Source organism: Cavia porcellus, unplaced genomic scaffold (assembly GCF_034190915.1).
Source record: "Cavia porcellus strain 051 isolate PalLab524CR breed Dunkin Hartley unplaced genomic scaffold, mCavPor4.1 scaffold_12, whole genome shotgun sequence".
Classification (NCBI taxonomy): Eukaryota; Metazoa; Chordata; class Mammalia; order Rodentia; family Caviidae; genus Cavia; species Cavia porcellus.
In genome coordinates, this window is record NW_026947495.1 from 67,880,643 (window position 1) to 68,024,821 (window position 144,179).

Consider the following 144,179-nt stretch of genomic DNA (forward strand, 5'->3'; position numbering starts at 1 on the left):
TGAGAACAAATTTATATTTTATTTATTTATGACTTTAATACTTCATCTAATTAAGAGCAGGGCTTTTGTCAGTAAGTTATATGCTCGGTCTTTGTAATGCTGGGCTTCAGTATTTTTAGCTATGTTATTCCTAAAAATTATGATTTTTATACTTGAACACATAGTAACACACAGGTATATTTTTATATCATATAAATAAACTTGCCTGTTTTGGAATGTACTTTCTTATGACAGAAGAGTATCATTTAAAATTTTTGGGGTGGGGGGATGGGATCTAGCTGTATAGTTCAGTCTGGTCTTAAACTGTGTAGCCCAGACTGGCCTCAAACTGGCAGCCATCCTCCTGCCTCAGCCTCCCCAGTGCTGGGATTACAGGTGTGTGCCACCACGCCCAGCATCTTAAATGTAGAGTGTAAATTTTAATATTATACAAAGTAATATATCTGGAAATTTCCTACTGCGATAGTGGAGTATCACCTATCTTTTCACGTCTGATTTATGTGGTTTCTCAGAACAGGAAGGTGCCTGAAAATCTCGTCTTTTATTCTTTGTGGACAGATTGAATTACTGTGTGCTTCAACATATATTGTGGTGAAGGTTGATTCAGATGCTGCTTTCTTAGTTTTATTAAATGTATTAGAAAGGTAGATATTTCCCTGTAAGACATTACATGATGGGCAGCACCAGTGAATTTGGTCTCCTAGTGAGGTAAGCCCTTTCCATTAATACAGACTGAAAAGTTGATGATAATTTTGAATATACCAATAGCAGAAATTTTACAAAATTTTAGGAACATTGTAATTTTAAGTGCAGCATTTCGGGAAGAGGTTAGAATCTGCTCAGAGACATTTTTTTACTGTTTCTGATATTAAAGAGTTGGAAATTTTCAAACAGCCTACAAATGCTAATTTTCTTATAATTTTTAAAATTGAAAAAAGTTCAAATTAATTTGAAGTACATGAAGACAAACACTGACAATAGCTCTTATTTTCTCTGTCATAGGAGTTTCTAATAACAGTCTTGAAAAATACAAGAAGACATTATTTTTCATCATCCTTTTATTTTCCTTTACCATGAACAAGTTTTTCTAATAACATTAATTTTCTTTATGAAATGATAATGCTTCTTTGTAGAAAAGTTGTTATTTTAGTGGAATGTATCTATGATTGTTTATTAGAATTGAATCTTTACAGCTTCCCATTACATTTTGCCTTCCACCAGATCTGAGAACCCTGGTTGACAGTGGTTAAGCCCAGCTGTGTTTAGCAATTTTATGTCAGCTCACAAAGAGCAAATGGTAAAAGCAAATCCAGTGAGAAGCTAAGGGCACAGATTTGGGTAACACTGTTGGGAAAATGAGAAAAAAATTTACTTTTGTTGTCAGCAAGACATGTGTTAGATCTTGGTTCCTCTGGGTAAATCACTCTTCATGGGCACACTTGCAAGAAGGCCCATCATGAACTCCCAGTATCATGCACTGTGATACTTTGACTATCGTTAACTGAGTATAGTCATACTCATTTTGAGTTGTCTTTAAAGATGTGCAAATTATGGTTTCAAAGTAGCCTGGTAGAGGTGCAAGTGAACATGAGCATGATATTTCTAAAACAGAATTATTTTAAATATATGCATATTGATATGAATGCAGAGTCTGTCTACCTCAGTTTCTGGTTGGAGGTTTACTGTCTTAAAATGAGGGAAAAAATGTGTGAATTCTATCAAGTGCAAAACTCTACATTCGTACAGACTGGAGAATTGATAATCGTTATGAATAGAGCAATAGCAGAAATTATACAAAAGTTTAGCAACATTTTAATTTTAAATGCAAGCGTTTTTGGAAGCATGTAAAATCTACTTGGAGAGATTTTCTTGCAGTCTTTGATATTAAGGAGTTGGAGGTTTTCAAACAGCTTACAAATGCTAATTATCTTGTTATTTTAAAATTGAAAATGCATTTGCTAATCTTTTCTATTTTTAAAGCTGCTTATTCAAAGTATGTCTGAATCTGATACACCCGTGTGCCCCAACTTAACCCAACCTAAGTGGAACTTAACCTTTTTCTCTCTTCTCCTATCACTGGACAATGGGCCTCAGCTGCAGGAAGCATTGGAGACGTTTGCCCAGCTCCAGGCCAGCTGGATGGCCAGGCTTCCCTGCTTTGCAGCCAAATAGACACTTGGCACCAAGGCACCCTAGGGCAGAGGTTTAACATGGCTTGAATGAAGCTTGGATTCTGAAGTATCTTCCCTTTAGGTTGATGTCACTGGGAGTCCAAGACCCCTCTTTCATTAACTGGCCTCTCACATAGATGGCAATGATGACAGAAAACAGCCAAATGCTAAAACAGTTGGTTCTTTTTTATTATTTGTAATTTTGTCTATTTGCATGAGAGCCTGGCAGCATATGGCCTGATGAATTAAAAAAAACAAAGCCCTGTAAATTCTCATCTATTGGCCAGAGCCTCCAGCTCATGGCACTAGCAGTGGCTAGCGCTGCTCCACCTGCCACTTGTCTGGAGGGTGGGGACATAAACTGATGACCTCCTGGGTTTCCTAGCCAAACAGAGCCCAGCTAATGCTGTGATTTAATTCCTAACAGTACAGGCAGAAATGGCCAGAAGCAGCAACACCTACTGTTTCTATAGGAAATCTGATTGGTCGGCTACTCCTCTCTGCCTCACCTAATATTCTACACTAATTGTGCCCTATTAGGCCAGAAGGAATAATGTTTGTAATCCTGTGCATACAGGGCAGGGATGAGCAGAAATACATATGGATGTGCACTTATATTATCATTCCACCCTGAGAGGGAGGAGCAGCAAACCTGGGGCAGAAGCGGACATCTTTGCAATGCATACATTTGTTTAATTGCACACTTGATCTTTTCAAAGTCAAATATTTATGTTGTTGTAGATTTCTGTACTTCTAAATTAGCCATTTTGGGGGATCATTCACTTGGAGAAAGGGAATTTATTTTATTCTTTTTTCCTACTCTTTCTTTGCCTGAAACAAAGACATCATGATAATTTAGGTTAATGCTTTACAGTTATGCTGAATCACAAATCTTTTTTTCTTTGTAATTTTATATGTCTAACACATGATTGTTTTTGTCCACAAACCATGGAAACAGAAAAAATGCACACTTTCATTAGTCAAATAGATTGACACAAAAGTAAGAAATAAGTCATCTTAAAATTCAAGTTCAGTCTAATAACAATTTTGATTTCATTTATATGGTTTGTTTTTCTTGCATTTTAAGATTGTGAAATACATTTTTACTAAGGACATTTACTCAGCATTGCCAGCAGTCTAAGGAAGGAGGAAATAATGGGGGGAGGGGAGCTCCCATGAGGGAAGGGAAGCTTCCAAATGAGGGATTTTCCTGATAAGTCACAGTGGACCCAACCAGCGTGGTAAGACAGGGCACAGGTAAGATAGTCTATGTTACTCAACACAGATGCTTACTAAATGGAAGGTGTTGCTATCTCACTAAATCCCAAACCATCTTTTATAGTATAGGTATGGGGGATATAAAAAGTATCTAACATCCACTTGGCACTGACCAATCAGCATGGCCATACTTCTAGACTTCTAGAAGTCTCCCCCTAGTTGATGAGTATCAGTGCTTTGGTTCCTGAATTTGGTGAGATCTGGAGTTACAGGTGTGGAATGGGATGTGAGAATTGTGAACCTCCTGGCAATGGTTCTTTTACCCATCTATGAAAGTGCTTCACTATTTCCTAACCAGTATGACTATAACTCTGTGGACTGGCTGAGCCTCAGTTTCAGAGGCAGGCATTGTTTTACTGTGAAGATATTGTGGCTGAGAGGCTAATTAGCCATGTCTTAAAAAAATCACCCAGTTAAGATGCCAAACTGGGCTTTGAATCTATATTTATCTCACTCTGAATAATCTCTTTTGTTCTATACTGTGTCAATAATATATTAATCTGTTTCTTGATATTTTTCCCTGTGTTCAATTCATGTAGTATTTTTTGCTATTTTGCTCCAAATGAGTACATTTTTTTCTTTTTCTTTCTCTTTTCCTTTTCTTTTTTATCAGTACCGGGGATCGAACTCACAACTGCCTGCTTGCAAGGCAGGCGCTTATGCTGCTGAGCTAAATCCCCAACCCCCATGTTTTTCTTGAGATTGAATAATATGGACAAAGATATCTGATATACTCTAGCAAGTCATATAGGTTGACAGAAAGGAGCACACATTTCTATTTCAAACTTAATTGACTTTAAGATGGAAAGGTTCATGTTTTTACATGTAATTGGTACTTACTAAGTTTATTCCATTAAAATAAAAGCTTTCTTGTTGTACTCTGTATACAAAGATGTGTGTTGGATGAACACAACTTTTTATGTAAACTACAGTTGTAGGTAAGAGAAAGATACAGAATTATTGAAAAGAAAAACCAAAGTACTATTTGTTTTCAGTTGCGGTAATAAATTTAAATTGTACAGAAATAAGTGAGCAAATTTTACTTCCATTTAAAATGAATATAAAAACTAAAGCTTAAACTATGAAAACACTTTGAAGTTTAATTTTTTCATGTGTAGAAGTGAAATTTGTACTGAGCATTATGATGTATTAGTATTGCTAGGTGGCTGATATTTTTCCTAAGGAAATAAAAAGAAATCTTTCAAATACACTGAAAACAGATGTTAATTTAGTTTTGTTTCTTTTTACTGGACCAACAATAATAATATTGTAGATACAGTGAGATATATAACCATATTATGTTTAGGCAAATGAATTCAAGAACATTGATATCCCTGAAAAATATGTAGCTACAAACAGTCTCTAGTGTATAAACAGATTGTGTTTCAAGTATTCACTTGTAATTCAGTATTCCAGAACTTGTATGCAAATATAAATATAAATATATATATGTATATATGAAATGAAATAAGGTTCTTATAAATATAAGAAATAAGATTGCTGGCAATGCTGGATATAGGACTTTAGTAAAAATGAGTTTCACAGTTTTAAAATGCAAGAAAAACAAACCATATTTATTAAATCAAAATTGTTATTAGATTAAATTAAAATTTTAAGGTGACTTATTTCTTACTTTTATACAAATATATTAATTAATGAAAGCATGTACTTTTTTCTGTTTCTATGGTTTGCTGAGAAAAAGGAGGGAGGGTTTACTGTGCTCACAGTTTATGGAGGCTTCAGTTCGCAGTTGACCGGCTCCCAGGCAAGATGACCCGGCAGAGGACCAAGAGCTCATGGCAAGCAGTGAACTAGCAAAGCAGGAAGCGACCACACAACACTTTCTGTCCCTTATATTCTATCCAGGGCCTTCCCATTGTCCACACATTGCCAAAGAATCAGTGGCCCAGCTTAGCAATCACACACCCTTGATCCCAGCATCACACACGTACTCTGTTCTAGGTCACACGTTCTAGATGCAGGCATCTCTGAAAAGCCCCACCTATGACTGCATGAGCTTCGTGGGGACACCTAGCATAACCCATAACACTGAGTTTGCTGAGTGACAAACTCTTTCTTCTTTATTTAATTCACAAGCACAGGCCAGACCCAAACAATGTGTACACTTTTCTTGGTCCACTTTCTTTGTGGGTCTGGTCCAGATGAGCTATACTACAAGACCGCTGGGTACTTGAAGGCCCCACGTCAAGAAGCATTTATCTTTATAGCCCTCCTTTCCGTAAAACATCTTTCTGTTGTTAGCAGGGGTGCCAAACAACGGCTCCTGAATATGTTTTAAAGGAAGAGGACTTCCTTTTTTGGAAACTATATCTGTTACAAAAGATTTTGTTAAGTTGGAAACATATTGTGTCAAAAAGCAGAACTGTGAGAGAACATTCAACAGTGAAAATGATTCACTACTCTGAGCGCGCATAGTGGAAAGCGTTCAGCAGCCTGACATTAACCTGTTGTTGACTTCTCGGTTTTAGTATTTGGAGGTTGACCTGGACTGAGCTGTGTGAAGCTGCCTGCTCCACAGGAAACCGCGTCCCTTGCCGCTGCCTGCTGCTTTCTCTTTAGCCAACACCCAAAGCCACTGCCAATGTCAGGGAGATGAGACTTCACAAGGTAAGTGAAAAACAGGAACAAATGTATTTTCAAGCAGAATGTGGTGAAGACGTTAGCTCACCGTGGGCAGCACCGCCTCGCAGGGATCCTGCCTGGGTGGGGACGGGTGGGAAGGGACACACAGCCCTGGCTCACCTGGGATCACATGTGTGTGAGTGAAACCAGGCAGGTTCTGGGTTCCCAAGTGCCCCGTCCGAGATGGAAGCAGATTGTGTTGTCTAGACCAGAGGAAATACTTTATTTTTTGAGGGAAGGTTATCAGAATTTTAAAGAGTCAAATGATGGCTAGAATGTACAACTAAAACTTTATAGAGTGCTTGGCGTTTAGAAGGCTTTTTTCTTATTTCTTTTTGTTTCATTTTATAAGTCTATCTTTAAACCTAAGATACAAATTAAAATGTAGTGATCCTCATGAGACAGAGGCTTTATTATGATAGCTGCTGTCTCCTGGATGTTTTTCTTCCCATCAGAAGTTTTACAGTTGAGATGGGACCACTATCAGTCTAAGATTTTTCGTGGCCTCCTTTTTGTCAAATGCAGAGTATATGGCTATTTTAAGTGAGTGTTTCATGATCATCTAAAAATACCTCAATTTTCGATGTAAAGTAGCTTTTTCCTATGTTATAAATATTAGATTCTTAAGACTTCCTGAAGCTTTTTTCATGCGAAGGCAGTGGGACTTAAATAGATATTTGTGGCTCTCCTTCAAAGCTTTACCTTCACACTGACCCCAGGCCATTGGGCTTTCCCTGGCTTCTCTTATCCCCCCACCCTCGACCCGCACAGAATGCAAGACATTCAGTTAAGACCATGAAACCATAAGTTTTGAACAAAGTTGAGAGACAAAAAAATACTAAAGTGAGCTCCATTTGCTTAGGTTTCGACTCCTTTCATACATATTTATTGATTTAAGTTGCTTTGTTACATTTTCAGTTGAGAAGTCGAAGTCTTTGGCATCAGGAGCCCCCAACTTTTGCAGCGGTTCAACTTACAATTTTAACCATTGTGTGGAAGTGATAGGCACTCAGTAGAAACCATGCTCCAAAGTACGAATTTTGATCTTTTCTCAAGCTAGCAGTGTGTGGCACGATGCCCTCATGAATTCCAGGCAGTGGCAGTGGCTGAAGCTCCCAGTCAGCCACGGGTCAGAAGGGGAAGCCACTGAGACCACCAGGTGCTGTGTTGTCGGGTGACAGTGTTTGGTAGGTTAGGAGTTTTAAATGCAGTTTGAATACACAGCATTTTCAATTTAGTATGGGTCATCGGGGTGTAATCCCATTGTAAACCAAGAGGCAGCTGTGTTTAGTCCGACCTAGAAAATTATATTTCATGCTGATACACACTGGATCCTTTTAGCATGTATCCTATCCAAAAGCCCTGTATTGACACAGCCAGCTTTAAGTCCCCAGTTCTAACCCTGACACCTATTATCCCAGAGGCCACTGGGCCTCGGATTATACCACAGTTTCTTTTTTTCTTAGGCTCAGGTTTTATTTTAGTCTAGTTTATTTTCTCAGTGTAAAAATGTCCCGGTGGATCCTATATCCAGATCACTGAGTTTGATAGATATGATAAACTAACGAGAATATTTGTATTTGTATAGTTTTTATATGGAAATGTTTTCTGATTCTTACTTTCAAGTTATGAGTAGATTTTTTTTTCAAGTTAGATGGGTAATGTGCCGATGTCATAACAAGGCTCAAAGGAGGCACATGTTATGTGGAACATGAGCACCCAATCATCACGCTTATGAACCTGAGGATATGAGCAGATTTTTTAAAAAAGAGATTCAAATAGCTGGCAAATGGCTGCAGAGACTTTGGAGCCTGTGTTCACAGACAGCCTATGTTCATTGAATGCTTGTAGACATGTGAGTTGCGGTAGCATTCACCAAGATCTGTGAATGTTTATTGTGGCATTTTCTAACCCTGCACCATCTGGACCCTGGCCAGCTACTTTTCTGACAGAACTGTCGGCCTCTCTCTCCCGTGCCTCAGCCTCGATGGCATCCCCGTCTGTTCTCCATCAATCTAAGCAGACCTTGGTGCCTGCCACTTTTTCTGACTGGATTGCTCTTCCTTTATTTAACTCTCCCCATGGCCTGCACCCTCCGGTCACCTGATCCGTCATCTTCTCAATGAGGCCTTCTCTGCTACCCGTGAAAAGTGATATATAAATTACCCCTAACTTTCTGTCCCTTCATTTAGCTTCATAAAAAGATAATATTGTTACATACTAAATTACTGCCTGTCCTTTCCACTAGAATGGTTGTTCCATGAAAGCAGAAGCTTTATTTTGTTTGCTGCTCTGTTTGTAAGTTGAACAGGAACCTAGAGGACATTCAGTAAGGATGGGTTGCAGGAATGGGTTATTTGTTGCAGCAAATGAGCAGAAATATAAACAAAAAGAATATCCATTTTTAAGAGAATGGTTGGATGAATTGTGGTCTATTGATAACACAAAGTATCACGCAGTTGCTGAGGATCATGGAATAAGATCTATGCCCCCTTGAGATTTCCAAAACTTACTAAGAAAGAAGTGTGGGTGTACAATTTGGGTATATTTAGCTCTTGAAAAATGATACAACTCTCTGTGTCTCTCTCTATTCACTTATCATCTATGTATCTACCCATGAAAACATGAAAATGGATACAGAAAGATACTCATCTGGTTGCATGCACTGACTATCTAGAGAAATAGTATGAGGTGTTGACAAAGGTTTGGATAAGGACATGAGAGGGTGAAAGATTGGCTGACTTAGACGTATAAAGGGCTGCCAGTGGGCATCTTTACGTGCTTCTGCTAGATACCTTCCACAGCAATGTCAGTCAAATCGTTCTCCACTCCTCACTCTCCTTGTGCTTAGTGTCAAGCTTTGACTCTCATTTATTGATTTATTTGGCCCCAGTCATTTCTCTCTGTGGAACTTCCATCCTGAGGCCCTGGCACGGGGAAGCACAGGTTGCAGGCACTGTGCGTCCAGCTTGTCCCTACCTGTCTCTTGCAGTCTCTGCATTCCCTGAACTAAGATAATTGTTGTTTAGTGGTGAGCTTTACTCTTGTGTCTCATGCAGCGATGCCTTGGTTCTTTCCTTGCCCTTCGCCTTTGAGTTCTGAAGAAAGGCTACAGCATTGACTGTAGACAATTTAGGGTTTGTTGGTGCTCTAGAGCCCACAGCATTCCTGAGCAAGGGAAGAGTGCCTGGGGGTTGACAACTTTCAGGTAATGGTTAGGGGCTTCATAAACATGCAAAGAACTCTGTGGAACCTTCCAGAAGAAATTTAGGGACACATTATGATTAGTAAACATTCAGAAAATAAGGCAGCATTGTTGTGGAAATGTAAGGACAAGACAAAATAATTAAGAGTATACTTAATGACCAGAAAACCTTCATTTTGGGGGTGAGAATGTCTGTCCTTTTTATCACAGCTTTTAGTTTCTTGAAATTTCATATTCATTAGCCTTGGTTATATTTTGACATAGTTCTAAACATAGGTTTGTGATCTCTTTTGTTTGCCATTGATGTCAATTTTTAGGTACTCATCTGTCTCCACTTTAAATACAATAGTTAGGAATACTGCTGCTGCTTGTGCTGCTCTCCAACTTCCCAGGGTCAGGACCATGGAGGGCAGGAGAAGGTGGAGAAATAAAGACAGCGCACCGAAAGCTGGGATCAGGAGGAGCCCTCTCTCCTGATGGGTGGCAAGGAATTGTTCAACCTCCCTAGCACATTTATTGAGACATTTGGCAGGTTGCTGTCCCTTGACACCCTTTGCATAGCAACCCATTGCTTGGATTTTCTTGGGGCTTGTTCTCTGGACTGCAGCAGCTTGGGCAGGTGGCTTGCTCTAGGCTCTGTGTTCTCCCAGCAGGCTAACCTCACCACTGCGATCAATTTCCAGCCTCAGCCACTCTGGACAGAATACGCATTGTAAACTTAAGCTCTCTGAGAATAAATATTTCATATTGACTTTTCAGAAGATACCATGGTTTTGCTACCTTATGAATATGCTATTTCTATCTTGATTGGGTTTCTAGCTTGTTGCTTTTTAAAAAGTAGGCATCCATGGTATAACTTTGAAAAAAAAATTGAAATTATTCCATTACAATAAGACATGGGATCCTCACTCACTTTGAGTATTATAAAGCTTAAAAGTTATTCTTATAAGAGAAAAAAGGCAGTGAAGCCCCCAAATTGGACAAAACAGATTCCAAAAGTCTTTCAGTTATCTTTAAACAATTTCCTCCATCAACACATTTATAAAACTAAATTCATAATTTTCCTGAAAAAAACTGTACATAAAATGAAGATAAGTAGGAGGCAGTCATAGACTCCACATAAGAATTTTGAATTTCTAATGCACATGCTTAGTAATCACCAAATAGCAACAAATTTCAGTGGTTTGTAATTGTTTTCCTTCGTGATAAATGTTAGGTGTTAACAACCACTTTTTCGGGCAAGTCTCTTGATTTATGAACTGATAAAGCTCTAAAGAATTATGGTAAATAAGGAAGTTTAACCTTTTCACTATCCTTTTACTTTTTTTTAAACCAGGATTGCAGAGAATCAACAGTATATAAAGAGGGGAAAGTCAGAATCATGAGTGACATTTCACTGTGTATTGCTTTATGTTAACACCTTTGCAAAACGACCGTGTGTGTGTGTGTGTGTGTGTGTGTGTGTGTGTGTGACTATACTTTTCAAAATTAGACTTCCTGAACCATGCAGCCAATGCTGCAAACCCCCATGTTAGAATCATGGGGAAAGTTTGCACCTGCTGATAAGCTGAGAAATGTTTGCTTTCATTATTAACAGGCAGCAGTAATTCCACTTGTGTTCTGACAAAAGCCAGTATTGGTATTAGACACCAACTCAGTAACTCTTGCCAAGAGAGGTTTCTACAGAGAAAACTTTCCAGCACCATAGGGTTTTAATAGTAAAGCTAACATCCTCATCTTTTAAAAATCTTTACTTCATCCTATTTACTTCAATCCTATTGGGAGACAAAAAAAAGTAATAGTAGAAAAGGTATTGATGACAACATGCTTTCATCCTGGATACCTAAGATTATCCCAGGGAGAATCGTTGGGTAATTGAAATGATCATGTTGTAAACGTGTTGCTGACTTGCATGCCCCGAGGTTTATGATGGGCAGCTGTTTAAGATAAGGCTCTTTATAAATGTCAGTGACCGATCAGCTTCATACGGGTGGTCACTCCACTAAAATTTGTAAGTTTCTTCTCTCATATTATAATTCATTTCTAGTAAGGCTCTTTCATATAACACTGACTAGAATGTCTTTCTTGTTTAACTGTACCTGTGTATTGATGTTATCTGCCACTTTTTAAATATGGAAATATGCTGAGAGGAACAATTGTAAAAATAACTTCACTTGGAGAGCTTGCTAAATGTTTTCAGTTATAAGAATAATGACAAAACTAAAAACAATAAAAAATAGTTATGTGACTAGAAATATAATAGGCATATGCAAACATTTTTATATATGAATAAAGAAATCTTATACATTTTAAAAATTTGTAACTTGAAATCTATTATTAGCAAAACTTTTAATATTTTATTTTATGACTTACATATTAGTTATGCAATATATTAAATGAATTTTGAATAAATGTTAATTTTTGTTCCATCTCTTTCATGCTATTCTCTTTTGGATTCTATGTTAGTCTACATCCACGCATGTTCTTCTTTACCAAATGTGAACATGGAGTGTTTTCATAGAAATTTTAAAAATTGAGGTTCATGTAAAATTTCAGAGTATAAACATTAAAATTTTGTGTAAAAAATATAAAGAGAGCGTTCCTAAGAAATTTGTAAAAATTGATTATTTTGGGCAGGTCAATGTTAATAGCATATAAATATAATTGATACAAATTCATGACTCAAATTGATTTATGTAAAGAATTTTCTAGTTAATAATTTCAATTAAAAATTAAGAGAAATTTGCTTTTGTGGCTTTGTGACAAAAAGGCTTATTCTTTCATTTGTAGAATACACGTGAATAAAACATTTCCAAATTCTCTGAGTTCCCTAACCATTAAAATGGACCTCACTGTATTTGGACCTTGTCCAAAGAAGTTTACAACACAAAGGGTCAGCTCCTTAAATTGGTTTGATCTACAATAAGAAAGTGTCGCAAAAGCTAGGAGTAGAAATTGTCTATGTTTCAGTGGAGTTTTAGTTCCACGGGATAGTCATACAAGATTACCAAAGTGAGCCCTGGCTCCAGACCAAGGAGTTCATACCCTTTCTGATATTTTACCCTGCAATGCCGGTTCCCACAGCTTTTAAACACTGCTCAGTGACTGACAACCACAAATTTATGCATGTTTCTCTGTAAACTACCCCTTGAGTAAATTCGTTAAAAATTGGAATGGATTGTCTGGTTATTACTTTATTTGGTAAAGCTTATGATTTGCTAACAGATTTGTTTATTGTTGCATAGCCCTGCCTCTTAAGCTGGAAAGAAGTATATATTTTCTTGACCTGAGTCATCTAGGTCCAGTAGGAGTTAGCCAAGAAACTGAGGTAGGCAAGTGTGTTTCGCAGGCTCCCAGAGAGGGAACATTCTTTATTTTGTGGAAATGCAAACACTTATGGAAACATTTGGTCATGGGCCAGAGGAGGCAGAGAAAACACACTGAGAGAAAGTGGGCTGGAGAAGAGATACATTGGATTTGTCCATGTTTGGAAATTAAGGTTCTGCTATAACTACTATGTGGACTCACTGTGAAATATGTATGTAGTATGTCAGAAGTTTCAGGGTTCTAGCTTTCTGATGAAAAAAAATAGAGGTACACAAAGTTAATTAACAGTTACTTGAAATAGTTTAAGTTTGAACACAAAAACTTCCTTACTTTTGAACTCTAATTAGCATAATTTAGAATGTACTGTCTTAAAAGTGGCAGTTAACACACATGAAATTATTTATTTATAGTTTTGCTTCTGTAGATACATAGATTATGTATGCCATGTGTAATGCTGTTAGTCTACAACTGTTAGCAGGCATTATATCTTAAGAATATGCTAGCATGTTTTATTGACATACAAGAAATTGTTTTACTATGATAATCTTGAATGAAACTGTTATAAATACACTGAGAAAAAAAGACAACCTCTATAAATTAGAATCAATAAAAATGTTAAGTACTCTGGACTTAGGAATAGCAGAAAGTGTAAAAAGTTACAAAAATTGTCACTGCAAATCATTGTAAGTGGATTTTTACTCCTACTTGTACAACTATAATGAACAAAATGGTGATTAGATGCTTCAAATTTGATATTGGTTTTAAACAACTCAAGGAAAGTGGAAGTTCATCATGACTCTCTCCCTCCTAAATTTTCTACATCTTGGTGTTTGTTAATTCTGTATCACAGGCCCCCTTTTCGTTTCAGATTAATGTCTCGCTAGGTGGTTTCATTCATCCCTTGGGTTTGAAGTACTTTATATACTGATTGTGACCAAATTGATTTATTTCCAGCAAGCACAACTTCTCTACACTGTTGTAGCTTCTTTCTCTTCTTCCTCCTGCTTCTCATCTTCCTTTTGTGCTCTAAAAGCTTAATAGAGGAATAATTAACATATAATATGCTGCATATAAATAAAAAGCGTGATTTGTAACTTTTTCCATATCTTCTCCCATGAAACTATCTCCAAAACAAAACAGTGAATGTGGCAACCACTCAAGTCTTTTGTAATCTTTCCCATTCTTCCTGCTCCTTCTCAAGTCCCAAAGCAACCAAAAGCTGCTGTATGCCATTGTATATTAGCTTATATATTCTAATATTTCATATAAATGTGATAATTTTATGTAATAAAAAGACTGTTCATGTAGTATTCAGAAACTCTTAGAATTAGATGACAAAATACATACAATAAGTTTAACTGAAACTGTCATTTGAAATATTTTTTAATATTGTCTAGCTTTTTTCCCCACCAACCTGATTATTCTGGGATACACCCACATTGCTGCATGTATATGCAACTCAGTGTTTTTGATTGATGGGCAGAGTGTTCCACTTTATAAATGTTTCTTTATTCCTTCACAAGTTGGAGAATGTTTGTGATGTTTCTACTTTTACCTATTAAAATAAAGCTGATATTATAAATAAAGCTGATATGACCTTTGTGTATGATTCCTTGTATGGGCATGTGCGTTGAGTAACTTTGGAAAAATACCCATGAACAGAATGGCTGCATCATGGGTAGCAAGCTTTCAGTATGGCGGCAGCATCTTCATGTCACCTCCGCGGTGTTCAGCAGCTTGTGGTTCCCGTCCTTGTCAACATTTGGTGTGGTTAGTATTTCGATTTTAATTCTCCCAGGTGTATAGTGTTATCTGTGTGGCTTTAATTTGCGTATCCCTAATAAGAAATGGTGGTGAGTGTATTTTATAATCTTCTGTCCATTTTTAAATCACATGTTTTCTTCATATTGAATTTTGAAAATATGTAATATATTTTTCCACCTTAATCTATATAACCTATATAGGATTTGCAAATATTTTCTCCTAGTCTTTGCTTTGAGTTTGCTCTCCCCCCCCCCTTTTTTCTGTCTTTTTGAGACAGAGTCTCACTGTGCAGTTCAGGATGGCCTTGAGCTCACTTTGTAGCCCAGCCTGGTCTTGAACTCGCAATGATCCTCCTGCTGCAGCAGCTCCCACTCTCCAATAAGTGCTGGATGACAGGAGAGTACTACTACGCCCGGCTTGTGTTTGCTCTTTTAATGAACAGTCATTTCCAATCTTGATGACCCACAAATGACCAGTTTTATGTTTTCTGGTTCATACTTTTGGTGTCCTAATTAAAAAATCATTTGCCTCATCAGAATCACAAAGATTTTTAAATATACTTTCTTCCAAAAATTTTGTAGTTTTATAGTCTGTGTTTAGGTGTGGGGTTCATTTGAAATTAATTTTTTTATGGTTTGAAGTAGGTATTAAAGTTTACTTCTCTATATGTACACATACAGTTTTTCCAGAATCATGTTTTAAAGGATGATCTTTTCTCACCTGAATTGCCTTTTTACATTTGTTTAAAAAATGTTGTCTAGAAATGTAGAAATGTTGTCTACTTCTGTCTTCTTCTATTGATCTATTTGTTTATTTTCATGCCAAAACCACACTGCCTTGATTATTTTTATCTGACAGTCGGAGTGTTACTCTTCAGCTTTTTTAAAAAGTTGTTTTGACTATTCGAGTTCTTTCTACTTCCTCATGAATGTTAAAATTATCTCAGTGAATCTGTATTTTTAAAAAATCTTTTCTTCTGGTATTTCTCTCTGGATATTTTCCACTACCTTGTCTTTAGGTACAATAAATATTTTCTCTGCAATAACTAATGTGTTATCAGATTGTGTATGTTTAAAAAAACTCAAACATTATAGTTTTCATCTCTGAGTTTTATTTTGTCATTTTTACAACTCCTGTGTCTCTATTTGAGTTTATAAAAATGTGAATAATGTGTCTACTAACTCTAACATCTGTGTAATTTCTGGGTTAATTTCAGTTGATTCATTTTAATCTTACAATGATTCAGATCTTAACGGATTTGTTGAGTGGGAACAGAGCAGTGTCTAGTGTAGGACAGTTATTATTTCTGAGCAAAATCCTTCAGAGTGTTCACTCGATCACTTGCATCAAAAGGTTTTTCTTTTTAGTTGCTATGAGCTAGGCTGCTCTCAGCCCTAAGGGAGTCCAGAAACTATTTTCTATAATCCTATAATAGTTTGTTCTCTGCCAAGAGGGCCAGGGGACTCACACGTTGCAGATGTGTGTGATGATTGGTGCCCTACTGAAACCTTAGAGGGCTTCTCTTCGCATCCCCAGGTCTTACTCTGTACAGCACTCGCATGTCTAGTGGATTTTGTTTTTGTTTTCCTCAGTCTTTCTAGATCCTTAGGTCCAGCTCCTCCATGCAGGGCATGTACAACGTTTCCTCTCCTTGTGCCTCACTGTGGAAACTCTCTCAGGGAGGTGAATGGATCTTGCCTAGTTTGCTTCTTGAAATCTCCATGTGGAGGCTCACAGTCATCTCCAATTAACACATTCTAAGCAGAACTCCAAGTTTTCCTTTGGAATCTTTTCGTTTGTCTTTCTTTACTGTCTTAGTAGATGGCATCACTAATCACACAGTTGCTTAAACTTGAGACCTAGAAGTAAGTCATCGCTTCATTATCCTTCTCCATCAAGACCCATTCCCCATCCTTCAGCAAGTCATGGGTTATACTCCCAAAGCACACCTTCAATCCACTTGCTTATCTCCACCTCCACCTCTCACAGCCTGCCTGAAGGCACAATCATCCTTCAGAGATTATTGCAGTCATCTACTAACTGGTTTCTGTGTTTCTTCCTTTGCTTCTCCTTCTCTCCTGCCATAGTCATTCATTATGCAGAAACATTAGTGAGCTCTTAATGGTAACGTGGGGGAGACAACATGGCTGACTACAGGAGAAGCCTTGTTCAGAGCTACTCAGAGAAATTCAACTAAAACACAGGTAAAAAAGAAGGGAGAGAGACACACACCCTGAAACTAAAATCAATCTGACAGGAGAGATTAATAGATCAGGGCAAACATAGATAAGGGACTTAATAAAATGGCCAGCTAGTCTATCTGGCTGCCTATGGGTCGCCAGATTAGGATGACTGCCCACCATACTTGGAATCAAGGAGAAGGAGAAGGAGAAAGGATATAGTAAAATGATGTGACTAAATCAAGCCACACAGGATAGACTTGCAGTATAAGAGCCCTTTACTTTTTCTGCCTCCTCCAAACATAAGATGTTATAGTCCAGCAGTAAATGCTGCCCACACAGTCTGCTCCCTTCCTGAAGAGGCTAGTTTTTCCTTTTTTTTCCCCCCTAGTTTTCCTTTTTATCATTTTTCTCTTTCCTTTCCTTTCCTTCCCATTCCTTTTATGCACTACAGCACTAATTGGAACCACAGGGAACAATATGAATAAAGACCACAGGGCTGCATGTGTAGGAGTAAATGGACCCGCTAACCCTTTCCCTGTGACCTGTGCCTAGAGAGGCATAGGGAATTAAACAGCCCTGCACCTCAGGACTGGGTATCTCTGCTCTGTCCACATGCTGCTCGGAGGGCGGGAACAGTAAGGCACCCCACAGGAACCCCCCCCCAATCTCACTCAAGGAATTTACAGATTACAGCAGAGGTGGGTGGCAGCGGAACTTGTAAAAGCAATGAATGAGGAGCTAGCACCTCACCTTGGGAGAGGAGTAAGGATTGGGACTGAGATGACCTGGATGCAACAGCCGGAGCAGAGGACCAGACCACATCGCAGCATCTCAGCCTACCCTGCAACGAACAGCAGAGAGGACAGAGCCTTGCAGTGGAAGAGGACCACAGAAGGCAGAGCAAGGACCAGGGGGAGCCCAAAGGGCATGGGACCGGGCACAGCCTCCTGTCTCTGTCTGAAAACAGAGTAACAGCTGGGAGAGAAACACTGCCAAGAAACACGGGAAGGAGTGGAGGCCACTAAGGGACACACAGAAATTATGGGCTGAAGACTCTGACCCAGGACCCCACATCTGGAGGCCAAGATCAGCCTCAAATCCAGCACAAACTCCACTGCAGGCATGGCAGTGCTTTCCAGTGGTTTTGGACTTTGGGTGGACCCCAGAGGAATTATTTTCTTCTTCTTCTTTTTTTGATAGTTTATGATTTATTTCCTGTTTCTCCCCCCCAACTTTGTGTATCTTTTACCTGTATTTTTGTTCTAATCTATTTGTCTTCTTCCTTCAATTTGCCTCTCTAGGCTTAATCATGTGTTCATGAGTGAGCAGTTTTTTAGTGAACTTCAATAATCCCTTGCTTAGTCTTTCATTCTTTCTCTTCTTCCTTCTTTGCTAGTTTTCCAAAGCTTAAAGCTTGTGTGATCATCCTTCATCCTCTAGCCTGGCTTATACTTTATTTATTTTCAGTTATCTTAGTTCTACCCGCTCTACTTGTTAAATTTCCCCACCATAGCGCTCAAGCACTCGACCAAGGTGAAACACTTTACATACAAGCTCCCAATTTATAATCGGTTCTGTTATGTAACTGTAGATTTGGCTTCTATGGTTAAAAGTACAAAACTAACAGTTACCAAAGGTTTTAGATTCTAAACTGTGATGCTAGTGTCAGTCTAAATGTACTACTTTAGCTGGGATGTCATATCTGTTTTAATCAGTTGTTCTCACTTTTGTAACAATACTGGGATATTTTGGGAATAATAACCTCACCACACCACAGCACCAAAGGAACTGGAGATTCAGCCAAACAGACACCAACATCTCACTCTTAATTAATTGGAAAGGTAGGATTTTGGGAGACATAAAACAAGAACTTCCTACATACAGAAGACATCCTGAAAAACAAACAGCCTAGAAAGGCCTTGATAGTATTGATAAAGTTACCAACTACAAGAACTTATAAAGATCAATACAGAAAACAAAATAAAAAACTTTTGAAATAGGAAACAAGATGCAGAAGGAAAATGCAACCTCAGACCCTCAGCCCATCTAGAACAAGTCCAGCAGAAATGAGATAGAGGTCTATGAAGACACACACCTGACAGTTCTGAAATGATAACAACCAAAGTGAAGAAACAAATCTATGAAGCTATAGAGGAAATAAGATCAGAAATATTCTCTCAGGTAAACATAATCAATATTTATAAAGGAATTGACCAGCAAATCTAGAGTAGAGATAAATAAAAAAAAAACAGATCATGATAGCAAGAAAATGGAAACTGTGAATGATCAATGTAGTAAAGAAACAATGTACAAAATAGGTTCAAACCAGGCATTCAGGCAATTTAAAATTCCATTGAAAGCAGGCAAAACCATTTGCATGAAACTAAAGACAAACTTTCAGGTCTTGAAGACAGGCTCTTAGTGATCATGAAAGGAAAGATCTCTTAAAAATACCAAAAAATCATAAAATAAAAATTCAGTAGCTATAAGATGATATGAAGAAAAATACTGTAAGAATAATTAATATCATTGCAAAAGCAGGAGCCAACACAAATGACATTTAAAAAAACTATTTGCAGAAGTAATAGGTGAAAATTTCCAAGCAGGAGAAAAGAATCTGACATACAGATAAGTGAAGTATATTTAACTCCAATTAGTCGTAATCAAAATAAACCCACACCCAGATATCTAATAATCAAGATTTGAGAAATTCAGCACAAGAACAGATTAATAAAAGATATTAGAGAGAAGAAACAGATCATAAAAGGAAGAGTCCTTAATAAGATATAAAAGGAGTCATGGCAGACTTGTCAATGCAAACTCTCAGGTTATGAAACACTTGAAGTATTTTGAAACCTGCAAGAAAACAATTTCTAACCCATACTGATGTATCCTGCAAAGTCATCTTTCAAAATTAATGGAGAAATAAGAGACGTCCATGACAAAGAACAACTGAAGGAATTCATGACCACCAAACCAACACTACAAAATGTACTGAAAGATATTCTAGTTAGGGATAAAAATTAACACAGTTCTAAAAATAACAGAAAGAAACCACCAAGCAGGGCCAGCAATTAAACAGAGGAGAAAAGTAGAGAACCAACAGCAGGAAAAGATAAGCCAATGTATCTCAGTTATAACCATCAAAGGAAATGGCCTCAAGTCACCAATCAAAAGAAACAGACTAGCAGAATGGATCAATCAACAACCTCCAACAATATACTGTATACAAGAAATACATTTACTCAAAAAGAAATTCATAATTAAGGGTCAAAGGATAGAAAATTCTTTGCAACAGAAACCCAGAATAAAAGCAAAGGTAGCTATCCTGTTTGCAGACAATGTGAACCTCTAACCAAGAATGATTAAAAGAGATAGAGAAAGACACTAATACTTGTTAAAGGAAAATTTCCAGAGGAAGATATAATAATCATAAATATGTATGTATCAAATATAGGAGCACCGGGGCTGGAGGTTTAGCTCAGCGGCATAAGCGCCTGCCTTGCAAGCAGGCGGCCGTGAGTTCGATCCCCGGTACCGATAAAAATGAAAAAGACCAAAAAAAAAAAAAAAAAATCAAATATAGGAGCACCCTGCTACATAAAACAGATATTAATAGACATGAAAAATCAAATGAGCAACCACACAATTCTAATGGGGGACCTTAATACCCCACTGTCACAAATACACAGATAAATCAGACAAAAATGCCACAAAGAAATATCAAAAGTGAAGCAAACCTGAAAATATGTGGACTTAGTAGATGTTTATAGAGTTTTCCACCTAACAGTATCAGAATACACATTCTTCTCATCTGCACATGGGACATTCTCTAAAATAGACTGTGTAATAGCCCAGAGAACATGCCTAAAATAATGCAAAGGAATTGAAGTTATCTTAGGTGCAATGAAATTGGATATTAATGGCAAAAGACACCACAAAAAGATATGAAAATTAAACTGTAATGTAGGTCAAATCACATTTCTTTAAAATCCTCCACAGTACTTCCCCCTGCAGATAAAATAACAGTTCAGACTTGTACAATTTGTTTCAAAGCACAAAAGATTTAATCAAAGTTATGTTGAACAATTAGCATCTTTCCTAACTACCTCCTATTACACTGACATCTTTACTTTCTAGGAAACACCAACTTTTTCTTAGTACTATAACCCTTGTCCCCACATGAAATATTCTTTTGCTAGTTTTGTGGTACACCTGATATTCTCTTTATCTTTCAAATCTTGACCCAAGTGCCACCTCTGCAGACAAGGTTTTATCCACTACTCCATTTATCTACGACCTCACTTTTTTCTAACATAGTGCCTGCATATCACCTTCATGGAACTTGTGCACTTTGCCATTATTTTTTGCAATCACATAACTGTTTATATATTTAAATATATCTCTTTATTGATTTTAAACTGTGAAAGAGCTGAGTCATATACTTTGGTCACTTCTAAATACCTGGTGCTTAATAGTGCCTGTCACAAGCCAGCATTCAATACCTTGTTGTTTGAATGAAGCTATTAGGTGGGTTAAAATCCTGATTTCCTACATCTAGAAAAGCTATCACTGATACTTTCTTTTTAACTGTCAAAATACCATAATTGAAGAATAATCTTTTTAGTTTAGGAGCTATTGATCTCAGGCTTTTTAGCTTTAATTTGTGAAATCCTTTCCTGAGGGTAAAAATCAGAGAACAAACTGAGTATGTATAGGGCTGGGGATTTAGCTCAGCAGTGTAAGCGCCTGTGTGCCAAGCGCGAGGTCATGAGTTCAATCCCTGGTACCAAAAACCAATCAACCAAACAAACAAACAAATAAAAACTGAGTATGTGTACTCTGATGGTAAGAGAAAGATATTCAGAAAATGAAGAATGAAGGTGTAGATAGTGCTACAAATAATCTACCAAATAATCTAGAAATGTTTTAATCTTTTCCAAATATCTACAAGGAACCTTCAGGGGAATGCAGGTACTATTAGGGGCCAAAGACACGTCTAAGGGATCAGATTGTGTTTTATATGTTTGAAGGCAGTTTTATCATTTTCCAAGAAAATTTGCATTAAAAATGTCATCTTACTAGATAGCCAAATCAATGTGAGCAAAAAGAACAAAACTTGAGGCATTGTTCTACATGAATTCAAAATATATTACAAAGCTGTAGTAATCAAAACAGCATGGTATTGGCATAAAAACTGCCACACAAACCAGTGGAACAGAATAAAATGCTGAGAAATAACTTCATGAATTTTCAGCCAACTGATTCTCAACAAAGATACCAAAAATATACATTAGAGTAAGGGCAGCCTCTTTAGTAAATACTGCTGGAAAATTGGGATATGCAGAATGTTGAAATTTGACCACTATTTATTGCCTTGTATAGAAATCAACTCAGTGTGGATCAATATGTGCATATGCATAAGACCTGAAACTATTTAAGTATTAGAAAAAAGTAGGGAAAACATCTCAAGACATTGGTATATGCAGTAAGTTTTTAAATAAGACCCACCTCCCAGCCCAGGAAACTAAACCAAAAGTAGACAATGGGGTTGCAGCATAGTAAAAAGTTTCTGCAGCATAAAAAGAATAGTCAGTAAGTAAAAAGACAACCTACAGGAGAAAAAAATTGCAAATAATTCATTTGACGAAGTTTTAATGTTCACCAGATGTAAGAACCTTAAAAACAACAAAAGTTAAATAACCCATAATTGGGCAAAGACTATGAATAGAAATTTCTCTAAAGAACAAATTCAAAAACCCAGGTGTGTAGGCACATGCCTGAAACTATGCAGCGAGGGAGACTGAGGCACGAGGACAGGCAAGTCTGAAACCTACCTGAGCAACTTGGAGAGACCATGTTTCAAAATAAAAATAATAAGAAAAGGCTGACAGTACAGCTCAATGGTAGACTATCTCAGAGTTCAGTCTGTAGTACCACAAAAAATGAAACAAAATAAAACAAACCTATGAAAAAAATTGCTCAATTTCATTAGTTATCAGGAAAATGCCAACCAAAACTGTGATGGGAATCCCTCCCTATCAGAAGTGTCATCACACACAAGCACCTACAGTCTCACACACAAATTCTGGGGAGGACGTGGAGAAAAAGGGACTTTTATACCCTGTCAGCGTTCATCTAAAATAGTAGTGTCACTACAGAAAGCAATGCAGAGCTTCCTCAAAACCTAAAAATAGATTTACCATGTAATCTAGCTCTCTCACTTCTGAGTCTGTATACAAAAGCAATGATCATCAGGATATCAGAGACACTGCGTGGCCATATTTATTATGGGCTGCTCACGATGGCTGAGATGTGTAATCTAGATACCCAGCAAAGAAAATGTGGAAAATAGGTAATCTATACACAATGGAATGATATGGAGACATAATCAGAATGATATCCTGTTGTTTGCATCAAAATGAACAGAATTGGAGGGCATTATTTTCAGAGAAGTAAGTCTGAACAGAAGTAAGTCTGAAACCGAAAGCCAAACATTGCTTGTGTTTTTCCCTAAGCGGATAGCGAAAGAACTCAATTGGAATGTGTAATAGTAATTATTAGAGACCAGAAACAGGGCAAGAGGGAGGCGAAGGAGTCAGAGGGAAGCTGGATAAAACAATAAGATAGAATTAATTCTACACTCTATAGCATCATGATTCACAATATCTTATTATATACTTTATGAATAACTAGAAGAAAGAAGCTTAAAGACTCCAAAAAACAAACCAACAAAGAGATGGAAATGTTAATTGTCCTGATTTAACCTGTATGTACCATATCCACATATTAAAACACCCCACTATCCCCATAAATATGTACACTTACTATGAATTAACCAACATTGTTTTTTAAGATTTAAGGAAATGGAAATTATAATTAGCCTAATTTGGTCACTACACACTCTAGTCATTAAATTGTCAGAGTATATTCTATAAGGATGTAGAAATAAGTAATAATCTAAAAACATTCCAGGGGCTGGGGATCTAGCTCAGCGGCATAAGCACCTGCCTTGCAAGCAGGTGGTCATGAATTCGATCCCTGGTACCGATAAAAAAAGAAAAAGACAAAAAAAATTTCAAAAAAGAAAACGCTGTCCTCATCTGTAATGCTGTCCTCATTAGCCAGCTGATGACCAGGTCTAGAACTGATAAAGTACAGTTATTAAGACAACATCAGCTTTTCTTGTTTACTTGTAAGTTTGCATAGGGCTTCATGGTTACTATCTGTTGAAATAGATTTAGAGGATTTAGAATTCTCTAAAACTATTTTAAAAGTTGACATACATTTGCTATCTTAAATACACTTATTTGTCAAAAATTTATCATCTGTGTTCTTGGCTTTTTGTGGCAACAGCGAGAAGGAAGCCAGGTGCTGCAGGTGGTCAGGGGTGGAGAGAGGAGCAGCGGCTGAAAGGCAGCAGAGAAGCTGCCAGAGAACCTCAATTGGTAAACCCGGAGACTGCCAATGAGTGGCTTGTTGCATTTGGAAATTGGATGGTGGTTGGAAATCATTGAACATGCAAAGTCAGTTGAACAGTGTAGATACACGGCAAAGTCTGGGAGGTGAGAAAAGTCAAAGTTATAGCTAACCCAAGTCCTCCGCCAGTTTGGGGGAAGAGGTTAAATTCAATTCCACCTCCTACAGGAAGCCTCAGCTGAGCCCTCTGCTGGCATGGCCTTCCTTAGTGCCCTGTACTCTTTCAACCACCTGGATTAGTAGATCTTTAATTTACTTATTTATCATGATCTTGTTTTATTAGCTCATGTGTACAGTACTACTAGACATTTATATTCATCTTAGGGTGTAGGTATAAGTATATAACATATCTTTTTTTTAAAATTTTATTTAAAAGGAAAAAGAGAAAAACACAAAACAAAACAAAGCAGTGTAAGGGTACACATAATACAGAACTACAAAAAAAAAAAAAAAAACCAGTAAGAAATCACCAGTTAATAGATTACATATTATCATCTTAGAAATAGTTGCTCAAATCACAGTATCAAAGAATACAAAGTGGACATTCAAACAGTGAGACTGCAAACAGTTGTGTTCAATGATCCAACCAAAAACATTAATATGGTCAGCTATTCAACACCCCTAAACACACTTGCTGTTGTATCCTTTAGAGCTCTTTTTTTTCCCTCTCTTTTTTACAACAAAATTTACACATTTTGGGTTTTATTACTCCTTAGTTCTTATTACTTTTTTTTGGGGGGGGGAGAGAATAAAGTCAAATATGGCAAAACAAAGCTGTCAGTTAAAACCAAGGATAGACATAGCACATGATGTAAAACAGAGTACAAGGTTATCAACAATGGTTATCAACGATGTCTCTTGTTTCCTTAAAAAGAATTGTCTATCTCATTAGATATTATAAAGTTGAACAAAACAGTAGAGAACAAGACCAATAAAACTTAGGCATTGTAAACATTACAGGACTTCCAAAGGAGACAATAGTCAAACCAGAATGGGCATCTTAGTGAATCTTATTGTCTTCAAAGTAGTTGCCTATTCCCTCAAACTTGATACTATCATACAGAATGGAACAGAGTCTAATCAGTCAAAACAAGATGGTGGGAGTATTACAGGACTTCAAAACAAGTTAATAGGAAATCAAAAAAAGTTACTATTATATATCCTGTTAATTTTTAAAATTTTTCCCCTTAATTAAAACAAACATAAGAAATAACTAAATACTTTTTTTAAAGAATAAGGGAGAGATTGAGATAAAACAGGACATAACAATATAACAATAGAGGTCACAGCATGACTGTTTCAGCAACCTCGTGCTTCACCACCAAATAACCCGATTTAGTAGTAGTTACCATAGTGTCTGTCTTTTTCCTTGAAATATTTGGATAGAACTTCATATACTATAGCTTCAAATATTTTCATATCAAGAAGCCCAGAATAAAGCCTTTCCAATTAATAAGTGAAAACTTTATAAGGCTTCAAGGCCACATAATGGGGAATCATGATTACCACATATTTTTATATATTTGAATCATTACTTACATTAGTGAAACTATTCGGTATTCACACATGCGAGATTGATTTATTTCACTTATGAGTATGGTCTCAAGCTGCGGCCATTTATTGATAAATATCTCAATGTGATCTTTCTTTATAGCTGAATAATACTCCATTGTATAGAAATACCACAACTTTTTTATCCATTCCTCAGTTGATGGACACTTGGGTTGTTTCCAAGATCTGGCGATTACAAATTGTGCTGCTATAAACATAGGTGCACATATATCACTGTGGTATGATGCTTTCAGTTCTGGGAATATGCCTAGAAGTGGAATAGCTGGAATAAATGGGATTTCCAATCCCAACTTTTTGAGAAATCTCCAGACAGACCTCCACAAAGGCTGTACCAGTCTACACTCCCACCAACAGTGCAGGAGAGTTCCTTTTTCCCCACAGCCTCTCCAGAATTTGTTGTTGTTGGTTTTCTTGATCCTGGCCATTCTTTCAGGAGTGAGATGGTATCTCAGTGTGGTTTTAATTTGCATTTCTCTAATGACCAATGATGATGAACATTTTTTCATGTATTTATTTGCCATTTGCATTTCTTCATCTGAGAAGTGCGTATTCATCTCAGATGCCCATTTTTGGATTGGATCTTTGAATTTTGGGGGTCTGAGTTTTTTTAATTCTTTATATGTTTTAGACAAGAGTCCCTTGACTGAGAGAGAGTTCACTAAAATCTTTTCCCAGTTTGTGGGTTTTCTTTTCACTATGCTGGAGATTTCTTTTGACATGCAGAAACTTTTTAATAAGAAGTGGTCCCAGTTATTGATTCTGGGAAGTATTTCCGTGTGGTTTGAGTCCTGTTCATGAATTCTCTACCTACTCCTATGTCTTCAAGGTTTCTACCCAATTTGTCTTCCAATAGATTTAGTGTTTCTGTTTTAATATTCAGATCTTTGACCCATTTAGATTTTAATTTAGTACATGGTGATAGAAATGGGTCTAGCTTTATTTTTCGGCAAATGGAGAGCCAGTTTTTCCAGCACCATTTATTAAAAAGACTGTCGTTCTTCCAGTGAACCTGCTTGGCTCCTTTATCAAAGATAAGGTGGTTGAGTGTGTTTGTAGTTGTGGTTGTATCTTCTAATCTATTCCATTGATCTTCAGCTCTGTTTTGATTCCAATACCATGTTGATTTTACTACTGTTGCTTTGTAGTATAACTTCAAGTCAGGGATTGTGATGCCTCCTGCCTTGCCTTTGCTGCTTAGAATTGCCTTTGCTATTCTAGGTCTCTTCTGGTTCCAGATGAAATTTAGGAGTGATTTCTCTAGATCTATAAGGTATGTTGACGGTATTTCTATTTGGATTGCATTGAATCTGTACAACAGTTTTGGGAGAATGGCCATCTTCACAATGTTTGTTCTTCCTATCCATGAGCAAGGGATGTCTTTCCATTTTCTGAGATCATCCTCAATTTCCTTTTTCAGTGTACTATAATTTTCACTGTATAAGTCTTTCACTTCTTTCGTAAGAGTAATTCCGAAATATTTCATTTTTTTTTGCTTGCTAATGTGAAGTGTGCAGTTTCTCTTATTTCTCTCTCTGTGATTTTGTTGTTTGTGTATAGGAATGCTATTGATTTCTGAGTATTGATTTTGTATCCAGCCACATTACTGAATTTATTTATTGTATCTAAGAGTCTTTCAATGGAGTTTAGGGGGTCTTCTATGTAGAGTATCATGTCATCTGCAAACAATGATAATTTAACTTCTTCTTTTCCTATCTTTACCCCTTTTATTTCTCTCTCTTGCCTAATTGCTCTGGTATATAACATATCTTGATTCTCTTTTTAGTCCCCTTCCTTTCCACACCCACTTTCTTCCCCATCTCCAAATCCCCCTTTCCATTTTATTTATTTATTTGTTTGTTTATTTGTTTGTTTGTTTTTAAGACAGGGTCTCACTAGGCAGTTCAGGCTGGTCTTGAACTCACTATGTAGCCCAAGCTGGTCTCGAACTTGCAATGATCTTCCTGCTTCAGCCTCCTGAGTGCTGGGATTACAGGTGTGCACCAATACACTCCACTTGTTATTTTTTGATCATAGATATAACATATAATGTTTGCATTCAAAGTACAAATGAAAAGCAAAGTAAAGGATTTATGGAAGGAAACAATGAACTAGATCTTTCACGAACAGATCCTGGGAAACAGCCCAGGATACCAAGGGTGTATGGTGGGGAGAGAAGGGAGCACTAAAAAGATCTAACGCGTGTCATGTACATAAAACAAATACCCACACTGAATGTAGACATTAAATCTTTATTTTATTTATTACTTAATCCTGGGTTTTCTGTAATTATAAGACAAAGACCACATCTTTTCCCATAAACTATGTAGTACAGTGGTTGGCGTTTAACAGGTGTTCAACAAATAATTTTTAATATGAAAACAGTAAGAGAACAGTTTGAGGAAGAAGAATAACATGTTATGTCTTCGACTCGAGTGGAAGAAACAGTCCACAAAAGGCTTGGCTGACTAAGATCCTCAAGAAGAGAGAAAATTAGAATGTATTAAAGAAAAATTTCCAAGTCAAGGATTAAAACAATTTAAACAAAAAACGTCTTGGAGCACTAATGTCCGAATGTTGAGGTTTAGTGAACATTGAAGTGGAGGAGGATTGAAGAGATTTATGAAAGAGAACATTGTGCGATCAGACAACATGGGCAAATCTGTGACGTTGTAGAAGATGCTTCACTCGTGTAAACTTCAATTTCTTCATCTTTAAAATGATGATTCAAATATAAAGAGGAGGAGGTCAGGAGGCCTGAGTATGTGTAAAATGTGTATACACAGCAAACATTCAAGCAGCTTAATTATTGTTATACCTACCTTTGCTCTCCTTTTTTTATTAGGCTTAAAAATGCCTGAATTTAATAAACTAAAAAGAAATCTGCCAAGAGTCGTGTTTGACTCTTACTGAAGGGGTTGTGAACTTCTAGGAGCAAAGACTATGTGTGCACTGTGTGTAGGATTCTGTCACCGAATCGTTGATCAACAACTGAAAATATTCATTCTTCCTTTGCCTCCTGTCTTTTGCAAGTGTGCCATCATACACAGAAAAATTAGAACACAATGCAAAGTTCCTGATGGAAAACTGAGAACAGTGCCAGATTAAAAGTGCGAAACTCTTCACCAAGTTAATGAAGCCAGTTGTAAGGCAGTTGGTACCTCTGCACAGCCTTCTGACATTCTTTGCCAACTTCAGTCTTGATCTATAGATAATCGCAGTGCAATTCCGCCATGTGACCCTCACTCACAGTCTTTGTTGATTTGTATCGATGACGCAGGTATAATTTATAAAAATGAGAGAACAAGCATGCTTTGGTTTTCTGCACTACCACCACCAAAAAGCAGTCTCTGTGACTTTCATTAGGAAAACTGTGTACATAATTTACACATAAAGCGATCCTAGACCTATCGTAGACAGTATGCCTGGGGATAATGTGGAAATTATGCTCTACTGTGTAACTGGGAAGGTCTCCAAAGATGAGTGCCATTTCTTGCAACAGCAGAATTCCTTTCTCACATGAGCCATGTGACAGAGGTGTGTTACTAACCGGCTCACCCATGGATGCTGGCAGCCAAGTGGCACCAAAACAGAGCTCTCATTCTGCATTATGTAGTTGGAAATTCCTGCGGTGCAATAACTTTCAATGTGCACAATGTTCTAAGTGTCTCATGTCTTCTACTCAGGGAGGACCAGGCTGCCAGAGATCGATCTCTCTTTTTTCTTTGAGAGGAGACATACATTTGTCTTAGAGAAAATCTTAATGGATGTGTTTGTGTCTTTTTTTGTGCAAAGAAGCTGTGGTTTGTGCTATTTCTTTTGTTTTTCTGCTTAATCTTATGATATATGTGGATTTATTTCAGAGTCGTGTGTGTGTGTGTGTGTGTGTGTGTGTGTGTGTACTTGCATGCACACATGTGCATGTTTGGATTCCTTCAGTTGCTATGCATATAAGAAGAAGATGCCTTGGCTATTACATACAAAAGCTGGTTGTTAGTAGCCAGAATATGGGAAATGCTCTCCACGGGGCACCAAAGATGGGTACCAAAGATGGTGCCTTTGGTTATTTCAGAAGTGTTACTATGAAATCTCTTTCTTAGAACTCTGAGGTTCCTGCATGTATTTTCCTTTTTTCAGCTTGAATTCAAAAGTATCACTACTTTGTAATCTAATTTCTCAAGAATAATTATTTACTTATGACATTTTCATAATAAAAAATATTTCAATGGAAATTGTTTCCTTTAGTTCATTTTCTGTGTAGTTTTATAGTAATACGAAACAAGGACTTTCACCTCTAGGGAAATTTTACTGATTACTTTTAGAACCTGACATTTTGGCTGATTCCCTCATGAAATCAAATCTATATGGAATCCTTTAATCCACCATTAACCTTTATTTGAATTCTTTAGAGTAATTCAAAAGAATATATAAAAATGTGTCTGGGCAACGAGTAGGGAGAATGTTTTATGAAAATTAAGCTCTTTCTCCATCACTTGCAAAATCTCTCCCTGAAATGCCTTAGCCCAAGCTTCCACATTCTCTCTTTTGAAGTCAGCAACAGCCTCCTGACTGGCTTCTCCACCACTGGGTGCTTCCTCTGTGAACTTCTTCCAAGACAAGGCTCATATCGGACCATAGCCACAGGTTCTTTGCCTCAAAAACAACTGTGTATCCACGCTTCAAATTCCTCGGTGGCTTTCCTTCATTCTTAACATATGAAAACAAACTGTAACATGGACTGAACGCTTGGCTTCCTGACCTGGTCTTCTCTCATTCATTCCACACTTGCACCCTCCTGCCTCATCTCATCTGCTTTTGTTTTGGCCCTTAAAAATCATAAAGTTCCCTCTTGTCCGCACACATTCCCTCTACTTGGAACACAATTGTTCATGCTTTTTTTTTTTTTGGTCTTTTCTCCTTTTTATCGGTACCGGGGATCGAACTCACGACTGCCTGCTTGCAAGGCAGGCGCTTACAATTGCTCATGCTTTTAACTGAACTCTACTCTTTCTTCAGCTCAGTTCTCCCTTCCTCAGAGGCACTTTCCTTCACTAACATAATTTGTTTTTTTCTTACAGTTATTATTTTATAGCACTCAGTTCTATTTTAATTGGTTCCAGTTGAATATTTATATTTGTTTCATGTAATGTGATTTTTAAAAAATTTTTTCGAGACAGAGTTTTACTATGCAGTTCAGACTGGCTTTACATTCACTTTGCAGTCCAGGCTTGCCTCACACTCACAGCAGTCCTCCTGCCTCAGCCTGCTGAGTTCTGGGATTACAGGCATGCACCACCATGCCTGGCCTGTGTACTGTCTTTTATCCAAATTTTTCTTTTTTCCTACATGTAGCTGGAGATGATACTTGGTTTTTGCTTGCTTTGTATCCTACAGTCTAATACAGTACCTGCGATATGGTAGGGATCCTATAAGTACTTTACTTTTTTGTTTTATATTTTTTGTTTTGTAATGATGAAGATATGAAGTTATATAGTAACAATCTAGAATAAAAATCCACTAGATCCATTATGATTTTATGGCCGTTAAGCTATTAAAATGTATTAGTTTTTTGAAGTCAGATAATTTTCGTCATCATAGAGGAAGTTGATTAATAAAAGAAAATTTATCTGGGACAGACCTAGTCTTGGTTTTTATGATAGAGTATGGGGAGTTGGTCAGCATGCCCAAAATGGCCATGTGAAGAAGTTTTTAGTCATAATAACAGGCATTTCTTATTTTGTGTCAGACATAGTGCAAAGCTCTTGATTTATGATAGATTACCAATCATTCCCAGTAGCCTTTGAAGGGTTGGTTCTGTTGTGACTGACATTTCATAGTGAAGAAATTGGAACATATAAGGCACTTGAGATTACATAATTGATAGACATTCATAGAATTCATAGGACTCTAGAACTGACTTCATGTAGTACCTTATTAAAAAATACGTCTTTGTATTTGGTCTAGGAAACAGGTAGAAGGTGAATATTTTGTGTTTTTTTAACAGGCAAAAGTAGGAATAAATGTTTACATTTAAGAACAAGTGCAGATATCTTGCTGTGTTTCAAATATAAATACCATCAGCATTCTATTTCTGAAAATACTATTTAATGAAATAAAAATTAAGATGATAGCCTATCTTATTCCTTATATATAGCCTTTAAAATTTGGAATCATTTGAGTTTGTACACTGGAATCTTAATACTGCCCTTGGTATTAAAGTTCTGATATTATTAATAATAAAATGAGTACTTTATTTTTACACATTATCATAAAGCACTGTTACTTACATGATGAATTTAAATCTCCTGAATCCCCATAAGATAGGATTATCTCCTTCCCAAAGGTATAAGCCTGAGCAGTAAAGCTCTCAGGCACACAACAGATAACCAAACCTACTGCTGTGGCTTCCAGTTCAGCGTACACACCTTGTTATCACAGAGCCTCTCAACTATACAGTGGCACGGTCTGCTTCTGTGATCCCTGTCTGTGCAGAGTGTGCACACTCACTATTCAGTTTATGCTGAAATATTTTCTGGCAGAGCGACCTTTTCTATTTGAGCTTTGAAATTTTAGTAAAATTCATTGAGCAGTTTGCTTCATGGGAAAGAGAAAAATGAAACAGCTTATGTTTTTGGATTAAACAAGTGCATCTGTCATGACACACATTTACATATGTACATTTACTTTATATATATTTTATTCACAAGCACTAAGAATTATTTTATAAGACTGCCAAAGAAGTATGACCAACACCATTTTCTTCAGAGCTCGTTAATACCAATTTCTAGTAAAAAGTGATCTCAAGCTGAGTTTAATGCTGTTGTTTTCTTACTGTTAGCTGCTGGGAATAACAATAACTATAAACATTGAAATAGATGGTAAAAATTAAAATAGCATTTTTATGATAGGTCATATTATTAAAGCACAAATGATGAAGTTTGAATGTAATAATTGTTTTTACTATTCTGAAAATCTGTTTCTAAAAGCTTTCTTTCTAATCCTGCTCTGTTTACACCAAACCATTAAAACACTTTGCTCAGTGTAGCATCTGCACAGGAAGTGAGTGCCAGCAGAGAACCTGCCTGGCCTCAAGACCACTCGTTTTCACTTTGAAGCCCTCGGCACTGATGTGCACTGAAATTCTGAAATTCGTCCAGCATGCATCAAGTCAGTGGAAATAAAATCAGAAACGACTTCCTCGCAGAAGTTGTGGGTTTTTCTGTTTGTTTTTTAGTTTTGATAGCCCAAAGCACAGCGTGCTTGTGTTTCCGACCTAGGCGTGGCTGTTCTCTAGAGTGTGTTATGCTGGCCAGCAGCCATGCTGCCTCCCTTTGTGGCCTGAAGATGGGAAACAGGTGACCAGTTGGCAGGGAAAGAAAATATATTTTTACGATTCTGGGATATAAACTGGAAAGGTGAGCCAGGAATTGTATCAGTAGTTGTACTTGGTTGATGTTTTATTTTACAAAATACACATTTGATCTTTGTGAAGAATTTTTTTTTAAACCCAAACTAAAATGAAAAAAAAAATATCCCTCCCACCATTAGTGTAGCAGAAAACGTCATTAAGCTGCACATCTCACTGCTGGTGTGGGTTTTGCAGCACAACGGTAGAAAGTCTCTGCTTCTGTGGGAAGGAGAAAATCCAGACACGCAACACACTTGGTACTGGGTATACCAACCGTGAGCATGAGCACTGAAGACTGGGATGGAGTCTAGTCCCAACTGCTGGGCTTGAAGCAGCCTCTTCTCTCCATAAGTGCAAATGAAGTAAATGATCCATGCCCACTACTTCCCACTGCTGTGGTGGGGGCCCAAACCTTCTCTGTGATGGCTGCTTTACTCCAGTGTCTCATGGCAGCTCAAATGTATTTATTCTTTTAACCTGGAGTGAAAAATTGGTGCCTTTACCTTGTTTCTTAGTATTATGGTTTCTTAGTCACTTTCTTATCACGGGGCATAACACACAACACCCACAACTTAAAGGGAGAGAGGTTTATTTTGATTCACAATTTCAGAAGTTTCAGTCCGTGGCTGGGCAGGCTCAAACACAGACATCACGGGGTAGGCACTGTAGGCATAGGAACCCTGCTCACATCATGGTGGCTGAGAAGCAGAGTGAAGGGAGGAGCCAGGAAGTCTCCTTTCAAGTCATGCCCCAGTGACCCACCTTCTCTGAGCAGATCCCAATTCCTAGGATCACAATAGTTACATTCTTAACAGTGTTCCCATGATCCAATCACCTTCCAAACGCAAGAGACTTCAGATCTAATCCGTAACACAGAGTGATGATTCCTGTGTCAGAAGATGAATGAGCCAGTGTTATGGCTTGTGTCTAGATGTCCCCCAAAAGCCTCTTACAGTCATGGTGTGGCTTTTTCAGAAGTGGCTGGATCTAGAAGCGTGTGACCCTGGGATTGATTCACTGTGCAATGTTAGCGTCAAGGAGGTTAGCATTAAGGGTATGAGTGCTACCCACCCTAAGTAGCCTGTGTAAGATGTAAGCGATAGAAAGAACGTGGTTGCCCCTTGTTGCTTTGCTGCCTTTAGCCTCCCATGAACTGTTCCTTTCTGCTTTTATCCTGTCATGTCTCCCTGCCTTGGAGCCAGCTGCTTATGGACTGAAACCTCTACAGACTATGAGCTAAATAAACTTTTCCTCCTTTAACTTTGGGTGTCAGATATTTTGACTCAGCAGAAAAAGAAAGTAACTAAGATATCCAGAAAGTGTAGATCTGAAAGAAACAGCTGATTTCAAGTATCTCTGGTCAGATGCCAAGGTGTGATGGTACAGGTGCACTTCATTAGATACCTTTATTTTTGTCCTCAGCTCTTTGTAGTGTTTTATGTGGCATGGCTTTTGAAAATGGAAATCCCAGGGACGTTACTGAACACTGAAAGTTAAGCTTTCCCTACAATGATGGCAATTGCTTGCCATATTTACCTTTCTCACCACTGTTTTTTCCCAGGAAATATTGAAAGCCTTTATTTTTATGCTGAAAGCCTCATGGAGGTCTGATTCTGCTATGCTCCTGTCGTTATAAAATACTGTGTTTTTCCCAACTTCTTTTGAGTCAGGAAATACAGAAGCCATTGTTACGGAGAGGTTGTGGCAGTGGTGAAACAAACCAGTAATCAAAATCATCCGACTTTGGTTACTTCCCCCTTTTTGGCTTTTTCCCTTCAGTGCCACAGATGGAACCCAGGGGCGACTTCTACTTTCAAAGCTCGTCATGGCTAAAAATGTACCCATTGCCTCACGGTCTCCACTGTCCATAGGGCTCAAGACTCGATTTTTTTTTTTTAAAGACTGACATAGTTTTGGATAAGGAATACATTTAAATGATTAAAACATCAGAACAGTTACAGATATTTGTGAAGAGTGTTCTTCCTTTCCAGACCCATTTTTAATTCACACATAGCTTTCCATACCATGACCCCCAGGTATGTAAATGCTGTTATACGTTTCTTATGAATTCTTACAGAGGTTGAGTTTTTATAACCATAACTCAATATGTTTACTTTGTTCTTTAAAAAACACCCACCCATAAGTGGTGGTAATAATATGCATAGTTTAGTACCCTGATTTTTTCGCTTACCAGAATTTAAGTTTTCTTTTTAGGCAGTGCTTGTTCCTATGACTGTGTATAGTCATCCCTCTGAAGGGTTGGTTCTGAAAGCAGACCACCGTAATTTTCAATAATCTTTGTCAACAAACAGGGAGAGCAGAGTCGCTATTGCTTCAGAAAATTAAACAGAAAAATGAAAAGAGGCACCTATTGGTACATTTCCATCCTGAGGGTAGGTTCTGTAAGTGCATGCCGTTTGTATTCCTTGATCACCCTACGAAGTGTTCTCCCTGTTTTCTAATAAAAATTGAGTAGAAATATATATCTGTATCTTTTGCAACTCATCAAATTTTGGTTTAATGATTTGGCATTTAAGAAAATCACAGATATTTAGTCAAATTTGTCTATTATGAATCTAAGAAAAATGCCTGATAATATTGGTATTCATCAAAGAACTTAAAAATGTAGTTGCTGCCTGGCTGTCTCAGTTCTCTTAAATATACTTTTTTGAGAGGAATCATTAAATCTGTTTTGTTCTAATGTATCCAGTAAGTTTCCAACTGAGTTAGCATAGTTTTCTGTTTCTAATGACAGAAAATAAAAATTGAAACCTAATTAACAAAATACAGAATTCATAGTCCTGACATTAAAAGTGTATTATATATAGAATTATTTAATATTTCTTGATTTTTTTCCATTAAAAAATCACTTACTGCTGGTTGCAAATACTCTTTGAGATAGTTTTTAGTGATGTAAATTATTTCTGTTCTGACTCTGTAATTACATGATGGACTGGTTCCTAGAGTATCATATACTTAATGGGAGTTTCTAAAAATGCTTTAATCATATAATTGCTAGTTTATCAAGTAGAAACTACAGGTCTGAGAACACTATCATTATGTCATTATTTTCCACAAAAGACTGTGAAACACACTGAAAAGGCTATTATGAGGCAAATAACAGTTTTTTATAGTGTCTAAATTTGCAAGGATTAGAAAAAAAGGGAACAGTAAAGAAAATGCTAAAGGTGAAGAATTTAAAGTCCAGCCAGGCCATTCATCTTGTCTCTAGCTGTGTAAAATCAGCACAAAGAAAGCGACTAGGTAAGACTAGAAGAGTAAGCTAGTAAAGTATCTAGCTCAGTGCACAACACTGATATTTAATAATAATAGATAGACTAAATTCTGTGACAAAACTAAATGAAAGGAAGTAAATGTGCATCTTTCTATTTTCCCGAGTCAAGGTGCATTTTTTCTTGTTATTCTTGAGAGTATCATGTTCAACTGTGATTGAAGTAAATAATCATATTCATCGGCCTCCAATTGGGAAAATAGTGGCACATAACCTGGAATTCCTATGAGGTTAAATTTAAATGTAGTTTTACAAAACTGAAAGACTTAACAGAACTTTTCTATTTGATATAGTGAAGAGTCATGGTGAAAAAATGTATTTTTAACACAGTATGATAAAAGGTCAAAGTAAAACTGCTTCATTTGCAGGATTCATATGAGAAGACAAAACCCCAAAAAGTCTGTCTCTAAAGATATTTCTGTAACACATACACACGTGTAGACACACATATATTTATACATCTAAAAACCACCATCAGGGCAGACACTTTTAGCTTTAATCTTCTTACCAAGTCAGGCGCCATTTATCCACATGCTTCATAAACAATCAAAATGTCCTTCCCTCAGGCTTGTTGTCTGCCCCTATATCTTAATCTCAGGAGGGAAAGAAGTTATGAAAATTTTAGACTGAAAGACCAAAGTTGATAAACCTCGAGCTTTAAAAGTACAGAGCGTCGAAACTTCCATGGATTATCCTAATATAAAAGTTATTGCAAATAAAGCAAGTTTACAGGGGAAAATGGACTTTGATTTTGGAGATGAGCATAGTGGCAGGAAATATACAACATAGGTATAATTTTAAGTTATTCACACATTTATAGCTAAGGACAGATTTTTAAAAATTTAAATTGTGGTATAATTTTTATTCACAACTCTCACCTATTATAATCATGTAATAACTATACAAGACTTTAGGAAGAGCAACATAAAAATAGAAAACAAAGTTTAAATAAAATACAAAAAACAAAAAACAGAAGCAGAAAAATTATATTTTGAAAAAACCCACAAAACTTCAGAAGAGAAGTCAAAGTCAAGAAAAGCTGTGAGATTAGACCTGGGGCAAGCAGCACACATGGAGAAAAGTTTAAATTTCAATGTTTCACTTGACATTACTTTCAATTTTTATGCAAGAAATATTTATTAAGAGTGTACTTTGTGCTAGTGTATCCAGTAAAGCATTGGTGTTTAAAATTAAAAGAATTCGTTTTGTTCCCTGCCTTCCAGGTCACAGCCTCACAGTGAGGACAACTACAGAGATCATTAAAATGAGCAAGGAAAAGCAGCCAAGGTGTTAGACACAGATTACAGAATGTCCGGGAGAGAGTCCCCGGAGCACCCCTTGAGGCAGAATGACAGAGTGCGGTTTCAGGACAGAGACCTGGAAGGAGTCCCTCGGCTGGATGGCTCTCAGGAGGAGGGCATGTGGAGGGAGGAGGGCCAGACAAGTCTAGCCAGAAAGCAACAACTACGTGGTGTGCTCATTCCACGGTGCTGATGAATCATGTGTGCGGTGGGAAGACTGGGCAGGTAGGCAAAGCCTGGCTCAGGGCACCTCTGCAGAGAAGCTTGAACATTTTTTCTGAAGAGGAAGGGGGAATCATTTCAGAGTTTTTACCTTGATTTCCATTTTGCATAGGCTCTTCTACCTCTGTGGAAGTCAGACATTAAAGCTGGCCAAACAATTATAGTCTATGAAGTTGTGGAATTTCTTTTCAGAAGATCTTCAGAAAATTGCTAGTACAGGCTAGAAATAACTCTGCTTTTTTGTGTATGGTAATCTTGTTCTCTGTGGACAGAAAATCCTGTAATGGGAAGACCACAGTAGAAGGATTACTGGGAAAGCAAACATTGAGACCTCACCAGCTGCTGTTTGCAATGAGGGGAAACTTGGAAGCTGCGTTCTATGGAGACATGGGGGCAAACCCGTGAACCATCATCTCTAGAGAAGGACTTTTTTGGATGTGACATTTGGATTTGAGGGACTCATTAGAGGGCATTCATTAGATCAGTTTGGTTTTACATTTTATCAGGTGGTCTTGCTTTTTATCAGGAATCTTTCATAATTTCAATAATTACATCAAGAAATAGAAGTGATAAATGTGAGTTCTTGGGAATGAACTTCCTTCATTTTGTTGTTGTTGTTGTTGTTTTTGTTGTTCTCTTCTTCCCTACCAGGATACTAAGATTTAGCATGTTAGTGTGGTTTCTTTTTAAGTCCTTCAAAATATATCAAAGTAAAACATTTTAAAAATGAAAAAAATCAAGCAGTGATAAACTTGCAGAGTGGTGGAGTTAAGATGGGAGAGTGGGAGATAATAAATGTTTCTTTTACTTATCATAAAACTATAAGCTATTTTGTAGTCCCCCAATTAAGCAATTGCATATGAGTAAGTAATAATGTAGGGCAAATCTCAACCAAAGAAAAGGAAATTCTCAACAATTTGCCAGTTTTTCTTCTATGTGCTACACTCCTTTCTGATTACAAATTAAATCATGTGTTTACATTTAGACGTACTTTTTGTCTCTTGGGGATGAACTGTAATTCCTTGTGGTTCAACTGTAACTCAAACACAATAGAGTTGAAAGTTATGGAGGCTGCCTAACTAGAAACGCCAAGCTGCCCTCAGCCAGCAGCGCAGCTGGCAGGTGTAGTTCACACCTTCTTGCAGACTATTACTTTTATTGTCATACAAATGCTATCATTATGGGCGGAGCAGTATCTTTAAGACACCGTTGACCTTTAGTTAGTCTGCTTGATGAAAGTTCTTGGAGGGATCACGATATGCCTAAATTTTTTTTCACTTTGATGCTTTTTCCTGAAAGCATTTTAAGTTATACCTGTTAGTAAATTAATCCCTGCAGAGCTTCCCACATTCACCCCTGCATTTTTTGCTGTGTATTTATCTCACTCTCTGCTAACTTGGCTTCACACTTCATTTTTTTATACTCCAGCTCATTAATTTTAGTTTCTTAAATCCACCTGCATTATTCTTTGCACAGGCCAAGCGAAGCTGCCTGTTCTGCCAAAAGCTATGCAAAAACAAGGACATTTCTACTTGAATTGATGCTACACCTGCTGTATTAGGAATAATAAAAGTAAGAAAAAAAGGAGCTTCTTTGTGGCAATTAAGAGCTCAGCTTTAAAAATGCAAGCATTAGCCTGAGCAATGAACACTTCAGATTGTCAAATTTACATTTTGTCTGTTTCATCTATCACAGAAAATGCTGGCATATTTATCAAGTACATATATATCCACATCCATGTTGATGCATACCTATTAAAAATTAAACCATATTTTTCAAGATGAATTAAGTCCTTTAAAATTGTGTTTTTGAATAAGAAGTTAGTTCCTTCAATCTCCTTTATTCTGTTACCATATTTCCTTTGACTAAGCATTTTTATTAAGCAGCAAGAAGTTTATCTAGTCAAAACATCAAGTTAAACTTACGAGGTTCAAAAATGAATTTATGGATTGCAAAGAAAATATGGCTTCTGTTTTTAAATCAAGTGTTTGTAATGCATAAAGTAGGAACGTTAGAGTTTTTTATTAAAATTTATCTTTGCCACTTAATACCAGCACAGGAAGAGTTAAGCTGTACATGTTTATGTAACTGGGTCTCTCTGTTAAAAATATTTAACAATTAGTACAGCGCAGCAGCAACCGAGAGTAACAGGTGCATGGTGTTTCCCTGCGTGCTGTTCTGGTGCACATCGCTAGCTCTCTTCAACACCACAAAGAACAATAAATTCCTTTTGCTGCAGGTTATTGTAGTTCCATATTATCAAACCAAGGCTTAGCATTATTTTTAATAAACTGGCCAATTTTATAAATAGAAATTTTTTCTATGTAACTAATGCAAGATACTTTAAGGAAAACATTACCTGTACTGTTGGCTAGCATCAGTGACAAGGTCGTTATGAGACTGACCTGTGGGGAGAAGCAGTTATGTCTGAGATGTTCTATAGACATCATGTGGGGATATTTCAGTTTAGGATACACAAGGACACCAATTCCTAATGTGTGTTATAATTGTACCTGCAAAAAACACTTTGATTCTCAAGAACTCTACTCTCAGATCATGACAAACACATCAGTTGTGTAGAATGCAGACATTACATATGCTTCTATATATAATAAATTTGATTGAGCATTATACAATTTTTAATACATATTTATATACTGTACATATATAGCATACTACGTATAATATTACATATAGTATACCATATATATTTATGAAGTATATAGTATGTATTTAAGTAGAAAATATTTGTGTAGTATATCTTTATATAGTATATAATATATTTATGTAATATATATATAGTACATATAGTATAGTATAGTGTATTTGTAGTCCAGTAATATATCTAATATATGAATACGGTATATAATATATATCCATATGGTATATATAACACATGCATAGTTTACCTAATACAGTGTCAAGCCCAGTAAATCCACAGTAAAGTGAAAATAAAAATCGAAAGCACTTGAAGTTGCTAACTTTCTGAACATCAGAGCTTAAGTCAGTGCATGTTAGAGTAGCAGATATTTCCAGCCCGGCTGCCTGAGAGGTACAGCTCCTCGCTGCTGCCAGCATCATGAGAGGGCATCAATCATACTGCTTTTTGGTTCTCCAAGAAAGGTCAAAATTCAAAGTGTAATTTTTTACTGAATGCATATTACTTTTGTACCATCAAAAAGCCAAAAACAATTGTAAATCAAATCATTGTAAATTGGGGACAATCTGCGCCTGTAATTTGATTAAATGCTATATATAAGCACACTCTCTAAAAAGAGATGGTAGCAAAATAGTGTGGTGTAACCAGGAATCAACTCCACATGTTTCAGAAGGAGCCCTGCTCCGTACTGGCTGTGACACTTTGGGTACTTCATTCAATTTTATTGATTCTCAGCCTTATAATGGAGGAGAAGAACAGGTCTCAGGATTTTTGTGACAAAGAGAAATGAGAATAAATACGAAATACTCAGAGGGGCGCTGGCACTTACTGTGTGTGGCACGGAGGGTTGAAAGGCAGGGAGAGGAGGGAAGATTTGCTGCCACAGTAAGTTTTTTCAGTGTTAAGAGATTCCCCTGGCATTAATTTAATTCTAGTGGTCATACCAAATTACTTAATAATATATAACTTGAATTTCAAAAGAAAAGGGTGTCTTAAAAATTCTAAATCAAGGAAAAATAATTTGAGGTTTTCAAACAAGCGCTGGATTAGTTTTTTTGTTTTGTTTTGTTTTTTTAGTAAGTCAGGGTAATAGAACTTAAATGTACAAAAATGATCGAGACACGGGAAGAGTGGTGAACACATCGATTTTAGTGTGTGGGCTGTGATTACAGAGCTCTTACAGAATACTTTGTGAGGAAGGAGACTACTTACTTAAAGGTACTCTTCAATTTTAAAGAGTTCACATCAGGGTTAAGACTAATGAATGTAACATGAGAGGACTGATGTATAAAACCAAGCCACAAAGTCAGATCTTCCCAGGCACTGTCTGGCTGGGACCCTACCCCGGTCAACAGCAGAGCTCTCCACGTGGCTCGCCTCCATTCCCCAGTCTGTACTCCCACCAGAAACGCCAGCCGAGATGCTCTGAAACAAGCTCCAGCTGGTTTCGGCTACTTTGATTCTCAGAAATCCAATTCTGCTTACTTTGATTCTCAAATTTGGAAGTTAGTTAGCATTTTTTTTCACATGCAGATATTTAAGGAAGGAAAATAAGATTCATAATCTTAGCAAGCATAAATAGGCTATTAAGCACTTAGTAATTCCATCTCTAATAATGGGTTGATAGTTGAGGAAAGAACAAACAAAAAGAAAGAAAAATGTCTGTATCAGATTTGTCTTTGATTTTTATTTGGTAAATATAGGAAGAGGAAGGTTAAAATGGATATATTATTTATTGCACGCATACTTCTTTTGTTTGTTTGTCTTATTGGTTCTGTTTGTTATGGAGACAGGATCTCATCTGTAGTTCAAACTGGCCTTGAACTCACTATGTAGGCTGATTTGTCCTCAAACTCACAGTGATCCTCTTGCCTCAGCCTCCTGAGTGTTGGGATTACAGGCATATGCCACTATGCTTGGCTGTTTTTAATAGAATATTAACCTTTGTCCAGGGAAATAACATGGTGTATTTGCATAATTTTGTGTGCAAGAATTCAAAAACTTTATAAAAATCTAAGGCTCTGTGTTTACATATGAATACCGATCACCGATTTCTTTAACATTGCTGTGAACCACATTCTGATATCTTTTTGAATAAGGTTCTCAACATATTAAAGCAACCTAGTGCCTAAGTTACCCCTCCTTTCAGAGCAGAGGCATCAGCTTTCTCTTGTTGGTGGGGGTTGCACATAGTCAAAGTGAGTGGATGCCTTACACTCACAATGTCAGTGGTCTAACCACGGCAATACCTAAAGCAGGTGGAGTCCCGACCCCAGGCCGCTCACCGACACACTCATAGGGTGGGTAGGCCCACAGGTGAAACTCATAACCCGGAGTGCAAAGAAGGACAGCTCAAGGTGAACGGTTATAAATTGCAAATCTGTGAGGTAGGATAGAAAACAAACTTTCTGCGGGAATCAGAGAAGTATGGTCATTAGGAAAAACCTAGCATGGCAGCATACCCCTGGAGGCCCCCATGCGGTGAAGGGCTGAAGTAGGAACGTTGCCAGTTCAAGCTCAGCCTGTGCAACTAATTGATTTAGTGAGACCCTGCCTAGGTACTTAGGTAGGTAGGGAGGTAGATGATAGATAGATAGATAGATAGATAGATAGATAGATAGATAGATAGAGCGAGCTAGGGATGTAGCTCAATGCTAAGGTCTTGTTCAATCCCGAGTACTGAATTAAAAACAAAACAAACTAAAATAAAACAAAACAAAAAAGCAAAGAAAGAAACTGCTTTCACTGGTTACAGAATAATGGGTCGACAAATTTCTTGCTCTTTCCCTAAGAATGTTGTATCTATGCATCTAGCCCCTTTTGTTTCTTTTGAGAAACTAGTCACTTAGAATATTGTTCCCCTATATGGAATATAACTTTTTTATCTGTCTTCTTTCAATGAGTCTCTTTAATTGTCTTCAGCAGCTTATTATGAATGACATCTAGATTATATATATGGAGAGAGAGAGAGAGATTTTAGGAGGCTAGGTAGTTACCCTCTAGGTAGCGTACAGTTTCTTGAATCTGTAAATTTATTTGTTTATTTATTTTACCAAATTTGATAACAATTTAGTATTAGTTACTTCAATATTTTTCTGCTTCTCTTTTTCTCTCTTTCTCTCCGTCTCTGTTTCTCTCTCCAGTTATATCTGGGTTACACCTTTTGACATCTCACAAGTCTCTGAGCTCCCCCCCCCCCATTATTTTTGGCTCTATTCTTCAGGTTGGATAATTTCTATTAATCTGTCTTCAAGTTTACCGAAACTTCTGTTATGTCAAGGCTACTTTGAATCTCAGTAAATTTTTAGAATTGTAGGGGTTGAATATTTAGGCATAAATCACTGTTTGGTTTGTATTATAGTTGCAACGTCTCTGCTGAGATTTTGTATTTTTATTTATTGCACACATACTTCTTTTACATGTTTGACAACAGCTGCGATGGCTATTTTAAATCCTGATTTTCTTTTTGACATGTCAAGTAGCCCTAGATTATGCTCTCATTATCGTGACTGCTGTAGAGATTGTGGTTAATGATTATGTTAAGATGAAATCTGTAAACTCTGTTTTTTGCAGTGGGCAGCAGTTCCAACCTAATTTCTGTTCTTTTGGTCTTAGCTGTGATGCTTGCAGTCTCCTCTGCTCAAACACAGGTAAAAGCTCAGCTGAAGATTTGAGGTTTCCCTTTGAGTCCTTCTCTACCTTTCCGGATTTGTAATTGTTTCAAAGATTGTGCTGGTTTTTCAAACCTTAAGACAATTGGTTTCTTTCTGAATTCTAGCAACTCTGATATGTACCGTACATCCTGTATAAGGATATATAACACATAACACCCTTCATTCAGGTAAAACAACTAAGGAAAATAGAAACACATCACACCATTGCTTAAACCAAGTATTGAACCTCCTTCAGCATTGTCTTGCTTTTGTCTGCTCTTTAATGTCTTCAGATAGTTATTTTTCATGGGTTGTTCAAATCTTGTAGTTTAATCCACAGAGAGTTTATCTGACAGCAGAGTATTTGGACAGTATGGGAAATAAAATGACCATCATAATATATCATGCATCCTTCAGGACATGTTAGATAAGGAATTTAAAAACAGTCATCACAGTACTGCTAAGGTAAAGTCTTCTAGTTACACCCTCACCTGACCGTGAGAATTGTAGCCCTCTATAATTTTCTCTCAAATTATTTGTAAGTACCCAATGGATGTTTCATTTATTCTCCATAAATAGTATTTTCCCTTCTTTATTCTCTTTATCTGGTTTGCTCTATCTCTCATTTTTTGTGGGCAATTTAAGCCAACTGCAAATTTCAACAGTCTCCACATCAAACCACTCTCACTTCTCACCAGTTGCAGGTTCAGAAAGCCTCATCAATCACCCTTGGGCTTGATGATTCCCATGAAGGACTCAGAGGTCTCACTGAAAGCTATTGTACGTATTGTTATGGTTCACTGCAGGCAACAGGCCAAATGCAGATTAAAGTTAGCCAAAGTAAGAACCACATAGCAAAAACTCAGAAGTAATAAATATAGAACTTGTTTTCTTCTCCAGTGGAGTCAGGATGCATCACTGTCCTCCCCCCAGCTGTGTAGCTGTGTTGCCCAGCAGGGAGGCCCATCTGAGCCTTGTGTGTGAAGGTTTTATTGAAACTTGCATGACATATGCATGATTGATTAATTTTTTTGCTGCTCTTGAACTCAGTGTCTGATTCCTCTGGGCATAACCCCAACTCTACAATGCATTATTGCTCCTTCTTATGTGGTTAACACATATTCTAAACAATCTGGAGTGACCCTTTCTCAACCTAAATCACATTGTTGGATATCCGGCATGATGTAAGCAACAAAACCTTTTTCTTTTTCCAGAAGTGGGGATTACACCTACCATTCCTTTTTCCTTTTCATTTTTGAGGCAGAATCTTGCTAAGTGATCCAGGCTGACTTCAGATTTATAACATCCCACTTGAACCTCCCAAGTAACTGCATTACATATGCGTGCCATCGTGTTGGCCACTGAAACACTCTTGTCAGGAATGATTACCTCCCCAGATGTCCCAGCTGAGATTACCTTCCAAAGACCAACTCTGAGAAAAACCAAATTCTTTATTAAGTTACTTGTTGGCTAATGTCATCTAACTATGTTAAGGTTACTGTGGTTAGCCGTCAGTGCTCGAGGGTATTAAAAGCTCTGTGCTCTTGTCACTGCAGAAACATTTGGGAACGGTGGAGTTGGTTTATCTTTGTGTTGTCCTGTGGAGACTTCTGAGAAGCAATTCCCTGCATCCCTTTGCCTCCTTCCCAATTACAACTCTGATATGAACTCATGGCCCCAAGGTAGAGGGCAATTCCTTTCTTTTCTCTGGTTTCTCCTTTGAAACTGCCCTTTTTTCCTTGAGTGAAATTCCCACAGCTCTACTTCCTCTTCTCTTTGATTGCTTATTAGGAGGGTTTTTAGACCCTCAGGCTCAGGCCTGAGTCCTTTTTGGTCCCCAATTATGTCCACTCAGCCGTGAATCCAGGAGTGAACAAAAGTTAACCTCAACCTAGGGCCTTTTTACCTATCAGAATTTATTCCAACTTGCACATCAGAGGAGAAGTGATTCAGTTCAGCCAAAGAAAGTTAATTGTTTTCTTGAAAATAACCTGACTTCTCTGTGTCAAAGGCTTCAGAAGATGGTCACAAAGTACAAGGCTGTGTATCTCATGTAGTTCAGATTACAATGATAGGCATGTCACATACAAATGAAAGACAAAATATAAAAATGTATTCCCTCTGCTGTTTAATTACCTGAAAAACTGGTTGTATTTCAAAACAAAGCAAGATGCATATTTATTTATTTTGCTCAACATGAGTAACAATGGGAGCGCTTTTTTACACTAATGTCTATGTCTCTCTAATTTTAATTGTAGTGAACATGATAATGAAGTATTTTTAGAGGAAAGATGATGTTGTAATTCCAGAGATAAGAAGTTGTAGCAAGGGAGGTCAGGCAACTCTTGCAGGGCCAGATCCCTGTTTGCCTGGGCCTCAGGGTCAGTGTCACTGTAAACCTTGTGTCCTGTGCCCTGTGCCTGCCTGATCCTAATCCTGCCCGTGCGTGTGTCCTGCTTCTATGGATTGTGTGATCTCAGAAATATGTTTTTCCCTCTGTAAAAACCTTAGTTGTCTGATAAAGAGGTAACAGTGACTTAATTTAAATTTATTAACATTGTGCAAGTGAAGGAGGCACACCAATAGGGAACCACGCAGCAAAGTTTGAAAGATTCATTCCCATAAAATAACAAACGTTAAACTGACCTGAGAATTTTAATTTAATCCTTCCATTTTCCTAAGAAGGAAATTGGTGCTGAGTCAGGGCAAGGGTCAAGGCCATTCCATTCATCTAGTTTGAACAGAAGCAAGATGGCTGTAAGTTTCCCCGATTTGGTTCAACATTGCCCCCCCCCCCCCTCCAAATTCACCACACAGCACAGTGATCTGAGTTAGAAGCTCTGGGACTGCAGATGATATAAAGGGACTCAGGATAGTTGAAAGAAAAATTAACTGGTAACTAGTTAAAAAATGGCTAGAAAGTTATAAAGGATAGATGCCTGCAATTTAGATCACCAGTAACTAGGAAAATGGTGTCAGCAACTAAAATGATGCAAGTTTGTGGGACAGATGGCAGTTTACAAAAGATTGGGGCAGAGACAGACCTGCTTAGGAGCATGTGAGGAATCTACAAAATCTCTGGGAGAACTTTTTTGTGAAAGAAGCCGGCTAGAGCTTTGTATTGGGATGTGTAGACCAACTAGGAAAAGATTTCTCTAATGGCCTTAAAGCATGGGGTAGTTTTCTCAGATGGTCCAAGTATAACAATGCTTGCAAGCGAGGAGTTGTCTTCAGTGATTTCTCAAAGTCCATCTGAGGCCTGTGCTTCTTTGAAGTTCTTAGATTCAGTGCACTTGTTAAATGGATTCTGACATGGGACATAAAAATATGAAAGATTTGCAGGGACCTTTTAGATGAGGAGGGGAAGTCAGCTGTGCTGCAGCACCGGGGTCACTCTGTGTACCCTTCCAGATCCCAGAGGCTTGTAGCATTTTGCAAAGCCCAGAATATGATATGTCAGCCATGCACCGACCTCGTGTAGCCAACATATTTGCCAAGGCAGTTACAAAGAAGAAAACCTGGGTATGGAGAGGCGGCATTTATACCAAGTAAGAGGGGAGGCTTGTGAGCAGAATTTCCATCTGGAAAAGTGACCTAGTGAGTGTGACCGAGTTGCTTCTCCAGTTTCCTGTGGAAATAACTTCTAATACACTTTTAGTTTTCTGGTTCAGTTAGGGAATAATAATGCCTTGGTGGTTGCTTTCTTCAAGCACAGTCATGGACTTAAAATAAGTTGAAGAAAAAATGATTATAAGAAAAATGTAGCTACTTTTCAGACTTTTTTTTTTAAAGTAGGAAAAATTTATTAAGAGAAAGAAGAACTTTTGTCTAAGAAAACAATCGGAGACCCAGAGAGGGTGGCCCCAGACTTCTATTTTTATGAAAGAAATCAGACTGACCAAAGATGATGTCTGAAAATCCTACTTTTAAACTTATCTCAGGCTGGAATCAAGAAAAGCTACTTTTATTGTGGGAATTTGTGAGTCCTGGTGATCTAGAACACATACACTCTCTTTCCATCAAAGCAATAGATCATTTTTAGCACTTTGGTGAGAGTGTGGGTAGCTACAGGGATGGGTGCCACTGAAAGGATGCATTCAAAGCTATGGTCTTCAGAGGCATGACTTTCTTTCAGTGACTATTACAGTAGTCAGAAGGATATGCAATGTGGGTTGTTAACTATCAACTTCAGAAAACCAGAGAAAAATTGGTAGAAACTATCTTTGTAGCTTTGGACCCATACTATTTGGGGATGGTAAGTCCCCTGAGGGTCCGTGTGTCTGGGTGGGATGGTGAGGGAACACAGGCTGGCGATGCTGCTGACGTGAGGAACACGTGATGGGCACTGGTCACCAGTGCAGTCGATGGGCAAGAGTCAGCCCCTGCTGCTGTGGAGGACTGAAGGGGAATGCAGAGCCAATTTGGTACCTGAAAGCTTCTGCAGTTCTGTGAGCGGTTAAAAGCAGCAAATTGCTACACATACATTTCCTAGTCAAATAGTGCCATGTTGCAACGACTGGTTTTTTTTTTTTTTCTTTTTTCTTTTTTTTTTTTTTTTGTGGCACTGTTTTACCACATTGCTCTATGCTATATAACCATTTCATGGAGAAATGTAGTTTCAAACTATGTAAAAAGTTGTGAAATTTGATTTTGACCAGTGCTGTGCTTTTACTGATGGGAAAAGAACTGTATTTATTACTTATTCAGCATGTATTTCAGCTGGATTCTAGAATATAAATAGAGAACAGTAAGAGGTGAAGCCAGTGTGATGGTCTAAATTACGGTGAGCCATTGTGGGACATAACAATGAAACTGGATTTTATTTGTATATAACAATATAACTGGGTTCTTTTTATACGGGGAACAAGTGAAGGATCAAGAGAAACACGAAGAGCAAAGATGGACTGGCAGAGGTCTTCTAGCTTCATGCAATCTTTTGACTATACTTGAAGACTGCTTTATAATGTAGTGTCCCACGGCAAGAGTGATGCTTGTTTAGAATGGAATGGTTTTTCACCTATTGTATCCTGTCTGGCATAATACAAATTTTTATGTTTATTACATGCCTTGTGTTGATAGTAGAATTTGCAATTTTTGATCAAGAAGTGCATCTTCAAGTCTTATACAGGCATGCTATATTTTCACCCTACATAAATATCACCATCTGACTCTTGAATTAAATTGTTTCAGTAACATTAATGCTAAATAATTATTGTTCTTCATTTGACTACAGGAATTAAGCATCACTTGTTTCTGCAAATTTTACTTGTGTAAAAGAAAAAATGTTTCCATGTCTTCATGACATCTCCAGTAAGTCACTCAAGGGAGGTCTCGGGTCATGATGATTGCAGGTGATGCCTTTGTGGGAACGGAAGCTTCCCCCAACTCTGCTGGCCTCAAAGGTGGTCCCATTGCTGGCCACGACTCTGCAGTCTCACTTGCTGTCAGTGTAGAGTGGGGTTGTTTTTTTGCTCCATCTTAGTTTTATATTTGTCATTTACCAGAGCCCATGTAACACAGTTTTACTAGAAGATAGCATCTTCAGGTCTGAATCTAATTTTTTCTTCCTCATGGGTTGCAAAACCCTTTGCTTGGCAAAATGACAGAAGCCATCCCATTATTTGTCACCTTTCCCCTTTCTTTCTTTAGTTTTCTTCCTTTTCCAAGTCTCATATCCTTCTTTTTTCCCCTGTTTTTTAGTAAAAAAATAAAAAATCACAGAAGTTCAGATGTATTTCAACTCATCCGAATGGGCACTCTGGAAAATGACACCCAGGTCCTCAGATCATGGGGCCCACTTTGGACCAGCCACACACGGTATTAGACTCTCATTACCTTGCAGAGTTAATGGGCTACCCTTATTTTCATATTTATGTCTATAGTTTTACATGCACAAGCATAATCTTTGTGAAGACCTTGCTTTAAAGTTAAGACTATTGATTTCGTCTAGTAAATTCTACCTAAACATTCTTTTCTTTTGACTTTTTTTTTTAATGGTACCGGAGATCGAACTCACAACCGCCTGCTTGCAAGGCAGGTGCTTATGCCGCTGAGCTACATCCCCAGCCCCTCTATTTTTTTCTTTTGAAGGTAGTAAAATACAACAAAACAAGACAGAACAAAGTCAATCGAGACAATGCAGTGAAATTGGTACAGAACTTTACAGCAGGTTACTGGGATAACAGTAATAGGTACCATAGCATATCTCATTATCTTCACAATGGTTGTGCATTCAATCAGGTATAGCAAAATCAAACCAAAAACAGAACATTGTAAAACCTATCAAAACAGAATATTGAATGGAGCAAAACAATCAGAAGAATGCAAAACAATATTTGCCTTCGAAGAGAAGATAGAAGGATTCCACTCCCCCCCCCCATTTGCTATATTGGGGTCATCCTCCCAAGAGGTGCTCAGACCTCTGGCCCCAGTTGCTAACGGGGTGGGGGGCGATGCATGTTTGATTCTCAGCCCACACACCAGTTAGCTCACTGGAGCCCTGACTGGTTCTCTTCCTGGCTCTCCCGATGCTCGATCACACCAGGGCCACTTACCAGGAAGGAGGATTGGTTTACTGTTAGAGCAAAGTCAAACTACTCACGTCTTTGCCTCCCTTCTACATGAGAGTGACAGTAACACATATTCTTGCTGTCATGTCTGTTCTTCTTCTGACCGACTTTCCTCCTTCAAAGTACAAGTCAGGACTCCCATCTATGAATCTTTTTTGATTGGTAACCTCTTGTTTAAGTCACTCTCACCCTGCTCACTTTCTGGAAGTATTTTTTTTGTAACTCTGCTTTCATGAAAGATGTAACTATTCTTGTACAGAGGTGGGGAAAGAAATTGTCATCTACTAAACTGGGTATTTCTGCTCACTTTATTCATTTTTCTCAATGTATATAAATATATCTGAGTAGCTTTTCAATAAGGAAACTAAATTAATGTTGCACCCAATCTTATGCATGTATATCCTCTAATGTTAACAAGGCTGTTGGCTGTAGCCTTGTTAAACTACAAATTCCTTAAGAATAAGTAGTCACTTGCCATCTAATGATATTTTCATCAATAATGGACCGAGTATATGATAGTTGTCCCATCAGAGTGTAATGGAGTAAAAAAAATCTCTGCCACCCGGTGACACAGCAGTCATGGGATGGCTGGTGCAGCATGTTACTCACATGTCTGTGGGGGTGCTAGGAGAGAAAACCTATGGCACTGCCGGTCATATGAAGTTAAGTGCATAGAATTCTGTACAGCCCCTACCTCTTGATGTGAGAATAGATGACTGTGTGGCTAGCTTACAGATTTGCAATACTGTATTTTATTGTTCCTTTAGAGAGTACTCTGTCCACTTACTCAAAACATCTTGCTGTAAACAGTTCCCATGATACACCATCAGGACTCCCACATGTCTCCTGTTGATGTGTCTTGACAGTCTCACTGAAGGATTGACCTGTATCACCCGTGTTTGAATAGAGTCTATGATGTCTGCACAGTGATGAAGTTATAGTAAAGACACACTTCTCTGGATGCATTTTTTCATTAAGTAATGCATGACATTAAAAAGTTTGGTGTGTCTATTTTATCTCTTTGGCATTAGTCAATCCATTTTTATTATATACTAGCTACCATGTCAGGTCCTGGAGGCTCAAAAATTAATAGAACCCAGGGGTCCTCTCCCACTGAACTATATTCCCAGTCCTTTTTGATTATTATTTTACTGAGGCAGGGTCTTACTAATTTTCTCATGCTGCTCTCGAACTTGCAATCTTCCTCTCTCAGCCTCCCAAGTAGTTGGAATTACAGGCACATGCCATTATGCCTGGAATTTTTTGATACTTGAAGTACCTGTTAATGAAATGTCCTATTTATATGTTATGTTTCTAATGTGAATGCAATTCTTGTTTAGAAGAAAGTCTCTTCATAGAAGGTCATCATTAACTTGTGAATTATTCATGTGAGCTACAGTATATAGATAATGTTGTCACATTGACCTATGCCTTAGAAATAAGAGGGAATTAATAGTAAAGTTATTCTTATAATAGTCTAAAAATACGTTGTAAAGTTTAATCCTTAAGTAGTTTTGAAATGCACATACATGTCATTATATATATCAATATATTATACATAAATGTTTATTATTTAAAATAATGTTAATATATAATTACATTATTGAAAATTGAAATATTAAAAATCACAATCTTGCCACGCTGACACAAATCCACTTAGTTTTGATATATTTTTCTTTCAGCATTTTATAAATCATATTATGTTGCTTTTAAGTCAAAAGAAAATCTATAAAACTAAGAAGAAAAGACTCCACAAATGAATGATGCCTTTCTCTGATGACCCAGTACTGGAATAAAAAGAAAAGGAACCCGGCAGCACGTCCGTGCTGAGTGTAAGGGCTGAGAGGCTGCCGTGTGCAGTCTGTCCAGCGGAAGCCAAGGTCGTGCTTTCCACCCCGCTCTCTGACAGCTCCCGGTGATGGAAAGGTCATGCGGCCCTCGGGGCCTCTGCAAGTCACTGGAGCTCTTCCAACCTCAGTTTCCTCATTTGTAAGAAGAGAGGAAACAGAACATGGTTCTTTGTTGTCCTTCTTTTTTATTTTTTACGAAGAACTCCAAAGCCTTCCATTGGGTGGGTGGCATGGTGAGTGTTATTGGAGCCAGGAAATGATTGAAGGCGACAAAGAAACTAACATTACTGGCTCTGTTCTTTACATCAGTGATCCTGGTCTCACAGTCACAATTCTGAATTTTTAGTAATTTTATTTGTAAAATGTTTTTATTAGTACGTGTTACAGTATAGTGTTCACATTCCTCGTGGAGAGCTGGTACACATACACAGTACAGTTTAACTCCTTGTCTCATTCCTTTTCCTCCCCTCCCACCCCCTTCTCCTCCACCTCTTGATTACTTTCTCATCTGAGAAAGATCTATTTCCCTACCTCCTGTTATCTTTTATTTTGCTCTTTGTTTATATCTGGGTTTCTCATGTAAGAGAAACCATGTGGTATTTAAGCCTGTGTGTCTGATTTACTTCACTTAACTTTATGGTTTCCGGGTGCACCCATTTTCCTACAAATGACTCGTTTATCCTTCTTCGTGGCAGAGTAGTACTCCACTGCGTGTACATACCACACTTGAACATTCATGAGGATGGACATGGAGGCTGCTTCCAAGATAGAGCCATTGTGAATTGTGCTGCTATAAACATAGGCGTGCATATATATCTGTAATACGGTTTTTACTCTTTCAGAAAGATACCTAGAAGGGAATAGTTGGGTCAAACAGAATTTCTCATTTTAATTTGTCTTTGACTTTGTGATTTGTAAATGAAGTTGTCTATGACAACGGAGCAAGAGCTGGGGTGTCTCTACCACTCCAGGTGCGCTCTTGGCTGCCAACTGTGCACCTTTCCACCTGGCAACCTCAGCAGCCGCTCTGTAGGACTGGCTAGTACCAGTGCCCCAACCCTCAGCTCCAGCCAGACCAGGGCTCTGAAGGCGGCCTTGCATTCCCTGGGACGTCTCAGAGCAGGGCACGGTGCCCTGCAGGGGTGAGGGCAGTCATGCTATCTAATGAACACAACCTATTGACCAGAGGTTGGAGTCAGGCTTAAAGGACGGCTCCACAGGCCTGCCAGCAACCGAAGCATGGCGTGCTGGTCAGCTGGCTGTCAGGCGAAAAATCTGGCACCTGAGTGGGGGCAGGCAGGTGCGCACATCACAGGTGAGCCTGGTTCCTTGCGAGCCCCTGCTCTAGCAGTGCGAGTGGGTGTCTGGTTCCTGCGGCAGTGCAGCCTTAAATCCTGAGTCCAGACTGTCCTGAGAGCATGGGGAAGAAAGGTAAATGCTTTGTCTTTTCATATTTTAGGTTCACTTTTTACCTGCTTTTGGAACCCTGGATTTCATATTTTAATTTTGCATTGATCTCTGCAAATTCCTTAGCCCATCCGTGTGTCGAGATGTGCCTTTGGTGGCAGAAAGATTAAAGGAGGTCAGGGTGGTCAACATGGAACAGAGGGTTTGGTTCCTGATGGGTCTCTTGTAAGTACCAGGAGACGACAGGAAGTAAGTCATGGGCTGCAGAATAGAAAAATAGTAAAAGAAAAATTCAAGCAGGGAGAGAAAATCCACCAAAGCCCTGGAGAACAATCTCTCCACTCTGCTGTTTCTTTTTTGCCCCTCTGTTTTCGCCCATTTCTTCCTTTGGCACTACTTGTTGGAATACTTAAATCATCAGGTTTTGACATCAGTGTTTAGAAAGTGTTCTGGCCATGGAGGAGGCCGTTTCTAAGAGGTCTACAGAAGCATTTGGACACATCAGTTGCTCAACTGCAGTGCTCCATGGATCGTGGTCACTGGAGCAGTCGTTTGCTAGCAGCTAAAAAGTAGACCTGTGGCAGGTTCAGCTGGAACCTGGCTAACTGAGCTCCAGCAGCTTACCTGCGCGTTTCTCAGGGAGATGTTTCTCTCTGTCTCTATCTCTACCCCTCTTTCCTTCTTTGTAGCCATCGTAGCATCCTGGAACTTTAAAATGTAGTCTTTTTTACTCTAGAGACAAGTGGCTTCCTTACCTGTGCCCATGTCCTCCCATCTCAGCCTCGATAATATGCAGGTGCTGGCTCTAGGAGGTCGGGGTTAAGAGCTATGAAACAAATCTCAGTGCCTGTTATCTCCTCGTGCTGCCCTTTCCCACGCTCCTTGCTAGGAACGACCCTAATACACCTGCGCAGTGAGGGGCTGATTTCTAGTGAGGGCCCTCTATGGGAGCAAACTTGGAATAAATCCTTTTTACTAAAATAAACGGCCTCTGATTTGGCAAAGGGACCTGAGTATATGAACCTAAGCGACTGTTAACAGGTTTGGCTACCGAGTGGTGCAGGGCTCCAGATTGGCAGGCACTTAGGAAAAGGGACTGACTGACTGCTTATTGCTAGCAGAATTCATGTTTGGGGCTCAAGGAACATTTCAGCTGCTGCCAAGGACACTTCCACACCATTCACACCTGTAGTCCCAGCACTCTGGGGTGCAGAAGTAGAAGGATGACAAGCTGTGCCTAGTTTGGAAAACTTAGCAAAATAACGAGAGGCTGTCTCAAAATCACATAATAAAATGTATGGGGAGCTGGGATGTATCTCCATGAGGAGGCTCTGGGTTCAATCCTTAGTACTCTACAGGGGGAAAATAAATCCTTTGGAAAGAAAAATGCTCTGCCTATATTTGAGTATTAAGAATATCAGTTTAACTAAAAAGAGTTTACACAGCTTGTTGAGAAACATTTTCCAGAAAATGAAGCCTCTATTTTCTCTTATCTCATCTATACCTTTGCTACTAACTCCTGAGCAACAAAACTGAGAAATCTTATAAAGTGTTACGGCCAATAAAACAGTTCATGAATGTAATCTGTTTGGTCTGGGGAAATCTATTTTTATCCATTACATGGTACAGGGAGTGCACTGTACTTTCTTCCAAGTAACTTTTGGAAGATATCTGGCAGAATTATTCAGTATGACTAGCAGTTATTTTCTGGAGACGGGTATTGTTTTGACATGGCGAGCACTGGAAACATATGCTCTTGCATGTCTCTCGCCCTGTGCTTGCCTTGAAAATGTTTATATTTGCTTGTGATAAAATGCATTAAGTTTCATAATCCCGAACAACCTTCTGGTACACAGATCCACTTTCAAACAGCGCAACTGGGGAAACAGAAGTTTTTAACCAAAAAAAAAATTTTTTTTTTTCTTAAGTAGCTATGCATTTTGTATAACACAGGTGCCAATTTTATTTTTTTTTCTTTTAAGTGTTCGGATTCCAAAGCAACTGCTAGGATAAATAATACTGCATCCCACCTCCTCCCCCAAAGAGCGTGTCTTCTTCCAGAGTCCATGTAAGTTGAGCCAGGATTTAGGGGCCCATCAGTGGTGGGGAAACATGGGCTCATTTCACCGCACAGTGTGGTTCCAGAGTGGTTAGTGACCCTGGTGCTTAGGATGAGTTTCATGCTCACGTTGTGGAAAGAGATGGCACCACTGAAATGGTTTTCTTAATGCAAAGTTTCTAGGAAAGTACATTTGCTTTATATACTAACCCTAACCTACTAGGTGCTCTTTGTAATTCTTTATGCCCAGAGTCAGTACTCTTTATCCTTAGCAATTGTCATATTTGAATCGAGAGTAAAGCAGTTAATTTTGGCTATGCTCGTTAACATGAAAATCCAAAGTGAATTCTGACAACATATAAATGTGTAAATGTAAAAAAAAGGAGACCATTTCAAGTATATTGAAATCAAATTTGTAGGTAGCGTACTAGTAAAATAATTCAGTATGCCAGGTCAAGCTTTTGACTTATTATATGCATTATAATTTAATAGGCTATGCCATCTTTTTAGGTCCTATATAAACACTTAATTTCTCTTTGTTTCAGTTGTTGGCAATCATAGTTTAAAATGCTGGACTATGCTAAATGTAGTCATATCAAACTGGTGGAATCTTCTATTCAAGACTAGAATTCTAAAACCCGATTCTGAGATTGGAAAATACTTAGTATACTCCGGGTTGAAAGTCTGCAATTTTTCTTCTCAAAACTGTGTTACACCACACACACACACACACACACACACACACACACACACACATATATGTGTGTATATAATATATATATATTCAAAAATGTTTTGATTTCTGAATTACTGGAGTTGTGTCTCTTTTAAAGACTATCAGCATAGCAAAGATTCAAAGAGAGAGTCTCTGCTACAAAATTTATGGCAATGCCAATCAAAATATCATTGTAGAGATGGGGATATAGTTCAGCACAAGTGCCTATCTGGCAAGCAAAAGGTCCTGAGTTTGACTCCCAATACCAAATAAAGTAAAATAAGTTAAAAATCAGTATAATTATAATGCTTACTCATTTTATAATGTGGTACACCGAGCCAAGTTTCCAGAAAAATAATTTAATCTTTATTTGAGGTATTAAAGGCAAAAATAGCTTGACTCTAAGCCCTTTGGAATTTATTCAATATTTAAATTGTTATAAGTGATTCAATCTGTTCACTACTTTTGGGTTTTTCAAATAGTGTCCACCTGTTTTAAATTGAAAAGCCAGGAAAGAATACATTGTTAGAACATTTGCCAGTTGCACTATTAAGTACTTTCTGGAGGTTGTTGTTTTTTTTTAAAGAAAGATGAGCGTGCATTCAGTGGTTGTTTTAAGAAGATAGTAATAGCAACATAGACGTGGTCAGCTTAAAGTTGTAAGAGAACTCTTGTATGGAGACGGTGAGATGTGAACTCCAAAAAGCTTGTGTGGCTCTGCCCCTACAGTATTGTCAGTTGTTACAGATTTCATGATTTCTCCACTAAGCTAGCTTTGTTCACTCTTCGTTGTTTTACGTTAGTCAGACATTCCATGTTTTGGCTTTTACAACTTTCTGTATCTCCACCGCACCGAGGGCTTAACTCTCATGGCTTCACGGGCTGCTTTCCCAGGGCACTCTGTTTGGCCTCCTATGCACTCATGTTAAATCTGTGGAAACCTTCCTGACCCCACAGTTCTTGCATTCTGCATGCTGTTAAACCCGCAACACATGGATGATGCCAAGGTCTGCCACCAGCTGAGAGAGTAGCCAGATGCCCTTGACTACAGGGATCTATGAGTGTCTGGATGACAGCCCTGGGACCTGAATCCCAGCAAATTAACACCCTACATGGCCATTCCCCTTCTCAAGCAGGGTATGCTGCTTTCACTTTAGCAAATTTGAGCCTGTAAAGGGTGGAGTCCTGCTAGTTACTGTAATGCCCTCAAGCCATCATTTATATGGCTGCTTTTTAATGCTTGCTTTTTCTTTATTTTCTTTTTAGCAACCAAGCTCTTTTCTGTTTAATCTTTTCAGGCCCCAAATCTACTGAAGTTCCCTTCTGGCTGAATTTAAAATTTTGATTTTGTACTTGCCAAGAGAAGGGAAGGAAGGTTTTTTGTATTCAAACATTTTAAATTTAGAAACTGTAGCCCATATACTTGTTATCAAAAGTAGGTGAATACAATATCCTTCTTCCTCATAGCCCAAATATTTACATAGTAGCTTGAGAACCTTCTTTATTATTACTGAATATGGCGTGAAATCTGCTTATTTCCAGGAGGAAAAACGTCTCCATACAAGATCATCTGGAAAATTGATCCAACTGGGGTGAGGTGCTTATTCCATCTACAATAAACAGATTTGCACATTTTTATTCTTATTCAGAGCCCTTTAATTCCTCTGTCGGATACCACATAGTGGCTTCAATCTTCAGTGTTGCTGTTCTGAACTTGAAATTTTTCAGTTATACTACATCAAACCCTAAACTATTGGTTAGGTAAGAGGCAATCAGGCTGTGATATTATAAATAAATGGTCACAAAGTACACTAAGAACGTAGGCATGCCTACTGGAAAGTGTTCAGCCCCAGGTATATCGTTATTGATGAATGATAAGTGATTTGACACATGTATATCCCTACATTGCTACTTAAATATAAACCTAGTGTATCAATTCATTAGCTTTCATATATAGAAAACCATAGTTTTTTTTCCTACTGATAGTTAAGACTGAGGCTTTAATTAAGAGAATTAAGAGAAACTTCACTTAAGTCTTGACCCAAAAGTGCATTCTAATGACCAAAGATATAGTTCTGTTTACACTTAGGATAATAAAACATCCAAAGACTATTAAAATAGTGCTTTAAAATGATCATTAAAAGATGCAAAGACATTTGAAAGCTAAACATTCATTTCTTTAGTGTGATTATTTTTATTTCTTCTCATTTTCTAGTTTCTGCCTAATCTGCAAATACATTTTGCCTGTATAATGTTTTAAAAGTTAATTTTTCGAGCTGCTATTTTATGTTGATTATTTCCTAACCCAAATGAAATGGTTATCTTAGATCCTACTTGACTATTACATCTTTTAATAGAAAGATCTAGGGCCGGGGGTTTAGCTCAGTGACACAAGCACCTGCCTAGCAAGTATGAGGTCCTGAATTTGATCCCTTATACCAAAACAAAAATGTGATTTAGAAATACAATGGGATTTTCAAATGTATATTCTAAGGTATTTAATTTTTTGAGGGATCAATAAAATGGTAAGAAAATCATACATCATTGATTACAGGCTCACATTATAAATAAAGGCTTTTAGTTTAATAGTAGATGATTATTTGCTGATGCTAGAAACCCATTCCTAAATGAGTATACAGGATCAAGATCCATATGAGTGCTGAAGAAATACTGCAAAGCATTGATCTATTTTCAAATGGTTTGATTTATGTTCATGAAATATCTTTTAAGAATTGACATTGGTGACTTATAAGCCAGTAATATATGGTCCAGAAAGTTTCCTGAGGGAATGTGGAGAAATCTCCAAAGTGAACAGATGGGCAGGACCATCTTACTTGCTTGTTAGCTGTCAATATATTGCATAGTAGTTAAGTTCAGTGCATTTTGTTAAGTAGGTTTATGGGATATATATAATATATATGTGTATATATAGTTTTGTTTTTATTTTTTTATTTTTATCTTTTTGAGGCAGGGTCTTACTATACAGATCAGGCTGCCTTGAACTCGCTTTGTAGCCCAGGCTGGCCTCAAAATTTCAGTGATCCTTCTGCCTCAGCCTCCTGAATGCTGAGATTATTGCTGAGATTAGGTGTATGCCGCCATACCTGGCCCATGGATTACATTTTTAATAAAAAATTTATTCTTACAAAATGTCCACATATCTTAAAAAGAACAAAGGATGATGCTAATACTGTGTTGGAGCCATTGAAGCGAATACACGTGCAGGGCTGTGGTGTGGCCTGGGCATGGCTGAACTGACATGAGGAGCACTTCACGGGGCAGGATAGGCCACAGCTGAGGCCACCTGGAGACTCTATGGATAGTTTTCCTTAATTAGCATTGTCTGTTCCTCTCAGGGGGTCCTTGAACCCCTCCCAAGCTCCTGCTGGATTTCCTGTGTTTTCCACTTAACTGCTTGCTTGTTCTGATTAAATACCAGCTGCCCAGGGTCAGTCACAGACTGGCTAGCAGAGTTAGGAGCTCTGCAGAGGATTTTAGTCCTCTGGGAGCCCTAAAGATCATGCCACTTGTCTCATTTCCTTGGGCCTTCACTGTGCACCAATTTGGGGGACTGGAGATCTAGGCCCAGACCCTAACAATACTGATAACACAAACCTAGCAAATTTTAACAGACAAAAATTCCTTTGCACAATTGGAAGTTGATAAAGAGAAGTATCTTGATTTGTATTTTGTTATATATTCAGCAGAATTTTTCACTCTTAATAGCTCCTTTCTGCACTCTTGTAAACCCTCCCTTTCCCTTAAACCTCAGTGTGAAGTGGGAAAGAGCAGAACGTCTGCTGTGGTCAGCAGCAGGGAGGCTGCAACCAGCAGGCTGGCGGCTGAGAGGCCCTGTGGATGGGATGAGGCAGCTGCACTCGGGACCTCAGACATGGACACCGGGGAGGACACATGTCCAGGGGACTCCGGTGCCAGCATGAATTGACATTAGCTGGGATTAGGTGGACGCTTTTTCCTCCTAAGCTGCTGGCTCTCTCTCTCTTGCCTTAGTGTTTATAGCTCTTAGTTACCTCCACATCCTGCTCCAATTTACATGGGGATAGGGTGAGACTTGGATGGACGGAAAGTCACTTCGGATACCTCATGAACAGGGGACTTAAAAGAGAAAGGATAGTCACTGGTATAAAAATAAAGATATATTTTACACACCTGAGCTTGTGGCCTCAGAGTTACACCAGCTCCAGGATGCAGAGGGCAGTTTCAGTTCCCTTTTGGGTTCCTGTTCTAGACCAGAGGTTGCTAAACTCAGGTGCCACCTGAGGAATTTAACATACCCATGTCTGCGTCTCATCCCAAGAAACTGTCAGTTTCGTAGATCTGGAGAGAGGCCTGGGTTTTGTAATCTGCAAAACTCTCCAGGTAATCTTAATGTGCAGGCCATTATGTGGCTGCATCACTGTTCCAGAACATTCTGGTGGTCCGTCAATACATCAGTGGTGATGTGCATTTCCACACATTTTTAACCAAGGCTACTTATTCCAGTTTTGTACCAAAAAAATCCAAATACAACTTTGAAGTTAAAACTTTCTATTGTGGGAAAATCATGTCCAAAACCAAGCAAAAATTAAAAAATAACCTGTTTTCCTGTAGCCTATAACCAATAACTCTGCAAAATGCTTATCATATAAATTATACTATACAGAAATTGTTTTTTAATTACACAGAATTACATGGTCATATGCATGAATGTGGGTGTGTACATCTATATTTTTAAGTGAAAAGTCTTGTCTGTACTATTTTAGGTAGGGTGTCCTGGTACCTCTTTCCCATAAGTAGCTGCTAAACAAAGCAAGGCTTAACGCATTTCTTCTTTTTTTTTCTTTTTGTCTTTTTCCTTTTTATCAGTACGGGGGATCAAACTCACAACTGCCTGCTTGCCAGGCAGGCGCTTATGCCGCTGAGCTAAATCCCCAGGCCCAACACATTTCTTCTGTGTCCACACAAAAGCCTTATTTTATTCTTAGAGTTACATAGATAGCTAATCAAGAAACCCTCTTCTAAGGATTTTAAACCTCTCTCTTTTCCCTGTTATCCTCGTTCAGATCTACATTCCATACCTGGAATCCTGCACTAGTTTTCTCACTGTTTTCCTCCATCTTGACTTCTGGTCCATTCTTTTCAGACCTGCTAGAGTGATCTTCATGAAATGTGACATGATCATACCTGTTGATGATGCTGCAAAGATTCCCATAGCCCTTGAGATGCAGCCTACGCTTGTTAACTTGCCGTGGAAGTTTCTTCCTGTTCTAACCACTGCTTGACCAGCAAACTGCTCACCTACCCACCCCGCACCTAAGCTCCAGCCCTAGGAGCTTCAGTTTCTGAGAAGCCACAAGTCATGAGTGTCCCTCCACCCCAGGTTTGGCATCCATTTAAACAAGGAGACTTTGGGGAGTGTGTTCCTGGATTGTTAAAGTACTGATCACCACCCGTATTCTAGTACCTGGGGCTTCTTTTATCACAACATGTCACCCTGCAAGCCCTGTTCTCTGTCCCTTGCCTGCATTACTCACAGTGTTGTGAACAGGCTGAGGGTAAGTTTTGCCACTTTGCACATCCTTACTCTCCAGCACGGCATGCAAAAGATTTCAGAATTATCCTTGCTGCACAGGTGCAGGAGTGACGGCCATGCCTCACTCCTTGTCCTACTCATACCTCACAGTTCCTGTTGAACTAGAAAGCTCTCCGGATAAAATCAGAGGAGTCATACACAGAACAGCTGTGTGAAAACATAGATGCGTATGTGCTCTGTGATTAAAGTTGATATCACCAATTTGATTAGTTGCTAAATTTGCTTAACATTCTGGGTAGGGAAAACATTTCTGCTCTTCATTTATGGAATTGGTCCCTACATATGAACAGTTTTTATTGGGTTCCAATTAATGCTTTATTAAATTATCTTTATTTGTTTACCTATGAAATTTTCATTGATATCATTGATAACTCTAAATTCTATATTCTTTGGGCAATTGCTAGAAATTTGAGTGTTTATAACAAATTTTGATACAAAATTGAAAATGACCCAAGTGCAAAGCAGCAAATCCTAAAGCTGTATTTCTTTATATGTTTTTATTCTATTGGTTTTAAAACTTAGCATATTCATCAATCTCAGAAATTTTTTCTTCATTTTAGAAAGCATTCTGTGCTATCCATTTCCTCTGGTTGTATCATACAGAAATAAGCATTATATTCCAAAATGTGACAGTGAACTTTAGTGCATGATCCATGTAGCTAGCAGGGTCCTGAAAGGGGATGATGAGAGATTAAGAATAACTTAGACATATATTAAAAGGAAAGCTGGAACCACGTAGGACTTGACCTTTCTGGTGGGGAAGTAGTGACCACCCAGCATGGTTGGCATCTTTATTTACACACAATAAAAATGGGTGAAGTGCAAGACAGGGCTGAAGGTGCAAGGTCTCAGTGTTTTGCTGAGCACAATGAAAACCAAACATTTTTAGAGCTGTCTGTGCTGTAGTTAACAGGAAGGAACACCAAGGCCTGCCCGACTGGCTTTGCTCCAGTCCCAACAACTTGTTTATATGGCTTGCTTCTGGCACAGCTGCTCCCCGCACTCCATTCTACCTGATCAGCGCTTGTCACTAGTGACACGGAGCATGACACATACAGCAGCAAGTGAATGGCAAAGTAAATACTGTTGGCAAGAAGGAAAGGAAAGCACACATGCTTGCCTAGATTTTTTGAATAAATATATATGTTATTTCTGCTATTACATCGTTTCCGAATCACTTGGTGGATCTTTGAATACATCAGCAAGAGTATCCATCTTTTGCTAAAGCAACAGTCACTATAGGAGATTTTGTTATGTGATGGGTTTTTTGGCATTTACTATAAAAAGGAAAAAGTATTGACATCTGGAGTGATATTCATAAATTACTAAGTATGACACAAAATGCAACAAGCAAAGTCTTTACATGTAAATGATTCACGCACCACTAAACTTTTCAAGGCAGTTGCCTCTTTTATACCCTTCTGGAATTAGAGTAATCATAATTTTTAATCATTTGATTAAGCTTGGACGTATCTTACTTGTTCTTATAACATAAATGTGCTGGTGAGCCTACAGTCTATCCTGAAAGCTGTAATATTGTATCTGCCTTTCCTGGCCCTTTACTTTTACTTCACAGGTAAACACTTTTAATTTTGTATCTAGTATTTCTGTAGAAATTAATCTCATCATGTGTATGTATACAACAAATAAAAAGATGCATGTGCCTAAATAGGCTTTAATTTTCTTTTTTCTTTAGCCCTATTACTAAGATTCATCTGTGTTGTTTCTGTAATTCATTAACACTTGGTGAACATATCCTGTGATTTGTTTATTCATTTTTCTCTTAACGGGCACTTGAAAGGTCTGAAGCTGTTTTTATTTTAAACTATGATGTAGCAGTGCCTTTCTGTGTATCTCTGGTATTTACTTTAGAAGAAAATTGCTGGGTCATAGAGTATACAAATATTAAACTTTTTGAGATTTTACTAAAGAAATTATTTTTAACAAAATGATTTACTAACACTTAGCATGTCAGAATCCTTAGTTTTGGTGAAAATTTTTGAAAAATTATATGCATATTGAATTGCATCATGAATTTATATGCATTGTGAATTATATCATGAAACGATGCAATGTAATTTTTCAAAAATTTTGATGAGATTAACTTCATCTATTTATTAGTCAAATTCTTTTGAAGGAAATACTTATTCCAGTCTTTTCTCCATTTTTCTTATTAATCCATATTTTAAAAATATACCTCATACTAATCCTTTCAGTTTATATGTTGTAAGTATCTTCTATTTTGTAGTTAGTCTTGTCATTTTCTGTAAGATGTCTTTTAAATTTAACATGGCCAAACTTATCAATATCTTTCTTTATTAATTAAGTTACTTTACCTCTTTTTTATTTTTATTTTTTATTCAATCCCAAGGTTGTGGGATTGAACTCACAACCTTGTGCTTGCAAGGCAGGCACTTATTCTGCTGAGCTAAACCCCCAGCCCCAAATTAAGCTACTTTAAAAGCACAGATGTACACAAATACATAAGAGGCATTCAGTATATGTACAAAAATGTACATATACTGTGTAAAAAAATTGTGTCTATATATTTACAAGTTTTTATGATTCTTAATCTTATGATTTCAAGAACAAGCTACATTTAGAATGGGGGTTATCAAAACATGTATGTTTATTGGTTGCAATTTGTTTCCTGAGTTGAAGATTGTGAAAAAAAGTACATCATAGCATTGAATAAATATTATATTTTACCTCTACTTATTATAATCAAAATTGCAATTTCAAAGAATGAACTGCTTATTTCTTTTTTATCTCAGGTCAAAAATTTTTACATTATACTCAATGACTATGTTCTCTCAGAATCGTTATGTCTCCTGATACATATTTCTTATACACTGATAGGAGGATAATGATACATCCAAAATGTAAGGGACAGCCCATGATATCTTCTGAGTCTTAAAATAAGTGCTATCATATAAAGTCATGGCTAATTCCTTTTGAGTTCCTCTAAGCACCAAATGTATGCTAAACACCTCATTGATAGTAAGACATGCAGTTCACACACTAATCTGATGAGACAGGCGCCTCTGTGCTGTCTGCATGTGGTAATGTGTACTGAGACAGAGATCAAGGAACTTGTCTTCGCTCGGGAAAACTACAATCTGAAGTCAAGCTATCAGGTCCCTTGAAAGTAAGAAGACACACTCTTCAAAACACCTCCAGGGAGCAGGTGAAAGTGCCCCATGGTTAGTAGCGACTCCACAGCCCTACAACACATGGGCAGTGAAATCTTCCAAGGACTTTTACTCTTTTGAAACTAGTGGATAGAACCTGTTGCTTGTGGGTATTCACATTCTTTAATTTGCAGAAATTCATAGTCTTTCCATTTACCGTTGAAGTCATTTTTGTCTGTGGGCACAGTGTGCAGTGTGACCTGTTGCAGGGAGCTGCCCCCAAGTGAGCCTCCTGCATTATTTGCTCTGTCTGCTGGGGACATCTGGGTTGCAGCCAGAGCAGGTTCTGTTCTCAACTTGTGTGTGTCAAAGAATTGACTGCTGGCCTGTGCTTTTTTTTAGAATGAAAAAAAATCTTATACAACCAAACCTCCGCTCAGTAGAAAATGAAAGAAAGAGTAAAGGGATTTGCAATTTAGAACTAGAGACAATAGGACTTCTAGGTCCTTTTCTGCTGTCTTGTCAGTGAAGATTGCTGCACAGGAAATCTTTAATCAGGAACAAATCATCAGTCTTCTTACTACACAGAGCAGCCTGAGAAGTACAATACATGAGTCTGTTACTTAATGATTTTTGTGCGAAGATAAATTAATATGAAGTTGCTTTTTGACTAGTCTTTTTAATAACATTCGTTTTAAGCCCAGCAGTTTGAAACCAGAAATACTGAGAAGGCAAGTGAAAAAATGCAAACGAGCTGAGTGTCCTGAGGGTGAGGAGACACTCTCCAACAAGCAGCAGCAAAATATCCTCAGTCTGTGTTCATCCGACCTTAGTCCATGTGCAGCAGCTAAACCCGCCCTTCCACTGCAGCCCACTGCCTACCATGCCTGCCCCTGGCTGTCATCTCTGGCTCAGAATGGCTGCTGTGTGCAGTAGAAAGCAAGCATTAGACTGGGTCAGAGTAACACATTTCCATGCAAGTGCTATTCATTAATAGAGAAGTATTGCAGTCGGGAAAAAAACAAACAAACAAAAAAAAACCCTTGCAAATGTTTGGTTTCTTGTAATAGAGTTCTTGATTGTGCTATTTGATTAAGTGCTTTCATTGATTCAACTGTATTAACCTCATTGTGTAAAGCATCCGCATGTATGAGAAAAAGCCGGTCACTGTCTTGTAATGGGATGTAAGAGACATCCTCGGTCATTTCCTTATTGGATGAATTCGGAAGCTGGCACATGTGGCTTAGCATTGACTTAATTTCCTGTAGCTGTGACCTTGGTCATGAACCGCTGGAGATTCTCAGGCTCGTGCACGTAACAAGTGCTCCCTAAATGTTATTGGGAGGAAGGAAAGCAAGAGCAGGTCATCAAATAGTTGCAGGCTATGACAGATTTTATATTATTTTATAACATTTTATATATGTTTTTATGTTTTTTATAACATTTTTCTAAATTTTGGCATACTTGAAATTCAAACTGAGCAAGAGATTGGCCTCTGTGCTGTAAGATGACAGCTATAAGTTGAGTTGATCTTAAAGCTACATTTATCTTGCCGTTTGAATTTTACTAACAAGTAATTATTTTTAATTCGTTTCAACCACATTAAAGGAATAATTTGGGGAGAAGTATATCTATCCTATATATTTACTTCAAACCGAGTCTTGGCTAACCAGGATAGCATTCCCAAGCCATCATTTTGTTGTAAATTAAAGTTTTATTTGATTATCCGCTTGGTGTTTTCAAGGAAACATTCAGAGACATTGTGCATTTTTATTTTTGTGTGCAATTCAAAGAAAAATCTGTCTGAAGGCATGTTTTAGAATTTTCACTGCTACACTTGTTAAATGAGGAGCTACAGCTAATCTGTCTGAAACCTCAACACTTGGGAAGCCGAGGCAGAGAGGATCACACGTTCACGCCCTGAGTAGCAACAGAGTCATTTAGTGACATCTTTACTCCAAATGAAAAATTTTTTTAAAGGGGTGGGGATATAGCTCGGTGTAGTGGCTCTGAGTTCAATCTCCGGTATAGTTTAAGAAAAAAAAAAAGTTACATTTGTTAGCCTCAGGAGATCGCTATAAAATGTAGAAATAAAATTAATTTCTCCAAACACACGGAAAGAGAGCGAGCTCCCTGTAGCTTATGTCAGTTGTCAGAAGAGAGGGATGTGCTGTTCTCCACTAAGTCTCTATACCTCCAGCAGGTTTTAGTTAACATTATTGTGACAGTGAACGACCCCAAAGAGGGCTCCCTGGTTCATTTACAGCCCCTTCCTAATAATGTACAGCTGTGTGAACACGGTCACAGCTTCCAGCACAGGGCAGAAGAGGGAGGGGGTCAGTCCGTGTGGTTCTGGTGGGCACTGATGGACCACTCCTACCTTCCTCAGTCTGCTGCCAGGAGCCTGCTCCTCAGCTGGGCTGGGGGCTTGAAAAGCTACTCACCGGTCTTTGTTTCTCAGGGTAGCGATCAAGAAGCCAGGGCTCTTTGTGCAGTGAGTGACAAAAACTGAAGAGGAACAGGTTTCAAATTAAAGCCCTCAAGGTTCCGAATACAACCTGAACTCGGTAATAGTTATTCTTCTGTACTAACATCCACATGGGTGTGGGGATACACAGTAATTTGGAGGAGAATTGCTAATGCTTTGACAGCATTAAATGTAATCACATGTTTGTAAGGAAGGCCCCAAATGTAGCTTTGGGCACAAGTTTAAGAAATTGTCTTATTTTGTTGGCTTGTAATGGTGGTAATTAACTTTCAGACTTGTTTTCTGAAGAAAAGCAATGAATATAAAAAAGGAATGACAGTTTTACTGTAAAATTTTAAAAAGAATTGTAGGGTCATTCATCTTTTATTTGGGGAAAGCATTGTTGAAAAGTAACAGAGTACACACTACATACAATACTAAATAGAATAAAGGTAATAAACAGGTTAAAAAAAAAGGTAACTGTAGCCCAATTCTGTAACAAGGTTAAAGTTTTACTTTTTAATCCTTAATATTGGCACTAAATGTTAATTTAGAGCCAGCCTTACAGAGCCTCAGCAATTTATTGCTTGAATTATCAGAAGAAATAATGTCTTAATATTTACATATTGTTCTCCTTGTTAAATTTTATAAGTTTGCTTTTTTTTTGAAGTTGGAAAATCTTTGTTGTAAGAGACTTGATGGGAAGGAGACGGTCAAGGAAAGACAGTTTAGATTGTCTGACTTTGTATTTTTAGTTTTCTCTTTACCCATAAAAATTCACCAATTCTAAAAATTCACCATATTCTGTTTACTTGCTTTTACAGAAAGCAGGAGAAGATATCAAAAGCAGAAAAAGAACAAACTGACTTCAGATTCTGGAAATGTTTGCACTTGTATTTATGATTGGCTGCAGGAGTTCTAGGGCTTGATCTGGTGATGTTTTAAGACAACCATAGTGATTATTCTGATTTCATTAGAAGTGTCAGTGAAACAGCCCCAAATCTGCAATATCAGTTAAGGCATATTTTTATAGAAGCTTAAACTAAAGCCTCTAGGGAACATTAGTGCAACTTCATTCACCCAAAATTTAGTGGGCCCTGATGGTATTAAGATTTCAAGCAAAAGGATTCATTGTAAAACCCCCAACTCCTTAATTGATAGCTATTTTCTTTGAACTCCCTCCTCACTTCTGAGAGTTCAGTTATATTGTGTCATCCATTTATGACTTTTTAACTACTTTATCCTTCCTGCTGTGTTTCTTGTCTTTATCAATAATAGAGGTAATACATATTGGAAGCTTTTCTACTACAACTGACGAATTTCAGTAATTGGTCCCTTGAACTTTTTGTGTAAGAAACATGATCATTCTTTGAAATATCTCCTTGAAATTGGAAAATAGGTGGAAAAATACTTTTTCACTTGCTAAAATGATCTCTACATTATGTTGATTTATTTCAGATACACCTTAGAAAAAGGGTGGCAAGAATTGTCATAATTAATAAAAAGTAAATGTTTGATATTTGAGAATGAAGAATAAATATTGGCACATGGTCCTTAAATACATAGACACCATACATAACACTGTACTTCTTCAAGGGACGTTTAATTATTGAGGCTCTCTGTGGTTTTATTTCACACATGCGCAAAAAAAAGTTGAAGAAGAGAAGAAAGAAAGAGTTGCAGGGAAATGGTGCAAAATGAAAGTCAGAAATATGTCAGGCACAATAATCAGTTTCTTTTTTGTGCATAATGGCATTTGGTCTGTTTTATGTGCAGTTGGAATAAAATTATGGCAAAGTCAATGACCATCCCTCCCACCCAGATGTTCACTATGATGTTCTAGCAGGGGACACACAGCCTGGGCATGTCACATACTCAGATGTCATTTAATCAGCGAGTTTGGTTGTCAAAGTGAGCCCCTCTGGGAATGGTGGGGATGATTTGATAGGGTGAAGTGTAGGAAAATTTTTTCCCAATAAAAAACAAGCAGGAATTTGAGGAGCTCGGGATAGTTGGATATTCAGTCATGGAAAATGTGGCCACAAGTGCTGAGCCAGCTGGACAGCTACATGTAAAAAAGAAAGAAAGAGAATCTAAATAGGGGTCATACACCCTTTATTAAAAAATTAATACAAAATTAATCATTGGCCTAAATGTTAAACCTAAAACCAAGAAACTCATATATAATAGCAAAGGAGAAAATTTAAAGAATGTTGAGAGTGGGAATGTCGTGTGTGTGTGTGTGTGTGTGTGTGTGTGTGTGTGTGTGTGTATTATGACAAAGATACCATTCAGGAATGAAGAATTGATAATCAAGAATTTATTAAAGTTAATAACTTTTCTTTTTTTTTTGGTCTTTTTCCTTTTTATCGGTACCAGGGATCGAACTCATGACTGCTTGCCTGCAAGGCAGGCACTTATGCCACTGAGCTAAATCCCCAGCCCCTAAAGTTAATAACTTTTCTATGAAAGCCAATGTCCAGATAATGAGAAAATAGACCACAGTCTGAGAAAATATTTATAAATGACAAAGAATTATGATCCAAAATATACAGAGAATTCATAAAATTTAAAATGGGCAAAAAATATCTGGACATGGTGGTACATGCCTTAATTCCAGTACTCAAGAGGCTGAGGCAGGGGGATCCCTGTGAGTTTGAGGCCAGCCTGGGTTACATAGAGTTCAAGGCCAGCCTAGATTACATAGCAAGACCCTGTTTTAACACACACACACACACACACACACACACACACACACACCCCTGCCTCATATCCCCTCACCCTGCCACCATGAGCAAAAGACTTGTACACCTTACCAAAGAACCTATGAAATTAACAAAGAGATGGAAACATGTTAAATATCTTTGTAAATGGCAAATGAGGGCAATGAGATACCATAGGACTTCTGGAGTGACCAAAATCCTGCACATTGACAGTGATGAGCAGGACCACATGGAGCAACAGAAACTCTCCTTGATTGCTGGTAGGAATGCAAAATGGTACACTTGCTTGGAAAAGAGTGTGGCAGTTTCTGATAAAATTAACCATACTCTTACTATACCCCCCAGCAATCATGCTCTTTGCTGTTATCCAGATGAATTAAAAATTTATTTCCGCAGAAAAATTCATAACTGGCTGTTTATAGCTATGTTATTTCCCTGTCATCAACTTGGGACCAATCATGTCCTTTAGTAAGTCTAATGGGTAAATAAGTTGTGTTATTTATATTCACACAATAGAAGCATCATCCAGCACTTTAAAAATGAGCCATCAAGGCAGAAGCCCTATGGAAGAAGCTTAAACGCGAAGCACTGAGTTAAGGAGCCCATCTTAAAGGCTGCATACTCTCCATGGTTTAGTTGCTGTGTGACATCGTTACCAGAAGTAAGTGGGAGGAGGGACAGATGAGCAGAACCAGAGGACTTCAGGGCAGTGAAACTGTTCTTGTGAGACTACAATGGTGGGTGCAGGTGAAAACACTCTTGTACAAATCAGGACTTAAACACACCAAGAGTGAGCCCTGGTGTCGGCGAGGGGCTTCCGACAGCAATGCTGTCATTGCAGGTTCCTGAGTTGTAACAAACGTGCCGCTGTGTTGCAGGGTGTTGGCCATGGGGGAAGCTACGGGAAACCTCTGCCCCTGCTGCTCATGTTTCACTGGGAAAATAGTTTATTGAAAAGTGGCTGAGGGCTTTTAAAGAAGGAGACTTAAGATCTCTCAAGACATCCACTAGGCCATGAATTCATGTGTACCCTCTTCCCCTGCCTCAGAGCCCCAGCCAAAGGCTGTGTGTCCTCCGGTTAGTGGTGACTTGGAAGAGTAAAGAGCTTGGGACAGGGGCAGGCATGTAAAGTGGAAAGAGCTCTCAGGACAAATCAAGGCACAGCCAGAGTACCTGCCAGAAGCAGCTGTGAGCTGGATGGCATTGGCCTTTCCCCAAAGGCACTGATAATGCTAATTGTTGGGGGTTGCACTTTGGCTGTGTGGACAGTGGATGGAGAACTGTTCCTTACTTGCACAAAGGATCTATTTTAATTCGTGCTTTGTAATGCCTCCATTTGAATAGAAGGGGGATAATATACTGAAGAAATAAGTGTTAGGCAGATAATAGATACTGTGTAGAGCTGTTAAGTGGATGGAGAGAAAATGTAAGAGGCAAAGTTGACACCAGATGGATAAGGATAAAAGTAGTAACTATAATCATTACATGAAAACATTTCATTTCTTTTCATTTTTTGAAAGTGCCAAAGTCATTTTATAAGGACATAAAAATGAGCAGATTTTAAGCTAATGCTTATGGATACATCTTCAGATTTTTAAAGGAAAATAGATTTTTAAAAAAAATTCTAAACTGTGACATAAGGAAATCTCATAGTTCAGTCAACTAGAAGGGAGATAAAATAATGTCCAGGCATTTCTTAATTGGAAATTTCTTTTTCTCAGCCCAAAAAGAAAATTTCCATCTGTTCTAGCATCTGCTGACTGTGGTTCAAGTATTTCTCCAATTTAACAAGTAGGTGCCTCATTTGTGACATCTGGGGATTGTGATAAGGAAACACACACAAAAAAAGTTACGGTTGGTGACGAGCTTCATAAGGTTTGCATATTTTTTCTATGCACGTCTCAAAATAACTGATCACATAGTACTTTCATACAGTTTAAAACATGAGCTTTGCATCAATGCAATATTAGAATTGTATTTTCTTTTCTATTCTGTTTACCATAAGAAGAGCAGAAAGAGATTTTCCTGCTTATGCTCTTACCAGAACTTGCAAAATGTGATTTCTAGGATGGTTTGTGCCTTTGTATAAGTAGCCACATTTTCTTTGACTCAGTCTGTTCCCTGGTAAAAAGTCCAATTCAATTGCCCATCTATTTCAAATATTCTGGAATATTGAGGAAGGAAATTTGCTAGAAATATGTGCTATGAATGCAAACAAAGATCATTACATTTAACATTTCTACCATCTCTTGGAAACTTTAGATTTTGAAAGTTTTAATTTCTTGTCTCATTTGAAGAAAACAATCTTTAAGAATGTAGCCACTGGACTGTATAAACTTGTCACCACTGGCTGGACTATATAAACTTGTCGCCTTTTAAAATGTTTGTTAATGTTTACATTTTGTATTTGTCTCCATAGGATACAATGTCTCCAGTATTTTATCCTACTTTTCAAATTAGCATCAGGCATTCAGTGAAGCAAAAGGTTTTGTGCAGTCATTTTCTTTCTATCTTTCACATTTGGACATTGAAAAGTGAAAGGTAATGATTTTTATTGGATTTGGCCATGTGCCCAGAGCAGGCAGGCCTGGCCTTCTGCTTCTAAAGTGTATTCTAATTCTGCTTTTGTTTGAAATGATTTCCTGTAGTCTCACAACAGAGATCATCCTGATGGCCTTGTCAAGACTCTAAGCTGGCTCTAAGGTGACCTGAGAATTCTGTGTCCTTGATCGGTCCTAGTGAACCGATCCTCAGACTGAACCAGAACTCACACACCTTTTAGTATGGAAAGCTGTTGGTTTAAAGTCATTTAGAATTGCTCTATGGGAAAGAGACTTTCTGGTTCATTTCTTCCTTTTTTATTTGGTTGGAATTTCACGAGCTAATCCAACCCCAACCCTAACCCTAAGTAAGGAATCAAAGAATCTGACGTAGACTTGTCTGGTATCATAAAAGGCAAATCTTTTGGGGGAGCTTAATTCTTTCTCTAATTACCAGATCAAAGTACAAGTTTCCTTTCACATTCTCTCAAGGAGAAAAGAATACCCGAGTCTTTTATCCTTCAGTGAGCCTCTTTTTCAACTTTCTAGAATCATGTATTTTCTAGTTAATACCTACTAATAGCTTTGGTATTAAGAATATTAAGAGAGTCAAAATGGAGCATGAGACACACACACACATCCAGAAAATACATGAAGAGATACCAAACCACAACTTCATTAGGTAAACAAATCTAAACAAAAATTAAATGGTATTTTATACAAAATAGACTAGCAAGGATTAAGCAGTCTCTCAATGCCAACTGCGGGGGTGAGGCTGTGGATCAACGGGATATCTTTTTCATTGCTGGCAGGAATATAAATGGGCTCGACTTCTTTTAAAGAGAATTTCAGATCTTATATACTAAAGCATTTGAAGATCAAGAATTTTACATTCTTATGCTTGTATGGCTACACATATCAGGAAGCATGTATGTGTGTGTTTGTGACAGTCTCATATGGGAAGCAGGTCCACTGTGGCCCCTGAATAAAGCAGTGATGATCATGGATAATGATTTTCATGACTGATACACATCCAAAAAACTAAACAAAACATGAGAGACTAAGGGCATCTAACATATCACCTAATATGTGAAATGTCTGTCACTGTTTGTTAAATGGATAAATAATAAAAATTATTCACTGTGGATACTATATGACTTTCTAGGTTTTAGGCACCTTTTCTTGACTAAACTATTTCTTCCTGATGAGCCAAATAAGAAATACTAAAAACCTGTCTATTAACTATTTTCTTTTCACTTGGTGATTCTGTATCATAGTCACTTTAGTACCATTTTGCTGGGACAAAGATTCTAAATTTTTCCTCTGGTCCATCTGTTCATCTGAGCTAGCTTATAAATTTTCAGAGGGCAGCGGCCACACTTTCAGGTTCTTTTTTCTCTTATAGAACAGAGTGCACAATTAATAACTGTTTAGACTTAATGGTCAATCAAAAATGTACTGAATTTTATTCTATGAAAAATCTATTTTGCAAAGAACAATTCATGGTCAAAAGAAGAATGCTTCAACTAGGCTAAATGCTGTATGAATTACAGTGAGCAATTTGAAGCAAAATTTAATATATAAATTGTCAAGGTGTAGCAATTATTTTTGTGTGTGGAAATGTATTTGTGACAAATGTAAGGAAATCTTTATGTGGTAGTTCTACGATGTAATGAAATTCTTAGTTTGCAAAGCGTGAATGACAGAAAAAATTGTATATCTAATATTCATCCAATTAAAACATGCTAGAGAGTGTGCCATGCTCATTATCTTGCTGAGAAAAATGGAACCCAGAAAGCTGTTGATATTTCAGTTTGAAGAGGTTATTTTTGTTGTGGTTGTTTAATCAAGTACTAATCAGGAGAAACGTACTTTATAATAGGAGATCTGACATCAAAACTACTCGGGCAGTTAGCTTTAAATGATTATTCTAGAACTATGTTAGCCAATTTCCAATTAAATTGTACTTCCTGTTATCATAGTGGTTACCATAGGCACAAATTTAGAGTAAAAAGAGAAAATCTGCTTCCCCACCTATTCCCCTCACGCCACAACCTTCTAGTATACAAATTAATCAGTGTTTATCAGATGAGAAGCTTTCAATGGAAAGTGACAGAAATTGCCAACCAAAATAACAACCCAAAGCTAAATCTAATGTATAGTTGAGTACCATGTACCTCCTATGATCCACATTTATTGGTGGTTTCATTTCCTCCCGTGGCTTCACCTGAAGGCAGGCTGTGTAGAGGTCACACAGCTCATTTGCAGCAGAGAAACCTTCTCTACTTCAAAGGTAGGGCCACATCTGGGTTCTCCTAAGTGACACTGAAGCATGGTCCCACCTCAGACCCAATCACTGGATGCAGGGACGTGGGGTGAGATAAATGCCTCCCTATTACAGAGGCTGGGTCTAAATAGGGTTGCTACTTGGACCAAATATAGGCCACTTTTTCCGAGCTCATGCCTATGCTAAGGGGTTCAGTTGCCTTTGGTACCACACCTTTCAAATCAGTTCCACAGTCTCTTACATTTTGAATGATTGTGGGTGTTGTATAATTTTTTACATAGGGATAAGGAGGATTATGTGTCAAAATGAACTATTTTTTTGGTTTCTATTTTGTTGGGGAAAGCTGCAAGCTACTTCTTTACTGGGTAAAAGATCATGAAGAGGGAAATTGGAGCTGATTTTCTTCATTCAGACAGAAGTTGCTTGTGAGCCCAGGCTTATTATGTAAAGGGAAGGTGAAACTCATTGACTCAGGGAAAATCTGTATCAAGATACTTTGTGGTTTGGTAAAATTTTCTCCGTGTTAATTTTGCTGTGCATGCTGGGGGAAAAACCCAAGTGAACTTGTATTATCAAAGTCTTTTTATCTGAGTCCACTTCATCAGAGCATCAGCTAGGTCAGGATGATTTCAAATACACTCAACACACACACACACAAAAACCACTTAGGAAGGTTCGAGGTATGAACTTGCACAGATGCACTGCTTACAAAGGAATCCAACGTGTGAACAATTCTCCCAGAATGGAGCTCATTCATAAGTCAGGGACTTGCTGTAATTTCACCCAGAGAAGTCCAGACCCTGAAGGGAGGCAGATACCTGTCTATAGGATCACAAAAAGCCACGAAGAAGAGTCTTTGCAGAAGTCTGTGGCTGGGAAACCTGTCTGTCCTAACAAGCCTCTGTGGTGACAATGGTTTATACAGAAAGGGTGAAAGAAGCAGCTTGTAGAAATTTAGGCAAAGACATATTTGACTTTATTCTCTTCCAAAAAAAAAAAAAAAGTAATACGAACTTTTACATAAGGAGTAACAAAACCCAAAATGTGTAAATCTTGTTGTAAAAAAGAGAGGGAAAAAAGTCCTCTAAAGTATACAACTGCAGGTGTGTTTAGGGGTGTTAAATACCTGACCATATTGATGTTTTTGGTTGGATCATTGAACACAACTGCTTGCAGTCTCTCTGTTTGAATGTTCACTTTGTATGCTTTGATACTGTGACTTGAGCAACTATCTCTAAGATGATAATGTGATAATGTGTAATCTATTAACTGGTGATTTCTTACTGTTTTTTTGTTTTTGTTTTTGTTTTTTGTAGTTCTGTATTACTTGTACCCTTACACCACTTTGTTTTGTTTTGTTTTTTCTCTCTTTCCTTTTAAATAAAATTTAAAAAAAAAAGAAAAGAAATTTAGGCAAAGAGGCCGGGAGAGACAACAGGCTCACCTGTTGGAATGTGTTGGAAGGGGTCAGCTAAGTGCAGTGTGGGCGGAGGTGACCACAGACATGGCAGTTGAGTGTGGGCTATGAAGTGAGGCAGAGGGCTTGAGTGCCTCCTTTCCCTTCCTTCCTCCCTCCTTTCTTCCTCTTTTAATGCTCCTGCTGGTGAATCAAGAAACTGAGGCAACGCCTTCAGACTGTAGAAACTTTTGCAATTCTATTTTGCTTGGTTAAAGAAGAGTAGGCTTTACTATTTCCTTTTAATTTGGTCCTGTGGGGGAGCAAGTGATTACTTTTAATATCAGGAGGATTTATGTTCTTCCTCGTATCTCTGGTTGGTGATCTAGGTCCCACTAATTTTACCTCACTGAACAAATCCTGAAATTTAGAGTCGTTCCTAAAATTCTGCTTTCTCCCCCTTTCTAATTTTCAAAGCTGACCACAGAGAAAATTGTGCCTAAGAGGAATCGTTCCCAGATCATCCCAGATCATATGCTATGGCAAAGGGGGAGCCATAGCATATCAAAAGAAAAAATGACACAGTTGGAAGAGGAGAGTGATAGTTGGTCAGCTGAGAGGAAAGACAGCCAGAGTGGGCACTGGTGCTGTGAGGGAAAGCTGGCTCGTGGAGCCGTCAGACTTGTTGGCAGGGACATCTCAGTTCCCAGTCAAGCCTCCTTCACCAGATGCCATTGAACAATCACGTAATTGACTGCCTTCCTCTTCAAATTTGATGTTCATGAAGCAAACTACTAATTATATTTTGGCTTCCCCATAAGGGAAAATATTCACAAAACAAGTGTGTATTCAACTGGAATGCTTGGGGCTAAAAGATAGCAACATCACACTGGACTTAGAAAATATCAGTGGAAAACCTGGTCAGAAAATATATTGGCAAATGTAAAAGGAAATAAAGGTGAAGATCAGAGTCAATCCAAATCAAAAATGGAAGCCTCAAGAGTATCAGGTCTCTCATAGACAGTGAAGTCTGTAACTTTTTTTTTTTTTTTTTTTTTTTTTGTCTTTTTCCTTTTTATTGGTACCGGGGATCAAACTCACGACTGCCTGCTTGCAAGGCAGGCGCTTATGCCGCTGAGCTAAATCCCCAGCCCCTGTATGTTATTTTTTGGGAGACCTGTCAAGTTAGGACCTGAAGATACAGTAATGAACAAGATTCTCATGTTCTTTGCCATTGTGGGCCAACATTCTACTGGAGAGAAACTGATTATATAATAGCAATTAGAGAATTGATAATAATAATTATAATTGCTATTTTTATTAACAGGAGACAATGAGTAACTTAAAAGCCTGGAGTATAGTGTCTGCTCTAGTCTACAGGATCAAGTAAGATTTCCTGCAGAAAATGATGGTTCCTGGGCATGAAATCTGGAGCAAAAGAAGAATGAATTGTGTTGGAGAGCAGAGCAGAAGGGTTCAAGATTGTATTAGCTAAGGCCTTTGTTATAAACCATAGAAGATAAATGATTAATCAGCAGGTTAGTGAATATTGGGGGTGCCACGGAACTGGCAGATTCTGAATTAAGATTAGAGAATGAGAAGAACCAAAATATGTGAGGCAGTGGCAAGCGCGGTTTGGAGTGCTCTGGGTAATTGTTTGCTTGGGTGCTGCCCTAGCTTGATATTTTTGCTGAATGGTAAGTAATTTTTCATCGTTGCTACATCTTTGTAGCAACAAACTTCCTCATAGTCCTGGGCAGAACATCTGATTTGCCAGATATGGTTCCTCTAGTGATGAAGTCTACAGATACTTGCTGGCTGGGATTCATGTATTGAGTGATCTTCTCCTGCATGGTATTAAAGCTGATGTGACCCAAGAGTGCCCCAAAAATCATGCCATGTTTTTTCTGAGGCCAGATCGTAAATGACACTGTCACTTCTGTCTGACCCTGGGGTCACTTCCCTTAAGGGAAGCCAGATGGCATATTGTAAGGGTGTGTATGCAGTGCTTTGGGAGTTTGGGTAGGAAGATCCCCATGTTTTGGGACTAGCGTACCCTCAAACTACTGGCACCAACTTGTTAGCTGTGTGGGTGAGGCACTTTGGAAATATATTGTCCAGTGCCAGTCAAGACTTCCACTGATACCTTTTTAAAAAAAAATTTTTTTTTATTTTGATGACAAAACTGAGAGAAATAAAACAGGATAGAGATAATCAAAACAAGACAATGAACATAATACAAGACTTCAAAACAAGACAAAAAGAAACCAACAATGGCTACCATGATGCCTCTTGCTATCTTCAGATTAACTTCCTCACCACCAGGCATAATAATATCAAACAAAGCAGAGCAGAATAAAACGAATCAAAACAAAACAATGAAAGCAATATAAGACTTCAAAACAATACAGTAGGAATACAGCAGGGGCTATTATAACACATCTTGTTATTTTCAAAGTAGGTATTTATACCATCAGACATAATAAAACAAACAAAACAAAACAGAGTAGTCAATCAAAAGAAAACAGTGAACATGACACAAGGCTTCAAAACAAGATGAATGCAAATCAATAATGGCTATCATAATACCTCTTGTTATCTTCAGAATAACTGCCTATATACCATCAGGCATAATAACATCAAACAAAACAGAATTAAATCAATCAAAACAAAACAATGCAAGCAATACAGGACTTCAAAACAAGACAACAGGAATACAACAGTAGCTACCATAATGCATCCTATTATCTTTAAAGTATCTGCTTATACCATCAGACATAATAAAATCAGAACAAAATAAAAATCAATCGAAAGAAAACAAAGCAATATGGCTTTCAAAACAAGATAACTGGAAATCAATAATGGCTTACTATAATACATTTTATTTTTGAAATAGCTATCCATGCCATCAAATATAAAATCAAATAAAACAAAATGGAATAAAACCAAGCTAAACAGAACAATGCAGGGTTTCAAAACAAGATATAGATTAACAATGGCCACTGCCTTCCCCCTCTAGACATCTCCTCCCCTTTCACCTTTACAATATCTACTGCGTGTTCTGGATTCCACTAACTCCTTTAGTTTTTTATACTAGGGAGACAACACAATGTTCCCTACATGACTCTGAACTATCACCCGTCAGCATGATCTCAGGTTTGTATCCAGTTAGCTACAAGAGCCTTGAGGTTATCTGTATAGCTGAGTAGCTTTCCATTGTATAGAAATGCCATGTCTTTCTTATCCATTCTGCGGTTGTGGACAAGCTACCCCTACTTTTTTCTGATTCCCTGTCACATTGTTTTGTCTCTTTTGACTTTTAGCCTATGAATTTGCTTTTTAGTTAAATGTGGTTCTTTAGTAAAGCATATTGATGGATCTTGTCTCCTGATCCAATCTGCCTGTGTTTCTTTTTATTGGTGAACTGAGGCCATCTACACTAATGGATGACCAACATGCACTGGTTCATCTCTGCCATGCTGTTTTCCTGCCATTGGCTGCCTACTTTTCTCCTCTAGTCAGTTGTCTGCCTCGCTTAGTGATCCCCTTCTGCCGCTATTCCTGAAACTGTGGTCTTTCTTTCTTTCTTTTTAAAAAAGTATCTCTCTAGAATGTCCTTCAGTATTCTTTGTAGAGTAGTTTGGTGGTCATTGATTCCTTCAGTTGTTCTTTGTCATGGAAATATCTTGTTCCTCTGTTAATTTTGAAAGATAGTTTTGCAGGGTACATCAATCTGTGTTGGAAGTTATTTTCTTTCAGGACTTTAAATACTTTACTTTAGCTCTTCTTGATTTGATGGCTTTGAGAAGTCTGTCATGATTCTGATGGGTTTTCCTTTATGATGATCTGGTTTTTTTTTCTAACAACTGTTTTAATATTCTGTTCTTGCTTTGAATTTTTGGAATCTTGATTATTATATGTCTGGGTATAGATTTATTGTGGTGATGGCTAGCTGGAGTTCTGTATGCCTTATTTATCTGTAAATCACATCCTTTTCCAATGTTGGGCAGGTTTCCTGCTATCATTTCTGTAAATAAAATTCTAATGTCATTTGTGTTGGCCTCTGATTTTTCACTGACATCTATTATTCTTAAGTTATTTTGCTTTGCATCATCTTGTAATGATTGAATTGTTATTTCCTGGTTCCTTGTTATTTTTAAGAGATCTTTCCTTTCATGATAACAGGCTGCACACCTGTCTTCAAGGTCTGAAAGTCTATCTTCAGTTTCTTTCAAGCGGTTTTGCCATCCTTCATTGAGGTTTTTAATTTCCTGCATATCTCTTTGAATCCGTTTCATGCATTATAAATCTCACTTATATTGTTCATTCATGGCTTCCATCATCTTCCTATGCACCTTTTTTTTTATCTATATCTTCTTTAGAGTTGCTTAGCAATTTTTTTATTATGTTTTTCATTTCGTCTTTTACCTGAGATAGTATTTCTGTTTTAGTTTCTTTTGTAGCCTCATGAAGTTGTCTCTTTACTTCAGTTGCCTTCACTTCAGAACTTCAGATACTTCAGCTTGTATGGCTCAACTCTTCCATGTTTTCATCTCTTGGACTTGATTGCTTGGGTTGGAGTCCAGGGACTGCCTTTTGCTTCTTCACCTTGACATTTTCTTGAGTTCTTCCAAATAAGCAGGTAGTTGGGTCCTCGGCACTTCCAATGTTGGCTACAATTTCTCTGGAGCATAAGTATTTGGTTCTTCTGGGTTCTCCTGGCCAGTGCCAGCTACAGGTATCCAGTGATGGCCACTGGGTGTGTTGGTGAAGGGCCAGCTGCTGTTTTTCCCAGTGTGTGCTGGCTACCTGGGGCAGAAGCCTCCTGAGGGCTGCTGGAGTGCATGTAGGGGCAGGGCCTGCCTCTGACTCCCAACCTGAGCTGGTTACTGGTGGGGAATATCTCAAGGCTTCCAATGATGTCTTAATTATAACCTTATGAGAAACTGGACCAGAACAGTACAGCTAAACTCTTGTCTTCCTGTCTCATAGAAACTATATCAGGGTAATAAATATTTATGTGTATAAGATGCTAATTTTTCAAATGTTTGGTATGAAAAAATAAATAATGAAATCACATGCTTGATTTCCATTTGCCAAGAAGACGGAGCTCCTTTCATTTTATAGAAATCATCTCAGGTTCAGAATTAATGTTTATAAAATTAATTTAATGAACACAAACATGGCTCTTCAGTGTACCAGACACTGTTTAAATAGTTTTCAAACACCAAACCACCTAATCCTCATAGCATCCCTGCTAGGTAGGCATACTATGGCCTGTTATTGAATTTATTATGCTCCTCACCCCATTCACATGTTGGAGGTCTAACTCGACTATGACTGTATTTGGAGTCAGGGCATCAAAGAGGTAGTTAAGGCAAAATGGCATCATGAGAGTGGGGTCTTACGGTTTCGAATGTCCCCCAAGAAACTCATCCACTCATAGGCAGGGATTGCAAAAGGTGATTAACATATGTGAGTTCTACAACTGACTTGATGTGAGGAGCAGGCACATGATTAGAGATGGATCACTGGGGGCATGACCTGGAATGGTGTATCCCCCTCCCCTACCTCCACTGCTGTTTCCTGGATGCTATAGTGTGATCAGATTTTTTTCACTATGCATCTGTGCCATGCCTTTCCCATAGATGTGGGTCAAAAAATAAAAAATAAAAACCATACAACTTTTCCTCCTTTAATTTGTTAAAGGATATGCTGTTGGACGTTTTGTCTTAGCAATAAGGGAAGTGACTAAGGCAGATTATGGTACCAAGTGCGGAGTTGTTGCTGTGAATATACCCAATTATGTGTTTTAGAAACCTTTGGAATCAGTTCAATGTGAAGTTTGGAAAAGGTAGGAAATGCCAGCTAGGAAATCCTAAAATGTAGTAAGTCTACCCTGATAGGCAATACTGCTCAGAGCTCAGATGACAAGAATAGTGATAGAAATGCTGATGGTAAGAACCAGACTTGGAAATTCCTAGTTTGGAAGGAAGAATTCATTCGTAGTTGAACTCCAGGCCATGTGTGTTATGCTCTGGAAGAAAATTTGTCTACATTTTGTTTATATCCTGACACTTTGCAGGAGACTGAGATTAAGGGTACTATACTAATTAATTTGGTGGAAGAAATTTCAAGGCATCCGAATGTTCAGTTTGCAGCATGAGTACAGTATGCTGTTTTTAGTCAGATTTACACTGAGAAACAGGAACAAAAAGCTCTTTTGAAAGTTTTGAATTTCACCAGAAAGGAGATTCCTGTAAAGTTGGAGTCTATGAAGTTTTGACCAAGAAGAACTTGATTGCTAAACAGATTAACATTAAAAAGAAGCCAAGTACTTTGCGTTAGTATAACGCAGAAAATGCCTTGCTGGAAAGACATCTCCATTCAGAAGCTCACGGGTGCAAAATGTAAAGCTCTGACTTGAAAGAGAGCTCTGGGTGTCCAGATCATTCAGGGCCAACTCTCCCAGAGTTCAGCCATTTAGGCACTTGTAAGCCTCCCAAACCATGATCCAAGGGTGGGGTCAGTTGCTGTTTGAGCTGGTGGGAGAGCTGGGTGTCATCAATGCTAAGTTGGTTTTATAGACATACAGAATGCAGGGTAGGGGTCATGGTGGCTTCTATTTAGATTACAGAAGAAGGCCTGGGAGGTCAGGCAAGTGTGTCAGTGAGAGAGAATAAAGACTGCTATGAAGCTGTGAGTGTGGACTGAAAGTGCAGTGGATACTTCAGGAAGTTGGAAAGTGGCTGCCTGCTGAGGAAGGCCACAGAGAGAGAGCAAAGCCTTCCCAGGGAAATGGCCATGGCGCTGCTGCAGGAGCTGCTGTAGGGCCGAGGATGCCCAAGATCTCTGGTGTTCATATGTTATCAAATCTGTCCCAGGGTCTGGACAGTGTTTAATGTTTGTCTTGCTGAGTTTCAGTTCTGCTTTGGTCCCAGTCCTTGCTGTTTCCCTCTTCTTCCTGTTTGGAATGGGAATGTTTGCCCTGTGCCACTGTGTGTCAGAAGTTTTTACATTTCTTTTTGATTTTTATAGAACTCATAGCTAAGAGGTTGCCTTGAATTTTAGAAGAGACTTTTGACTTGGACTTTTCAGTGATGCTAGAACTCTTAGGGACTGCAGCAACTCTTAGAGATGGATTAAATGCATTTTGCATAAAGAGATGCAATAATTCTTTTGGGAGTCGGGAAGGGGATGTTATGGTTTAGATCAAAAATTTCCCCAAGAGCTTCAAGCACTCATAGGCAGGGCTTTTGAAAGGTGATTAGATTATGGAAGTGCTGCAGCTGGCTTGCTCTGGGAGGAGGGGTCAGGTTAGAGGTCAGTCACTGGGGCATGACCTGGAAGGGTGTATTTGCTTCTTCAACTCCTTCCTTCTTTCTCTGTTTCCAGGCTGCTGTGATGTGAGGAGATTTTTTTTCTCCACCATGTCCCTCTGCCATGCCTTTCTTGCCCTGGAGCCAGCTGACCAAGGACTATGAAAGTGCACCCAGATAAATCTCTCCTCCTTTAATTTGTGGGTTTTGAGTATTTTGTACCAGTGACAAGAAAAGTGACTAAGAGAGGTCCTAATCCAGTATGACTGTTTTTCACCTCAGAAGTGGAAGAGACATGGAGGATACATGTGTATAGAGGCCAGCTGAGGACACAGCAAGAAGACATCCATCTGTCTGCAAAGGAGAGGCCTCAGGAGAGATTAGATGTGCAGCAACTTCATCTTGAGTGTGTAGCCTCTAGTACTATAAGAAAATAAATTTACATTATTTATGCTGCTCAGTCTATGCTATTTTGTTATGGCACCTTTAGATGAGTAATTCTAACAATGATATAGATGTGTAAGAGCAGGAGTATTGTGATTATTGCTTTGACTGTAATACACATTATGCTAGTTGCTTCTACCTTGTCCTTTATGGTTCAGATTGTACACAAAGAAACTGTGGCACAGAGATGTTGAAAAATTTGTCCAGTGTCACATAGCTTGTGGTGGTAATTGGAATCTGAAGTCTTTAAATTTACAATGCTGCAGCTCAATAAATGTAAGCAAGGAATTTCAGAAATTATACTTGCCTTCAGAACTTCTATCCTGTATGTTATTTTTAAAATTGAAGTTGTTGACATAGCTTCATAAAAATGGCCCTCAGAAGAGGTTTTAAATATTTTTGTCTTCAGGGAACAGATTAACTAAATGATCTATTCTGAATTTCCTGGGGTGTTTCAAATTTTTCACTTGAGAAATGTCAGTGTTTCCTGGGATGTACTAAGGTCTGCGTCTTTCTTTCTTACTCTCACAAGCTTTCAGGCTAGAATAAACTCTTATTGGCTATATCTTGGTCACAGACCCAATTGCCATCTCACTACCAAATGCAGACACCTTCTGTAGCTGTATAACAAACTCCTTTCCCTGTATAATTCCCTGAAAAATTCTTGGTGCAAGAATCTGCTTTTACCTGTTAATTTAACACAAATGTGCTCCAAGATATCCTCAGCCCTCACCTTGCACAGAGACACCCAGTGCCTGGAACATTTCAGTTATGCAAACTGCACTTTGCAAAACCAGAGCCCAATCATCCTTGGAGCAACAACTCTGAGTTATAAGCTCTGCTGTCCACAGGCAGCATTGCCGTGAGACTGGGCTTTGCACAAGAAAGCAGGGAATAGAGGAAACTGCTCATTCAAGGGATCTGACTTGCTTAAAGACAATCAAACTTTGAAAAGCAAACTTCCCAGAAGAAAATAACAAGCAAAGGAACACCAGTGCTAGCTAAGCCCATCTGTGTGGGTTGCATTTGGTTGGCTAGGTACTCCTCACTGTCCATCACTGCACCCTAAATGACTTCATTATACTTAGCCAAGACAGAAGAAATTACACAAGGCTCTTTCAGAATGGTAAGTCTGGCTTGAGAATATAGCAACACAGTGTGGCTCCTACACATGGTGAATGAAAGGGATGTTTAAATGCTTCCCCTATGATCTCAACCTTGTAGGTAGGGAACCTATTCATTCATGCTGAAATCACAGTGGTCTAATTTCAGCTCAAATATGAAAACCAACTCCAAACTTCATCCATAATCACAACAACAGTCTGTATCTTTATTGTGCATGTATTTCTCCATGTCTTATTGGAGGACAATTTGGTTTTCTACTCTAGGACTATATGAGGTTCTCATATGGTCCCAGCTGAAAGAGAGACTTAACAATATAAGCAGAGATTAGCATATCCTGGCATTTTCATAATTGCCTACTTTTGTTTTTAACTGTTGTATTGCCCTTTTTAGTCACTGGAGTGTCAAAATACATCTATTTTATACTTAGGGTATATTTCACATTTATGTAAATCAAGCCAATAGAATCTTAGTGGGGAAGGGTAAAATTTATATCGTTTTATTTTTTCTCTAGTATTAGATTTTCAGTCAGGGATTTTTATATTTCTCTGTGTGTGGTATTTTCAGAGAATGCTATAACTAAATGGGGCATTAATTCACTTAAACCTAAACATTGATGATCTGTAATGAAAAATTTGCAAAACGTTAATACAATTTATCCTTCTTAAAATGTATAAACATGACATATTGCATGCACTTAGTGCTAATCTATTTTAGGCATTCATTTCGGTTGACCTATGGACATAATACATTATGTTCCTTGAGATATTTATCTTGTCATTTGGAAACAAGATTACAATTAATGACACACACATGACTCTAAATTACTACTTCAACGAGAGATGTGTGAGTAATGAATTAGTTACAGCTTTGAAGCTCTCTGCTTATAATTTAAATTACCAGCCTTTAGTTGATGCTTTGATTGTGATCCATTAAGTAAGTCATAGAATCAGAGAACTACATATTGTTTTGATGCTAGACTAACGGTGATATTTTTCATTTAATTTACCTAACCCGAGGGTAACACCCAAATTCAAGTACAAGCACAAGCGATAGCGTGCATATATTTATGTCAATAGTAAAATTAAAGCACCACCAGAGTTTACCTAAACTACATGTACTAAATTATCCATATTTGTTCTACTTTCAAAGAAAAAAACCAAAAGAATATTGGGAAAAGTGGATTTATATGAGGAATTTAGTTCATAAATATTTTCTAGAAGAGATCCCCTGAAGAAAAAATCCAATTTCAATATTTTCTCCTGTTTCTGAGAATTGACTTTGTCAGACTGTAAGTTCTGAATTGGGCCAGAATGGAAGCACAATAAATGTTTGTTGATTGATGCTTTTGACAATAAATGACAACCCTACTAATAAATCTTTGTGAGTCCTGAGTAATGACAGATTAATTCTCATCAGCCTCCCTTGGCTACGAATGAATGGATTTATTATTCTTTTTATGGTATGTACTTACTTGCACAATATGTTTTGATGTATGTAAACAAAGCAAAATGATTTCTACAATGAAGCAAGCTGATGTATCTCTTCACACCATTACCTGTTTAACATGTGACAAGGGAGGGGTCTGAAATCTGTTCTTTTAGCAAGTATCCATTGTAGTATGATACTGTTAATTATGCTCATTATGCTGTACATTAGACCTCCAGGATGGATTTGTTATTTATTTATTTACTGCTAAACTGAGGTCTTAATGCATGCAAGGCACTGTCTACAGTTTATTTTACATATGAATTCATATTTTGTGTTAATTCATATACTCATTTAATGTGTGCGTATATACTTATAGGAAGCACACAAATATTTGGTATTTATGTAATTTAAAGTATGTCACATGTCTCTGCAACACAATAACAAGGTTTTTTAGAAGAAGGATTCCATTTGGACCTCTTAAATGTTTTGCCCCCAAAATGCCTGGCAAAATGCTAGTCACATAAGTGACAATTTTTTAAGGACTTGTTGAATGGAAATTAATGTGCTGTTTTGTGATTCATGTTTTGTAGTATGCTGGAGGGGCAAATGGTTCCACAAGGCTGGGAGAACTATGAGTAACCCAAGCCACTAGCAAACTCAACAATAATGTGAAAAATATAGTTTCCCTCTAATTTATTAAACTGTTGTTGGTTTTCTAGGTTCAAATAATGAGTAAGTTTGTTGTTTGGTACTAGACAGAGGTGAGGTCAACATTCTACACATTGGGAATCTAATGGAAGATTCTAGTGTGTGCAAGCAGAAAAATAATAAATATTGGATCATATGGTACTATTTAGAACATTTAGTTAAGTGTAAAAAGTTATGAGGAGAAGGAACAAAACCACTCGTAATTAAGGACAGAGTCCATTGAATCAAATAGGTGGGGCTAGAATCAGGATTCTGCTACTTTTCAGCTATGTATTGTGTGTCAAGTAACTTCTCTGGGGTTTTTGGACTCCCATCTCCCTCACAGAATTGGGACAACTTAGAAAGATCATATACTATATACTAAGCACTTAGAACTCTGCCTTATAACAGGCAAACCAGCAGTTGAATTAATTAAAAACTGCTTCAAGAGGAAGTGATACTTTCGCTGAATTTTATTTTTAAAAATTTTATAAGCACATTTTAAATATACATAATTATATTATTCATCATAAAGAATTTGTATCTGTAATGATATATCTTGATTCTGTTTTCTATTCCCTTCTATTCCCTACACTCTTGCCTTCCTTATTTACAAGCAATTTTCGCATTTTTCCCTTCTATTCTTCTCTTTCCTTGTCCCTACCTTTCCTACTCCATCCCTCTTTGTCATTTCCCTTCTTATTTGAACATTTTCTTCTCACTTCCTAATATCTATTTTACATTTAGGTCCTTATTTACACTTGTAGTTTCTCACAACAGAGAAACAATGAAGTATTTAAACATGTGTTGACTTATCTCGCTTAAGAGTATGGTCTCAAAGTGTATCCTTTAATTTTAAAAACATCTCAAGTTTACTCTTCTTGATGCTGAGTTGCTGAGTAGTATGCCATTGTACAAAAATTCAGATCATCTTTATCCATTCATGGTGTATAGGCATTTGGACTGTTTGCAAGATTTAACTATTATAAAGTGTACTACTACAAACAGAGGTATGCATACCTTATTTTTAATCCTCTCAGAATGACACCAAGAAAGCAAGTAGCTGGGCCAAATGGACCTTCTAGCCTAGTTTTAGGCTTAAAAGGAATCTGCCTTAAAGGAATCTGCACACTGATTCTTTGACACGTGGAAAGCCAGGTTTTCCAGCACTATTTGTGGAAGAGGCTACCTTTCTTCTAGTGAAGGCGTTTGGCTTCTTTGTCAAAGAGAAGGTGATTCAGTGTGTTTGGAGTTGTTTCTGCATCTTCTAATGTGTTTCATTGATTTTTTTTTTTTTGCCAGTACCATGCTGTTTTTATCATAGCAGCTTTGGAGTATAATTTCCAGACAAGAATCATGATGCCCCCTGCCTTTCCTTTGGTGCCCAGAATTACTTTTGTTATTCTGGGTCTCTTCTGGTTCCAAACTAATTTTAGAATTTTTTTTTATTTCTGTAAGAAATGCTATTTGTATTTTGATCAAGATTATATTAAATATGTGTAACAATTTGGGGAGTATGGCCATTTTCACTGTATTTTTTTCTTCCTACTTATGAATTAGGAATCTCTTTTCATTTTCAGATATCCTCTTCAATCTCCTTTTACTAGTTTTCAGTGTAAAGGTCTCTTGCTTCCTTCATTAGATTGGTTCCTAGCTATTTCATTTTTTGGATGCTATTGTTTTTTTTTTGAGACAGAGTTCACTTTTCAGTTCTGGATGCTTTGCACTCACTATGTAGCCCAGGCTGGCATTGAACTCATGGCAACCCTCCTTGCCTCTGCCTCTCTAATGCTGGAATCACAGGTGTGCCCTACCATGCCTGGATTCTTGGATGCTATTATGGAAGGTGTTGTTTCCATAATTTCTAGCTGAGTGAGTTCGCTATATGGGTACAGGAATGCTATTGATTTTTTGAGTGCTGATTTTGTATCTAGCTACACCACTAATTCAAAAAGAAATTCATAGACTGAAAGTCAAAGGATAGAGAACATTACTCCATGCATAGGGACTCAGAAAAAAGCAGGCATAGTTATTCTATTGCAGAAAAAGTGAATTCTGAGTCAAGACTGATTAAGAGAGACAAAGAAGGTCACTACATTCTTTAAAGTAAACAATCCAAGAGACAGAGATAATAATCAGGAATATGTATGCACTAAATATCAGGATATACAGCTATATAAAACAAATATTAACAGACATAAAAAATTAAATAAGCGCTGATACAATTGTAATGAGTGCCCTCAGTAACACACTGTCACAAATAGACAGATCAATTAGACAGAAAATCATCAAATATCAGAGATGAACCAAACTTTTTTTTGAGACAGGGTCTCATTATGCAGTTCAGGCTGGCCTTAAGCTCACTTTGTAGCCTAGACTGGTCTTGAACTCGCAATAATTCTCCTGCCTCAGCCTCCTGAGTGCTGGGATTACAGGCAGGAGCCACCATGCCTGGCAATGAACCAAACTTTTGAAGAAATGAACTTAGTAGATGTCTACGGAGTGTTCCATTCCACAATATCAGAATAAATAGTCTAGACATGGGCTATTCTCCAAAACAGTCCACATACTGGCTTAAGAACCTGCTTGAGAACATGTACAGGAGTTGAAAATTTCCCATGCATGTTGTCAGACCACAGTGAAAAACAATTGGAAATCAGTGGCAAAGAAACCGCAATACCTCCATAAACACATGGAAATTAATACCCTCCTGGACAGCCAGTGGCTCACAGGTGAAATTAAAGAAGAAATTAGTTTCTACAACTAAGTGATAATGCCAATACAACACACCAGAACTTATGGGATACAATGAAAGCAATCCTACAAGGAAATTTATAGCACTGAATCTTCTTATTCTTTTTTTTTATTTAGAGAATAAAAGCAAACCAGAAAAAAAGAGTAGAAATAATACAGAATTTCAAAAAAAAGTAACAACTAGTTGATGAATTATGTATTGTTGTAAATATCATATTGTCTCTCTGGTATACAAAGATGAAAAACTGAAAGAGTAATCAGATCCAAAATGTATAATAGATATTATAATAATAAAAAGGAAAGAAACTGCTCTAAAGTATGTAACTCTATGTATGTTTAAGTGTGCAAGATAGGTAACCATACTACTAAGTTTTTGTTAGTTCTTCAAACAAAATAGTTTGCACTGTCATTGTTTGATTGTCCACATTTTATGCTTTGATTTTGTAACTTGACCACTGAATTTTAACATCAGAAAAAGTGAGTTCAAATAAGAAACCAAAAGTGTAACCTCAAGCTTCTAGAAAAAAGCAAGCCAAACCCAAAGCTTGTGTGAGGGAGGAAATTATAAAGATCAGAGCAGAAATTAATGCGATGCATCTGATGATTGGCTGGAAAATACAGAAGAAATAAATGGAGATTGCTAGAAACATGAATTACCAAAGCTAAATCAAGATATAAAAATTCTAAATAAACCAATATCAGTCAATAAAATTGAAGATATATTTAAAATTACCTACAAGGAAAGGCCCAAGACTTGATGGATTCAGTGCTGAATTCTAAAACAAATTTAGAAAAGACCTAATACCACTAATCCTCAAGCTGTTTAATGAAATTGAAAGGGAAGCAGTACTTCCAAATTCATCCCTGGAAGCAAACGTTACCCTGATATCAAAACCAGAAAAGGACTCAACTAAGAAATCTCCCTAAGAAACACAGGCCAATCTTCCTAAGGAACATAGATGTAAAATTGCTCAATAAGATATTGGCAAACAGACTACAGCAATTCATCAAGAAAATTATATACCATCTCAATAGAATTCATCCCAGAGATGCAGGGATGGTTCACCTTATGCAAATCAATAAATGCAATATACCTTATTAGCAAAGCCAAGCACAAAAACATTATGATCATCTCAATAGATGCAGCAAAAGTACTTGGCATAGTCCAACACCCACTCATGATTGAAAACAAAAACCTACAGAAAATTGTAACAGATTATCTCAATCTGATAAAAGCCATCTATGACAAACCAACAGCTTATGTCATATACCAAATGGACAAAAACTGAAAGCTTTCACTCTAAAATCAAGGACAAGACAACATATCCACTGTTAGCACTTCTTATTCAACATAATTCTGGAAACATTAGCCAGAACAATTAAACAAAAGAAAGAAATAAAAAGAATAATGATAGAAAAGGAAGAAGTTAAATTATCACTTGGGAATGACATGATACTCTATACAGAAGATCCCAAAAACATCATGAAAAGATTTCTAGGTTCAATAACCAAATTTAGTAGTGTACCTAAGTAAATTTTATTTTATTTTTTTTGCATTTTTAAAATTTTATTTTAAAGAAGATAAAACCAAAGAAAGTAAAACAGAATAAAACTAATCAAGATAAACTAGTGTGATACAGGATTTCAAAACCTCACAAAATTAGCAATAGTTACCATAATGCCTCTTCTTGTCTTCGAAATAGCTGCATATACCTTCAGACATAGTAAAAACCAAACAGAACAGAACAGAGTGGAAACAATAAAAACAAAACAGTATATGCAATAAAGGACTTCAAAATAAGCTAAATCCAAATAAGTAAATAAGTAAATCCAAAATGGCTACCATAATGTCCTGCTATCTTTTAAATAGCTGCTCCTGCCATCAGATTTAACATAACCAAACAAAACAGAAGAGAATAAAACCCAACCCAAGGAAACAATGAAAATGTTTTGGTTTCCAGGCGGAGATAGCCTCCTGGAGAGGCCTGGTATCCTCCCTGCCCCATCTCTCCCTACCCCCCATAAATTAATGAGCATGAGCCAGGCGTGGTGGTGTGTGCCTGTGATCCCAACACCTGGGAGACTGAGGCTGGATGATCATCGCAAGTTTGAGACCAACCTGGGGTACAAAGTGAGGTCAAGACCAGCCTGAACAGCATAGTGACATCCTGTCTCAAAAAGACAAAATAACCCAAAACAAAACAAATAAATTAATGAACATAAATGTTGTTAATTTCCACGTTAGTCTCTGTTGCACAGGTTTAACATATATGTCTGTAGATGTGTAGCTGTTCTGTCTATAAATGAGTATATGCTTAATAAAAGAAGGAATCTTAGAATTGAAGTTCTATAGAAATGTAATATAAAGAAGATTCTATATAGATTGTATTTTTAGAAAATTTTTACTTCCATTGTGGTGCTAAATTCTTTGTGATAACATTGACTTTGCATAGAGAATATTCCCTTAGGAAAATACTCTAAAATGTCAGGTTTTAAAAGCAAAATTATTCACAAACCCTTTGCCTACTCCGGTGTCTTCCAGATTTCTAGCTACTCTCTCTTCCAGTAGATCTAGTGCTTCTGTTTTTAATATTTAGATCTTTGAGCCATTTGACGTTAGTGCATGGTGATAGACATGGATCTAGTTTTAGTCTTTGGCATGTAAAAGCCAGTTTTTCTAGCACTATTTATTAAAGAAGCTATCTTTCTTCCAATGATTATGTTTGGTCCTTCTGTCAAAGGTAAGGTGTCTGTGATTGTAGTTATGTCTGCATCTTCTAATCTGTTCCACTGCATGGGAAGTACTTCAAAGAATCAACAACTGGGATTTCATCTTATTAAAAAGTTTTTGCACTTCAAAAAAATCACCTACAGAGTGAAAAGGAAATCTACAAATTGGGAAAAAATTTTGGCCAACTGTCTCTCAGACAGTTCTATCTACAACATATAAAGAATTAAAAAATAAACCAGGTCCCCAAATTTAAAAATCTGTTCAAAAATGGGTATCTGACATGAGTTATATACCTCTCAGATGAAGAAACATAAATGGCAAATAAATACAAGAGAAAATATTCAATGTCATTGACCACTCAAGAAATACAAATTAAAATAACCCTGAGGTTCCATCTCACCCCAGAAAGATGGTTATTATTATGAAATCAACCTGTAAAAAATGCTGGTGGGGCTGCAGGAAAAGGGAACCCTTTTCCATTGTTGGGGGGAGTGTAGATTGGTACAACCACTATGGAAAGAGTGTGGAGATTTCTCAAAAATTAGGTTGAGATGTGCCATTTGACCCAGCTATTCCCCTTCTGCATATTTTTCCAGAAGAATTAAAAACATCATACCACAACAATTGATGTATACCCATGTTTATAGCAGCACAATTTATAATAGCTAAATCTTAGAAACTCAAATGCCTATCAACCGAGGGATGGAAAAGATGTGATAATTTTATAGAATGGAGTATTATTCAGCTATAAAGGATCACACTGAGGCTTTTATGGGTAAATGCATATGATTTGAGATGATACACATCAGTGAAATAAATCAGACTTTCTTGTATGATCTCCCTAGTTTAAGAAACTGAAAGAGTAAAAAAGTTCAGTATGTACAATAGATACTGAGAAAGGGGAAGAAATTGCTCAAAAGGAAAGAATAACTGGGCTGGGGGAAGGAGAAAAGAAGGAAGAGAAAACAAAACCAAACCAAAAACTATATGTACAAAATAGCCAAGATAATTACACTACTAATTTCTATTAGTTCATTGAAAATAACAGTATTGTTTGATTAATTTGCCACACCTATATCTTACAATTTGAGCAACTATTTTGAAGATGACAACATGCAACGTATTAACCAATGTTAATCCTGTGTTGTCTTATTTTGAAATCCTGTGTCATTGTTTTTACTTTTTCTTTAAAATAAAGAAAAAGTAAAAACAATTATATTTAGAATGTATACATCAAAGCTTTTTTCAAGTTTTAAAGTAAAATTTCTATCATTTTAGCAATTGAAATGTCATTCCACTAACTTGCTATGAATTTGACCAAGTTAAAACCATCAGTCAATAACTAGAACTATAGAATGGCTCAATATGACATTTGAAAAATAGGGTATTTTTCAAAATATCAGGTTTGATTTTAAATGAATTTAATTTATTAATAGATAGCTTGGCTTTCCCTTGTCTGAGTTAGGAATGACCCATATTTCTTTTTTTTTTTTTTTTTTTTTTTTTTTAAATTTTATTTAAGGAGAAAAGAAAAAAAGCAGAGAAAGGGTACAAGTTATACAGATTTGCAGAAAAAAAAATGAACAGTAGGAAATTACTAGTTAATGGATTACATATTGTCATCTTAGAAATAATTGTTCAAGTCACAAAATTAAAGCTTGTAAAGTGGACATTCCATCAATGATACTGCAAACAGTTCTGTTCAATGATCCAATAAAACTCTGTGATATCATTTTCTATCTTATACACTTAAATATACATGCAGTTATATAGTACAGAGCACTTTCTTTTCCTCTCTTTTGTACAATGACTATTACACATTTTGGGTTTCATTGCTCCCACGGTTCTTATTACTTTTTTGGAAGAGAGTAAAACCAAATGTGACATAACAGAACAGAATCGGTCAAGTCAAAAGGGTGGACATAATAGATAATGTGAAAACATAATACAAGGTGATCAACAATGGTTACCATAATGCCTCCCGCTATCTCTAATAGAATTGCCTATATTGTTAGTTACAATACAATTGAACAAAACTGTAAAGAATAAAACCGACAAAACCAAAACATTGGAGACATTGTAGGTCTTCAAAAATAGATAAAAGTCAATGAGAATGGGCGTCATAATGAATCTCATTATCTTCACAGCTGATGCCTAAATTTTCGAACCTGATACTATCCAGCAAAACAGAATGGGGGAACATCAGTTAAAAACCAGATGGTGAGAGTAATACAGGGCTTTAAATCGAGGTAATGGAAAGTCAAAGTGGGTTACTATAATATATCCTGCTATTTTTTTCCTTTAATTAAAAGGATAAAAATAAAAAAGTAAATAATGGAGTGAAGATTGAGATAAAAGAGGGCATAACAACGAAACAGCGCAGATCAAAACATAACCATTTAAGCAGAATAGTGTTTCACCACCAGATAATCCTGACCTAAAAGTAGTTACCATATTATCTCTTTCCTTGAAATCCTTGAGTACAACTTCGTATACTGTAGCATTAAGTATATCAAAACAATGTAAAACCATTCAAGAGAATGACAGCATTACAGAGTATTTAGAATCGACTAACAGAAAATGAACAATGGTTTCTGTATAATCTCCTTGTCTTTAAAAGGTTTTTGCTTATACTATCATACATAATAAAATCCAGTAAGATACAACCTATTTGGACCATTGGAGACAGAAGGACAAAAGCTAGATGAGACTTCAAAACAAGATGATACTAAATCAGTATTACCTATTAAGATGTCATTTTCTCCAAAATAGCTGTTCCTATCATCCAATCTTCTCTGCCTCATTTCTGTTGAGCTCTTATTCTGTCAGTAGCTGTCAGTTTGTCTTCTTCACTTTGTTCTCTGCTCCATTCGTTGTGGCCTCCATTATTTCTGGATTCTTTGTATTTTTCTTTTTTTAGAATATCCTGCAATACTCTCTGTAGAGTTGAATTGGTGGTTGCAAATTCCCCCAGTTCCTCTTTATCCTGGAAGCACCTTGTTTTTCCATCAATTTCGAGGGACAGTTGTGCAGGATATCTCAATCTTGGCTGGAGATTATTATCTTTCAAAGCTTGAATTATTTCCCCCCAAGCTCTTCGTGATTTGATGGTTTGTGCAGAGAAATCTGCTGTAATTCTGATGGGTGCTCCCTTGTAAGTGGTCTGCTTCTTGTCTCTGACAGCTTTTAATATTCTGTTCTTGTATTGAATTTCTGGAATTTTTATTATTATATGCCTGGGTGTTGCTCTGTTTGGGTTGTAGGTAGCTGGGGTCCTGTATGCCTCATACATCTGAGTATCTTTACCTTTTGCTAAATTAGGAAAATTCTCCTGGATTATTTCTGTGAGTAGCTTTTGTAGTTCATTTGTTTGTGTCCCTACTTCTTCTTTTATGTTCTTAATCCTTAAGTTATGGCTCCTCTTATCATCTTCTTGTCTTTGTATTATTGCTGTTTGTTTCTTTGTTATTTTTGAGAAGTTTTTCATTTCATTCTCCCATATTACAATTCTGCCCTCCAGTTCAGATAGTCTGTCCTTAGTTTCTTTCAAGCTGTTATGCCAGTCTTCGATAGACTTCTTAGTTTCTTGGTAGTCCCTTTGAACCTGCTTCACGTATTCTATGCTTTCCCTGTTTTCTCCATCAAACACTTCTCCCCTCTTTTTCTGTTCTTCCATTCCACCATCTGTTCTTTCTTGGGTGGTGCTTAGTATTTCTCTAACTATTTTGCATACTTCTAGCTTCAGGTCGTTGATAACTTCATTCCTGAATTGGTCTATGAGGCTCTCTATATGGCGCCTTATGTGTAATGGTGCGGTGTCTGTTATTGCCTGTTTCTCAGAATTGGGGGCCGAGGAGCCTTTCTTGTTGCTGCCTCTTCCCATATTCTCTGTTCCTTATGTATGCAAGCTTATATGAGAGGCCTAGCTTCTCTCTCTGTCAGCCACAGCCTGATCGAATTGCGCCGGTTAGGTGTTTCCACTCACTGCTGCACACCAGGCAGCCTACGCGGGGGCCCGCCCCTCCTGGCCTCCGTCAGGCTCTGGGATCTGTGTTGGGCCAGCCTACGGGGTCCGCCGGCAGCGTCACGCAGGCCAGGCACTTTTCACCAATCCCGCCCGACAGGGGAATGTGTGGCGGAGTCGCCAGCGCGCCCTGCTCCCGCAGGACTGCCCGGGCCCAGAAAGTCCGCTGGAGTCAAACTGTGGTGGAGTGTCAGTTTCTCTCACTCACCTCGCCACAAGTCAGAACATGCCTCCCTGCCTGTCCTGTTTTCGACTCCGTTCACAGACTCCCGTTCTCAGAGTTTCCGTGCGTCTCTCTCCTTGCCGAGCCGATGTAGAGGCAGCCAGCCACCGCACGGTGGGAAACCCAAATGGCGTGGGGTCCAGCCTCAGCAGCGAGGCTTTTCTGTTCCTGTTTTAGCACCAGGACTGCATTCCGAGTTGGTTTCTCTCAGCCGAGTTCGTTCCTGAGTCAGCAGAGCATAACTCCACCTGCTTATGTCTCTTTAGTCCGCACCATACCTGGCTTCTGAGCCTAGTTTTCAGAGAGCCTCCGGTAGTTGCTGTTATCTGTCCGCCATGTTCTCCCGGAAGTCCCCGACCCATATTTCTTAAACTCCACTATTGTACGCTAAGGAAAACGCCTTAGAAAAAAAAATAAATTGTTATGCTCTGCCCTTTAGAAATAGCTATTTGAGGAGTTTATAGGATTTCCCCAGATGTCTGATTGAAGCTGTCTGATACTTATGTAGATTTTTCCAACACACAATATTTGGTTTGCAGAATTGCAACTCACAGGCAAAGAGCTGCCTAAAAAGAAAGAAGTATAATTATGATATCATTAGAAATATTTTAATATAAATAACATTCTATATTTGTCCTTGTCACTTGTCTGGGCTTTGACAGGAGGAGCCAGTTTTGATGGGATTCCTGCGGCCCCATAGATTTTTATCCTGTTATCCAATTTTCCGCTGCACTGCTCTCCTTCTGTCGGACTGACTGCCAGCCAGCCTTGCATTTTCCCGTGAGGAGGAGCAGAGCTTTGTATCAGAGTGGACAGAAGAAGGAGAACAAAAAACTGCTTCCCCACTCCAAGAACTATTTCTGATGGAAAATCCCATTGTCTGAGGGAGGGAAGCGAACAGGGGCAGAGGAAGCGGGGAAAACTTCATGTCTATCAAAGCAGACTCAGATCCAAAGCTGAACAGCATACGGATCAGAAGACAGTTTTCTGGGATGCCCAGAGCCACAAGAGTTGCTGAGACGCTGCCAAAACTGGTTTGTGTTGAGTATTCCCCAGCATTTCAAATAGTGGTTTGCTGTCATGTAAAGTGGAAGAGTATTCACCCATCATGGCATACAGGAAAGCAAACAGCCATTATCCCTCCTCGTGAAGGTGTCACAGTGGATGCTACTTCACATTGGGGGTTTCCATGGACATTTATTTATGGGGCAAGGCTCAGAGCAGAGAGCAGACAACACATACATGAGTGGGCTAGATGGTGTTATGGCTTGTGCTCAGATGTCACCCCGGCCCAAAGCCTCTTCTGGTCTTAGGTAAGGGTTTTTCAGAGGTGGCTGGATCTAGAGCGTGTGATCGTGGAATTGACTCATGGTGCAGTGCAAGGATCAAGGGCACTAACATTAAGGGTGAGAACACCACCTGCCCTAAGTAGTCAGGATAAGATAAAGGAGGCAGAAGGCTACTGTTAAGGATCCTTGTTGCTCTGCTGCTGTCTGTCCACCATGAACTGTTCCCCTCTGATGCCACCCTGCCTTGACATCTGCCAGTCAAGGACTGAAACCTCTATGAACTGTGAGCTAAATAAATCTTTCCTCTCTTAACTTTGGACACTGGGTATTTTGGCTCATCAATAAGAAAAGTAGGACAGATGGGGGGTGAAAAGGGAGGAATAAGAAGTGTGTGAGGCAGTGTGCCCACATCCATCTGAATACAAAGGGCTAACTTGCAAAATTCCGAGGGGAAGTCAGAACGTACTTAGAGGATTTCAAAGGCCTTCAAAACTCCAGATTAGAAAAACCAAACAATCTCATTCTCTCACCTGTAAACTAAATGCAGCCCTGGCTGTTTGGATGCCCCTAGGGATTAGGCAAGGGACCTGCTGGGCTGCTGAGGAGACCTGACACCAGGTACGTGGAAAGGCAGTTTCTTCTGACCGCATCACTTTTTGGTAAGAGTAATCCAGTGTGTGTCAGGAAGTGTGTTTCATCTTTTGTGTGTATCATGTAAAACTTATAATGCTTGGAAAATTGATTTGTGACGTGGATCAAAAAGCATAATGTTCAGTACACATTTTCCTTCTTATTTACATTATAAGTAAGCCATGTGGGTTGTTATTGGAATCTTGGGAATATATTTAGCATCATGTGGGGCAGATTTATGTATGAATAGGAGAAAGCACAGTATGCAAGACTGAAAATGTTAAGCTATTATAAGAAATTCTATTGTCAGTGGCTGAAATTTACAGTTCTATTCTGAATTCAGCAACATGTCTTATTGATTAGGGTCTGATTTTCTCATAAGGGCATAAATACATAAAACACTGAGGACAGACACGAGAGATCTATTCCTCAGCTTTTCTGGGTAGTCAGTACTTTAAAGTAGATGTTGAATAACCTCATGGATTAGGAATTTGTGGTGGTTCCACAGAAGATGAAACAACTATGTCTATCTTTTGATATCAAAAGGGAATTACAACACACGTTGCCATCTGACCTTTGGGAGGGACATGCTTAATAAATACTTAAATGAAAGTATTTGCCACCTTATTATTGGCTGAAATCATGTTAACTCATCATGTTCTGTTCATTGAGATACATACAGAATTCTTGACTGTATTTTGGACCATTTTTAAGCTTTTTCATCAAATTACGTTCCTAATTTGTAACAGTTTGGGATAAAATTTGGTGTGTATAAACCTACATTTTCAAAAGAATTACATACTCAGAATTCCTACCTGACTTACCTTTTCAACTGCACATTTACAACTATAATATGTTGTTCTGATTTAAGTATAGATTGTGATTAATTCAAGTAAGTGAATTCATGTTATCATCTCACCTACTTTTAAAATGCATATTGAGAACATTTCAGATCTCTCAGCAATTTTCAAATGAATAGTATATTGTTAGTAACTTATTCACCAGGCTATTTAATAGATATCCAGAACTTAGGTTGTCCTAGTGAACTTTGTACCTTAGACCAACATTCTGCACCTTAGTCCTCAAGCTCTGGCAACCACTCTCCTGCTTTTCTCTTCCATGAATTTGTTGTTTTTAATTTCATATGTAGGTGAGATCATTGGGTATTTAGCTTTCTGTACCTGGCTTATTTCATCTAGCGTAATGTCCATGAGGTTAATCCATGTCATTTCCTCTTCTTTTTTTTAAAAAGCCAGATGGTATTCTTTTAACAATATATATATAACGCTTTTTTATTCATCAGTTCAACAAACACAGCCTGACTCTAAATCTTGGCTATTATGACTAATGCTGTAATAAACATGGAAGTGCAGGTATCTTTGACATATTTATTTCAATTCCTTAGAAAATCTGTCTAGGAGAGTGGGACTGTTGACTCATATAGCGGTGCTACTTTATCTCTTGGTGTTTTTGATGCAGGTCTTGCTATTTGGTTAGAGCTGGCCTTGAACACACTATATAGCCACAGCTGGCCTGGAAATGATGATGTTCTGCCTGCCTCATCCTCCCGAGTGCAGAGATCATAGCCGTGCACAATCATGCCCGGCTCCTACTTTCAATGTTTCGAGGAACTTCTACGCTGTTTCCCACTATGGCAATGTCCAGGTTTCATTCCCACCAACAGTGTACAAGGATTCTCTCTCTCAGCATCTTCAATACATACAATATTTTTAAAAACTTTTTTTCACTGTTCTCAGTGTGTGGTGCTATCTCCTTGTGATTTTAATTTATAGTGTTTTGATAGTTGGTGATGTTAAATATTTTATCATGTGTCTGTTGGTCATTGGTGTATCTTTTTTTGTGAAAGTTGTGTATTCTCTTCCTTTTCCCATTTGGGTTATTTTTTCTGAATTGTTTGTGTACCTTATTAACTGCATTTTGGATGGTTATGTTCACCTTCATACCCAACTCCACTGTGTATTGTTGGCACTCTTGTGAAGGGCTGTCTTTCCATTTATTTGTGTCCTTTCAATATCTTTTGTCAATATTTTAAAGTTTTCAGTGTGTAGTGTCTAACCTCCTTGGATAAATTCATTTCTAAGTATTGAATCAATCAGTTATCTTAATGGTATTATAAGTTAGGAGAGGTTTTTAAAAAAATTTTGGATAGTTTTCATTGTACCTGACCTGCTTTTCACTCACATTAATGAATATACTAAATCATGGGTCATCTTTTCCTCTCCATCTTAAGAGATGGAGGTGAAGATAAGGGAAGAGGGCAAAATTTCAGTCAATAACTGAACTTTACTGTCATTAATTTTTAACAGAATAACATCAAGTTAGCACACCTGACATAGAAGTGGCTAAACATACAATACTTCAAAAACAAAAAAAGCCAACAACAACAAAACTTACAGTTTTTAAAAAATGTATTTATTTTTGTTATACTGGGACTAAACCCATAGACTCATGTGTGCTTATGCCACTGCACTAATAATTTGCAGTTTTTATTGTCACCAAACATGTATGGTACATTTGGCATCAGGAAACCAAAAGGAATTCCACTTTAGCATGAGATGAAATAAATGCGCATATATTCTACCGTCTTTCCTTTATGAAATTTTCTTCTCATTAATTATTTGTAGTTTGTTGGTAAAGTGTCAGACACTGACAGAGTGAACAAGACATTTGGTTACCTTGGTATCTGCTTAAGATTGCACTAAAAGCTTGTGCCTACTTTTTTATTCTATCACAGAGGCAAACTTACCCTTGGTTTTTACCATTTGAATGATTCAGGGTCTGAATAAATGAGCTCAACTGCACTATTTCAGGATTTTCCTATTCTCCATTAGAATGAATATAAAGCTAAAAATAAAAAATCAGGAGAAACTGCTTCCATGTGGACTGTTTTAATAGACCCGGGGCTGTAAGATGTGCTGGCTTCCTGTTTGTCCCTGCTTGTGTCATTACACTCTTAACGTGCCCCATTTCTCAATTTCTGGTTTCCAATAGCATTTTAATGATTGTCTGTTTCTCTGGCCCATATGGAAAACATTGATTCTGTTGTCCCAGTAACAATATGAAATATAGTTTGTGGTTGCTTTTTGGGCTAAAAGAAACTCATTACAATTTCCTCTTCCTCCATGTGTTGCCAAAAACATTATTGTTGGTCAGGTCTGGAGATGGGTTTTAAATCTGGGACTATTTCTTAGATTTTTGCATCAGTGTATTCTGTAAATGTATCAAAAGCTGTTGTAAGAGCTGGATTCCAAAGAATCAGAGATCCCCGTCAGTACCAAAGGCAGAAAAGAAACCCCTTTTTGAGGGGCAGAAATTCATGTACATGAGTGCAGTTCTTTTTATCTACCATGATAAAGAAGTGGAGCCCTTAACTCTCCAACAACATGACATTATAAAAGAATCAGTGGCAGATTAGAAAGGAAAAATGTGGAAAGTATTTAACAAAAGATTCCAGTTCTCCAAAGCCTTGCTATTTAAAATGCTCACAGCACATTCAGCATCACCTGTATATCGAAGGTGTAGCTCTCAAGGTCTCCTCCAGCCTACTACATGGAAATCTGCATGTTAGCGAGGTCCTGGGGGAATCTGTGTGTATACTCCAGTCCCAGCAGCACAAAGGTAGTTTCCCTTCAGCGAACACTGTGCTTCCAAATTTATCATCGAATGATGGTTTATAAAGCACTGACCTTTTATAAACACAGACTGAATTATTTTATTTCAATCTGCCACACAAATCAGTTCACTTGGTCAATATGATCAATGTAGTTTTTAATTGTTACTATAAGCTTTAAGATAGATAAGCTTAGAAGAGAAAATACAAAAGGCTTAAATCAAATATCAAAGGTTCCATGTGGAAGCCCCAAATACCTATAAGCATGCTGTAAGATGTCCATGTGTGTTTAAGGGTGTAATCTTCAAAGTCATGCATTTTTTATTATTGGAGTTGTTGACAGGATAGTTACTCTTGACTTACATGCATGTAAAAATGCCACTGGGAAGGAGAACATATGTTTTTGTGTTCTGAAAATTCAAAACTGGCTAAATGGATTAAACTCAAAGTTATGAAATAATTCACCTTCAGGCTGAGACCTTCTTATCACTGTGGCAACCAGAATTAAGAATGACTTCAGTGGCCTCTGTGAACACTTGTGATGGTAGCTTCTCTTTAGGGATGCTTTTTTCTTTGAGCATTCTCAGTTGGTCATTAGGGGATTGATGGTGAAAGTGGACACTATTTAGTGCATTACTTTATTCATGCCTATTGATCTACGGATAGACGAGTTGGTTTTCTTGGTGTTTCATATTTCTCTCTTTCTCTCTTTCTCTTTTTAATTGGCCATTCTGTTCATGGCTTTGTTGCAGATTAAAAAATGATTCCAAAGCCAGAGAAGCTATGCATCTTGTCTTCCTAGACTTTCTGAGTTCCTGATCAATTCTTCCAATAGAACATCCTCATGTTATGTCCTACCTGAAGAATTTTCTTGCTTTTCTTACATACTCAAGGCCAGTTACTTCTGTTTTTCACATTGTTTTCTTTTTCCTCTTTTGTTGTCTGTGTTTCTTTACAAATAGCTCAGTTACTAAGGAAACATCACTTTCTGGGTGTGGTGACCTCTTCAATTTATATATGACTGTTAAAATATGTGTACATGAAACCGGGAATCCACGTCACCTTCCTGTCATCTTTCATGCTGTGTTGTAAGCTACGCTGTGCTTTGCCTGACATGTTACCATCCTGAAAAAAATATTTGTTTAGTGCACTTGAGATTTTTATTTTGGATGTAATTACCAAAACAAAAGAGCTTATCCACAAATTTTTTTAAAGAAGCACAAAAGATTTATTGTATTAAGCAGAATTTTAAAAACATACACTCAAAGATTAGAGAGGAGTTTTCAAGAGAGGTATACTAAAGTAAGATTTGGGGAATACTTAGTTGTTTTTTTCCAGTGCTGAGGATTAAACCCAGGGCCTCATGTATACTAGGCCAAAGCCCTGGCGCTCAACTACCCTCCCAGCCCCATGTAAAAACATTTGTGTCAATCAAACATTTTGTGTTTCAGCAACCTGCTTAACTAACAAGACAGAGTAGAAAGTCATGCTGATTTGGTCTTGAAATATATGAGTATTGTTAAATTCTGTAACAAATTTACCAAATTCCATGAATTATGAAAACAATATCCAGGCAAATGAATATAGATTATAAAAATAATTGAAAATACTATTAAGTCCTTGGGTTTTTAGATCTATGGTAGGTTGCTTATAGAGTAAAAAGGAATTTTTTTCTGCCTTCGTATCACAGGGTGTGGAGTATTGGAGAAAAATCTGTTGCTTTACCAATTTAGTAAGAGGCAAAAGATTTATATGATCTGGGGAGAAACCAATGTATCTCCATAAGTTTAGATTTGAGTGATGGAGCCCTTAAATTCATTGAAAATAGATATAGCAACTTTCCAAATAGCCGGAAGTGAGGGGATAGATATAACTTAACAAAAAAGGGCTCTATGTTTCCATGGGGAAGTGCTGACAGTCTTTTTGGGCCTTCTTGGGCCTTCTCTGCTTGTTGCTAATAGATAGCCTCTTTCTCAGCTGGAAATACCCTCACAGAGAGACTAATAGGGACTCTCTTGGGGAGAGTCTAAGATCGTCAGACAAGCAGAGTTCAGATAAAATTTCTCTCTGCTGATCCCTTCAGTGGTTTCCCCAACTCTCTCCGTGCTTTGTGTTTTGAAAAATAAACTTCGTTTTGTATTTATAATAAGGTTAATTTATCATTTTCAAATAAACTTAGAAAATGTGTGTTAAAGATAGATACTCGAAAATTACATCTGTGCCTTAAAAATGGAATTTACAACTTGATCCGCATGGTGTCATGTGCCATATTAGACTGGATTTGAGTGGAGATGGGGCCCAGATGTCCTGGCTCAGTAAGGGACCTTAACACGTGAGGAATCAACAGAGACAGATTCACGTTCATCTTCCTCTTGCCCGTCTGTCCTGGACCAAGTCATGACAACGCATTACCAGGGTTACTCTCCCTGTTTCCTGAGGGAAGCAATGTCCTTGTCTCTAGAGATAAGGGACACAGAAGAATCTAAGCAAACAGGCCTGACTAACCAGTCCCTCCTGTTTATTGTAATTAGATCGCCTTTCCTTTGTCCAGTCACCCTGCTCCCAACCCTCTACTCCTCATCAAACCTAAGGACAAATGCACTTTCATTTGTTTAAAACTCCTCCTAAGGCCAGGGATATAGCTCACTGGCACAGTGTCTGCCTGGCGGCATAAAGCCCTGTGTTCAATTCCCGGTAATCACAAAAAAGATAAATAAAAAATAAAAAATATGTAAAAGAAAGAAAAAGAAAAGAAAAGCCTCCTAATTACTGTGTATCATAAACACATACTAATAAAACAAATTCAAAATATAAAAAGTAAGGCCCCTATGTGTCACAAACTACTTATATTCAGTAAATTTGTATACTCTTACTGATCTATTGTAATACATATCTCAGCTATAAACCTAGTCATAAGTGAGGGAAGAAATCTTTTCTATCTTATGGTGGCTAGCATTGACTTTTTATTATTATTATGGGATAATAATATATCATGTAGCTACTGAATGAAGGTTTCACATTTTCCCCCTCATAAGGATTGCTTTAAAAAAAGCAACATTTTGGACCAAAGGTCCATACAAATACAAAAATGGAAACATATAGATAGGAACCTTGGGTTTGAAACTTCAGTCTACTCACCCTGAGGTCTGTGCACCTTCATACTGCTCCTTCCTGCTCACTGTTCCCCACTAGTGCCCTCCTGAGCTGTTAGTGTTTGCACGCTCATCTTATGTTAGACGGTACCTCCTCAAGGACAAAAGACTAAAGGCAACTCATGTTTTCTCCTCCTCTCTCTAGTTCCTGGTGCATTATAAATGGAATACATTTAAGATTACGTATTCGAGGAGACAAATTCTTATTTGTCCTGCTGGAAATCTTTAGTAATAAGTTTAGGGATAGGTGACTACTTTGGATTCCGAAATCATTACATGATTACATTCTCTGTTTACACCTGTGCCTTGGGTGTGGGCTGAGAGTATTTCTTACTGATGTGTTCTTTCCCCATGGATGAACGTAGGTCTCACCAGAAGAATCTAGACAGCTATCCAACGCAGTTCCTGGGGCTATTGACAAACCCAAGGAACCCTAGAGAAGCTTTGGCTATTGTAACATTTCTTTCTTAACTAGATTCTTCACCTAAGAACTAGAATGATATTTTAAAAAATGGCCATTGCAAGCAGTATTATTAACTATTGCATATACCCACCACTTCCTGAATTCCCAGCCTTGAGTCTGGCACCTAACATAGAGCGTCTTGCCTATTTCTTCCAACAGCCGCCCAAAAGGAAGATGTTAGCTCAGTGTTACATTTCCGGAAACTGAAGCTCAGAGGGGGCAAATCATTTGTCCAAGCCTGCACAGCTCAGGAGAAAAGCATACCAGAGTCACATCTATGTGAAGGGAATCACCCTTCCCACAGATCCTGGCGCTGTCATCAGAGAGCACGCACACGTGAGGCCTCAGAGTAGGAACTCACGATGGATGTTTCAGTTGATTATTCTGTGTTAACTTCCAGCATATGCATGCCTGGACAGCTATAAAACACCCCATGTATGTTTTATCATTACAATTAATATTGTTTAATTTGTAATTACGCTTACCTTTTTAAAAATATTTGGGAAAGTAAATAGAATTAGCTATAATTTTATGTTTTGCATTGTCGTAATTATTCTATATGCTCCCATTATCCAGACGTTAGAGCCTGAGAAATTTTTTAAACGTGTTGGTCAATATGAAAGAAAAAACCAACTCCCAAATCTATCTGCCCATCAGGCATCATGGCAGCAGAACAAAAAGTATGTTAAAATAATTAAATAAGTGCAAGGCAAAGGGTGAGAGAAAACACCATCTGGAGCTCTCTGCGAGTCATTTAGGAGTGAGCTGGAAGATAATGAAGGCCATTGCATTCTGGTCATGGATGGGCCCTTCTGCTTGGCTGATGTTCCAGCTTTACTCCGAATAAAAATAGCCCATGCATCCTTTACTGCAGCTTGGTAAACACAGTCTATGTGCATAAAAATAAAAGAACGCACAACAAAATCTTTGGCGAGGTTGGCCACAATTTATTTTTGTTTCCTAGGGTACCCATGAATTTCGGTACAATCAACAGTTTAATCAGAACAGCCAGGCATTTGTTTTCTGGCAGTTTATAGTCAGTTTTGTACTATTTTCCTGGGGGGACCTGACCATATAAAGTGCTCATCAGAGCCACGAAGCAATCTTCAGATTCGAAGCAGTGGGGTGGACTGAGGGCGGTCCTGGTGTGCAGTCACAAAGGTGCACAGTTAGGATTGGCCACCTCTGACCTCTGAGGACAATGAGTCTTCCCCAGGCTTGGTTTTACTACAGCAAAATGGTGATGCTAATAACTTGTAATGTGTAAGTGTGAAGGGATGAGAGATGAGAAAATGTTCTTTTAATTAGAAATGCTTTGTAGATACTCTTTACTAAGCCACTTTTGAAGGACACTGTCACATTGGGACTTTAAAATGAAATTTAAAATAGTATGGAAAACTAAACATGACTTGATCCTAGCCAGCTGAAATTATTCAAATTTTAGGGAATTTCTTGAATTTTGAGAAAATTGCTTACATTTTAGCACCTTAGTTTTCTTGTCTGTAAAATAGAGATAATAATATACTGAGCTGACAGGTTGATACCAAGGATATGATGAGAGAGGAGATGGCCTGGGGAAGACAGCCCCTGGTGTGGTGTAATTACTCGCTGCTATTGTTATAATTTTGGGGGAGATGTACCAGGGATCACACTCATGACCTCCTGCCTGGCAGGCAGGCGCCATGCCGCTGAGCTATGTCCCCAGCCCTGCAAGCAGTTACACACACAAGTGAGGGCATCATCATGGAAAACGGGCCTGCTTTCAAGTCTGAGCTGTGGACACCGTGCTTTGGAGGCTGTAGCAGACCCTGGCATGCTGCTGGACTCCTGGGGCCCCTCTGCTCCGGAGTCTACTGGAGGGGATGACACTGCACACGTCCTGCTTGAGCTGCCGGTATTGGCTCTTGCTGCTTCCTTTGATCAGTGGCTGATAAAATCTCTCTTGAGCTTTTGGGAGCTAATGAAAACAATGTGCCTGGGTTAGGTCTTCAAAAAACTTGATTTTGGCACTATCATACTGTTAATATCCATTAGGACATTTTGAAACATGTGCACAAGGCCTTCGATACATGGAATTCTTTGGTGAGTACTGGCTGGGGAGCTGACATATGAGTTTGCTGAACCCTTGAAGGCATATCCTGCATCAGTTTCCTGAGCAAGGAGAGTTGTAATGACTCTCTGGGGACAAGTAAAGATTTCCTGTGAAGTCTTGCTTAATTGCTAGCCTTGAGTTTTAAAATTCTTGCTACCCTAAGTGACTCCTCTTAGTAAAAGTTAAAAAAAAATCAGCTGTTTTATTGGGCCTTGATGAAGAATGCAAAGATTAAGTGGAAATTAGGAACAGCCTGATCACTCAATAGGGGCATAGCTGTGGGGTGCACTAGAAAATGCATGGGTGGAAAATCCAAGTGTGGGCTTCTGCATCGAGACTTCCTATTTCTTCTATTTTGGGGAAACTACTAAACTCTGTGGGTCTCAATTTCTTTATCTATACAATGGACATAATGACATGCTGAGTGACTTAATACTTATGAAGTGCTTAGCAAAGTGTTTGTAAATCAAAAGCATTCAATAAATGCTGCTGTATATTGGGTAGAGTCTCATTAAATGAAGAACTTTCTTGGGAAAGCAGTGATTATAGGAGTCTATTCTAAGGTCTTTCTCTGTTCTTGAGGCTGGTACCAAATGGTTTGTGATGGTAGAGAAGGAGTAGGAACCCCAAATACCTGTCTTTGCTTCTATGGATTAACTCAATACTGCTTATAGGTTTATTGACAGAAAATAAATAAGACAGATCTTGTCAGATCCACTGTTTACAGCAGGAGCAGAAAATGGTGACTATGATAATCTAACTTATGAGTCAAAATTTCAAAAAACCCACTAACTCTGTGATATGAGACACTTTCTAGTTGATAATGTTTTCAGCATCCAGACTCTTAAATAATACAAAGAAATGTTATTGAAAAATAACTGATTCTCAGATTGTGTCTACCCAACTGTTTGATTTCTGCTAATCATTTATTAAAGGCAAAACAAAAACACATTTGCTTGTGTTTAATACACCACACCTAGTTGCAGGAAGCACGAGGCCACTGAAAACACTTGTTGAATAAGTTCAGAAAATAGGAGTTGGAAATGTTTGTCATCTTGTGGCTTTCAGTATCGCTAACTTGATGGAAAGAAGCCAGTGATATTTTTCTTACCAATTTCATTTAAATACTTCGTTATTTGTTAAACTCCAATAGCAACCAAATAATAAAAAGCCATTTGTTAGAGAGTTGAGGGGTGAAATACCCATATTGTTTATGATTACATTTTAAGTCCGCTCTAGATTGGTAGCAGAGTGGTTTGTGTTGGCATAGCTCATGACACCTCATGAAGACCCTTCATTCTGACCCCACCCAATCTTCAGTTCCTCTAATGTGTTTGTGGTTATTTTTTTCTATAGCCTAATTAGGCCCTAAGTCAAAAGATGAGTGCTGGAGAACTTGTTTTCTTCACATATACTGGGACTTCGGTAAATGTAGATGACGGTCGGTGTTGCTTTTATGCAGAACACAGTTACCCTGACACAAATGGTGTACAAGAGACTTACCTGGGTTATAGTATTCAGTTTACCATAAGAACATGGGCAAGACCACATCTCATTCCTACTGGGCTTTTTATCTGAAATAAAAAGAGTAAATTGGTTCTGAACTCTCTTTTCCAATAACCAGTGATCTTAGAGTACTAGGTGTCAGCATAATTTTAGAGACTTTAGCAGATGCAATTTAGCCTTAAAGATAATTCCTTAAAATTGTGTTTACTTTGTACCTGTTAACAGAACCAAAATATCAACGGAACCCAGGCTATTCCTTCTGTTTTGAATAATTTATTGTCCTCCTCCTATTATTATATGTCACTTGACTTCTATTTTATTTATGCTTTAAGGTAGCTCTATATATGCATTTTTTCCTGAGGTAGCTGCCTTTATGCATTTATTTCCTGCACAAAATAGGAACATACAATTGGTTAGGAAGAAATGTACTCTTGTCAAGAAAATCGGCTACATCAATATGTATTAACTCAAGAAATATTTATTAAGCAATCTACTAAATAAGCACAAAAAAGTGAAGACTACATGAGACTCCCCCAAGAAGCTTATGGTCTGTCTTGGTTACATTTCTGTCCTTGCTGAGATGAAACATCTTACACACAAATTTAAGGAAGGAAAGGTTCCTTCCTTAAAGGCTCACAGTTTGTGGAGGTTTCAGTCTAATCAGCTGGCTCCAAGGCAGAGTGGCAGATGGCAGTGGGGCAACACTTTCAGATGGCAGAAGACAGCAAAGCAACCAGAGCAAAAGACGGGGAAGAGCAAGCCTCTTTTTCTCCTTTGTATTGCACACATGTCAGCCCTCCTCCAGGACCAGTGTAGCACTCACAAAATCTCCTTGCCCTCTTCTTGTACAGGCTGAGGATGTTTACAAAGTAAGGACCCTGGCTCCCTGCTGAGTCTCTTACTCAAACTTCTAAACCTCTCAGGTTGACACAATATATCAACCATAACAGGTCTAATGGGAGTGCTGAAAAGTAAAGAAATAATTATAAAACTATGAGACACAGATGATGACGGAGGATGAGCACAAGTTGGGGAACCTAGCCCCACTCAGAGAAATCACTGCTGACATCCCTGGAATCACAGCATCTGAGCAGATGGGAAGGATTAGTCAGAATCTGGTACAGTTAACAGCATGTGCAAGAGCTGAGAGGTGGGTGAGGCCCTCACGCCCAGGGAGCGAAGCCTGCTTTGTGGGATAGGTGCAACATCAGGAAACAGATGTGGTTGTTTAGAGATTTATAAAGATTTGATCTTGAGGACAATGAAGACATCTTGGTGAGTTTTTCTAACACAGAATGTTAACCTTAAAAAACAAACAGGAGGAGCTGCCTGGAGCATTGAGTGGCTTGGAATGCAGCAGAGCAGGAAGCTGGAGGTCCATCTGTGACAGTGAGCCAGGCTGGAGGGGGTGGCGGCCTAAGCTTAAGTGAGGGGGATATGGAAAATGGGAAGCAGACAGATTGAAGGAATTGATGATTGACTCCTTCCAAAGTACTTGTGGACTTTTGTTGAGCTGATACGGAACCTTCCCTCCCACTGAAAATAACTTGAAATCTGGACAAGATCTACAAGACAATGGCTACAGATATTGGATAGCTGGTCATTGATGGGTCATTGATAGTCCTCGGGAAGGGGAACATAGGTGGTGAGCTACAGATCACAGGGGGTCTCTCAAGGAGCATTTTTCCAGAGGAACTTTTGGTATACATAGAGAAACCAGGTAGACAGCATTCACTCGACAAAAGAAGGACATAGCGATCAGCATTTATGCTGCTGGGTTGGCTGAGATTTGGGGCTAGGGCATCTAAAATGGGGGAGATTCAAAGAAAAATGCTGCATAAATCTGAATAGAAATTCCTCTTACTGACTGAGTCCTCAGTCAACTCCCAGCTTCTGTGAGTACAGGGTAAGATTCAGGAGGTCTGGAAGAGAGCGTCTTCTGGTGGCTGAGAGCTAAACAGAGGATCCAGGGCAGGAAAGAGGCAGCAGCGCAAGTTCAGGAGGTGGAGAGATCCGACTGCTTAGCATAATAAAACCTGCCCCTGAGGAGGAGGCACCTAGTGCAGGACCTCTTCACTGCTATTCCTAATGCTTGGAATTCAAGGAGACAATTATTCCACACTCAGAGACACTGAAAATTGCCAATATCCAACTAATAGAACAGTCAATGAAGCAAACGCGGGCATAAGTTAACCAAAGTTTCATATTTATAGAGTATGCATTATGTGCTAGTACTGCAATCAACACAAAACAGTCTTTGAATTCATGGAACTTATGTATCAGAGAGAGAAAATAACAGCTAAAATGATCACATAACATATTTGACGTATTAGAGGGCAAAAGTCCTAGAGAAAAAGAAAGCATAGAAAGAGCAAAAGGAAAGGTAGGAGTGTGGGATTTTAATTGGTCAGAAAAAGGCTGTCCGTGGGGCTAATGGAAGGGGAATTAAAAGATGGAATCCATGACTTGAGTGTGTGCTTTTATATGTCCTGGAGACAGACAAAATAAAAGGAATAGACATGTGTAGGGAGATGATACTTCGGGGATATTTGGTTTGAGTTTCCCATGAGATTTTTATTGGAATTTCTCAGTAGATAATGAGCTATGTGAATCTGGAGAACAGAAAGTATCTATTCTAGAGATGATAATCTGGATGTGATCCACTTTTAAAGCTATAATTAACGTGACTATCACTAAACCACAAAGTAGTTCAGGATTTAAAACACAGAGATGGCCTAGGTCAGTATATCAATGAGTGATAAACAATTGATAGCTGGTGTGTTCCACCAGAATATGTTGCTATGGAAGTCAGATATTTTAGCACAAGGAGGTGATTAACAGAGCCAAACAGTGAGAAATCAAGGAATCCCTGAAATGTTTGGGGGAATTATGAAACAAAAAATTTGATGAAAAATTTTTTGATGATGTCTAAAATATGGAGCAGAAGCCAGATTGTAGTGGAAAGAGGAGAAGTAATGGATGTGGGTGCCATTAAGATAAGGAAAGTTGTGGCATTTATATACAGTAGTAGAGTGGTACTGTCCCATCAAGAAGGATAAACTTGAGTCATTTGTAAGAAAATGGATATATTTTGAGACCATAATGTTAAGTAAAATAAATTAGATGCACAAGCTTAAATAGCACGTAGTTTCTCTTGTATGAGAAATCAAAACATAAACAGCAAAACAATGAATCAATATTAGGAAGTAGGGAGAAAGATCTTTCTTAAATGGAGAGAGGATCAAGATTTGTAGGGAGGGGACAGAGAGCAGGGGAAGGGGATGATTAAGATGCATTATATACATGTGCCAACTCCACACAGGAGATGCAAGAATTCTGTACTACATACATGTACAGATGAAAAATGAAAACTGAAAAAAACAGATGTTTCTGCATCTGGATATGAAGGATGGTATTTGCAGACGGTTGTCAGACTGTAGTAGTGTTGTGTGTGTGGGTTTCTGTGTGTCTGTATCTTTTAAGATGGGAGACTTAAATGTATTTAAGTGCACTTAACAAATGCTTTTTTGGGCTGGGGATATAGCTCAGTGACACAGCATCTGCCAGTCCTGGGTGTGATTCCTGGAACCAAAAAAAAATAAAAATTGCTTTTTGAAGGATGACATGACAATGCAATCTTCAGTGCTCCTGAAAGTACAGAGGAAACCCTGTTAGCTCATACAGTTCAGTCCGTCTGGTGATTTTCTCACCAAATCCTGTAAACCAGATCTCTCAGGACCTTTTTCATTTATCTTATAGTTTTTTTTTTTCTACTCAAAATATTAAAAGAAGAACAACTTTATGGTAATGTTTTTCTCAGTTTATTTGATGAAAATTATTGATGTGCTCAAATGTCATTTTAGCCTATGTCAACTCAAATAAATTTCAACTTCAAAGAAATAAACTATATCCAAGATTAGAATCTAAGTTAGTTTTAAGTGAATGCCATTTGGTTCTATATAGGCCAACTGTACCTGTGTTCACATACATTATGCCTTAACAATGAGAATGTTTTCAAATGTTTGTTGCAATCTAGCTTAACCCCTGAGCCCAAATTATAAAAAAAATGTACCTTTGTTTTGCAGTAATGAATACTTCCAAAACCTTAAAACAAGAGTTCTGTTCTGTGCAAATAAGGCTCCTGCTGATGGATGCACATGAAGTGGGTGTAAGTAATAAGTAACCTTAGACGCTGCTGTAGCTGTACTAGAACACCTGAGACGGGTAACTGATGAAGAACAAAGGTTTGTTTCTTCCAGCTCTGGAAGCTGGGAAGTCTATGGCTGAGGGGCTGCATCTGGTGTGTACTTCTATGATGCACTGGAAAGCAGGAAAGAAAGAAGTCCTTCTCATGGGGCCCTCAGGCATGCTTTGGTCAGCAACGCACTGCCCACAATAACGCGTTAATCCCCTCAGCGAAGCAGAAGCCTCAGACTCAGTCAGCTTTAGAGGCTGCACCTCTCACCGCTGTTGTACTGAGGTTAAACACGAGCTCTGGGGGATACGGCTATCATGGAAACAGACCATCTGCTTCATTCAAGTTTAAAATCAAAAATGATAATGCAAGATAGTCCTGATGAGATGCCCACGAATAAAGTGATAAGATTATTAGACTATTCCTATGGATTTATACCACCCCAAGAGAGAAAGAGAAAGTCTCAAGTACCCATGTTTATGCCCATGAAAATGAATCATGACCAAAACCTTGTACCCACTGAATGTATTGAAATCTGGGAGTTGCTCAGACCTGATAGACATCACAATGGAATTGCTTCATTGATTTCTTTTGCTTTGAAAAGTGGAGGAAGGATTATCCAGTCAAAATACACTTTTTTCCAAGAATTATCCATTGGTACCTGAGACATTCAAATTTTCAGGCTAATTAAATATATTTTTGTGAGGTTTATGCTTTTGGTAGTCTTTGTTGGATAATTAGCACCTTTTGCACTAAAACATCCCCAATTACCCTATGTATTCACTAATGAATACAGATCAAGATAAGCTATTTCAACAAGTTTTGATGGATTTATTCTTGTTTTATTGTACTGCTAATGCCCAAAGTGATCATATGACTAACTATCTTGGGACTGATAAACTTGAAAACAAGTAAAGAATTTAGTGGGAATAAGGGCAGGCTGCTCTGTTGCTGGGAGGAGTACACTGGACAGGATGACCTGCTGTACCCCTCAATCGCAAGAGAAAGATTATTCTTCATGGGACAAGAAACCAGATACTGATCCGTGTTTAATGAGCAGCTCCAAAAGTCTGGAAGCATCTTGAAATAGAATATCATTCAGCATGTGATTTATATATAGTAAAGTTCATGTTTTAAAGCTGAATATGATTTATGATTGAGCATTAGAGAGAATAGAAGTTGAATTTACACTGTAATAGGCTAAAAGTGGTTTAGAAACAGCCATTCTTATTTGGCATGGAGATAACTTCAGAAGAAACTGACATAAATCGACTTGGTGTAAGGCAGGACTTGGGTTTCAGGTTAGAAGCCTAGACTTTATATGATACGGGAGAGAAACAAATATTGTACCCTTTTACCCTCTTGTCCCGTACTTGTTCACCACCCAAAATGTGACTGCTTTCTGGCCACGGGTGTCTAATAACGGCCTCATGTTCCTCTATGATCACAGTTGCCTGAAGGGAGCCACCTCCTTAGCCTGCTTTTCCTCCCCCTTTTTATTGTCAAAGTCTGAAACACCACTGCATTCTTTGTTTAAAGTGCACTAAATAGCCATGTGCTCGAGCATTCTAGAAGACTAACTTCCACACAACCGTCGGCTCTGGTTTGGGGATAGGGTCAGTGGGGCACTTAATATTGCCGCTGGGAGTGTTGTTGTACCAGGTCTGCTGGAGTAGAATCCCCTCAGCTGCTTAGAACAAAAGCTTGAGTGCTGTCATGTCCCAGAGCAGTTCCTGTGGATCTGTAGATTTTTCTGAACTTTTTTGATGAAGACGTTACAGAAATTTACCAGGTTTAAGGCCTTCTGCATACATGGAAGTGACTGATCCTCTTAGCCATGGGGTGCACAAGACAGTGAGCCTGCCAAGGACACACTTAATCTAGGTTTCATGATTTAAAGCTAAACCTGACCCTAGTTTAAAGATAACCCACAATGCTTGTGGTGATTTGTGCTTATGATGGCTGATTTTATGACACCTTGGATGGACCTGATATTTGGTTAAATGTTCATTTCAATGTCCCTGAGAATGTGGCTTCAGATTAGATTACCACTGAAATTGGTGGATCCAGCAGCAGATTATACTCCATCACATGGGTGTGTCTCCTTCTGTTCCCTGGAGGTCTCAAAGGAGAAGAGTAAGCTCCCCAAACAGGAAAAAAAAGTTCATCCAGGAGATGGCTTGTCTGTGGGCTTAGTGTACAGCTCTTCCTGGAGTCTTGAGTGCCAGCTTGCCTCAACATTTTGGTCTTAGTAAGTTTTTAAAATATCCCTCTCACTCCACGCATTCCATTGATTGTTTTTCTGGGGAATGTTAACTAATACATGAATATACTGCTTAACTATACAATTAAAGTTATTCTTGGTACCTAGAGATATTGAATGAATCAATGATTAAAAACATGTACCACGTACCTACTTGTGGTGATGCATATCTGTAAGCCCAGGTGTTCAGTAGGTAGAGGCAGGAAGATCTCAAGTTTGAAGCCTGGACAACTCAGAAGGCCCCTATCTTAAAAAGGAGGGGTCGGAGAGGTGCTGGGAATGTAGCTCACTGGGACAACACCCCTGGGTTCAATTCCCAGAACCACAAAAATAAATGCTATAACCAAACATACTTATGGTTGCCTTCTTGGGATCAGAAGTCCCAGGGCATCCCACTGACCAGGTCCTGGTGAAGTGCTGCTGTAGGACACACCAAATCCTGATGGTTGTGTGATCAGTGGGGAATTAAAAGAGTGCAGTTATTGGGTTCAAGAAGCTATCTCCTTTCCCAGAAGGCACTGCGGAGGAAAACTTAGAGATGACAGAAGTCCTCTCTACCCACAGTCGATTAGCGAATCTTAACATCCCCTTCACACCGCGCTCTGGAAGACTTAAGTCCTCACCACCAAATGGTCTCATGAATAACAGGCTCCTCATTTACATTCATTGCTTTGCCTGCAGAGGAACTTGGTTGTTTGCCAACACCTTAATGTCTTGAGAAAGCTCTAGGTCATTTTGCAGGCTTGCTTTTAATAACACCATCTCCGCAAATCTGATGTGATCTTTCTGCTTTGTCGCCAATTTGGGATACGATACAAGCTCCAAATAATAAAACTTTAATGATCTGAACAGCATTTTACATCTTATCTCCCGACATATTTCCTTTATAGAAAATTCTACGAATTTTTCTCTGCCATGTTCATGCAGTGAAGATATTCATCTGAGCTAAAAAATAAAAGATCGTTGCAATGGTGAGTCGTGTTAAAAGACAAAGGAAAATGTACTTATTTTGGATAAAGCAAGTCACAGGGACCCTGATTTTGCTGAATATCTTGGGAAAAGCTAAATATTAGCAAGACAAACATTACATGGAATTTTCATTATTTTTCTGTAAAGCTGCTTTTTTGTTGTTGAAAACTCAGTATTTGATGTAAAAATATAAACAAAAGAGGAACACTAAAAATACTAGTAATTTCCCTATTCAACAACAACCACACGTACTGCGTTTCATACGGGCTTTATATACTTACCATAGACACCACTTCCTTGAATAACCAAAATCATAAATATAAAAGTATTCATAAACCGGATGTCTTCAAAACTGGCTATGTAACATCAAAATGAGGCCGTGTTTTCTCCAACATTAAAATTTTGATCTTTCCAACCTTTTAGTTTTTTCCTTGTCCCTTAGTCTTTGTTGGGCAAGAATTCCAGTGCTTCTGACTGAAGCCAGGGGACTCCTCTGGCCTATTTCACCTTCATGCAGAGGTGGGACACCTTTCATTCCCCACACCAATTCTTTGAGGCACAAGAGACGTTAGATTCCGACTGTCCTCAAAACCAGCTCTTGTGCTGGCCTAGTTCCATGTTGAGAGGGGACAATTAGTCAAGACTTGCTGAATGTGGTTACTGAGGTGGTTTCCAGGGTCTGGTTGTTATTTCCTCCAATTAGGCATGAGCCAGCATCCTTCTGATTTGTAATATCTACTTTAATGCATAAATCTTAAAAGAGTCAAGTCTTTAATCTAATGGTGTATTTCTTTTAGAAATCACCTTGACTTCTATGTGAATTTATGATTGCAAGTATGTTTCAGGGGTGTTTCCTACCTGAGAGATGGTCTTGCCATGACAAAACATATATAATTGTCATTCCTTTCAGCACTGACTGGGAGTTGGCCTCGCAATAACCTTTTGAAGAAGGAAAGTCTGCAACATAATGGTTAAATAAAAGCCTCTGGATTCCTACAGCTCACATTTAAAGCTTCACTCTGTCACTACTGGTTGACAGTCTTGTGAAATTTACTCACCAGTGATGTGCCTTAGTATCCTCATCAGTGCTACTGGGGTGATAATGATCACACCTTCCTCATGAAACTATGAAGATGCATGATACGTGTTCAACACTGCTCCTGGCACAAAGCCTGGGATCAGGTAATGTTGGTCATTACTGCGTCAGTGATCATTAAACAAGGACTCCAAAAATGGTTCCTTCCAGAACAAAGTAGAAACCACATCCTCTTCACGAAAGATACAAAATTGCTAGCAGATTTTAAGTATTATTTCTCCATTACTTAAAACAGTTTGAATCCGTTGATAATGTTTCACACTGTCTGAATCTACATAAACATGACTTTCAGTGCTTTTTTGAAGTTCATTTTGTTTTGTAATCTGGTTTCTATAATAATATATTGGGAAACTCCTGTATTTATCAATAACCATACTTCCAGGATATTTTTATCTTTTATTTTATATAGAGAATTATATTTTATTAGTTGCTTCTTATTTTCATAGTTTCGTTGTCATAAATGATGGTGAAGAAGGTCTCATAGGTACATGCTCACACGACTCTGAATTACTTAATGACATGCACATAGAAATTGAAATTAAAATAAGCTGCAAAAGTTTCCCCAGAAAAGTCCCCATTTTATAGCAATTAGCATACCTCTACTATCACCAAGGAAAGCATTCAAAATACTAATGTTTAATAGTTTGGTAGACATGAATTTGTGTTGCTTTCATGTGTTTTCTTTTATTATTAGTGAAGTGTATGCCTTTATTGCAATAGGTTTTAAATTTTGCTTTTTGTGAGTGAGTTTATAGTCTTAGTCAATTGTTCCTTTTATTTCTTTTTAGCAATATTTATGTATATGCAGGAAATTGATAAATTTTTTATTGTCCCGAAAGAAAGAAAATTTACCTCATTAGTATTCTGTAGCAGTTCAACTTTTCATGAACTTTCACATAGTGAAAGGGTTTGGTAGAGGTGTTTATGAGAAAGAATTTAAATGAATATATCTCAGGATTTCCAATTTAAAAGTTTTGGTTTCTTTGAGATTACCTAAATTTAAGTGCTCAGACTTAAGATATGTGTGCTTTCCTCCCCTGCTCCTTCCAGCGATAGCTGATTATTTTTTGTGTTGTATGTATAGTGATGAGAAATTATGTGACCTCGTGTGGTGTGGGAATGATTTGATGAAGGGCAGAAAGGAGTTGTATCGTTCTTTGCCAAGTTCATTGTCTCTCTAGGTGTTCGAAGCACTGCCGTCCTCTGAACCTGAGACTGACCTCTCGGCTTGGTTTGGACCTGGAGACTGTTGACTGTCAGTGCCCACTCAGCTGGAGCTCTGTTGCCTCCATTGAGCTCTGGAAAATCTCTAAGCTCAAGCATTTGAAACATTCATTCAGCCCCAAGGAAAAGTTAAAGTAAATCCTAATTCAGGGCCCTTTCTCTTCCTAAAAACTCAAGGGGCTATTTTTACCTGATTTTATCAGAGTTCCAGATGGAGACGAGCATAAGTTTTTTTGTACTTGTGTGTGTGTTTTTTTCTGGACCCTTCAAAAATTGTGTCTATCTGGATTTTGATTTAGGAACCAAGAGCTAACCAAGACCACTCCTACTTTTGTTTTTGCCATACCTGACTAGGGTTAAAAAAATTAACAGGGTCTCTTCTTTCTTTCTCTGTCTGGTTGGACTTTTCCTTGTGTCATAACTGTACATTGCAAGGTATGATAGAACAGCTCTGAGCTGAATTCACTAGTTTTGGCATTTAGACTGAGTATCTCATAGCAGTTATAAACCAGGGATTGTGCCATGTATTGTGAAAATACATTGTTTTTATATTCCCTGGATGTTGTTTTATAAATACATAACTAGGCACAGATTCATACGCTTAGATAAGACAGAACTGCTATTTTTCTGTATATTACAAATGTTTATATCCCTATTTTTCCTTTAAAAAACTCAAAATTGTGATGACCCATAATCTAGAGAACTTTTATGTAGCCAAGTCTACCAGTGACGTATTATGTGATTTCTTAGCTGTAAACTTTAAAAAGTCCTTCTTCTCACCGAGAAACAATTATATTCACAACGATTTTCACTAAATATTTTTATGGCTTTAAAAAACTTCAATTGGAGACATTTGTTGCAGTCTAAATATATGTACATATGTGCACATATACATGTATGTATACACATGAATAGATTTATAACTGTTTTAGTTGCTCTGTTCACCGCTGAAACACACTATCTGACACCTGCAATTTAAAGGAGCAGTTGGCCCACAGATTCACATGTTTCAGTGTAGCAGGCTTCAACATAGAAATGTGCAGGATAAGGACCACCAGGAGGAAAAGCTGTTCACATCTTGGTGCAGGAAGCAGAGAGAAAAGGGAGGAGCTGGGGAGGGAGATATACCCTTTCCTTACTGACTGTCTCCCCACCTCCTGAAAACAAGTGCCCTGTACACCTTTATGGCCCGATCCTCTTCCAAAAGCCCTGGCCCTGGGTATGTGAGGCATTTAGGGGACATTCTCAATATAATCATCACAGTAACCAACTTTTGAGCTGAAAAGGTGTGTTAGTGATTTTCCTCTTGTTGCTGAGACAAAATACTCGACAAGTTAAAGAAAGAAAGATTTGTTTAGCTCACAGTTTATATAGGCTTCAGTCCATAATCAGCTGGCTCCGAAGCAGAGTGGCATTACAGACTGACATCAGAAGAGAAACAGTTCAGGGCAGGCAGAAGGCCACAAAGCAACAAGGCACAACTATAGTTCTTCCTGTCACTTATATCTTATCCAGGATAGTTAGAGCAGGTAGCACTCACATCCTTAACCCCAGTAATCTTGCTCCTACATTACACCATGAATGAATCCCAGTATCACACACTCTAGATCCAGACACCTATGAAAACACCCCACCTATGTTGGCATGAGGCTTTGGGGGCCATCGAAATACAAACCATAAAAACATGTTTTGTTGAATACTTTTTCCTCACTGATTTGAAACATAACCTATCCCACTTTAAATTCATATTTGTTTATCTTTGTTTCTGTGCTTTCTCTTACATTCTGTTCATAAAGCTGTTTGTTCCTTTATATTTCAACAATATCTTTTTAAAACACAGTTTTAAAATACAGCTGACAAGCACAAGATCTTGAGTTTGATCCCTGGTACTACACACACACACACACACACACACACACACACACACACAAGCAACCAAACAAACAAAAAAAGAAAAGAAAAGAAAAATCCCCCAGTGCATTCATTTTAAAATGTTTTCTTGCTTTTTTATGACTCTCACTTAAATGATTTCTAGAATAATTTTTAACTTCCCCCCAAACTGATTGACATTCTTAATGTACTACACTAAAATTCAAGATTAAACCAAGAGATTGTGAAAAGACAAAAATCCACAAAATCTATTTTTGTTTATCAAACTTGTTAACATTCGTTAGTTTGTAGTATGGCAATAATTATCTCCATACCCTCCTTCTCTATCATTCTTTAAAGTTAAAGTGAAATTTGAAAAATTACGGAGTAGAATAAAGTGTCAAAGGTCATATAGGTGAAGGGAAAAACTAGGAAAATACATGTAGCTTAAGTATTTAGGAGCAAAAAGAGATGTTTTATCTAAAATTATCTAGATAGCTAATGTAAATTTTTGGTTGTACATATGTGAATCCTAGAATTTCTTTCTCCTTATTTCAAAAATCAGTTTGTGGTTTTGTTACTGTAATAATCAAGTTACAAGATTTGAATCTGATTTTGCTCATTGTTCATCACTCAGAAAGGCCATTAATTCAGAGACACATTGTTGGGGCAAGGAAAAAGATTTATTTGGGAATCTAGCAAATCAGAGAGAATGAGGGCTATCACCAGCCAAAGTCATCTTGCTTGGGGATTGCAAGCAGTAGCTTGCATGAAGGTTTGTGGGAAGGCATACCAGATAGGTGGACACCAAATTAGCTATACATTTTGACTGATCTGTGTTATGGTTTAGATCTATAATGTTCCAAAAATATCATGTGTTTGAAATGTGATTGATTGGAGGTATACTGTACTCATGAGTGGATTCATCCATTGATGAGTTCAGTTGCTGAATTTGTTGTTTACAGCTGGGGCCTAGTAGGAGGTGGGTCACTTCAAGCCCTCTTGGAAAGGTGTATTCTTATTGCCAGATCTTTCCTTCTCTCTCTGCTTCCTAGCTGACACGATGTGAGTGAGCAGCTTTCTTCTTCTAGGTTCTTTCAGTGTGTTATTTCTACCTGGGAGCCTGCTGACCATGGAATAAACTCACTGGAAACAGCGGGCCAGAATGCATCTGTCTTTCTTTAATTTGTGAATGTAAGGTATTTTGACTCAGTGGTATGAAAGTGATTAATCCAGATTTTGATACCAGGAGTGGGGTGGTTGCTATGTTGTACCTGATCATATAGTTGAAAAGCCTTTGAAATTGGTGTGCAGGAGGAATTTGGAAAAGTTTGCAGTTACAAACTAGAGAAGCCTTAGAATGTTTTGAGCAGTGTTTGATGTATGATACTGTTCAGAGATGAGAGGATCTGAATGCTGAGAGGAATGCAGACAGTAAAAGTCAGACTCAGAAGGAAGGTTTTTATTATTCCATCCAGGTTATAAGCCTATTGGTTGGTGCCATGTCCAGGGTGGATCTTGGCTCCTCAGTTTGTTGGCCTGCATGTTATCATCCACAGATACATCCAAAAGTTTGCTTTAATGTTAGATATTTATTAATCCCTTCAAGTTGACATCTTATGATTGATGTCACAAATATAGCCATAATCTAATGCTTGAGCTGGTGACAGATCTTGGCATCACCCATGTGGCACTGTTTTATAGCATGAAAAATCCAAGAGGTATGGTGTCACAGAAGATTCCACCTAGATTTCAAAGGAAGGCCTCTCTGAGGGCAATAAATTAAGCTGTGGCAGTGAAGCAGAAAGTTCAGTGGCAACTCCAGCAAGTTGGAGATGCAGGAGTGTGAAACATCTACCAAGAAAAGCCACATGCAGTTAACAGAGCTGGCCAAAAGAAAAGAGGTGTAGTTTCAAATGACAAGGCTTTGGGGTGGGGATATCTAAGACCTTTGGCCATTACACTTCACAACGTTCTCCAGGTACTGGACATGGAGCTACAGGGTTTAATATTGCTCTGCTGTTGCTCAGGTCTCATTCCTTTCTATCTCCCATTTTTGTGTTTTGGAATGGATATGTTTACCCTCTTCCATGTTCAACTTTAGGGTTTACAGTTAAGAGTTTGCTGTGAGTCTCAGAGGAAACTTTGGGTTTGGGCTTTTCAGTGGTGAAGGAATTTTTAAGACTTTGGCAACTCTTAGAGAGGGACTAAATCCATTTTGCATAATGAAATGGACATGAGCTTTTAGGGAGCCAGAGATGGAATGTTACAGTTTAGATCTAAAATGTCTCCCCAAAATCTCATGTGTTACAAAGGTAGTTGGACTGTGGTTTACTATATTCAATGATAGATTTATTCATTGATGGGTTCGATAATCAAATGTGTCATTAGGAGGTAGGGCTTGGTTAGAGGTGGGCACTGCAGGTGTAAACTGAAAGGGCATATTCTTGCCCCTAGCTCCTCCCATCTGTCTCTGTTTCCTGCCTGCCATAAGAATGAGCAGATTTACTCTGCCATGACCTTTTGCTATGCATTTCTTGGGACCAGCCAACTGCATTAAATCCAGTGGAAACTATGCTAAATAAACCTTTCCTCCTTTACATTGTGGTGTCAGATACTGTGTCCTGGGAATGAGATAATGACTGGTACAGGCTGTTTTTATGATGCATGTCTTACTATTATCCATAGGACACCAGATTCTGGCTTCTGCAAATCTAAAGAAAACATCTTATGATTTCTGTCTTTTTATGTTCTTTTCCCAGGAACAGCTAATTCTGCATTTAATTATTAGAATACAAAAGGCACCCCTTGTTCCAAAGAACAGAAAAATATCAAAAGTCTACTTCTTCCTAAAGGACTGAGAGAGAGAACATTCTCTGAAGAATAGTTTTTAACCTGTTTAGTGGCATCAGCTACAACAAAGCAAGTGAGAAACTAAAATGTATTGTCCAATTGTTTAACTTCTGTAATTAAGAGTTAACTAAGAGAAAATGAAGCTAACAAATGGAAAATCTTGAGAGTTTATTTAAATTTGTCCTGAGTCACATAGCCTTTGAAGTCAAACTTCTTACTTCAGATCTATGACTTGATCATGAAGACCATGCTTTGAGGTGAATGAAGAGACCCAGGGGTCTTAGAGTTGTAGTCTCCTATCATGACCTGCACTGTGGGACATCAGGGTCACTGCATGGCTAGATTTGTCCCCTTCGTTCTTCATATTTTCCAAATACATATGTTTGAATGAATTAATTCAGACAGTACAAGGACCAATTATTTGGATGCTATATTTTTTAAATGACTTATAGGAGCCATAGAAGTTTATAAGCTTTTAGCTTTGAGCTCACAAATAAAGCAAACGATCCAGCTGCTTGGTACATTTGCCTACTCACTGCTCTAGGTGTGTGTCTGGATTTAGTATTAGGAAATCAGGAGTAGACAAACCCAAGAAGGAAGGGAGAAAATATAACAAAATCCAAATATGACCTCACCTAGAGAGAACCAGAATAGACATGCAGAAGCATGTCTCTAATCTCTGCTACTCAGAAGGCTGAGGCAGGAGGAGAACAAGCTCAAGCCCAGCCTAGACAATTTAGTATAATTTAGCAAATGGATGAGATTGTCTCATAATCCCAAAAATATTACTTTTGCTTTTTAAAAAAGGTTAAAGGGTATCATTCAGTCCTCTCTGAATTCGATCCCTAACACCACAAAGATAAAAATGTGCTGACATTAGGTGCTGAGCCCATGCAAATAGTTACAAGTTTTTCACTGATTTATAAGACTTTTTTAAAATCTGAGGTATTCTAAATTTATTTGTAGAACACTGAATTTTATAGAAAAAGACACTACAACAAAACATGGTAATATTCCTTCATAAAAATGTAGTTATGTTCTGAGATTTTAGCAAATTATTTTTAATAAAAGAATTGTGTTGTAAATTTTAACTCATGGCAATAAATTAGCAAAACCCAAGTTTATTCACTGCTATCATAACCACCCACGTTTCGTCCAGATGTTCAGCCAAAGATTTAGAAGCTGTTTTGGAGCTCTCATGAGCTAATTTAGCAGAATATTTATGGATAATAGTAAACTCCTCAGTTCCATATTTTCTTTCTTGATTATTTTATAGAGGTCTCCTAAATATCAACTGCCAGCCTGCTTGTCCTTCAGGAAGTCCTTGCAGCTATCAGGAAGACTCAGTGTTTAGTGGTTCCAAATGCTGGAGCAGGTGCCTCATGTAGGGCACCATGAAATGCAGGCAAATGAAAGGGCGTCATCTCTTTGTCAAGACCCTCGCTGTTCCTGAAGTAGCTCCTGCATTTGCATAGAGCAGAGTAGTTTTCCCAGGGCTCTAATGTGTTATGGGCCATATCTCCTAGTTCAAAAAGCCCCAAGGGACCTAATTCATATCTAGAATTCAGGGCACATAATGACAGCAGATCCTTGAGAGGGAAATGATAAAATATTATTGTATTTACCATGGCTTATTCTAATGCAAATCCAGTTCCCTATACGCACGCTTCCTTCATTAGATCTGATTTGTTCTTTCAGGAACTTGAAAGACATATGACGGGCTAGGACTCAGTGCTAAATCTATAGAGAACTGCAAGACATTACCACTGCCTTTGGATCTGTTAATGCTCAGTGCGTAGGGCTGTGAAGACTCCAGCATCAACTGCTTCGGGGATCTGCCTCTGGGATGATCTTTCAGAGGAGTTAATCATAAACTAAACTGTGAGGTTCAGAATGAACAGAGAAGAGATTTTACCTCGTAAGAATGTATGAGAACTGCTGGAAATACAAAGTATGGAGATCTTGAATACTAAGTTCATTGGAGTATAAACAGAAGTTTATAATCAAGAACTATGAAAATGGTGTTAAGGCCGATTCAGCTTCACATGGGATTTATGAGTGTCATGAATACATCAATGCAGACAGATGATGAGTCCAGGGAAGCATCAGCAGACCATCCAGGGGAAGATGAAGCCAGCTCAAAGGTGGTGGCGGTGCTGAAGGAAGAGAGAGGAATGCAGGGCCGTCATGCACACTAACTGTTGGTGACAGCTGATTGCTCAAAAGCACCCTGATGAGAGTGAGTGTGAGCACTGTGGCCTTTTGAGCAAGAGTAATTATGACAGCAAAAATGCTATACTAAAACTATAAGCTAACTTGGAAGAGTTCCGGTTTGGGGAGATGCTGTGATTTGAATGTTGAGATATGATTGCCATTAAATATTCAGAGGTGGTTATTTAAAGGATGGTTGAGACCTAGAGACTCCCCCATCATGATGGAACTGATGTCACTGTAAAAGGATTAGTTTGGAAAAATAAATAATGAAAATAAAAATAAAAATAAAAGAGTTTGGGCTCCTCTTGCATGTACTTTTTCCTGTCCTCTACCTTCTATCAAAGGAGGACATAGCAACAAGACCCTTGTTAGATGCCAGACATTTAGTCAATGCTGGGCCCTTGACCTTGGACATCCTAGACTTGGAACTATGAGCCATTGTCCTTCCATTTATTATTAATTACCTATTTTCGAGTATTCTTCTGTAGCAGCAAAAATAGACCAAGACAATGAAAATGGTTAAGATGTCAGACGCTAAGATAATGCATATTCTGCCCATGCATACTCTGAGAAGGTACAGAATAGAAAAAGAAAGAGAGTGGGACACATTTGGAGGACCCTGCAAAATCTGAAAATACTGTGGGGGCTCTGGAGCCCTGGAAGGAAGCCCTGAACCAGGACGTAGATGCTGAATGAGAGGCAGGAACGACAGGAAAACAAAGAAACCATTGTGGTAAAGAAAACCATGACCAAGAGCATTTAGATTCAAGGGCAATACAGGGCCTCAGATTCTAGGGGGAAAATTTTCAAGGTGAAGATTCCCAAAGGGAAATTTCATAGTGGATCCTGTTTACATAAGTGATGTGTGGGCTAAGAGCCAAGATGGTACACAAACCCAGAGGTTAACAACATCAGGAAACCACATTCACCTCGCACTGGGGGAGCACGAGGGTGCAGAGTGACCTGAGCACAGCAGCTGGAACCACAGAGCGCTGCTGTGCTGCCTCCTGCAACCTAGGAGACCAACCTGACACCAAGGGAGGGGAGTGTGGTGAGGAGAGTTGCCCTGACTTTGATCCTTTGCCTGCCCTCCACTCTCCATCTTCCCTTCCCTTGGGCCAAGCCTGCCTCCAGACAAGAGGGCAAGGGCGCCTGAGAAATGTGGTTCCCTGACTCACCAAGCAGTGGAAATGCCGGGCTGGAGACGTGCGTACAGCCAGGCCATCACACACTGCCTAGCACACAGTACTGCATTTTAAGATTTTGAGGGCTGTCCCTTGAGGAATTTTGGAAGGCAGAGAAAATGTTGATTTTTTTCTTCTCTGTAACTGTAATCTGAAGACAAAAAAAAAAAAGACCTAAAACCAAAAGCAAGATTTACAATTTGCAATGTTCAAACACTATTGAAAGCAGAGAATTTAATAACCCTCTATAAATAGGAGAATACTAGTCTTCAGCAGCCAGCCAAGCCTTCAGTCCCTCTTTCCTCCTCCATTCCTTTACCTTGGCGACACCACTATGTGCTTCTTATCTAGTTGTCATAAAGCTGAGGGTCTGCAAAAATAATGGTTCTCCATCTTAAATAGAACAGATGACAGATTTCCATGATGTAAGAGTGGGTTCTAAAGATAATTCTGTTTCTCCTTTTTTGCAATTAGGACTGAACTTTATTTTGTATTCTGCAAATGATTTATGATCTCTTGGCTACAGGAATGAAAAACACTCATATTTTTAGATGCTTTGTCTTTGGTTTTCTGCGGATCTCTTGGAAGGTCACTTATTCTATCATGGACTGTGCTTGTTTACACAAAAGTATAGAACAGTGCAAATACAGAAAAAGGGGGATTTGAATAGGAGCCTCATGTAATAGTCTGTGTTATTTGTGTTTTTTGCTTTGATTTTTCTTCTCTAGCATGGTACTGAGTCTGGCACTTGTGTTTGATTGAAAGTAGTAATAACTAACACTTATTGAGTACTTACCAATTTGACAGAGTTTAAACACATGCTTCACAGGAACAACCTCATTTAATTCTCATGACAAGCCTGTGAGATAGGTGCCAGGATAAGCACTGATTTATGGATGAAGTAAACCAAGGTACAGCACCAAATCTGCCCACACCATGGACCTGAGGCCAGGGCGTCAGCATTTGCTGCCAGCAGCTTTTCCCAGAGCTCTCCTTGCCTTAGTCATGGTGTGTAGCCACCCCTTTCTGCCAGGCTGGGCCCTGAAGATGTGGGGAGCGTTAGCACACTCAACAGCCCTCTCCAAAGCAGAGGTGCTGGTATCAGGAGGATTTGGCCCAGTGAGGCCCCTACCTGGAGGCTCTGTTCAGACAAATGTGCTTGACTAACTGCCTACAGTGGGTTGTGCATTTGTTTGGTGTCCTGGAGGGCGACAGGATGTAGTAGTGGGCAGGCACATGTTGTCTGTCAGGTTCACCTGGTGTTGTAGGTTCTTTATTTAGATTTGGGTTATTACTTCACCAACAATATAGTGGAAGTGGGCATCTGCATGGAACTCATGCTATATACTGCTTATTTTACATAGTAAGTGTTCACAAAGCATAGATTTTATTCCGCAAATCTATATTGTTATGCATCTGTGATAAATAAGCCCTTCCAAAGGCTGTAGCTTTAAATGATAGCTTAATGCTAAATCTTCTGCCTTTAACAAGAGGAAAAGATAAGAATCAGTTCCTCAGTGAACACTTCTTATGTTAAGCCAAGAGAAAGTAATTATTATTATTGTATCATTATTTAAAATCCTTTCAAGCTTTGAAGCCCTCTTCACTAGTGTGATGTGTCTTTTGTCTCTTCATTTAAGTCCCCAGAGCACCTAAACCATGTTATGTCCCCTGTATTTGTCACACATGTCTGTCCCCCTAGTCATGGGTTGTTTTTATTTTCTACTTATCTAGAAAATCACTCTTCTCTCAGCCTACTAAAGTCTTCCTCTTTCCTGACTCCATCTTATGTGAATGTGCTCCAAAGCCCTTGCTTATGTATGCAGGAAATTGTAGTCTCTTTGTAATCCCTGATCTCTCCAATAATTGTTTGCACTTCTGTGTAGCCACACACTGCCTTGTGTGTTGTTTGCAAAGCTCTGCCTTTCCTAAAATCCTAAAGATGTGGGAACTGTTTTTGTATCTGGACATTACCTACAGCAGCTGCCTTTGTGCCTTGCACAGAGCAGACGTTTAAAAATTCAATGAAGAATTAAATGGTACATAAATAATTTTCTGAGGACTACAATTTCTGCTTCAGTTCCCTCAGCCTCTGCTCCCGTTCCCTAGCTCAGCTGTATTCTGCCTGGGGACCTTATTTCAGATTAAACATTGTGTTGCAGAATCTTTCTTGAAAGGAGATCTTCAGTGGAAAAGTCCTCCCATTCATTTTGCCATTAAACAAGGGCAAGAGAGTTTTGAATTTAAAGCCAACCTACTATAGCCTTTGGAACAGCTCTTTAATTGACCATTAAGCATGTGCATGGAAATAAACACTCTCTTAATTGAACTGAGAAATACACCACCAAGCAGTGCTTCCTTTTGCTAGCTGCCAAAGAAGCAAAGATGATTTGAGCGACTAAAAATTTTCTTCACTAACCCTTTCTTTGGGCAGGAGGTGCTGGTATTTCACAAGACATAGACTGGACATCCCAGAACATATTCACATACAAACCAGATTTTGCCTTGATTTTTCTTTTCCAAAGCATGGGTACAATTGAAGTTGGCTAATTGAATCCAAGGAGAAAAATTATGATATGTGCGTGTGATACCTCATTGTAGCCATCACTTGGTATTGGCATTTATTTAAAGTGTTTAAATATATATTAAATAATGTGCTGAGTGTCATCCCAAGGGAGAAAACAGAATGAAATACAGAACTCTAACCTTTTAGATTTGTGCCTGCTGAGGTCTCTGTGACTGTGTGGCAAGCCTCCAAGCTTTAAGCACTTGGCATTGCATTTGGATTTTAAAAGATTGCAAGCCATAAATTCTGGTTGCAATTAGAGCTGGTGAAAAGAAAAATACCCTAGGAGTTATTAATATGTAAATCTAGTAATCTGGGAAATTGAATGATCTCAGGTTTGGGTTTCTGAGTATATACAATCTAATTTTGACCAAAATGACATCACACTTCAACAGTTCTGCATACATCGACTACAAACTGCATGTTTCTTTAAGATTAGCATGGAAAAGTGCATAAGAAGCACATATGGCAAGAACACATATGGTAACAGTGCATCATGCCAATGGTTTACGTAGTCTGAACTCATCCCCAGTGTAGCCAATGTCACAGAGCACAGTAAACACAGAACTCAATAATAAAGGAGTCCATGTCTTTATGAATGGGACCAAATGGCTTCTTTAAAAATGCTTTCTTTGATCTTTATCAAGCTTAGAATGTTTTATCTCAATACTGACATAAGCAGTAATTAGTTTTGACTGTCTTGCCCATAGTCTTGCTATGCAGAAGCACCATGCTGATAGGTGGAGATGTGTCTCGAAGTTGTGCAGCAGCCCAGCCCCTACTTGACACAGATGGGCTCAATCACGAAGTGGGATACATGGTGTTAGTGTTTTCAGTGCAATAAAAGAGCAAAATATAAAAGTAAAAAGTAGCCTTTATTCTAAGGATGTAGAGAAGAGTCCAAAACCATAAGCAGTCTGGCTTCCTCTGACCAGAACGTGGAGTATGGGATGTACATGTAACCTCTGCCTGGGGGTGATGATTTGGGCAGGCATTGTTGACTCATGAGGAGCTGATTGGAACTTTTTTCTCGAGCACTGGGAAAGGAAAAAGGAAGTTGTAATAGGGAAAGGAGGAAGTGACCTTAGGGTAAACATCCTTGATTCTGCCTCCCACCACCATAATGTTGTGTAATTTATTCTAGGGAAAAACTCTTTCACATGACTAATCAGTTTACAACATAGACATGAGCTTCAGATGCTGTTATTCTTCCTACAAACACTTGAAACATCTGAAGTAACCTGAAATAATCGATTTGCTTTGAAACTCACATAGTTTCTGTTCCTGACTAAATAAATTGGTGTAGTTGTCAGGATGCATTGATCATTTAATATCTTCTGTATAACAAACACAGAGAGGCAGCCCACAATCTTTTTCATGCTATAATGTACTTGAATCAATTATTGGTTCAGACTCAGATTGGTCCAGTTACTTGTCTGAGTCTTGTGCAGAGGAGATTTGTGGCTGCCTATGGCTGTTTCGAGAACTGTTTTTGTGTAATTTGCTTTATCTGAGTGATCTGTTGTGAATGTGTGGATGTAATTATTTTTGTGTAGCTATTCACATCTAAAGCATTTTATAGTTCTGTTTCTTTGTGAAGCTATCTCTGGCTTTAAAAAAAATCAACAACTCCATGCTATTCAAGGATTTGGTGAACAAGTTTGTGTCAGTTAGGCTATCTTGGGAGTTAGCATTGGCCTTAGTGTCAGAAGAAACCAATGTTCTAGATTCTAGATACTTGATTGATAAATTGGCTGAAAATGAGCAAGTAAAATCTAAACCTCATTTTCTTTTGAAACTTAGGGTTTGTAATACCTACCATATATCCATTCATCCTTTCAACTATCTGATTTTTATTAAGCACCTAGTATGTGTGGGGCCTTAACTAGATTCTAGTGGCACGAAGATTGAATAATTATTTTCTATAGTACATGATCTCACCTATAGAGGCATGAAAGTAATTAAGGCTGCATTGTGAGGGATATCAGAATTGAAATATGCCAGGAAACTGAAGAAGAAAATGAATTTATTTCTCTGTTTCAGTAGATGGTTTCAAAAAATGTTGCACTGAATTTGGTCTAGAGATACAAGAAGAACATGAACAGGAGTGGGATTAGGAAAGGGCATGGCTTGCCCAGGGAATTCTGGAAAACCTGTGATTATTACAGAATGTGGGTGGTGGAGTGAGAGGAAGCACTCCATCACCCTGGAAGCCTGACAGTTATTCCCAGGGGGCTCCACGTCACTCTCATGCTTATCTAACCTCTCAAAAAACTTTCGTGGACTTTCAGTCATATTTTGGTTTTCCAAAATATGTCATATATATGTGTGTGTGTGTGTGTGTGTGTGTGTGTGTGTGTGTGTGTGTGTGTTGCATGAGTGCTTAAATGTTCAGTGGTAATTATTTATAGTACAGATTGAAGCAAACTTTCAAGTTTGAAGGAAGGCTCACCAATCTTTATTTTACACTGTCTTTTTGGAGAATAACTTAGGCCAAGGGAGTTTACTGGTCACCTGACATTCATTTTTAACATGACGTTCTGAACTGCAAACATATATACGTTCGTCAGAGATCTTATGATTTCAGGTCTAGTTCTCATAATATTCTTGGGTCAGTTAAATAGCTCAGGCTCATCATGGGAAAATCAAAGTAGCAAAAATTTGTTCATAGCTTTGGGACTCACGAAATGCCTTTGGCGGTTGTAAAATTTGGTCTAGGTTTTAAAGAATAAATCCAAAGCCAGTGGACATCCAGGTAGATGAAATTTCAGAAATAAGGTACCAAGGCACAGAAGCTCAGGGGAGGAATCAAGCAGGAGGACACGGGAGGGCCATGAATCTGTGGAGTGAGACTGTGATCGCGTGCTGGCTGCTAAGCCTCAGGTTGCAGTCAACAAAGAATTTGGAATATAGAGACATCATAATTCAAATTGTTCTCCAGGAAAATGAACCATAAATCAGACTTTTGGGAGAAGAATTGAAGGTAGAGAATCCAGCTGGCTAATATCTAGAGAATAAGCACACAGTGAGAAGAAACGCTTAGACTGTGGTCACAATATTGAAAATAAAGAGCAGTCTGAGACCTAGAGAAATAGTTGGAGGTTTGAACTGACGAGCAACTGCTGGACAGGTGGCACGTAAAGTGATTCCAAGCTCTTGAACTAAAGTGTTGCTAGCTAACTCTACTAATAGAAAGTGGGAGCACTGAGAGAGGAGGAAGATAACGTTTCAGGGAGACCATGAGTTAATTAGTTACACATATGTATCTTAAGTAGAGATAATGGACTGCTTACAAAACCAGACACGAGTCAGGACAAATAAAGCCTTTGCCAATTATCTGACATCTGTGTCCACTTGTCTTCTGGTTTTGACTACAACAGACTAATATGAAAGGTGAATTTTGCTTACAAACCCATCTTCACAAGTTTATTTGAATTCAGCATAATATTGTCAGAATCTTTCTATATAACACCCATTCGATGTAGCCTCACATTAATTTATGTGCTCACGTAGGTTTTTGACTCAACCATCTCATATAAGATCCCCAGAAAACAGAGACTCTTTCTGTTCACTCCTGCTCGACAGCTGGAAAAGGTTATTGATTGTGAACCCAGAGAGCTTCTGCGTCTTTCTCTTTCTGAACTCCCATAATTAATCTTTCCCAGACTGACAATATTTCTACCGTCTTTGTTTCACAAACTCATGGCTTTGCAACACTTCAGATAACTCATTACTGGGTTAGAAAGGAATGGCGATACTCCTTTGGGCTTCTCCAGTTTCGTGGTGTGCTGTCAGGTCAGCGTTCTCAGTGCAGCTAAGCAGGGACAGATGGTGCCCATTCCCTCAGTGACACAACCATCCAGCAATGTCAAAGGCATTTACATCCTTGAGAGAGAGATGCTTTATGACTAAAAGTTTCCCACCATGTGGACTCCAGGATGCAGAAATGCAACTCCAATAACAGTTCATGTTCAATTATGTTAAACTTTAATTACATGAATCATTTAGAAATAAACTCAGTTACTTTGTTCTATTATCAATTCTCCAAGGACCCTTTCTAGAAGGACATTAATGTGCTTGACTTGAAGGTCTCTACACTAATCATTATGTAAAATTCAAACTATGGCATGCACTCAAAGTGAAGGCTGTTTTTAAACCACTACAGTAAAATTGAATAAGGAACAGTAGTGCATTCAGGAAAATGATCATCCATTTAAATTCTATGAATTAAATCTTCTGAATCCTTGATCTCTTTTTTTAATTTTATTTTATGTAATAGTGTATACTAATTTATGTCTCTGATTCTAGAACATGACCTTAAATTTTCGTCTTAAATAATTTAGAACTTCAACAACAAAGAAATATAAACGTTTTCTGTCGTGCCCATTTCCCTTTCTAGTTTGAGTGCAGCTAGTGTTAGTTTTCTTAAACTATAATTGAAGACTTTTGAAGGATCTGGTAACTTGAAATTTAGTCCCAAGCCTGGCATTAACTACTCTTCTGATCCTGGCCAACTGTTTTATGTCCTAAGTTTCAGATTCCTTCTATATAAAAGACTAAAGATTTTGGTTAAGTGCTCTTCCATTTTTGAAATTTCACTGTATGACTTGATCAGATAAAATAGTAAGTACGTAATGGGATATGACATTCGCTTTTCTGATATCTAAGCTTTTATTTTTCTTTTAAAAATACATTGTTTTGAGGTTTGGTAAAGTTTACTATTTTTGTCTTTGCTAAACATGACATTTTTATCTTAAAAATAGCAGAGAGGGAGAGTGACTCCAATTTTCTACATTATTTTTACCTCTAGTTTTTCAGCCCTGGTTCTACCCTCTGGAAATGCGGCCTTCCGTACTAGTTGAACTATATAGCTGGGTAAAAGGAGGCACATATGTGTGACATGTGTTTTCTTGATTACTCCTCGTTGATTTCACCGTCACAAGTATGTTTAAAGCCTGAAGACTGAACAGCAGCAGAGCGGCAGTTCCTCAAATGCATGAACTTCAGGAAAGAGAGCCGAATATCATACAAATTACATCACACGATTTGTGGCCGTTCCTGTCTAGAGTCTTTCACTTAGCACATGTGTTTAAGATTTTGAGTAAATATTTGTATATTGACAGGGGATAAGGGTCCAATTTCACTCTTTTAAAAGAGTATCCAGTTGTCTCCGCACCATTTGTTGAAAAAAAAAAACTTCCTTAATTTATTTTGAGCATAAATGAGTTCACTTCTGTACTCTCCTTTCTATTCCATTTATCAATTTCATGTGGTTTTTGTTCTTCATTGTAAGGACTTCTTTTTGATTTTAAGGTACTAAACTAATATGACACCCATTGGGTTAAATTCCACTTTCTATTTTGGTTGATTTTTGTTTGCTAATATTTTGTTAGGATCTTTGGTGTCTATATTAATAAGAGACATTGCTCTACTGGTGATATATTTGTTTGGTTTTGGACTGAAATAAATATTAACTTAATTGGCTAAGCAGAACAGTGTTTTCTATAACTATTCCTGTAGCTTTTTCTTTATTTGAATGCCTTAAGACTTGTATGCTGTATCTTACGTTATATTATCTCAAATTACTTTACACTGTTTGTAATTTCAGGTTTCACCTTTGACTCATCGATTGCTTAATACCTTGCTGCTGAACTTTCACATATTTATAAATAGCCATAATGAATTTTGGGACAATCAATGTTATTAAATATTGAGTTTTTAATCCATTAAGGTTTCTTCTCCTTCTATTTATTTAGGTCTTACTTGATTTTCTCCACCAATGCTTTTTAGTTTTCAATGGATACATATATACATGTATTTTCAAAAATTATATTAATTATAAAAATCATCATTTTGGGAGTACTGTAAATTGTATTTGTAATCTTGAATTACAATATTTCAATTTCTAATTGCTTGTGCAATTATATATACTTAGCATTGGATTTTGGATGTTTATCCTATTAGAATGATTAATGTATTTAGTTATTATAATAAATAGATATTCTAGGGTCCTCTATGTAGATAAACATGACATCTGAAAAAATAACTGTTTTATTTATTTTTTCTGTTAGAGGCGCCTTTTATCTTTTTCTCCCTAACTGCACTGGTTAAGACCTCCAGAAGCTTTTGAGTGGCAGTTGTAAAAATATTTTGGCTTTATTGTTGATCTTAGGGGAAATATTCAATCTTCCACTATTAAATATAATACTTTTACAGTGTTACTGGCTGTCCTATATCAAATTGATGAAGTTTCTTTCTAGACCTATTTTTCAGTGGTTTTTTTTTCATGAACCCATGAAACCATCTTTGTCAGACTTTCTCTGTATCGATTGAGATGCCTGTGTTATTTCCTCTTTATTGTGTTAAGATGACGGATTTTATTGATTTGTTTTGAATATTGAGCCAGTTTTGCATCTTTGGGAAAACCTTCACTTGGTTATGATATATCTTACCTTTTATACCTTGCTGGATTGAATTCACTGTTAGCTTTCAGAACTTAGTATCTATATTTATGAGACATAGTGACCTCTGCTTTTCTCTTATTCCAATGTCTTTTTCAGATTTGATGTCAGGATCACATTTTTAACCTTATGAAATAATTTTTACTACCTTTTTCTTAAAGATTTAGTAAAAAATCACTAATGAAGCACTTTAGGCCTAGAGTTTTCTTTGTGGAGAGCTATTTAAACTCTTTTAAAATTGAATATGAATATATTCAGGATGACATTTTTTCTATGATGTTGTATTATTTCCTCAAAGAAATTTGTTCATTTAATTTAGATATATTGACATAAAATTTTCACTATCTATACAATTCTAGAACCTGTAGAGATGCTGGTTTATTTCTGGAATTGATAATTTGTGTGTTCTATTTGTTTTCCCCTTGGTATGGGTATCAGTTTATCCATTTTACAAGTCTTGGAGAAGTAGCTTTTGAGGTCAGTGAAAAGTATACTTGCATTGTTGGAAAGAGGAGAAATGCCCTTGCCACAAATTTTACATAATTCTCTTTTTAGGATTATTAGGGATTTGTGAAGGATGTACCTTAAGAGAAAAGCTTTTGTTCACACTTTATCTCTTTGGGGTCAATGATTTTAGATTAAAATGTATCATTTTTATACTCAAAAAGGTAAACAGAGCTCTAGCATGTAAAAAAATGAACAAGCAAAACCTAAAACTCGTCTCACAATATGATCTGTTTGTGCTGATTTTTTGAAAATAATAACAAAACAAACCACATAAGATTGCCTGTAAATATAACTACAAATAAAGCTCCAAAACTATGTGTTGATTTTGTTATTTGAGATTTCTTCAGAATCAAGTATTTTCCTAATTTTCAGGAAACCTTAATCTCTTGATAACTTTCTATTCTCTAAGAATATTAACATGCAAAGTACTTTCCATATTGTAACTTAATGAACTCAACCTAATATAGGAAGATTTACAACTGCACTGTAGCAATAGAAAAAATATTGCAATCATACCGTAAAACAAATACAAACTGACTATTTTAAAGGAGGAGCAATAGAATTGCTTTCCTCTCATGACAGTAGAAATCTGCAGTAATTCTTTGCTCATCCCAAATTAAAGGAGATATTTTTTCTTTCTCTTTCAGAGGTTGGGACACATGCCAAATAGTCAACAGGTTAGAATGGAGGGCCTCTCTCACACAGTTATCTGTTTCTTTCTATAGGGAGTAACTGAATTACTTCACTCTCAAAATAAACTCAGAGCACACTGAAGATAAGTGCTTTATAGTACTATAAGAGCCTTCTGAGCTCAGTGTGGGAGTAATGCAATTATTAGAGCAGCCAACTTCTAATTTATAATAGAGTAACCACAGTTCTGGAGTTTGGGCTAGTGGCTTATGGCATAGGTTCCAGAAGAGATGCAGATTTCTGACTTAAGACAGTGAGTTCAACAGAAGGAGATATAAAATCAATCAGTTTTCCCATTAACAGCTTCTTAAATTTAAGTAAGAATTGTTCATTATTCTTTTCCTATTTTTGATCTCCCATTTCTTTGGATGCCTGTTTTTCACCTCTAATCTCTACTGAATGGTTAACCTTTATTGTGTCTGTTGGTTAGAAGCAAAGAGTTAACTGGAAGCTCTATCCTGATGACTTTTCAATTCCCCATATTTTTTAGGGACTCTATAAACTCAGCTTCTGTGATTCTTGGTTCCCATGAAAGCTGGATGGGTGGATGTCTGCAATTCTCACCTTTCTTTAACATTTAGATTTACTCTAAAGCACTCTTTTTGAAGACAGTTGTTTTTCACTACCAAGGATATTAATATTGTTTTGAGGCCAGGTCTTACTCTGTAGTTCAGGCTGGCCTTGAACTCAGTGTGTAACCCAGGTTGGCTTTGAACTCACGGCCTCGGCCGCCTGAGTGCTGGGATTGCAGGCATGCCCCACCATTCTTGCGTATCAAGGATATTAATTCTGATGGCAAGGTCTCAGGATGTTAATAGTAGAAGGTTGTGTAATGGGTACTAGCAAAGGGTAATCATAGGGATATGTCTGTTAAAATGAACGCACATATATCTAACCCTAACCCTTTCTCTTTTTCAAAGCTCTGTGCACTTGAAATTATTTAAAGTTGCTTTACAGTAAGTATATTGTTTAACAGTCTTCTGATCTGAAGTCTAATCTGCTGAGGGATGGGATGCCTTGCACCTTTGATCCAGAGTTTTATAGTAAATGCTTAGGCGCGTACACGGTCTCACGTCAGCAGAGCAGTGTCTGTTCACACTTTGGGCTCCAAAGCTTGTCAGAATGCTTGGACTCTCCCCAGCTAGGCTCTGTTTGTTCATAGATGAATTCTTATGTGCTTTGCCTATAACTTTTTGCTCCTGGCATCATCCTTGCATTCATCTTTGTTAGTACTTTGAGTAGGATAGATGTAAACCCAGGAAACATACTCAATACATGTTTGTGAACTGACCCACTCCAAGGGACTTCTTTGGAACAAACTCATGGAGTGCTGTAGAGTTTTCAATGGAGTTTGGATAAGAACCCATCTTTTTTTTCCCTTTCCGCTGTCCACTTTATTTCTTCTTCTTCTTCTTCTTCTTCTTCTTCTTCTTCTTCTTCTTCTTCTTCTTCTTCTTCTTCTTCGTACTGGGGATTGAACTCACAACCTCATGCTTCCCAGGTAGGCGCTTATAACACTGAGCTATATCCCCAGCCCCTGCATTGTCCACTTTCATATCATTGCAAAAATTGCTGATACAGAAGCAAATATATTCCAGATTTCCCCCACCTATTTGGTTGCTTTGGGAGAGTCCTACATCTTGTGTACTTACTGAAGAAAATGGCTTCACACTTAACTAACTAAAGCCAAGTATTAACAAGTGATCAAGAAATTTATTCTTGAAGGCAACGAGCAGATGTGAGATAGTGCCCAGTGTCCATTTCCAGCCTGTCTATGGGAGGCAGAGCCAGAGCCTGGCTACTTTAACTCTCTGGGCCTCACTCACAAACATGAAATGGCAAAATTCAAACTATCTAGCATTTAGTTATTACAATTCCTATGTGTTTCCATCATGATGGAAGGATATACTCTGAAATGAGGTCTCAAATACACATTTGATCTTTAGCACAGGGTGAGAAGCTTGGCTTCTGGTGCCCAGACAAGCAGCCACAAATAATGAGAAGCCAACTGACCTTCAGCAAGTCCCTTGAGTCCTCTGGGCTTCAGATTTCTTTTCTATTGAGTAACTGGGTATCATGAGATGCCTTGACTTTAGACTTCTATCTTAAAAAGTTTGAGACACAGGAAAACAGAAAAATGGTGCAGTAGACATCCAGTGGTGGTAGATGCAATCCGAGTCAGGGTTCAACAATTATTAACCTTTGGTCATTCACTTCATCTATGTGTGCATATCTACCTTAAGCTTCTGGGGCATTTTAGAGTGAGTTTTGTATGTTTGAACATTTCATTCAAGTACGTCAGCTTGTATAGTGAGAAACGGGGAAATTTCCTACTCAACTTCTACTCATTAGTCCGTCCACAGAATGATTCTGGAGCCCTCATAGTTCATGGAGTCTTAGAGTTAACTCTTGCCAAAGATGTATGGGAAGACAGGAACAGAAACAGATACACTGTGAAGATCACACTTTAGGTCTCATTATGCAGACCCTTTTTAAAGACATTTACATGAAATTTTCCATAGCTGGTTAATCTATTTTAATTCATATTCTGTCACTATCACTGAAGACCACAGACTGGGTAATTTCTAAACAGTAGAGATTTATTTAACTCACAGTTCCAGAAACTGGGACATCTTGAAGGATGGTACTAACATCTGTGGACATCTGCTCTGAGCCTTTATGCCACATCACAGCATGGTGGACGGTATCGCATGGTAGGACAAAGCAAGCATGCTCTTCGTGAGCATCTTTTTTTTTTTTTTTAATTTTATTTAAGGAGAAAAAAGAAAAAAAAACAGAAAAAGGGTACAAGTTATACAGAATTTCAGAAAAAATAAATAGTAGGAAATCACTAGTTAATTGCATATTGTTGTCTTAGAAATAGTTGTTGAAGTTACAAAATTAAAGCATATAGAGGGGACTTTCAAACAGTGAGACTGCAAACAGTTTTGTTCAATAATCCAACAAAACTCAGTAATATGGTTATTTATTTTATATACTTAAATATATATGCAGTTATATCTTTTAGAGAACTTTCTTTTCCTTTCCTTTGTACAATGACAATTACACATTTTGGGTTTTATTACTCCCATAGTACTTATTACTTTTTTTTTTTTTGAAGAAAGTAAAACCAAATGTGACATACCAGGACAGAGTCAGTCAAATCAAAAGGATGGACATAATACATAATGTAAAAACAAAATACAAGGTGATCAACAATGGTTACCATAATGCCTCTTGTTATCTTAAAAAGAATTGCCTATATCATCAGTTATAATAAAATTGAATAAAACAGTAAAGAATAAGACCAATAAAACCAAAACATTGGAGACATTAGAGGACTTCAAAAGAAGATAATAGTCAACCAGAATGGGCGTCACAATGGATCTTATTGTCTTCATAGTTGTTGCCTAGACTTTCAAACTTGGTACTATCTAGCATAACAGAATAGAGGAAAATCAGTCAAAACAAGATGGTGAGAGCAATACAGAATTTCAAATCAAGTTAATAGGAAATCAAAGTGGATTACTATAATATATCCTCCTATTTTTTATTTATTTTTCCCTTAATTAAAAGGATAAAAATGAAAAAGTAGATAATAAAAAGGAGATTGAGATAAAAAAAGAGGGCATAACAACAAAGCAGTGCAGGTCAAAAAATAGCCATTTAAGCAAAATAGTGTTTCACCACAGAATAATCTCGACATAATAGTAGTTACCATAGTGTCTCTTCCATTAAAATCTTTGGGTATAACTTCGTATACTGTAGCATCAAACATATCAAGACAATGTAAAACCAATCAAGAGAATGACAGTATTACAGGGTATTTAGAATCAACTAACAGAAAATGAACAATGGTTTCAGTATAATCTCCTTGTCTATAAAAGTTTTTGTTTATATTCTCACATATAATAAAATCCAATAAGATATAACATGTTAAAACCGATGGAGACAGAAGAACAAAAGCTTGATGGGACTTCAAAACAAGAGGATATTAAATCAGCACTAGCGATTATGATGTCTTGTTTTCTCCAAAATGGCTGTTCCTACCATCCAACCTTCTCTGCCTCATTTCTGTTGAGCTCTTTTTCTGTCACTAGTTGTCAGTTTGTCCTCTTCATTTCGCTTTCTGCTCCATTCATTGTGGCCGCTCTGCCACTATTTCTGGAATCTTGGTATTTTTCATTTTTACAATATCCTGCAGTAATCTCTGTAGAGTTGAATTGGTGGTTGCTAATTCCCCTAGTTCCTCTTTATCCTGGAAGCACCTTGTTTTTCCATCAATTTCTAGGGACAGTTGTGCAAGATATATCAATCTTGGCTGGAGGTTATTATCTTTCAAAGCTTGAATTATTTCTCTCCACGCTCTTCGTGATTTGATGGTTTGTGCGGAGAAGTCTGCTGTAATTCTGATGGGTGTTCCCTTGTAAGTGATTTGTTTCTTGTCTCTGATGGCTTTTAATATTTTGTTCTTATATTGGATTTCTGGAATTTTTATTATTATATGCTTGGGTGTTGCTCTGTTTGGGTTGTAGGTGGCTGGGGTCCTGTATGCCTCATACATCTGAGTATCTTTACCTTTTGCTAAATTAGGGAAATTCTCCTGGATTATTTCTGTGAATAGCTTTTGTAGTTCATTTGTTTGAGTCCCTACTTCTTCTTTTATGTTCTTAATTCTTAAATTATAGATCCCCTTGTCATCTTCTAGTCTTTGTATTATTGCTGTTTGTCTTCTTGTTATTTTTAAGAAGTTTCTCATTTCATGCTCCCACCTTACAAATCTGTCCTTCAGTTCTGATGATCTATCCTTAGTTTCTTTCAAGCTGTTATGCCAGCTTTCAATAGAGTTTTTAGTTTCCTGGTAATCTCTGAGAAAACCTGCTATGTTTTCTCTATTTTCTCCATCAAACAATTCTCCCCTTTTTTTCTGTTCTTCCATTCCACCATCTGTTTTTTCTTGGGCAGTGCTTAGCATTTCTCTAACTATTCCACTTATTTCTTGCTTTATTTCATTAAATACTTCATTTTTGAACTCATCTATGAGGCTCCAAAGATACCGTTTTATATCTATAGGTGCCGTGTCTGATATTGCATGTTTTCTGTCTTTATTCTCTTTTGCTTTTACCTTTCCTGGATCAGTGTTCTCAGGATTGGGGACTGAGGAGCTTTTCTTGTTGCTCCCTTTTCTCATACTTTTTGTTTCTTCCATACAAGCGTATGTAGGAGGCTCAGTTTTTTTTTTTTTTTTTTTTTTTTTTTTTTTTTTTTTTTTTTTTTTTTTTTCTCTTTGTCTGTGGCAGTTTGTTTGAATCTGCTGGCTAAGTGTTCCTGCTCACTGCAGTGTACTAGGGAGACACAGACCTGGGCAGCCTCTGCTGGGTCCATCCCTCCAGATCAACCTAGTGAAGGCTTCACTGCTAGGGTGCACCGCCAGGTGCAGGGACCTGATTTGGGCTAGCCTACAGGATCTTAGTCCGCAGCGTCACCAGGCCAAGTGCTCCCCACCACTCCTGCTTGAGAGGGGAATATGCGACTAAAGTCACTGCAGGGCTGTGTTCCGGCTAGTCTGCCCGTTCCCAGAATGTCCTCTGTTGGAGCCTCCTAGTCTATGAAAGGGTCCCCATTTCACTCACTGCAGGTCGATCCAGTCCCACTCTCAATGCTGTTTGGTGTGCAGATTCCCGCTCTCAGAGCTTTCG

General features: G+C 37.9%; 2 long non-coding RNA genes and 1 other non-coding gene across 6 annotated transcripts; 2 read left to right on the forward strand and 1 right to left on the reverse strand.

Annotated features, from left to right (window-relative positions):
- Positions 1-378: 378 nt before the first annotated feature.
- On the forward strand, positions 379-84,670 carry LOC111754159 (uncharacterized). 3 transcript variants are annotated; one of them, XR_002788868.2, is made up of 7 exons: positions 379-708; positions 5,939-6,077; positions 37,543-37,845; positions 55,963-56,048; positions 58,297-58,346; positions 78,219-78,429; positions 84,287-84,670. It is a non-coding gene; the product is annotated as an uncharacterized LOC111754159 (long non-coding RNA). The 3 variants fall into 3 exon arrangements; XR_010050911.1 differs by lacking the exon at positions 379-708 and having other exon boundaries at positions 4,464-6,077; XR_010050910.1 differs by lacking the exons at positions 379-708; positions 37,543-37,845; positions 55,963-56,048; positions 58,297-58,346; positions 78,219-78,429 and having other exon boundaries at positions 4,397-6,077.
- On the reverse strand, positions 7,741-7,840 carry LOC111754196 (small nucleolar RNA U13). The gene has a single exon (XR_002788907.1). It is a non-coding gene; the product is annotated as a small nucleolar RNA U13 (small nucleolar RNA).
- Positions 84,671-106,960: 22,290 nt separating the features above from the next.
- LOC106025378 (uncharacterized) lies at positions 106,961-127,357 on the forward strand. 2 transcript variants are annotated; one of them, XR_010050912.1, is made up of 6 exons: positions 106,961-108,873; positions 114,475-114,557; positions 117,738-117,818; positions 118,727-118,998; positions 124,768-124,931; positions 126,557-127,357. It is a non-coding gene; the product is annotated as an uncharacterized LOC106025378 (long non-coding RNA). The 2 variants fall into 2 exon arrangements; XR_001198978.2 differs by lacking the exon at positions 114,475-114,557 and having other exon boundaries at positions 106,964-108,873.
- The last annotated feature ends 16,822 nt before the right edge of the window (positions 127,358-144,179 follow it).